Source organism: Pseudophryne corroboree, chromosome 6, assembly GCF_028390025.1.
Source record: "Pseudophryne corroboree isolate aPseCor3 chromosome 6, aPseCor3.hap2, whole genome shotgun sequence".
Classification (NCBI taxonomy): Eukaryota; Metazoa; Chordata; class Amphibia; order Anura; family Myobatrachidae; genus Pseudophryne; species Pseudophryne corroboree.
In genome coordinates, this window is record NC_086449.1 from 27,462,461 (window position 1) to 27,606,639 (window position 144,179).

Below are 144,179 nucleotides of genomic sequence, written 5' to 3' on the forward strand. Positions count from 1 at the left end.
ATCTGTCCATGCTGCTACAGCACTACACATCCAGGCCGACGCAATTGCCGGCCTCGTTAGGGTACCTGAATGTGTATAAACGGACTTCAGGATACCCTCCTGCTTCCTATCCGCAGGATCTTTTAGGGAGGCCGTATCCTGTGACGGCAGGGCCACCTTCTTAGATAAGCGTGTCAAAGCTTTGTCTACCCTAGGGGAGGATTCACAGCGTAACCTGTCCGTTGGCGGGAAAGGATACGCCATAAGTAACCGTTTGGAAATCTGCACTTTCCTATCAGGAGAATGCCAAGCTTTTTCACATAACTCATTTAACTCATGTGAAGGGGGAAAAGTCACTTCTTGCCTTTTTTCCCCAAACATATAAACCCTCTTATCAGGGACCGGGTTTACCTCTGAAATGTGCAATGCATCCTTCATTGCTATAATCATGTAGCGGATGGCTTTAGCCATTTTAGGCTGCAACTTTGCATCATCGCCATCGACACTGGAGTCAGAATCCGTGTCGATATCTGTGTCAACAATCTGGGATAGTGGGCGCTTCTGAGACCCTGACGGCCTCTGCGCTGTAGGATCAGGCATGGGTTGAGACCCTGACTGTCCCAAGGCTTCAGCTTTATCCAACCTTTTATGCAAGGAGTTTACATTATCATTTAACACCTTCCACATATCCATCCAATCAGGTGTCGGCGCCGTCGGCGGCGACCCCACATTCATCTGCACCTGCTCTGCTTCCACATAGCCTTCCTCGTCAAACATGTCGACACAATCGTACCGACACACCACACACACAGGGGATGCTCTATTTGAGGACAGAACCCCCACAAGGCCTTTTGGAGAGACAGAGAGAGAGTATGCCAGCACACACCCCAGCGCTATATAACCCAGGAATTACACAGTAACTTAGTGTTTACCCAGTAGCTGCTGTATTAGTGATTTTGCTAAATTTATGTGCCCCCCCTCTCTTTTTACCCTCTTTCTACCGTGATTCTGCAGGGGAGAGCCTGGGGAGCTTCCTCTTAGCGGAGCTGTGGAGAGAAAATGGCGCTGGTGAGTGCTGAGGAAGAAGCCCCTCCCCCTCAGCGGCGGGCTTCTGTCCCGCGATTTTGTGTAAAATAATGGCGGGGGCTCATGCATATATACAGTGCCCAGCTGTATATATGCTCTATTATGCCAGGAGGTACTCAATTGCTGCCCAGGGCGCCCCCCCCCCTGCGCCCTGCACCCTACAGTGACCGGAGTGTGCGGGTTTAATGTGGGAGCAATGGCGCACATGCAGTGCTGTGCGCTACCTCATATGAAGACAGGAGTCTTCTGCCGCCGATTTTGAAGTCTTCTTGCTTCTCTCGCCGGCTTCTGTCTTCTGGCTCTGCGAGGGGGACGGCGACGCGGCTCCGGGATCGGACGACCAAGGGTGAGTTCCTGTGTTCGATCCCTCTGGAGCTAATGGTGTCCAGTAGCCTAAGAAGCACGACCTATCCGCAGTTAGTAGGTTTGCTTCTCTCCCCTCAGTCCCACGTAGCAGAGAGCCTGTTGCCAGCAGATCTCTCTGAAAATAAAAAATCCTAATAAAATACTTTCTTATTAGCAAGCTCAGGAGAGCTCACTAAAGTGCACCCAGCTCTGTCCGGGCACAGATTCTAACTGAGGTCTGGAGGAGGGAGGAGCCAGTGCACACCAGTAGTCCTAATTCTTTCTTAGAGTGCCCTGTCTCCTGCGGAGCCCGTCTATTCCCCATGGTCCTTACGGAGTCCCCAGCATCCACTAGGACGTTAGAGAAAAATAGATAACCAAAGATCAGAGTCTTAGGCTGAGTACACACTTGCCGATGAGCAACCGATATATCGTCCGAACCGGCGGATTGGACGATATATCATATACATCTGCAAGTGTGTACACTCTAAATCGTTAACGATGCACGGTCCCGCTTTGTTCAAACCCCCCATTTAAAAAAATATATATATACGCGACTCTGACCCGGGCCACCGCCCTTCCCCTCCAACAAGGCCGGGCAATCAGCACCTGACCCCAACTCTCGGCACTCCTAACCTTGGCACTGATTTAAATTGCAATAATACAGTCTTTCAGTTGTCTATATGCAATCGCTGCAAAGGTTCTGACCCATTCCTACATATATTTCAAAGGGGGATATTCAATTTGGCTCGAAGAGACATCTGGAGTAAAAACCCCCGATGTTTCTTTGGGTGCTGCCGTCGGGCTATTTAATTTGCTCGGCCGGTAACAAGTCTTCTTACACCCGAAAACACACAGGTTCAGTGAAACCTGTGTGTTTTCGGGTGAAATAGCCCCGTTTTCGGTTGAAAACGGGGCTGTTATCGGGCGCCGGCTTATCGGGGCCAATTAAATAGCCCCCGCCGGCCGATACTTATCACCCGTCACCCCGTGCCAAATTGAATATCCCTGAAAGACTGAAAATTACAAAATAAAAAAATCAGATCCAGAAAATACATTTGCCAGAATACACATTGATTATACTTCTGTTTGATAAAATAACAGAAGTCTTCTGTTTTATTATTAGCATTTTATAATGTATATGGATTTTAATCAGATATTTTCTTTATATTTTTGTATGACTGAAGTTTAGGATTCGTGCCAAAGATCAAAATTCGCTTTTTCTCCTGCGTATGTCGCATAAGTACATGCAACATGGAGAAGAGGAAAATAAAGAGCACTTACACTCCCTAATCTACCCCCACCCAACAGAATATGTCTGTACAATCAGTCTTCTAACAGTTTTCTGCAGTGACTGAGATACAGTATTAATACACATTTTTATTTGTTAACGATTATTCACGATTTAGTAGATAAATCGAACTGTAGGTTAATAGAAGAATATCAAGAATGTAATCCCTGGTATAACCAGAATAAATGTTTTTTTTTCTTCTTTTTTTCCCTTTTATATTGTTTTATTCATTCCCAGACAGCCATCTAGCTTTTGCACTGAGAGTTAAATTTTAATGTAAGTCTGATGTCATACTGAGCATGGCTGCTGAACATCCTACCCTCCTCCCTCACCTCACAAAAGAAATATATATTTATTGTCTTTCTTCTTAGTTAAAAAAAAATAAAAAAATAAACAAATGAGAGATGGTGCAGGAAGCCATCTTTTATTTCTCTTCATTTCTAAAGGTTATCGAAGGAACAAAGCCAAAACGATATTATAGATCAGGTTCACGAAGAATGTTCTGCTCACAATTTAAAGCAAAACGAAAAATGTGAAGTAGGAAATTAAATTTATGCTGGAGATTGGAATTAGCTAAATGCTAGCAATTTTCAGTCAGTCTGTGAAAGAAATTTTGATGGCTTTTTCTCCTCATCTTAACCTCAGATGACAGAGGCAAGCAAAGCTTCACTTGACAATATCAATTCACCTACACGTCTTAACCAGGTCTTAAGTGGTAATATGTCCTGCTCTTGACATCGTGTGTGAAATAATCTATAAACTGGTTTGTCATCTATAAATCTCACCCCAACTCAGGAGGCAATTATCTTCACTACATGAGCTGACTAGGACTTGGGTAAAATGAGATTAGGGATGGCCTTCGGTGGGTTAACATCGATGGTCACTTTTGGTGATTTATCTAAATGGGCATCCCTACTCTATATACTCTATGGGCATCCCTACTCACTGGGCCAATCAGAGGTCAGGGCAGGGCTTTGCAGGTCATAACGGGAGCAGAGCTAGGCTCTAAGGAGAAAAAAAATAAGAATTTACTTACCGATAATTCTATTTCTCATAGTCCGTAGTGGATGCTGGGGACTCCGTCAGGACCATGGGGAATAGCGGCTCCGCAGGAGACTGGGCACAAAGTAAAAGCTTTAGGACTAGCTGGTGTGCACTGGCTCCTCCCCCTATGACCCTCCTCCAAGCCTCAGTTAGGATACTGTGCCCGGACGAGCGTACACAATAAGGAAGGATTTTGAATCCCGGGTAAGACTCATTACCAGACACACCAATCACACCGTACAACTTGTGATCTGAACCCAGTTAACAGCATGATAACAGAAGGAGCCTCTGAAAAGATGGCTCACAACAACAATAACCCGATTTTTGTAACAATAACTATGTACAAGTAATGCAGACAATCCGCACTTGGGATGGGCGCCCAGCATCCACTACGGACTATGAGAAATAGAATTATCGGTAAGTAAATTCTTATTTTCTCTAACGTCCTAGTGGATGCTGGGGACTCCGTCAGGACCATGGGGATTATACCAAAGCTCCCAAACGGGCGGGAGAGTGCGGATGACTCTGCAGCACCGAATGAGAGAACTCCAGGTCCTCCTCAGCCAGGGTATCAAATTTGTAGAATTTAGCAAACGTGTTTGCCCCTGACCAAGTAGCTGCTCGGCAAAGTTGTAAAGCCGAGACCCCTCGGGCAGCCGCCCAAGATGAGCCCACTTTCCGTGTGGAATGGGCTTTTACAGATTTTGGCTGTGGCAGGCCTGCCACAGAATGTGCAAGCTGAATTGTACTACAAATCCAACGAGCAATCGTCTGCTTAGAAGCAGGAGCACCCAGCTTGTTGGGTGCATACAGGATAAACAGCGAGTCAGATTTTCTGACTCCAGCCGTCCTGGAAACATATATTTTCAGGGCCCTGACTACGTCCAGCAACTTGGAATCCTCCAAGTCCCTAGTAGCCGTAGGCACCACAATAGGTTGGTTTAAGTGAAATGCTGAAAACACCTTAGGGAGAAATTGAGGACGAGTCCTCAATTCCGCCCTGTCCGAATGGAAAATCAGATAAGGGCTTTTACAGGATAAAGCCGCCAATTCTGACACACGCCTGGCCCAGGCCAGGGCCAACAGCATGACCACTTTCCATGTGAGATATTTTAACTCCACAGATTTAAGTGGTTCAAACCAATGTGACTTTTGGAATCCAAAAAAACTACATTGAGATCCCAAGTGCCACTGGAGGCACAAAAGGAGGCTGTATATGCAGTACCCCTTTTACAAACGTCTGAACTTCAGGGACTGAAGCTAGTTCTTTTTGGAAGAAAATTGACAGGGCCGAAATTTGAACCTTAATGGACCCCAATTTCAGGCCCATAGACACTCCTGTTTGCAGGAAATGTAGGAATCGACCCAGTCGAATTTCCACCGTCGGGCCTTACTGGCCTCGCACCACGCAACATATTTTCGCCAATTGCGGTGATAATGTTTTTGCGGTTACATCCTTCCTGGCTTTGATCAGGATAGGGATGACTTCATCCGGAATGCCCTTTTTCCTTCAGGATCCGGCGTTCAACCGCCATGCCGTCAAACGCAGCCGCGGTAAGTCTTGGAACAGACAGGGTCCTTGCTGGAGCAGGTCCCTTCTTAGAGGTAGAGGCCACGGATCCTCCGTGAGCATCTCTTGAAGTTCCGGTTACCAAGTCCTTCTTGGCCAATCCGGAGCCACGAATATAGTGCTTACTCCTCACCATCTTATCAATCTCAGTACCTTGGGTATGAGAGGCAGAGGAGGGAACACATACCCTGACTGGTACACCCACGGTGTTACCAGAGCGTCTACAGCTATTGCCTGAGGGTCCCTGGACCTGGCGCAATACCTGTCGAGTTTTTCCCAACGGTTTATAATCATGTGGAAGACTTCTGGGTGAAGTCCCCACTCTCCCCGGGTGGAGGTCGTGCTGAGGAAGTCTGCTTCCCAGTTGTCCACTCCCGGAATGAATACTGCTGACAGTGCTATCCCATGATTTTCCGCCCAGCGAAGAATCCTTGCAGCTTCTGTCATTGCCCTTCTGCTTCTTGTGCCACCCTGTCTGTTTACGTGGGTGACTGCCGTGATGTTGTCCGACTGGATCAACACCGGCTGTCCTTGAAGCAGAGGTCTTGCTAAGCTTAGAGCATTGTAAATGTCCCTTAGCTTCAGGATATTTATGTGAAGTGATGTCTCCAGGCTTGACCATAAGTCCTGGATATTCCTTCCCTGTGTGACTGCTCCCCAGCCTCGCAGGCTGGCATCCGTGGTTACCAGGACCCAGTCCTGAATGCCGAATCTGCGGCCCTCTAGAAGATGAGCACTCTGCAACCACCACAGGAGGGACACCCTTGTCCTTGGTGACAGGGTTATCCGCTGATGCATCTGAAGATGCGACCCGGACCATTTGTCCAGCAGGTCCCACTGGAAAGTTCTTGCGTGGAATCTGCCGAATGGGATTGCTTCGTAGGAAGCCCCCATTTTACCCAGAACCCTTGTGCATTGATGCACTGAGACTTGGCTCGGTTTGAGGAGGTTCCTGACTAGCTCGGATAACTCCCTGGCTTTCTCCTCCGGGAGAAACACCTTTTTCTGGACTGTGTCCAGGATCATCCCTAGGAACAGAAGACACGTCGACGGAACCAGCTGCGATTTTGGAATATTGAGAATCCAATCGTGCTGCCGCAACACTACCTGAGATAGTGCTACACCGACCTCCAACTGTTCCCTGGATCTTACCCTTATCAGGGAATCGTCCAAGTAAGGGATAACTAAAATTCCCTTCCTTCGAAGGAATATCATCATTTCGGCCATTACCTTGGTAAAGACCCGGGGTGCCGTGGACCATCCCTACGGCAGCGTCTGAACTGATAGTGACAGTTCTGTACCATAAACCTGAGGTACCCTTGGTGAGAAGGGTAAATTTTGACATGAAGGTAAGCATCCTTGATGTCCCGAGACATCATGTAGTCCCCTTCTTCCAGGTTCGCAATCACTGCTCTGAGTGACTCAATCTTGAATTTGAACCTCTGTATGTAAGTGTTCAAAGATTTTAGAATCGGTCTCACCGAGCCGTCTGGCTTCGGTACCACAATAGTGTGGAATAATACCCCGTTCCCTGTTGCAGGAGGGGTACCTTGATTATTACCTGCTGGGAATACAGCTTGTGAATGGCTTCCAAAACTGCCTCCCTGTCAGAGGGAGACGTCGGTAAAGTCGACTTTTGGAAACGGCGAGGGGGAGACGTCTCGAATTCCAATATGTACCCCTGAGATATTACCTGAAGGATCCAGGGGTCTACTTGCGAGTGAGCCCGCTGCGCACTGAAATTCATTGAGAACGGGCCCCCACCGTGCCTGAGCTTGTAAAGCCCTAGCGTCATACTGAGGGCTTGGCAGAGGCTGGAAAGGGTTTCTGTTCCTGGGAACTGGCTGATCTCTGCAGCCTTTTTCCTCTCCCTCTGTCACGAGCAGAAAAGAGGAACCTTTTGTCCGCTTGCCAACAAAGGACTGCGCCTGATTATACGGCGTCTTATTTTGAGAGGCGACCTGGGGTACAAACGTGGATTTCCCAGCTGTTGCCGTGGCCACCAGGTCTAAAAGACCGACCCCAAATGTCCCCTTTCAAAGGCAATACTTCCAAATGCCGTTTGGAATCCGCATCACCTGACCATTTTACTGGTAGAATTGGACAACGCACTTATACTTGATGCCAGTCGGCAATTATTCCGCTGTGCATCATGCATATATAGAAATGCATCTTTTAAATGCTCTATAGGCAATAATATACTATCCTTATCTAGGATATCGATATTTCCAGTCAGGGAATCCGACCATGCCAACCCAGCACTGCACCTCCAGGCTGAGGCGATAGCTGGTCGCAGTATAACACCAGTATGTGTGTAAATACCTTTTTTTGGATACCCTCCTGCTTTCTATCAGCAGGATCCTTAAGGGCGGCCATCTCATGAGAGGGTAGAGCCCTTGTTCTTACAAGCGTGTGAGCGCCTTATCCCCCCTAGGGGGTGTTTCCCAATGCATCCTAACCTCTGGCGGGAAAGGGTATGCAGCCAATACTTTTTAAGAAATTATTAATTGTTATCGGGGGGAAACCCACGCATCATCACACATTTTATTTCTCAGATTCAGGAAAACTACAGGTAGTTTTTCCCTCACCGAACATAATACCCCTTTTTTGGTGGTACTCGTATTATCAGAAATGTATAAAACATTTTCCATTGTCTCAATCATGTAACGTGTGGCCCTACTGGAAATCACGGTTGTCTCTTCACCGTCGACACAGGAGTCAGTATCCGTGTCGGCGTCTGTATCTGCCATCTGCCTGACGGCCTATGAGACGTCTGGACAGGCACAAGCTGAGTAGCCGGCTGTCTCATGTCAACCACTGTTTTTTTATATAGAGCTGACACTGTCACGTAATTTTCAACAGTACATCCACTCAGGTGTCGACCCCCTAGGGGGTGACATCACTGTTACAGACACTCTGCTCCGCCTCCACATCATTTTCCTCCTCATACATGTCGACACACACGTACCGACACCCAGCACACACACAGGGAATGCTCTGATAGAGGACAGGACCCACTTAGCCCCTTGGGGAGACAGAGGGAGAGTTTGCCAGCACACACCAGAGCGCTATATATGTATAGGGACAACCTTACAATAAGTGTCTATCCCTTATAGCTGCTTATATCTTATTTTGCCAAATAAGTGCCCCCCTCTCTTTTTTACCCTGTTTCTGTAGTTGCAGGATGCAGGGGAGATTCTGGGAGCCTTCCTACCAGCGGAGCTGTGTGGGAAAAATGGCGCTGTGTGCTGAGGAGATAGGCCCCGCCCCCTTCACGGCGGGCTCTTCTCCCGCTTTTTTCTGGAAAACTGGCAGGGGTTAAATACATCCATATAGCCCAGGAGCTATATGTGATGTATTTTTTGCCAACTAAGGTAAATTCATTGCTTCCCAGGACGCCCCCCCCCAGCGTCCTGCACCCTCAGTGACCGGAGTGTGAAGTGTGCTGAGAGCAATGGCGCACAGCTGCAGTGCTGTGCGCTACCTTATGAACAAGAAAAAAAGCAATTGTTTCCCCAGCACACTGAATGGATAACAGTAACCAGATATAAATCCCACATGATAATAGAATTCAGAGATCTTCGTTACACATATTTGCGCAAATGTGTGGTTAAGCCCCAAAGCCGCATCAAGGCCTCTCTGTATATTTGGGGTCCCTAGCGCTATATCTAGGTGCAGGGTGTGGCACCCCAAAACACCAGAATGAGCCAGAAAGCACAGCGTGACATACCAGTGTAAAAAACTATAGTGTTAATAAATTAGTATTTAGGAAGCCGAAGCTATAGAGGGGGTGATACAAACATGAAATGTAATTAAAATAGAGAAATAGTGTTAGAAAATTAATAAGTGAAAAGTGTTAATAGAATGTAAAGGTATGCCACACTAAAGCCATCCAGCTCAGCCAGTCCAGAGGCACCACACCTCACACCTCCATTACCCCAATCTGGGTCTAATATTAACCAGCAAGGAGTCACATGATAATGGCTCCTTACTAAAATATGTCTAAGCTAAGAGCTACTTACCTTGGAGCAACCCCATAATGCTCCATGTGGCATGTCAGGGCCTGCACCTCCTCCTAATGCAGAAACCTCTCTGCCTCTCACAACAGACATATAGATTGGTAAATGCTCAATTAGCTTAGTGATATCATTCAGGTGCTCGAAAGGAAGGGGTATTTCTGAGCAAGAAAAAAAGCAATTGTTTCCCCAGCACACTGAATGGATAACAGTAACCAGATATAAATCCCACATGATAATAGAATTCAGAGATCTTCGTTACACATATTTGCGCAAATGTGTGGTTAAGCCCCAAAGCCGCATCAAGGCCTCTCTGTATATTTGGGGTCCCTAGCGCTATATCTAGGTGCAGGGTGTGGCACCCCAAAACACCAGAATGAGCCAGAAAGCACAGCGTGACATACCAGTGTAAAAAACTATAGTGTTAATAAATTAGTATTTAGGAAGCCGAAGCTATAGAGGGGGTGATACAAACATGAAATGTAATTAAAATAGAGAAATAGTGTTAGAAAATTAATAAGTGAAAAGTGTTAATAGAATGTAAAGGTATGCCACACTAAAGCCATCCAGCTCAGCCAGTCCAGAGGCACCACACCTCACACCTCCATTACCCCAATCTGGGTCTAATATTAACCAGCAAGGAGTCACATGATAATGGCTCCTTACTAAAATATGTCTAAGCTAAGAGCTACTTACCTTGGAGCAACCCCATAATGCTCCATGTGGCATGTCAGGGCCTGCACCTCCTCCTAATGCAGAAACCTCTCTGCCTCTCACAACAGACATATAGATTGGTAAATGCTCAATTAGCTTAGTGATATCATTCAGGTGCTCGAAAGGAAGGGGTATTTCTGAGCAAGAAAAAAAGCAATTGTTTCCCCAGCACACTGAATGGATAACAGTAACCAGATATAAATCCCACATGATAATAGAATTCAGAGATCTTCGTTACACATATTTGCGCAAATGTGTGGTTAAGCCCCAAAGCCGCATCAAGGCCTCTCTGTATATTTGGGGTCCCTAGCGCTATATCTAGGTGCAGGGTGTGGCACCCCAAAACACCAGAATGAGCCAGAAAGCACAGCGTGACATACCAGTGTAAAAAACTATAGTGTTAATAAATTAGTATTTAGGAAGCCGAAGCTCAGAAATACCCCTTCCTTTCGAGCACCTGAATGATATCACTAAGCTAATTGAGCATTTACCAATCTATATGTCTGTTGTGAGAGGCAGAGAGGTTTCTGCATTAGGAGGAGGTGCAGGCCCTGACATGCCACATGGAGCATTATGGGGTTGCTCCAAGGTAAGTAGCTCTTAGCTTAGACATATTTTAGTAAGGAGCCATTATCATGTGACTCCTTGCTGGTTAATATTAGACCCAGATTGGGGTAATGGAGGTGTGAGGTGTGGTGCCTCTGCACTGGCTGAGCTGGATGGCTTTAGTGTGGCATACCTTTACATTCTATTAACACTTTTCACTTATTAATTTTCTAACACTATTTCTCTATTTTAATTACATTTCATGTTTGTATCACCCCCTCTATAGCTTCGGCTTCCTAAATACTAATTTATTAACACTATAGTTTTTTACACTGGTATGTCACGCTGTGCTTTCTGGCTCATTCTGGTGTTTTGGGGTGCCACACCCTGCACCTAGATATAGCGCTAGGGACCCCAAATATACAGAGAGGCCTTGATGCGGCTTTGGGGCTTAACCACACATTTGCGCAAATATGTGTAACGAAGATCTCTGAATTCTATTATCATGTGGGATTTATATCTGGTTACTGTTATCCATTCAGTGTGCTGGGGAAACAATTGCTTTTTTTCTTGCTCAGAAATACCCCTTCCTTTCGAGCACCTGAATGATATCACTAAGCTAATTGAGCATTTACCAATCTATATGTCTGTTGTGAGAGGCAGAGAGGTTTCTGCATTAGGAGGAGGTGCAGGCCCTGACATGCCACATGGAGCATTATGGGGTTGCTCCAAGGTAAGTAGCTCTTAGCTTAGACATATTTTAGTAAGGAGCCATTATCATGTGACTCCTTGCTGGTTAATATTAGACCCAGATTGGGGTAATGGAGGTGTGAGGTGTGGTGCCTCTGGACTGGCTGAGCTGGATGGCTTTAGTGTGGCATACCTTTACATTCTATTAACACTTTTCACTTATTAATTTTCTAACACTATTTCTCTATTTTAATTACATTTCATGTTTGTATCACCCCCTCTATAGCTTTGGCTTCCTAAATACTAATTTATTAACACTATAGTTTTTTACACTGGTATGTCACGCTGTGCTTTCTGGCTCATTCTGGTGTTTTGGGGTGCCACACCCTGCACCTAGATATAGCGCTAGGGACCCCAAATATACAGAGAGGCCTTGATGCGGCTTTGGGGCTTAACCACACATTTGCGCAAATATGTGTAACGAAGATCTCTGAATTCTATTATCATGTGGGATTTATATCTGGTTACTGTTATCCATTCAGTGTGCTGGGGAAACAATTGCTTTTTTTCTTGCTCAGAAATACCCCTTCCTTTCGAGCACCTGAATGATATCACTAAGCTAATTGAGCATTTACCAATCTATATGTCTGTTGTGAGAGGCAGAGAGGTTTCTGCATTAGGAGGAGGTGCAGGCCCTGACATGCCACATGGAGCATTATGGGGTTGCTCCAAGGTAAGTAGCTCTTAGCTTAGACATATTTTAGTAAGGAGCCATTATCATGTGACTCCTTGCTGGTTAATATTAGACCCAGATTGGGGTAATGGAGGTGTGGTGCCTCTGGACTGGCTGAGCTGGATGGCTTTAGTGTGGCATACCTTTACATTCTATTAACACTTTTCACTTATTAATTTTCTAACACTATTTCTCTATTTTAATTACATTTCATGTTTGTATCACCCCCTCTATAGCTTCGGCTTCCTAAATACTAATTTATTAACACTATAGTTTTTTACACTGGTATGTCACGCTGTGCTTTCTGGCTCATTCTGGTGTTTTGGGGTGCCACACCCTGCACCTAGATATAGCGCTAGGGACCCCAAATATACAGAGAGGCCTTGATGCGGCTTTGGGGCTTAACCACACATTTGCGCAAATATGTGTAACGAAGATCTCTGAATTCTATTATCATGTGGGATTTATATCTGGTTACTGTTATCCATTCAGTGTGCTGGGGAAACAATTGCTTTTTTTCTTGCTCAGAAATACCCCTTCCTTTCGAGCACCTGAATGATATCACTAAGCTAATTGAGCATTTACCAATCTATATCGCTACCTTATGAAGACAGGAAAGTCTTCTGCCGCCGATTTATGGACCTCTTCTTGCTTCAGCATCTGTAAGGGGGCCGGCGGCGCGGCTCCGGGACCCATCCATGGCTGGGCCTGTGATCGTCCCTCTGGAGCTAATGTCCAGTAGCCTAAGAAACCCAATCCACTCTGCACGCAGGTGAGTTCGTTTCTCTCCCCTTAGTCCCTCGATGCAGTGAGCCTGTTGCCAGCAGGTCTCACTGAAAATAAAAAAATAAGAATTTACTTACCGATAATTCTATTTCTCGTAGTCCGTAGTGGATGATGGGGACTCCGTCAGGACCATGGGTTTAGCGGCTCCGCAGGAGACAGGGCACAATAATAAAAGCTTTAGGATCAGGTGGTGTGCACTGGCTCCTCCCCCTATGACCCTCCTCCAAGCCTCAGTTAGGATACTGTGCCCGGACGAGCGTGCATAATAAGGAAGGATATTGAATCCCGGGTAAGACTCATACCAGCCACACCAATCACACCGTACAACCTGTGATCTGAACCCAGTTAACAGTATGATAACAACGAAGGAGCCTCTGAAAAGATGGCTCACAACAAGAATAACCCGATTTTTGTAACAATAACTATGTACAAGTATTGCAGACAATCCGCACTTGGGATGGGCGCCCAGCATCCACTACGGACTACGAGAAATAGAATTATCGGTAAGTAAATTCTTATTTTCTCTAACGTCCTAAGTGGATGCTGGGGACTCCGTCAGGACCATGGGGATTATACCAAAGCTCCCAAACGGGCGGGAGAGTGCGGATGACTCTGCAGCACCGAATGAGAGAACTCCAGGTCCTCCTCAGTCAGGGTGTGCCCCTGACCAAGTAGCAGCTCGGCAAAGTTGTAAAGCCGAGACCCCTCGGGCAGCCGCCCAAGATGAGCCCACTTCCTTGAGGAATGGGCTTTTACTGATTTTGGCTGTGGCAAGCCTGCCACAGAATGTGCAAGCTGAATTGTACTACAAATCCAGCGAGCAATCGTCTGCTTAGAAGCAGGAACACCCATCTTGTTGGGTGCATACAGGCTAAACAGCGAGTCAGATTTTCTGACTCCAGTCGTCCTGGAAACATATATTTTCAGGGCCCTGACAACGTCAAGTAACTTGGAGTCCTCCAAGTCCCTAGTAGCCGCAGGTACCACAATAGGTTGGTTCATGTGAAAAACAGAAAACACCTTAAGGAGAAATTGAGGACGAGTCCTCAATTCTGCCCTGTCAGAATGAAAAATTAAGTAAGGGCTTTTATATGATAAAGCCGCCCATTCTGACACACGCCTGGCTGAAGCCAGGGCTAATAGAATCTTCACCTTCCATGTGAAATATTTTAATTCCACAGTGGTGAGTGGATCAAACCAATGTGACTTTAGGAAACTCAAAACAACATTGAGATCCCAAGGTGCCACTGGGGGCACAAAAGGAGGCTGTATATGCAGTACCCCTTTTACAAACGTCTGAACTTCAGGCACTGAAGCCAGTTCTTTCTGGAAGAAATTCGACAGGGTCGAAATTTGAACCTTAATGGACCCTAATTTTAGGCCCATAGACAGTCCTGTTTTCAGGAAATGTAGGAAACGACCCAGTTGGAATTCCTCTGTAGGGACCTTCTTGGCCTCACACCACGCAACATATTTTCGCCAAATGCGGTGAACATGTTTTGCGGTTACATCCTTCCTGGCTTCGACCAGGGTAGGGATGACTTCATCTGGAATGCCCTTCCAGGATCCGGCGTTCAACTGCCATGCCGTCAAACGCAGCAGCGGTAAGTCTTGGAACAGACAAGGCCCCTGCTGGAGCAGGTCCTCTCTTAAAGGTAGAGGCCACGGTTCTTCCGTGAGCATCTCTTGAAGTTCCGGGTACCAAGTCCTTCTTGACCCATCCGGAACCACGAGTATCGTTCTTACTCATCTCCTTCTTATGATTTTCAGTACTTTTGGTATGAGATGCATAGGAGGGAACACATACCCTGACTGGTACACCCACAGTGTTACCAGAGCGTCCACCGCTATTGCCTGAGGGTCCCTTGACCTGGCGCAATATCTGTCTATTTTTTTGTTCAGGCGGGACGCCATCATGTCAACCTTTGGTTTTTCCCAACGGTTTACAATCATGTGGAAGACTTCCCGCTGAAGTCCCCACTCTCCCGGGTGGAGGTTATGCCTGCTGAGGAAGTCTGCTTCCCAGTTTTCCACTCCCGGAATTAACACCGCTGAGAGTGTTATCACATGATTTTTCGCCCAGCGAAGAATCCTTGCAGTTTCTGCCATTTCCCTCCTGCTTCATGTGCCGCCCTGTCTGTTTACGTGGGCGACTGCCGTGATGTTGTCCCACTGGATCAATACCGGCTGACCTTGAAGCAGAGGTCTTGCTAAGCTTAGAGCCCTGTAAATTGCCCTTAGCTCCAGTATATTTATGTGGAGAGAAGTCTCCAGACTTGATCACACTCCCTGGAATTTTTTTTTTTCCTTGTGTGACTGCTCCCCAGCCACTCAGGCTGGCATCCGTGGTCACCAGGACCCAGTCCTGAATGTCGAATCTGCGGCCCTTTCATAGATGAGCATTCTGCAGCCACCGCAGAAGAAAACACCCTTGTCCTTGGAGACAGGGTTATCCGCTGATGCATCTGAAGATGCGATCCGGACCATTTTCCCAGCAGATTCCACTGAAAGGTTCTTGCGTGAAATCTACCGAATGGGATCGCTTTGTAAGAAACCACCATTTTTCACAGGACCCTTGTGCAATGATGCACTGATACTTTTCCTGGTTTTAGGAGGTTCCTGACTAGCTCGGATAACTCCCTGGCCTTCTTCTCCGGGAGAAAACATCCTTTTCTGGACTGTGTCCAGAATCATTCCTAGGAACATTAGACGTGTCGTCGGAAAAAGCTGCGATTTTGGAATATTTAGAATCCACTCGTGCTGTCGTAGAACTACTTGAGATAGTGTTACTCCGACCGCCAACTGTTCTCTGGACCTTGCCCTTATCAGGAAAGCGTCCATATTTCTTTTAGGAAGAATCATCATTTCGGCCATTACCATGGTAAAGACCCGGGGTGCCGTGGACAATCCAAACGGCAGCGTCTGAACTGATAGTGACAGTTCTGTACCACGAACCTGAGATACCCTTGGTGAGAAGGGCAAAATTTGGACATGTAGGTAAGCGTCCCTGATATCCAGTGACACCATATCGTCCTGGTTCGCTATCACTGCTCTGAGTGACTCCATCTTGATTTGAACCCTTGTATGTAATTGTTCAAATCTTTTAGATCTCACCGAGCCGTTTGGCTTCAGTACCACAATATAGTGTGGAATAATACCCCTTCCCTTGTTGTAGGAGGGGTACTTTGATTATCACCTGCTGGGAATACAGCCTGTGAATTTTTTCCCAATACTGCCTCCCTGTCGGAGGGAGACGTTGGTAAAGCAGACTTCAGGAACTTGTGAGGGGAAGACGTCTCGAATTTCCAATGTACACCTGGGATACTACGTGTAGGATCCAGGAGTCCACTTGCGAGTGAGCCCACTGCGTGCTGAAACTCTTGAGATGACCCCCCACCGCACCTGAGTCCGCTTGTATGGCCCCAGCGTCATGCTGCTGACTTGGCAGAAGCTGTGGAGGACTTCTGTTCCTGGGAATGGGCTGCCTGCTGCAGTCTTCTTCCCTTTCCTCTAACCCTGGGCAGATATGACTGGCCTTTTGCCCGCCTGCCTTTATGGGTACGAAAGGACTGAGACTGAAAAGACTGTGTCCTTTTCTGCTGAGATGTGACTTGGGGTAACAAAAGTGGATTTTCCAGCTGTTGCCATGGCCACCAGGACCGATGGACCGCCCCTTTATACGGCAATACTTCCATGTGCCGTCTGGAATCTGCATCACCTGACCACTGTCGTGTCTATAAACATCGTCTGGCAGATATGGACATCACATCTACTCTTGATGCCAGAATGCAAATATCCCTCTGCGCATCTCGCATATATAGAAATGCATCCTTAAAATGCTCTATAGTCAATAAAATATTGTTCCTGTCAAGGGTATCAATATTTTCAGTCAGGAAATCCGACCAAGCCCCCCCAGCGCTGCACATCCAGGCTGAGGCGATTGCTGGTCGTAGTATAACACCAGTATGTGTGTATATACTTTTTAGGATATTTTTCAGCTTCCTATCAGCTGGCTCCTTGAGGGCGGCCGTATCTGGAGACGGTAACGCCACTTGTTTTTATAAGCGTGTGAGCGCCTTATCCACCCTAAGGTGTGTTTCCCAACTCGCCCTCACTTCTGGCGGGAAAGGGTATACCTCCAATAATTTTCTATCGGAGGAAACCCACGTATCATCACACACTTTAATTTATCTGATTCAGGAAAAACTACAAGTAGATTATTCCCACCCTACATAATACCCTTATTTGTGGTACTTGTAGTATCAGAAATATATAACACCTCCTTCATTGCCCTTAACATGTAACGTGTGGCCCTAAAGGAAAATACGTTTGTTTCTTCACCGTCGACACTGAAGTCAGTGTCCGTGTCTGTGTCGACCAACTGAGGTAAATGGGCGTTTTTACAAGCCCCTGACGGTGTCTGAGACGCCTGGACAGGTACTAATTTATTTGCCGGCCGTCTCATGTCGTCAACCGACCTTGCATCGTGTTGACATTATCACGTAAATTCCTAAATAAGCCATCCATTCGGGTGTCGACTCCCTAGAGAGTGACATCACCAATACAGGCAATTTGCTCCGCCTCCTCACCAACATCGTCCTCCTACATGTCGACACACACGTACCGACACACAGCACACACACAGGGAATGCTCTGATAGAGGACAGGACCCCACTAGCCCTTTGGGGAGACAGAGGGAGAGTTTGCCAGCACACACCAAAAACGCTATAATTATACAGGGACAACCCCTTATACAAGTGTTTTCCCTTATAGCATTTTCACATATGTAATCATATCGCCAAATAAGTGCCCCCCCCTCTCTGTTTTAACCCTGTTTCTGTAGTGCAGTGCAGGGGAGAGCCTGGGAGCCTTCCTCACAGCAGAGCTGAGCAGGAAAATGGCGCCGTGTGCTGAGGAGAATAGGCCCCGCCCCCTAAAACGGCGGGCTCTTCTCCCGGAGTTTGTGAGATCTGGCAGGGGTTAAATACATCCATATAGCCTCAAGGGCTATATGTGATGTATTTTAGCCATAAAAAAGGTATAATACATTGCTGCCCAGGGCGCCCCCCCCCAGCGCCCTGCACCCTCAGTGACCGCTGGTATGAAGTGTGCTGACAACAATGGCGCACAGCTGCAGTGCTGTGCGCTACCTTATGAAGACTGAAAGTCTTCTGCCGCCTGTTTCTGGACCTCTTCAACTTCGGCATCTGCAAGGGGGGTCGGCGGCACGGCTCCGGGACGAACCCCAGGGTGAGACCTGTGTTCCGACTCCCTCTGGAGCTAATGGTGTCCAGTAGCCTAAGAAGCAAATCCATCCTGCACGCAGGTGAGTTTTCTTCTCTCCCCTAAGTCCCTCGTAGCAGTGAGCCTGTTGCCAGCAGGACTCACTGAAAATAAAAAACCTAACTTAAACTTTTATTCTAAGCAGCTCAGGAGAGCCACCTAGATTGCACCCTTCTCGGCCGGGCACAAAAATCTAACTGAGGCTTGGAGGAGGGTCATAGGGGGAGGAGCCAGTGCACACCACCTGATCCTAAAGCTTTTATTATTGTGCCCTGTCTCTTGCGGAGCCGCTAAACCCATGGTCCTGACGGAGTCCCCAGCATCCACTTAGGACGTTAGAGAAACCTATTTAAACTTTTACTCTAAGCAGCTCAGGAGAGCCACCTAGATTGCACCCTTCTCGTTCGGGCACAAAATCTTAACTGGGGCTTGGAGGAGGGTCATAGGGGGAGGAGCCAGTGCACACCAGCTAGTCCTAAAGCTTTTACTTTGTGCCCAGTCTCCTGCGGAGCCGCTATTCCCCATGGTCCTGACGGAGTCCCCAGCATCCACTAGGACGTTAGAGAAAAACAGGGGGGAGTTGTGTCATTGATGGCGGAGAACCATTTGATCTCCACCAACAACAGCAAATCAATCTACCATCAACGGTCAGTGGCCATCCCTAAATTAGATACAATATGCATCTCATCTAAAAATATGGGGCCGGATCTTTTGGAATGCGAGACGGCCGGAGCTCCGAGATTCCGGCCAAACTCGTACCTGATTTTGCCTTGTAAACATTTTCTGCTTTAAAAAAAAAAAAAAAAAGCGCACGAGTTTGGCCAGAGTTTCGGAGCTCCAGCCGTCTCGCATTCCAATACATCCAGCCCCTGGTGTGGAACAAAATGTTGGCATTCAGAATGTCAACATGGTCTGACCAGCCACGATGTCAACATTGTGAATGTCAACAGTCGGAAAAGCGTTTTTTGGAGTATGTAAGACCTACCCAAATGGCAGCCTAACCCTAACGTGAGCTGTATACATTGTGCCTGTTGACATTATGACAATGTCAGCTTTTGCCTACATACTCTTAAAAGTATGGGGCAGATTTACGAAGGAGCGAGTTGTGAATGCCGCAGATCATTAGCTGCTTTGACTGATGGATTTAAAATGGCAATAAGAATAAACGCATCATCAGGCTTGACTAGCATTTATTGATATTGCCTATGACCCGCAGATTTGATTTCATCAACTCACCGGCTTCCTTCATGTCAACTGACATGTTCTAGTGTAGTCATCTCCCTCCACACGTGGCCATCATCTTTTTGGAAAATCCAGTACCCCCTCAATGTAAATAAATTTGTCTACCAAAATTACTAGCCCAGAATACAGGAAATTTTTATAAAACATTTGAATTTGTGGTTACATAAGAAATGAATGGTAATGTACACTTTTGCGCATTTTTTGAGCACCTGTGTACAAGGACAGGTCTTTAACAAGCCGATTGCGTGGACCTCGTAATGTTGGCAGCAGCAAATAGTGGAAGCATCCTTTTTTTTTTTTTTTTTAATTAGTGAGCTCGAAGTGTAATGCGACCTGTCAAACATTCCCAGAACAGTTTTCAAGTTGGGATTCCTCTCTTGCAGAATAACCAACACCCAAAAATAATGTACCAATAAAAAGCCAATTATTATGTTGTCTTAAGTGCTGAGTAATACTTGTCGTTTTAGGCAGCAGAAAACTTTGATATTTAATAATCCTTAACTAGTCGTGTTTTCTCTTACGTCCTAGAGGATTCTGGGGACTCCGTAAGGACCATGGGGTATAGACGGGCTCCGCAGGAGACATGGGCACTCAAAGACTTTAGATGGGTGTGAACTGGCTCCTCCCTCTATGCCCCTCCTCCAGACCTCAGTTAGATCCTGTGCCCAGAGGAGACTGGATGCACTACAGGGGAGCTCTACTGAGTTTCTCTGAAAAGACTTTTGCTAGGTTTTTTATTTTCAGGGAGCACTGCTGGCTACAGGCTCCCTGCTTCGTGGGACTGAGGGGAGAGAAGCAGACCCACTTTCCTGGACTGATGGGCTCTGCTTCTTAGGCTGCTGGACACCATTAGCTCCAGAGGGTCGGAACACAGGTGTCATCCTTGCTGTTCGTCCCAGAGCCGCGCCACCGTCCTCCTCACAGAGCTGGAAGATAGAAGCTGGGTAAGTATAGGAAGCAAGAAGACTTCAAAGGCAGCAGAAGACTTCGGATCTCCATAAGGTACCGCGCAGCGGTCGCGCTGCGCGCCATTGCTCCCACAACACACACAGGCACAACAAGGGTGCAGGGCGCAGGGGGGGTGCCCTGGGCAGCAATTTTAACCTCACATAAGCCTGGCACAAGTATATAGATACTGCGGAGGCAGTATATAATAAATCCCCTGCCAGTATAAAGAAAAATAGCGGGAGCGAAGCCCGCCGTCGAGGGGGCGGAGCTTGATCCTCCAGCACTAACCAGCACCATTTTCTCCACAGCAAGCTGCAGAGAAGCTGCTCCCGGACTCTCCCCTGCTGAACAAGTAACAGGGGGCAAAAACGAGGGGGGGGGGGGGCACATTTATTTGGTGCTAATTGTGTATATAAAGCGCTGTACAGGCTGGGACTTCGTTTCAGTATCTAGTGGCGCTGGGTGTGTGCTGGCATACTCTCTCTCTGTCTCTCCAAAGGGCCTTATTGTGGGTCTGTCCCCATATTCATATATCCCAGTGTGTGTGGGGGTGTCAGTACGTGTGTGTGTCGACATGTCTGAAGCGGAAGGCTCGTCTAGGGAGGATGCAGAGCAGATGGTGGTGGTGTCTCCGTCGGCACAGCAGACACCTGATTGGTTGGACATGTGGAATGATTTAAATGCTAATGTGGCTTTATTACATAAGAGATTGGACAAAGAGTCCAAGGACAAAGCAGGGAGTCAATCCATGGCTTTGACTGTGTCACAAGACCCTTCAGGGTCCCATAAACGTCCCTTTACCCAGATAGCAGACACTGATACCGACACGGATTCTGACTCCAGTGTCGACTATGATGATGCAAGGTTGCACCCAAGAGTATTCAATATATGATTATTGCAATAAAAGATGTTTGCATATCACAGAGGACCCCTCTGTCCCTGACACGAGGGTCTGCATGTTTAAGGAAAAGAAACCTGAGGTAACGTTTCCCCCATCTCATGAGCTGAACGCTTTATTTGAAAAGGCTTGGGAAACTCCAGACAAGAGACTGCAGGTTCCCAAGAGAATTATTATGGCGTATCCTTTCCCCTCAAAGGACAGGTTACGGTGGGAATCCTCGCTCACGGTGGGCAAGGTCTTGACGCGCTTGTCCAAAAAGGTGGCACTACCGTCCCCGGACACGGCGGCCCTAAAGGATCCTGCGGATCGCAGGCAGGAAACTACCTTAAAATAAGAATTTACTTACCGATAATTCTATTTCTCGTAGTCCGTAGTGGATGCTGGGAACTCCGTAAGGACCATGGGGAATAGCGGCTCCGCAGGAGACTGGGCACAAAAGTAAAAGCTTTAGGACTACCTGGTGTGCACTGGCTTCTCCCCCTATGACCCTCCTCCAAGCCTCAGTTAGGATACTGTGCCCGGACGAGCGTACACAATAAGGAAGGATATTGAATCCCGGGTAAGACTCATACCAGCCACACCAATCACACCGTACAACCTGTGATCTGAACCCAGTTAACAGCATGATAACAGAGGAGCCTCTGAAAAGATGGCTCACAACAATAATAACCCAATTTTTGTAACAATAACTATGTACAAGTATTGCAGACAATCCGCACTTGGGATGGGCGCCCAGCATCCACTACGGACTACGAAAAATAGAATTATCGGTAAGTAAATTCTTATTTTCTCTGACGTCCTAGTGGATGCTGGGAACTCCGTAAGGACCATGGGGATTATACCAAAGCTCCCAAACGGGCGGGAGAGTGCGGATGACTCTGCAGCACCGAATGAGAGAACTCCAGGTCCTCCTCAGCCAGGGTATCAAATTTGTAGAATTTAGCAAACGTGTTTGCCCCTGACCAAGTAGCTGCTCGGCAAAGTTGTAAAGCCGAGACCCCTCGGGCAGCCGCCCAAGATGACCCCACTTTCCTTGTGGAATGGGCTTTTACAGATTTTGGCTGTGGCAGGCCTGCCACAGAATGTGCAAGCTGAATTGTACTACAAATCCAACGAGCAATAGTCTGCTTAGAAGCAGGAGCACCCAGCTTGTTGGGTGCATACAGGATAAACAGCGAGTCAGATTTTCTGACTCCAGCCGTCCTGGAAACATATATTTTCAGGGCCCTGACTACGTCCAGCAACTTGGAGTCCTCCAAGTCCCTAGTAGCCGCAGGCACCACAATAGGCTGGTTCAAGTGAAATGCTGAAACCACCTTAGGGAGAAATTGAGGACGAGTCCTCAATTCTGCCCTGTCCGTATGAAAAATTAGGTAAGGGCTTTTATAGGATAAAGCCGCCAATTCTGAGACACGCCTGGCTGAAGCCAGGGCTAACAGCATTACCACCTTCCATGTGAGATATTTTAAGTCCACAGTGGAAAGTGGTTCAAACCAATGTGATTTTAGGAACCCCAAAACTACATTGAGATCCCAAGGTGCCACTGGAGGCACAAAAGGAGGTTGTATATGCAGTACCCCCTTGACAAACGTCTGTACTTCAGGAACTGAAGCCAGTTCTTTTTGGAAGAAAATCGACAGGGCCGAAATTTGAACCTTAATGGACCCTAATTTTAGGCCCATAGACAGTCCTGTTTGCAGGAAATGCAGGAAACGACCCAGTTGAAATTCCTCTGTAGGGGCCTTCCTGGCCTCGCACCACGCAACATATTTACGCCAAATACGGTGATAATGTTGTACGGTTACATCCTTCCTGGCTTTGATCAGGGTAGGGATGACTTCATCCGGAATGCCTTTTTCCTTCAGGATCCGGCGTTCAACCGCCATGCCGTCAAACGCAGCCGCGGTAAGTCTTGGAACAGACAGGGTCCCTGCTGGAGCAGGTCCTTTCTTAGAGGTAGAGGCCACGGGTCCTCTGTGAGCATCTCTTGAAGTTCCGGGTACCAAGTCCTTCTTGGCCAATCCGGAGCCACGAGTATAGTCTTTACTCCTCTCCTTCTTATGATCCTCAGTACCTTGGGTATGAGAGGCAGAGGAGGGAACACATACACTGACTGGTACACCCATGGTGTTACCAGAGCGTCCACAGCTATTGCCTGAGGGTCCCTCGACCTGGCGCAATACCTGTCTAGTTTTTTGTTGAGGCGGGATGCCATCATGTCCACCTTTGGTTTTTCCCAACGGTTCACAATCATGTGGAAGACTTCTGGGTGAAGTCCCCACTTCCCCGGGTGGAGGTCGTGTCTGCTGAGGAAGTCTGCTTCCCAGTTGTCCACTCCCGGAATGAACACTGCTGATAGTGCTATCACATGATTTTCTGCCCAGCGAAGAATCCTTACAACTTCTGTCATTGCCCTCCTGCTTCTTGTGCCGCCCTGTCTGTTTACGTGGGCGACTGCCGTGATGTTGTCCGACTGGATCAGCACCGGCTGACCTTGAAGCAGAGGTCTTGCTAGGCTCAGAGCATTGTAGATGGCTCTTAGCTCCAGGATATTTATGTGAAGTGATGTCTCCAGGCTTGACCACAAGCCCTGGAAATTTCTTCCCTGTGTGACTGCTCCCCAGCCTCTCAGGCTGGCATCCGTGGTCACCAGGACCCAGTCCTGAATGCCGAATCTGCGGCCCTCTAGAAGATGAGCACTCTGCAACCACCACAGGAGAGACACTCTTGTCCTTGGAGACAAGATTATCCGCTGATGCATCTGAAGATGCGACCCGGACCATTTGTCTAGCAGATCCCACTGGAAGGTTCTTGCGTGGAATCTGCCGAATGGGATTGCTTCGTAAGAAGCCACCATTTTTCCCAGAACCCTTGTGCATTGATGCACTGATACTTGGCCTGGTTTTAGGAGCTTTCTGACTAGTTCGGATAACTCCCTGGCTTTCTCCTCCAGGAGAAACACCTTTTTCTGGATTGTGTCCAGGATCATCCCTAGGAATAGAAGTCGTGTCGTCGGGATCAGCTGCGATTTTGGAATATTGAGAATCCAACCGTGCTGGCGCAGCACTATCTGAGATAGTGCTACTCCGACTTCCAACTGTTCCCTGGATCTTGCCCTTATCAGGAGATCGTCCAAGTAAGGGATAACTAAAACTCCCTTCCTTCGAAGGAGTATCATCATTTCGGCCATTACCTTGGTAAAGACCCGGGGTGCCGTGGACAATCCAAACGGCAGCGTCTGAAACTGATAGTGACAGTTCTGTACCACAAACCTGAGGTACCCTTGGTGAGAAGGGTAAATTGGGACGTGTAGGTAAGCATCTTTGATGTCCAGAGACACCATATAGTCCCCTTCTTCTAGGTTTGCAATCACTGCTCTGAGTGACTCCATCTTGAATTTGAACCTTTGTATGTAAGTGTTCAAGGATTTCAGGTTTAAAATTGGTCTCACCGAGCCGTCCGGCTTCGGTACCACAAATAGTGTGGAATAGTACCCCTTTCCCTGTTGTAGGAGGGGTACCTTGATTATCACCTGCTGGGAATACAGCTTGTGAATGGCTTCCAATACTGCCTCCCTGTCTGAGGGAGACGTCGGTAAAGCAGACTTTAGAAAACGGCGAGGGGGAGACGTCTCGAATTCCAATTTGTACCCCTGAGATACCACCTGAAGGATCCAGGGGTCCACTTGCGAGTGGGCCCACTGCGCACTGAACTTCTTGAGACGGGCCCCCACCTTGCCTGAGTCCGCTTGTAAAGCCCCAGCGTCATGCTGAGGACTTTGCGGAGGCGGGAGAGGGCTTTTGTTCCTGGGAACTGGCTGTTTGTTGCAGCCTTTTTCCTCTCCCTCTGCCACGGGGCAGAAATTAGGTGCCTTTTGCCCGCTTGCCCTTATGGGGCCGAAAGGACTGCGCCTGATAATATGGCGTCTTCTTAGGTTGAGAAGCTACCTGGGGTAAAAATGTGGATTTTCCAGCAGTTGCCGTGGCTACCAGGTCTGATAAACCTACCCCAAATAACTCCTCCCCCTTATAAGGCAATACTTCCATGTGCCTTTTAGAATCCGCATCACCTGACCACTGCCGCGTCCATAAACCTCTTCTTGCAGAAATGGACAGCGCGCTAACTCTTGATGCCAGTCGGCAAATATCCCTCTGTGCATCACGCATATATAGAAATGCATCCTTCAAATGCTCTATAGTCAATAATATACTGTCCCTATCAAGGGTATCAATATTTTCAGTCAGGGAATCCGACCACGCCAGGCCCGCACTGCACATCCAGGCTGAGGCTATTGCTGGTCGCAGTATAACACCCGTGTGAGAGTATATACATTTTAGGATATTCTCCAGCTTTCTATCGGCAGGTTCCTTTAGGGCGGCCGTATCAGGAGAGGGTAGTGCTACCTGTTTTGACAAGCTTGTGAGCGCTTTATCCACCCTAGGGGGTGTTTCCCAACGTGCCCTATCCTCTGGCGGGAAAGGGTACGATGCCAATAACCTTTTAGGAATTATCAGTTTTTTATCGGGGGAAACCCACGCCTCATCACACACTTCATTTAATTCCTCGGATACAGGAAAAACTACAGGCAGTTTTTTCTCACCAAACATAATACCCTTCTTAGTGGTACTTGTATTATCAGATATATGCAATACATTTTTCATTGCTTCAATCATGTAACGTGTGGCCCTAGTGGAAGTCACGTTTGTCTCCTCATCATCGACACTGGAGTCAGTATCCGTGTCTGCCATTTGAGGTAACGGGCGTTTTAAAGCCCCTGATGGCGTTTGAGACCCCTGGACAGGCACAAGCTGATTAGCCGGCTGTCTCATGTCGTCAACTGTCTGTCGTAAGGAGCTGACACTGTCACGCAATTCCTTCCACAAGCTCATCCACTCAGGTGTCGACTCCCTAGGGGGTGACAACTGTATAATAGGCAATTGCTCCGCTTCCATCTCATTTTCCTCCTCAAACATATCGACACAATCGTACCGACACACCGCACACACACAGGGAATGCTCTGATAGAGGACAGGACCCCACTAGCCCTTTGGGGAGACAGAGGGAGAGTATGCCAGCACACACCAGAGCGCTATATATATACAGGAATACCACTATCAAGTGTGCTTTTCCTTTATAGCTGCTGTTAATATAAAACTGCGCCAAATTAGTGCCCCCCCTCTCTTTTTTACCCTTTTCTGTAGTGCAGGACTGCAGGGGAGAGTCAGGGAGACGTCCTTCCAGCGGAGCTGTGATGGAAAATGGCGCCCGTGTGCTGAGGAGATAGGCTCCGCCCCCTTCTCGGCGGCCTTTTCTCCCGCTTTTTTGGTAATTCTGGCAGGGGTTAAAATACACCCATATAGCCCTGGGGGTTATATGTGGTGTATTTATGCCAGCCAAGGTGTTTTACATTGCTGCTCAGGGCGCCCCCCCCTAGCGCCCTGCACCCTCAGTGACCGGAGTGTGAAGTGTGCCTGAGTAACAATGGCGCACAGCTGCAGTGCTGTGCGCTACCTTGTTGAAGACTGATGTCTTCTGCCGCCGATTTTTCCGGACCTTTTCTTGCTTCTGGCTCTGTAAGGGGGCCGGCGGCGCGGCTCCGGGACCGAGCTCCGAGGCTGGGCCTGTGTTCGGTCCCTCTGGAGCTAATGGTGTCCAGTAGCCTAAGAAGCCCAATCCACTCTGCACGCAGGTGAGTTCGCTTCTTCTCCCCTTAGTCCCTCGATGCAGTGAGCCTGTTGCCAGCAGGTCTCACTGAAAATAAAAAACCTAAAACTAAACTTTTCACTAAGAAGCTCAGGAGAGCCCCTAGTGTGCACCCTTCTCGGCCGGGCACAAAAATCTAACTGAGGCTTGGAGGAGGGTCATAGGGGGAGGAGCCAGTGCACACCAGGTAGTCCTAAAGCTTTTACTTTTGTGCCCAGTCTCCTGCGGAACCGCTATTCCCCATGGTCCTTACGGAGTTCCCAGCATCCACTAGGACGTCAGAGAAAATCGATTTATGCGACTACGGGAGCCCTGCTCAGACCTGCAGTAGCGTCGGCATGGGTGGGTAGCACAATTGCAGCGTGGGCAGATAACTTGTCATCTGACATTGACACCCTAGATAAAGATAGTATTTTGATTACCTTAGGTCACATCAAGGACGCAGCGTTATATATGAGAGAGGCTGCGAGAGATATTGGGCTGTTGGGTTCAAGAGCCAATGCCATGGCAGTTTCTGCTAGAAGGTCCCTGTGGACCCGTCAATGGACAGGTGATGCTGATTCAAAGAGACATATGGAGGCTTTGCCTTACAAAGGTGAAGTTTTATTTGGGGAGGGCCTCGCGGACCTGGTTTCCACAGCTACCGCGGGTAAATCTTTTTTGCCTTACGTTCCCCCACAGCAAAAGAAAACACCTCAATACCAGATGCAGTCCTTTCGGTCGCATAAGTTCAGAAAGGGTCGTGGCTCTTCCTTCCTCGCCAGAGGTAGAGGGAAAAGAACACCAGCTACGGCTATTTCCCAGGAACAAAAATCCTCCCAGGCCTCTACAAAATCCACCGCATGACGCTGGGGCTCCGCTACGGGAGTCCGCACTGGTGGGGGAACGTCTTCGACTCTTCAGACAAGTCTGGGTTAAGTCGGATTTGGATCCTTGGGTGGTCGGAATTGTATCCCAAGGCTACAAACTGGAGTTCGAAGATGTGCCTCCACACCGATTTTTCAAATCGGTCTTGCCAGCTTCTCCCCCAGAGAGGGAAATAGTTTCAGCTGCCATACAAAAGCTGTGTCAACAGCAGGTGATTATCAAGGTTCCCCTAGTGCAACAGGGGAAAGGGTTTTATTCAACCCTATTTGTGGTCCCGAAGCCGGATGGCTCGGTCAGACCAATTCTGAATCTAAAATCCCTAAACCTATATTTGAAAAGGTTCAAATTCAAGATGGAATCTCTCCGGGCAGTGATCTCCAGCCTGGAAGGGGGGGATTTTACGGTGTCACTAGACATAAAGGATGCATACCATCATGTCCCCATATATCCGCCTCATCAGGCGTACCTGAGATTCGCTGTACAGGATTGTCATTACCAGTTTCAGACGTTGCCGTTTTGGCTTTCCACGGCCCCGAGAATTTTCACCAAGGTAATGGCGGAAAAGATGGTGCTCCTGCGCAAGCAGGGGGTCACAATTATCCCATACTTGGACGATCTCCTGATAAAGGCAAGATCAAGAGATCAGTTACTAAAAAGCGTGTCTCTCTCCCTGAGAGTACTACAACAACACGGCTGGATTCTAAATCTACCAAAGTCGCAGTTGGTTCCGACAACTCGGCTGTTATTTTTGGGCATGGTTCTGGACACGGAAAAAGAGAGGGTTTTTCTCCCAATGGAAAAAGCCCAGGAACTCCAGAACATGGTCAAGGACCTGCTGAAACCAAAAAGAGTGTCAGTTCATCAATGCACTCGAGTATTGGGAAAGATGGTGGCGGCCTACGAGGCCATTCCGTTCGGCAGGTTCCCTGCGAGAACTTTTCAGTGGTACCTTCTGGACAAGTGGTCAGGGTACCATCTACAAATGCATCGGAGGATAAGCCTGTACCCCAGGGTCTCTCTCCTGTGGTGGCTCCAGAGTGCTCACCTTCTAGAGGGTCGCAGGTTCGGCATTCAAGATTGGGTTCTTGTGACCAGGGACGCGAGCCTCTGAGGCTGGGGAGCAGTCACACAAGGAAAAATTTTTAAGGGAATATGGTCAAGCCAGGAGCCTTGTCTACACATCAATGTGCTGGAATTAAGGGCCATATACAATGGCCTGCAACAGGCGGAGAATCTTCTTCGCAACCTACCCGTTCTGATCCAGTCAGACAACGCCACAGCCGTGGCGCATGTAAACCGCCAGGGCGGGACAAGGAGCAGAGCAGCAATGGCAGAAGCCACCAGGATTCTTCGCTGGGCGGAAAATCATGTAAGCGCTCTGTCAGCGGTCTTCATTCCGGGAGTAGACAACTGGGAAGCAGACTTCCTCAGCGGGCATGATCTCCATCCAGGAGAGTGGGGACTTCATCAAGAGGTCTTTACAGAGGTAACAAGTCGTTGGGGACTTCCTCAAATAGACATGATGGCATCACGCCTCAACAGAAAGCTTCGGACGTATTGATCCAGGTCGAGGGACCCTCAGGCAGTGGCGGTGGACGCCCTGGTGACACCGTGGGTGTTTCAGTCAGTCTATGTGTTCCCTCCACTTCCACTTATCTCAAAAATATTGAGAATCACAAGACGAACAAGAGTGCAGACAATACTCATTGTTCCAGATTGGCCTCGAAGGGCCTGGTATTCAGATCTTCAGGAAATGATCACAGAAGATTCGTGGCCTCTTCCTCCCAGGGAGGACCTGTTGCAAGACTTACCGCGGTTACGTTTGACGGCATGGCGGTTGAACACCAAATCCTAGCTAGGAAAGGTATTCCGGAGGAAGTTATCCCTACTCTAATCAAAGCTAGGAAGGAGGTAACGGCGAAGCAATATCACCGTATCTGGAGGAAATATGTATCTTGGTGTGAAGCCAAGAATGCTCCTACGGAAGATTTTCAGCTGGGTCGTTTTCTCCATTTTCTACAGACAGGAGTGGATATGGGCCTAAAGTTAGGCTCCATTAAGGTGCTGATTTCGGCCTTATCTATATTCTTTAAGAAGGAATTGGCTTCTCTCCCAGAAGTCCAGACTTTTGTAAAGGGAGTGCTGCACATCCAACCTCCTTTTGTGCCCCCAGTGGCACCTTAACGTGGTGTTACAGTTCCTTAAATCACACTGGTTTGAACTTCTTCAAACAGTTGAATTAAAATTTTCACTTGGAAAGTGGTCATGTTGTTGGCCTTGGCATCTGCGACGTGGGTGTCCGAACTGGCGGCTTTGTCTCACAAGAGCCCCTATCTGATTTTCCATGTGGATCGAGCAGAGTTGAGGACTCGTCCTCAATTTCTGCCTAAAGTGGTTTCGTCATTTCATATGAACCAACCTATTGTGGTGCCTGTGGCTACGGGTGACTTGGAGGATTCCAAGTCCCTTGATGTAGTCAGGGCCTTAAAAATGTATGTATCCAGTACGGCTCGGGTTAGGAAAATAGAGGCACTGTTTGTCCTGTATGCAGCCAACAAGGTTGGCGCTCCTGCTTCTAAGCAGACTATTGCTTGCTGGATCTGTAACACGATTCAGCAGGCTCATTCTACGGCTGGATTGCCATTACCAAATTCGGTAAAGGCCCATTCCACTAGGAAGGTGGGCTCTTCTTGGGCGGCTACCCGAGGCGTCTCGACATTACAGCTTTGCCGAGCAGCTACTTGGTTGGGTTCAAACACTTTAGCAAAATTCTACAAGTTTGATACCCTGGCTGATGAGGACATCATGTTTGCTCAATCGGTGCTGCAGAGTCATCCGCACTCTCCCGCCCGGTCTGGAGCTTTGGTATAATCCCCATGGTTCTTACGGAGTCCCCAGCTTCCTCTAGGACGTAAGAGAAAATAAGATTTTAAACCTACCGGTAAATATTTTTCTCCTAGTCTGTAGAGGATGCTGGGCGCCAGTCCTAGTGTGGACAATTTCTGCAAGGCTTGTATATAGTTGTTGCTTACATAAGGGTTATGTTACAGTTGAGATCAGTCTCTTGCTGATGCTGTTTTGTTCATGCTGTTAACTGGTTTAGTACATACCATGTTGTACGGTGCGGGCTGGTATGTGTCTCGCCCTTAGATTAACAAAAATCCTTTCCTCGTACTGTCCGTCTCCTCTGGGCACAGTTCTATAACTGAGGTCTGGAGGAGGGGCATAGAGGGAGGAGCCAGTTCACACCCATCTAAAGTCTTAGAGTGCCCATGTCTCCTGCGGAGCCCGTCTATACCCCATGGTCCTTACGGAGTCCCCAGCATCCTCTACGGACTAGGAGAAAAATATTCACTGGTAGGTTTAAAATCTTATTTTTACTTAAATATGAAAAGGTTAATTAATCTGCTTCACCAAGTCAATTAATATTCGATTGACTGAAATCCTGACATTTTGGGCATACTCGAAGAAATGCAAGTTCGTAACGTGTGCCACCTGAAAAAAATGGAGGTTTTATGGTATCTGCATATTTTGCAAAAAATTATAACCAATAACAGGACTTACTTTTTCTACTATTTCTTACCACACAAAACATAGTGGGAAAATATACGTTATGGTAAGAACTTACCGTTGATAACGGTATTTCTCCTAAGTCCACAGGATAACAATGGGATATGATGAAGCGACAACGGATTTGCACCAATCGGTCAAAGCTTTTCCGGCCTCCCAGCATGCAACGGACCCGTCCATACATCCCCACCTCCTTGCTCAGGCAAATTAGTTGTATTCCAAAGCTCAAGGCAGGAGCATCATAGATAGCCCTAATCAGGCGATAAGAACACACATGCACACCCTTCCGTACAAGAAGGAAGAGGTTAGCGAGTAAAAGAATCCTCAAATCAGGTGCGTCAGGGTGGGATCCCTGTGGACTTAGGAGAAACACAGTTAATCAATGGTAAGTTCTTACCATAATGTATATTTCTCCGGCAGGGTCCACAGGTCTTCCACAGGATAACAATGGGATTTCCCAAAGCAATATAGTGGTGGGGACTGGGGACGCTCTTGATTGGACAGGAGAATCCGTAGACCAAATTTAGCATCATGAGAGGCAAAGGTATCCAAGGCATAATGTCTAATGAATGTGTTAATGTAAGACCATGTGGCTGCCTTACATATCTGTTCTGCTGAAGCACCACGTTGTGCTGCCCATGATGGACCTACCTTACGAGTAGAGTGAGCAGAGACATTAGCCGGAACAGGGAGATCAGCCTGAGAATATGCTTCTGAAATCGTCATCCGAAGCCATCCTGCCAGTGTCTGCTTAACAGCAGGAAATCCTCTCTTGTGAAATCCGTAGAGAATGAAGAGAGAATCTGTCTTTCTGATGGCACTGGTACGATCCACGTAGATCCTTAATGCACGGACCACGTCCAGTGATACATCTCACGCAGAAAGCCCGGTACCTGGAAAGCCAGGACTACAATTTCTTCATCAAGTTGGAATTTAGACACCACCTTCTGAAGATACCCAGATCTAGTTCTGAGTACTGCTTTATCTGGATAAAAAAAAAAATCAGAAATGGGGAATGACACGATAATGCTCCTAAATCTGATACTCTTCTAGCTGACGCCATAGCCAGTAGAAAGAGAACTTTAGCTGTCAACCATTTAAGATCCACTTTATTAAGTGGTTCAAACGGGGCAACTTGAAGGGCTTTCAGGAGTAGACTTAAGTCCCAAGGCACTGTAAGAGGAATAAAAGGAGGTTGAATGCGCAGCATTCCCTGGGAAAAAGTACAGACATCCTGTAAATCGGCAATTTTCTTTTTGAACCATACAGTCAATGCTGATACTTGCACTCTCAAGAAAGCCACCTTCAAACCTTTATCCATTTCTGCCTGAAGGAATGGTAAGACCCTGGAAACTCTGAAAGATTTAGGGTCCATTTTCCGTTCACTGCACCAATGAATATAGCTTTGCCATATTCTGTGATAAATGCGACCTGCGGAAGGTTTCCTTGCTCTGAGCATAGTTTGATTTACCTGCTGTGAGAATCCTCGACTTCAGGATAGAGGTTTCAAGAGCCACGCCGTCAAAGACAGTCGATCCAGATGTCTGTGATAACAAGGACTCTGCATCAGTAGATCTGGACGTTGAGGGAGCAGACGTGGAACATCCAGCGACATCCTCTGCAGATCTGTGTTCCAATGTCTTCTGGGCCAAGCCGAAGCCATTAGTATCACGGCACCTTTTCCTTGCTTTATCTTTCTCACCATCCTGAGTAATACGGTGATTGGAGGTAACACATAAGCCAGATAAAAATCCCATCTCACCGACAGGGCATCCACAAAGATCGCTCTGGGATCCTTTGTTCTTCACCCGTATGCGAGCACTTTGTTGTTCAGAGAGATCTATCTCTGGCAATCCCCACTTGTCTACTAGAGTCTGGAAGACCTCCGGGTGTAGAGCCCATTTGCTTGCCTGAATGGCGTGTCAACTGAGAAAGTCCCCTTCCCAGTTTAGGACTCCTGGAACAAACACTGCGGACAAGGCTGGATGATGAAGTTCTACCCAGTTTAGTATGAGACTTACCTTCTTCATCGCTTTTCGGCTGCGAGTCCCTCCTTGATGATTGAGGTACGCTACTGCCGTTGCATTGTCTGAGCGGATCTGGACTGGTTTTCCCCGAAGAATGTCCTTTGCCTGAATCAGTGCCATGTATATTGTGTATATGGCCCAAAGTTCCAATATATTTATTGGCAGGCAACTTTCTTCCTTGGTACATTGCCCCTGAAAACACAACCTTCCTGACACTGCTCCCCAGCCCTGGAGACTGGCGTCTGTCGTCAGAATTTCCCTATCTGATATCCAAAAGGGTCTTCCCTTGTCCAAATGGGATGTCTGTAGCCACCAGGCTAATGACCTTATTCCTTCTATCGTAAGAAACATAGTCTGTGTTTTTATCGTCTGATGCAGCACATTCCATTTGGCAAGAATCAGAGGCCTCAAGTGGAATTGTGCATACTCCACCATGTCGAATGTTGATACCATCAAACCCATCACGCGCATTGCTGCATGAATGGATACCTTTTGACTGTGTAACAAGTTCTGAATCCTTGACTGGACCTTGGATATCTTGTTCAGAGGTAAAATTACACTCTGAAGACCTGAATCCAGTACAGCCCCCAAGTGCGTCATCCGTTGTGATGGAACCAAAGACGATTTTGCCCAATTTATGAGCCACCCGTGGTTCTGCAGACACGTTATTGTCTGTTGCAGATGACATAAGAGCAATTCCTGCTTCTGTGCCAGGATTAAAAGATAGTCGAGATATGGAAATATTCTTATCCCCTGCTGGCGGACATAAGCTACCATTACCACTATAATCTTGGTACATACTCTGGGAGCTGTGGCTAACCCAAAAGGTACGGCCTGGGACTGAAAATGCTGTTGGAGGATAGCGCTGATAGAACAGTGCTATAGGAAAGCATCCTGTATATCCAGATACCATATAATCCCATGGTTCCCTGGCCAAAAGTATGGAACGTATCGTCTCCATGTGAAAACGAGGTACTCAAATGTATTTGTTCAGTACTTTGAGATTGAGCTGAAAATGACCCATTTGGCTTCTGAACTAAAAACAGGTTGGAGTAAAAGCCCTGTCCTCGTTGTGCAGGAGGAACTGGAATGACTACTCCTGACTGAAGCAATTTCTGAACTGCTTCTAAAAAAGCCCTGGCCTTCGTCTCTACCTGAGACGGTCTGGTACAAAAAAAGCTTCAAGAAGGTGCTTCTTGAAGGCAAAAGCATAACTTAGAGATACCGCTTCCTGCACCCAGGCATCTGTTGTGGACTGCTGCCAGATCTGTGCAAACTGAAAAAGTCGGTCCCCCAGGTGAAGGCCCGCACCATCAGGCTGATGGATTATCTGTTTTCCCAACCGGTCCTCTGGTAGCCCAATGCATTTTAATCTTACCAGACTTCTTGTATTGAGGCTGCTTGCCATCACTTTTTCCTTTGGCTTTTCCTTGAGATCGCAAGGGCTGAAAAGCTGGAACTTTAGGTTTGAAATTGTATGTGGAAGGAAACTTTACCTTCTTGGAGTCTGCTTCTGACTCCAGAATATCTGTCAATTCTTTACCAAAAAGAATATCTCCAGAAAAGGGCAAAGATTCCAAAACCTTCTTAGATTCTGAATCAGCTTTCCACGTACATAGCCAAACTGCTCTGCGAGCAGCTATTGTTGAAGTTGATGCAATAGTACCCATATCCAATGCTGCTTCTTCCAAGAACATTGCAGCCGGTTTTATGTGAGCTATATGGGATTTTTGCTCTCTAGAAGCTACTGAAAAACCCCCCTCCAATGCATCAGCCCAGGCAGCCACTGCCTTTACCATCCAAGCTGAAGCCATGGCTGGCCTCATGACTGCCCCAGAAAGGGGAAAAAAATGGTTTTTAGAAAACCATCCACTCTCCTATCCGTGACATCATTTAATGATGTTGAAGACAAAGGTAATGTAGATTTTCGCACTAATCGAATTACATGAGTATCTACTTTAGGAGCCACATCCCTTTTTAAACAATCCACAGCTGGAAAAGGATAATTGGAATTCCATTTCTTAGGAATTCTAAACTTCTTATTGGGCGTAGCCCAAGCCTTTTCCATAATTTCCGTCAGCTGATCTGACCCTGGAAACTCAGTCTTAACTGTTTTGGGATGTTTAAACACAGGTGCCTTGGTTTTTAACACAGGCTCTGCTGAATCCTCTAAGGATAGAATGACTTTCATTGCTTTAATTAACTCAGCTATATCCACTGAGCTGAGACCTTCCTCCTCCTCTTCGTATGCCGAAGTATAATTGAGCTTTCATCTTCTGATGAATCCTCATCTGAATGTGTAGCCTGTGAGGATGAAGATTTACTTACCACCGGCTTATCAACTTGTTTCTTTCGAGAAGTTGCTGCTGGAAGTGATACACCATAGGTGGGGAGCTGCATGCAAGGGTTAATATTGTAACCAATCTCTGGTACAGGAATTATCCATTCAGCTATACTGGATAAAGTCTGTGCAAACACAGCGCAAGGTGGATCCATCTGCACCTGAATCTGCCTTGTATTTTTCATTAACCCCTGGTGAAAGCTAACACAATTTGCACACAAACCATCCAGAACCAGATCCTGAGAGGATAACACAGCTTTGCAAGACAAACATGATATGAGTGTTGGTGTTGCTGTGAGTGTACCTTCCTCACCTCTGCCGCTCTTATAGGCCCTACACACTGGCCGATTTTTTGAAAGATATGAACGATCTCGTTCATAAATGAACGAGAAGTCGTTCATATCTTTCAGTGTGGAGGCTCCAGCGATGAACGATGCGCGGTCCCGCGCTCGTTCATCGCTGGTCCCCCGTCGGCTGTGCATGCAGGCCAATATGGATGATCTCGTCCATATTTGCCTGCAGTTCTATGGAGCCGCGTGACGGGGGGAGTGAAGAAACTTCACTCCCCCCGTCACTGCCCCCCCGCCGCCGGGTCGCTCGTCGGCCGTATCCGCCGTCGGGCAGCTCGGCGGCGGGTCGGCCAGTGTGTAGGGCCCCTCAGACATGATAAATAATCAACACTTCCAGTGTACTACGCAATTTGTGACTGTAATCACTTTCTTAAAGTGATATATAATCCGACCCTACCCATGCACCAGCATTGAGGATCGGAATAAAACAAGCTGACAGAAATATAGTAAAGTCAGCAATCACACTAGCAGTCAGTCACATGTTGTACATTAGTATAATAAGCAATATAAGCACATCATCAACTACATTTTAAGTATGTAGGAGAACATATTACTGCATCATGTTTAAACAGATCTAACGTATTCAGATGCAATGCGAAAGAAACAACAGTAAATGTATAAAGACTCATATGCAATAGACACTTATCTAACTATTCGTACTCAAAGGGTAGATAGAGACTTAGGGGTATATGCAATTGCGGTCGAATTCCCGAAATTGGCGAAAAACTGGACTTTTTCGCCAAAAAAAAAATCGTCAATGCAATTCAGTACTTTCCGTCAAAAAAACGGACTTTCAAAATTCGCCTTTTTGAAAACTTTTGACTTTTGTCAAATTCGACTTTTCTGCAATGATACAAGTGCTGCAATTCGACCAAAGTATATTCAATTGAAGTTTGCAAATTCGACAACAGTGCTTTTAGACAGTAAATTCGTCATTTTCAATCCGCCACACTTTGGTGGGTGAAACTAATAAAAAAAAAATTTAAACATGTTTTTTTTGGTGTTTTTTTTTATTGGTAATAGCATTTCTATTTATATTAGAAGGGATTAGGTACTTGGTTTGTCTTTTTTGGAGGCACAAGTGTTTTTTATATATTTTTTAAAATATATATATATTTTTTTTTAGATGGAATGGTAAAATCCCGAAAAAAAATGCGTGGGGTCCCCCCTCCAAAGCATAACCAGCCTCGGGCTCTTCGAGCCGGTCCTGGTTCTAAAAATCCGGGGGAAAAAAATGACAGGGGATCCCCCGTATTTTTAAAACCAGCACCGGGCTCTGCGCCTGGTGCTGGTGCAAAAAATACGGGGGACAAAAAGAGTAGGGGTCCCCCGTATTTTATACACCAGCATCGGGCTCCACTAGCTGGACAGATAATGCCACAGCCGGGGGTCACTTTTATACAGCGCCCTGCGGCCGTGGCATTAAATATCCAACTAGTCACCCCTGGCCGGGGTACCCTGGGGGAGTGGGGACCCCTTCAATCAAGGGGTCCCCCCCCCAGCCACCCATGGGCCAGGGGTGAAGCCCGAGGCTGTTCCCCCCCATCCAAGGGCTGCGGATGGGAGGCTGATAGCCTTGAGAAATGTGAAAGAATATTGTTTTTTCCAGTAGTACTACAAGTCCCAGCAAACCTCCCCCGCAAGCTGGTACTTGGAGAACCACAAGTACCAGCATGCGGGAGAAAAAACGGGACCGCTGGTACCTGTAGTACTACTGGAAAAAAAATACCCAAATAAAAACAGGAGACACACACCTTGATAGTAAAACTTTATTACACAACTGCCGACACACACATACTTACCTATGTTGACCCGCCGACTGCCACAGTCTCCGACGATCCAGGGTACCTGTGTAAAAAATTTGACTCACCTGATCCAGTGTCCGGGAGATAATCCACGTACTTGGTAAAAAAAGAAAACGCATACCCGACCATGCCGGACTGAAAGGGGTCCCATGTTGACACATGGGACCCCTTTCCCCGTAATGCAGAGAGACCCCTTCGTGACTGCTGTCACTGAAAGGTCTCTTAAGCCAATCAGCGAGCGCAAAGTCCTTGCACTCTGCTGATTGGCTGCGCTTCTGAGCTGTCAGACAGCGCATCGCAAAGCCTCTCCATTATATTCAATGGTGGGAACTTTGCGGTTAGTGGTGGGGTCACCCGCGGTCAGCGGCTGACCGCGTGTAACCCCACCGCTGACGGCAAAGTTCCCACCATTGAAAGTAATGGAGGGAGCTGTGCGATGCGCTGTCTGACCTCAGATGCGCACAGCCAATCAGGTGAGCTCCACGGAAGTAGCGCTTCCTGATTGGCTGAAGGGACCTCAGTGACAAGAGTCACGTGGGGTACCGGCACATTCGGGGAAAGGGGTCCCATGTGTCAACATGGGACCCCTTTCAGTCCGGCATGGTCGGGTATGCGTTTTCTTTTTTTACCAAGTACGTGGATTATCTCCCGGACACTGGATCAGGCGAGTCAAATTTTTTACACAGGTACCCCGGATCGTCGGAGACTGTGTCAGTCGGCGGGTCAACATAGGTAAGTATGTGTGTGTCGGCAGTTGTGTAATAAAGTTTTACTATCAAGGTGTGTGTCTCCTGTTTTTATTTGGGTATTTTTTTTCCAGTAGTACTACAGGTACCAGCGGGCCCGTTTTTCTCCCGCATGCTGGTACTTGTGGTTCTCCAAGTACCAGCTTGCGGGGGAGGCTTGCTGGGACTTGTAGTACTACTGGAAAAAAACAATATTCTTTCACATTTCTCAAGGCTATCAGCCTCCCATCCGCAGCCCTTGGATGGGGGGGGGGGGGACAGCCTCGGGCTTCACCCCTGGCCCTTGGGTGGCTGGGGGGGGGACCCCTTGATTGAAGGGGTCCCCACTCCCCCAGGGTACCCCGGCCAGGGGTGACTAGTTGGATATTTAATGCCACGGCCGCAGGGCACTGTATAAAAGTGACCCCCGGCTGTGGCATTATCTGTCCAGCTAGTGGAGCCCGATGCTGGTGTATAAAATACGGGGGACCCCTACTCTTTTTGTCCCCCGTATTTTTTGCACCAGCACCAGGCGCAGAGCCCGGTGCTGGTTTTAAAAATTCGGGGGATCCCCTGTCAATTTTCCCCCCGGATTTTTAGAACCAGGACCAGCTCGAAGAGCCCGAGGCTGGTTATGCTTTGGAGGGGGGACCCCACGCCATTTTTTTTCGGGTTTTTCCCGTTTTTAAAAAACCGGATCAAAATCCGTCAAATCGGCCGTTTTTCGGCCGCGGGACTGTCGAATCCGTTGATTGAATATGGTCAATTTCGGCAGCCACTTGCCGAAATTGGACGGTCGAATTGTGTTGAATTAAAAAACGGCCGATAATTTGCCGCTAATTGCATATACCCCTTAGTGCTGTATAACCTGTACTCAGTAGAGTGGGATACAGGAAGACTCATCTCGCTTCCAGGACCGATCAATACGTTAGCGAACGCTGAGTGAATCCAGACGCTACTAGTGTACACTGCCGTCCATGAACCTATAGTGAACACAGACGCGCCAGTCACACAGCCGCCTATGCTGCGACTGGGTCCCCTTCGTGTACAGCGTCTGAGGCGGAAGCAGGAAACAGTTCATGGCGGGAGACTCGGAGGAAACTGGTCATAAACCGGGGGGGAGGGGCGACCAGGAGAGCGTCTGACTCCCCACTGCTGACATCAACCCTAGGGATCGCGGCCTCATACTATTCCTGGAGCCTCTGATCCCTAAGTGCTGGTGCACCCGAGGTGGCAGCCACGTCAGCGACTGTTTGGTGGTTTTCTCCCAAAACAGTGCGGATGTGTCCGTATTCCCCTTCTAAACGGAATCGATGCCTTACCTTCTCCCCGTGCTCCGGCCACAGCCTGGTAACGTCTGCTGGACCTGCTAGCATATCCGACAAAGACGCCCGCCGAAACAGCACTGTACTCGAGGGTAAGCGTTGTTGCGACCCGGCGAAGAGTTGTTGGAGTAACTCTTTCTAAGTTACGTATAAGACGCTGTTTAGAAAGATCACTCAGAAAAATAGTAAGACTATAAAAATAAAATAGGAAAGCTTAGGGCTGCTAAAAACCAGCAGCCCTCTGACCATGGCCCGGCTCCTGCCGCACCAAACAGAAAACTGATTTGCCTGAGCCGGAGATATATGGACGGGCCCGTTGCATGCTGGGAGTACGAAAAGCTTTGACCGATTGGTACAAATCCGCTGTCGCTTCATCATATCACATTGTTATCCTGTGGATAACCTGTGGACCCCTGACGGAGAAACTGGAGACAAAATGCAGCATAGAGCACCATTATTTTTGATGTCAACACGTTATTCTCCTGGGAAGAAAAGGGGGTGGGGGCATATGTTTTTTTTTTTTAATGATGCATATGTAAAGGAACACAGCATGTTAATGACCCGTAAGCCTGCACATTGATTCATCCAAATTTCTTCTTTGTACAAACTTATTTTAAATGCAATTGTGGGAAAATAAAAAATAAAGAAAACTTGTCTGGGCAAAAACTAAGGACCCTATTCAGGTTCATGCACATCTCCGATGCGATCGCATTCCTACTTTCTAGAGCCCAATGCGCACGTGCAGGGTCCGCACTGCATGTACAAATAGATGCGATCGCATTTGTGATATGAATGCCTCTGCCTGATTGACAGGCAGAGACATTCGCTGGGCATCGAGCCCAGGACGGCCTTGTGACTTCACACATGGCTGCTGTGACGAGGGAAATGGTGGCGGCCCTACTGCCTGTGCAGCATTCTCTTATTCAGCGATGCAAGAGCAATTGAATCGTGATCGCATCGCTGGCCACCAACAGCATACTGAGCAGCCCCCAGCATGCAATCGCAGGTTTAATTAACAAAGCTGCAACTGAAGCTCAATGAGGGCCAAAGTGTACAGTTACTAGGTGGCATTTAAATATGCAGCCTGCATCTAATGGGCCCTACACACTTTGCGATCGGTCGCCGAGCAGCCCGATGGCGGATACGGCCAACCCGGCGGCAGTGACGGGGGTAGTGAAGTTTCTTCACTCCCCCGTCACCATAGCACTGCAGGCAAATATGGACGATCTCATCCATATTGGCCTGCATGCACAAGTGACGGGGCACCAGGGATGTACGAGCGCGGGGCCGCACATCGTTCATCGCTGGTGCCTCCGCACTGAAAGATATGAACAAGATCTTTCAGTATTATCGCCAGTGTGTAGGGCCCATTACTCCCATGGACAATACAAAGCTACAAATATAGCATTCAACATAGCTCCAGGGCCTGTATTCTAACAATAATAATGTTATTCATATAGTACTTTCCTCCTGTCTCCATTCATTTTTCTGAGCACTTTGGGGTGACTCAATTAAGCAATATCTTATGAGGTTCGAACTGGACCGGGTGTGGTATAACTTGACAACATTCATCAGGTCGGCATGAGAATCTGTACAGGGTCAAACAGTCGACATTCATCGTGCGAGAGTCAATTGTTTTACTGGCCAGCAGCCACTTCATGGCACCGGAGCAATTCACTTGTTGCTCTGTTCCGTCATGATTGACTGCAAGCGTTGACATTTCAGCTCGCACCCCCCGGGAGCGGTGAGCCGAATATGTGACAAGTGACATGTTTGGGCACCCAAACTGGACTTTGTTTTCGCAGTCGCGCCCTTTAGTTTAGTTGGTTTAAGCTGGTTTACACAGCTAAAGCCGACACTAATAGGCTTGATCAACACAATAACAGACATCAATTGAATCTTGCTCCTGCGATCTCCCACCACTTTAGACAGGAGATTTGGCGGCGAGAATTGAATCCCCCCCCATCATGTCTACCTGGATGATATGTTGATGTGATTAACTGTCAACAAACTGTCCCTGGTGGTTTAGTGGCTTCTTATGTTCTAGCAGCAGCAATCGCTCTGTCTTCTTTCGGGTCTTGGCGGTGCTGTGACAGTCACTTCTGGCGCAGACCTGTGATTCTGCAGCATCCCAGTATTTCTATCCCTAACCTCCCTTATCTGCAGCCTAACCCTCCCAGTGGCACCTAACAGTCAGCATCCTGAAACTGTCGACATTTAAAATGTCAATATTGTCAGAATGTTGACCTAGCGGCTGTTGACAGTTTGAACCTTGTTGACATTGTGGTGTCAACATGTTTGCTGTGACCATTAGAAAGGATACCACTGCACCATGCACGATGAGACTCCACGATCTACTGCTAGCAAGACAAACTGCTTATGTTTGCTCACCACCCATAGAAGTGCAAGCAAAAATAAACATTTTGTCGTAAAACCCTGAAGCACACACAGTTTCTGATGAATCCTAGTGGCTAATTGAATCTGCCACTGTAAATCTAGAACGAGCTGAAAAAAAAGTGGCTTTCACCCACAGATCGCACTGATGTCACATGGGCTGTCCAAGTGTAATCTGTAGTAATTGCGTCCACGAGGTGTGTGCGTTTGTTAGGGACATCAACTATTGATTAACAACCATTGATGGTTAACCACTGATGGTTTTGCCATCAACGGTGGAGAGCCACACAATGTTTTTTTTCTTTCGCCCTGGTGCCAGGACACTGAGCCTAGCTCCACTAATAGCCCCTCGACCACCTCTGATTGGTTTGCGTCCTATGAGTAATAGAGCAGGGATAACCAATGGTGGGTGAAACCATTGAAGGCTATCCCTAGTGTGCGCTTTTCCACTTCTGACATCTGCACAATAATAAAATGTACACGCCGCATCACAGCCCACCCGACTTAACAGGTGGCACACAGACACACCAAAAAAGCCTAGCAGAGCAGTAAAACTGTGCTCACCTGCACCAATAGGTACAACACAGTAGTATAAACAAAATCATGTTCTCCAAAAGCATAGGCAATCGGAGGTCCCACATTGATCTTTTGGATCAATGCGGGATTGCCATCTCTGCATTTAACACGGAGGAGGAAGCTGCAGTGATCTTTTTCTGGGAAGATACCACTTTGGAACACAGTTCAAATAAATAAAAGTCACACATGCATAGAGTAGGAATAGACACCGGGCACAAAGTAAGAACCCCGCCAGAATTGTGGAGTTAGGATCAGTCCTGCCGATACATCAAGCCTCCATGAACGATATAGATATAAAAAAAAAAAATCTATATATATATTTTATTTCTAAAAGACCATGCTTTTATCGATGCCCATCTCTTAAAAAAGAATAATGAAGCATGTGCCTCGACGAGAACATTTTACCTAAAAAAAATAAAAAATAAACAATTCCAGCAGACAGCAGTTACTTCTGTCTAGTGGTCACAAATGGATACAGCAACACCCACACATCATGTCTCTTCTCATTTCAGATTATATGTACTTTCAAAAAAAATTATATATGTATTTTTTTTTATTATTGTGGCAGCTTCGCCCCCAGCCATTTTGTGCTGCTGTTGCACCAGAGAGGCTGCCGCTGCCTGTGTGTATAATAGAAATGGTCTTAATAAAAGGGGGAGTAGCTGCTGTGTGATTCAGGTGGGGGAGGGATGAGGAAGGTTTATAAATATCTCACACAGCCTCATTTTATTATTTTTTTTTTTAACTTTACATATAATAATTGAAGGGGCGGCCATCTTGGTTCCCTGTCAACTTTCCCATTTGATCTGAATAAAAAAAAAAAATATTGCAATTTTTTTTCTCCTCTACCTCTCCTCTTTCCTTCCCTAATTCAACTCTTTTTGATCCCTACTTTTGTTTTTTGAAGGCACTTTTTTTCCGTCCGAATAAAGCCCGAAGAGAAAAAGAAGAAGGGGGGTGGGGGTCAGAGACAAAGAGAATTCCGATTTTTTTTTTAAACCCCCCCCCCCCAGCCCCCACCCCTGGGGTGTTGATATTTTTTTCTTTCCTGAAGTGATTTTTTTTTCGGATTGTTTTTAAGGTACATTTCGGAGATTTCGGCGGATCTTAGAGACGGCGCCGGACCGAGTCACCCCTTCACCCCGCCTGGGCAACTCCATCGGCCCTTGCGGGCGATTTTCCTGAGGTAAACTTTGGCCGGGGAGGGGGACTCGGAAGCCCGAGGCGACGGGCGAGCCGCCGGGAGGACCCGGGCGGCCGATGTCCTCCTCCCCTCTGAGGGACGAGGAAGAGGAGATGGCCGTGTCCGAAGAAGGGGACGGCGAAAAGGAGGAGGAAGAAGAGGATGAAGAAGAAGTAGCAGCGGAGGGTGACGGAGGGGACGGCGACGAGGGGGAGGAGGATGAGGACAATCCTCAGGCGACACACAGGCGCCATAGCCCCAGCCTCCTTTTCCCGCCAACGACCTCCAGGGAGCCGGGGAGTGTTGAAACCGACGACGCGCCATCCGTCGCCGCTGCCGCAGGTAGGAGCTAGGGGGGCGTGGGGGGGTTTACAGAATGCTGGGGCGGCTTCAAGTCTCCCCTCTCCGCTGGCGCACCATTAACCGTTGGACTGTCTCACTGATTCAGGGGGGAGGGGGTGGTGGCCGGCGGTGGGATTCCAGCCGGGTGTCCCTTTAATGTCTGGCTTGGTGACGGCTGCATCCCCCCAGCCGTGTCCATCTCAACCCCCCCTTCTCATCTCAGTGGCATGGTTTGTCCCTTCACCTTTTAAAGAGGGTTAACAGACAGTACCAGTCCAGGCAGTCAGTGTGACTGGCTGCTGTACTACTCTGAATGTACGGTCTGTGTGGTGGGATTTGTATGCGTGTAGGGCAGCATACATTACATATATATGTTGTGGTACTTTGGGGGAGAAGCTGTCCTGAGATTACTTTGCTATGTCATATTTAGTAGTAACAACTTACTGTGGTCCACTAAAAGGTACAACTACCTGTGTGTTTTTTTAATTCATTTTTTAACATATATACTAAAACCACCTCACCATTTATTAAACTGTATGCCCATGTTACGCTTGACATGCTCCACTCGCCTGTAATTTGGGATGCAACTTTATTTTTGCACAACGGATTAGTGTATTTAGTGCGACCCTGGCTCAACCAGGCGGTGGTGTGCCGTGTCATTTGTGAGGTTTGTTGGTTCTACAGGTCTCCCTGTAGAAGATGTGCTCTCATCAGTGTAGTCATTGGAGCTAAGGCTGTCATGGCGGGTTGGCCTGCGCAACATTTTTGCAAATTGCGGTCCGCGCGCAGAGTAGACCAGCAGTGCCCGGCAACATTCTGCAGGGCACTGTCGTGCTGATACCAGCCAGCATTACCAAGTGGGCCCATCCCACCCTAAAACCCATTGTTCAGTGTGTTCAAGTGACTGGAGCAGTGTTTTTGTGGAGACGGCATAAAGTAAATTTATTTTTATTTTTCGTTGCTTTCTGACGTGCCTCTTATTTACATCTGTAGGCTTATGGAGCGTGTGTGCCTGAGGGAATTGTTATGTGTCTGCGTGTGTCTCTGCCCCACCCTCAGGTGCACAGTTTTGTTTTTTTTAGGAGTTTATGTTTGCAGGATTTCTGGGCGGGTTCTGTCACCGATATGTGTGCTCGTCTGAATGTAGAAACTTAGTGAAAGTGCTTTTATCCATGCATTCCCTGTATGACTGAAGTATATTACCTACTAACCCCAACGGAGCAGTGGTGACTCAAACGCTGGCGCGTTATGACTGTTTCGGAGGGCATGCCACAGGTTGCGACTGCAATCTCATACACAGTTATAAGTGCTCCGGTATCTTACTTCCAGCTGCGAGACCACAGGGCCGAGAAGTGTCCGATAGTTACGTCTTTGTACGCAAGTGGCGATTCAGAGGCGTCGCCGTTTGGCGTGTCATTACAAATCCCGGCGACTGCGACGTTTCCATGTTTTTGCACAGCCATTATGTACACTGTTGCAGTGGCAATAAAAGCTTACATCTTTAAATTGGGCCTTGTCGTTGACCTTTTCTAGTCCCAGGATGGAAATGACTTTTCACAACCGGCCGTGGGCTTGGTGGTTCATATGTGAAGGATTTCTGTTTTCTCTCTTGCAGCGGTTACCCGTCTCCGTCGCTCATCTCCCATTTTGTTATTGCCCCATTTCTGTCTACTAGCTTCCCATGGGGACCTCACCGCCACATGGTAATGACTGCCAGCCTGCTGCGATTCCGGGCCCCCGGCATATTATAGTATTGAGTGTCGGAGAACTGTCTGTGGCGGGAGATTTAAAACTGTAATGGATAATGACATAGTAATTAGTGTAGCCAGGTGTCGCAGGTAGCCTTTTAGATGCCGCTGCGTCACTGGTGCACGCTTAATACCGCTGTGATCTCACTCTTCTGGATGCTTCCAGTTCTCGATCACCGTGCTGCATTCTCCCCATACCTGTAACAAAGCATGTTGGTTTGACAGCGATATAAGGCGACCTGTGGTTCCCAGGGAACTGTGGCTTACCCTTGCGTTAGTTTGTACATGGGGAGAGATGCAGGGGGTCATTCTGACCCGTTCGCTCGCTGTTTTTTATCGCAGCCAAGCGAACGGGTCCCCACTGCACATGCGCCGATGCTTGCCAGATGGTCGAAGGCTGTAGCAGGGCTGCGATCGCCTCTGCCTGATTGACAGGCAGAGGCGGGAGGGGGCGGAACGGCTGTGTTTGGCTGCTGTTTCGTGGGCGCTGTCCGGCCAACGCAGGCATGGCCGGACGGAACGGGGGGCGGGCCGAAGCGACTGCATGACGCCACACGCAGCCGCTGGGGGCCAGGGAGCGATGAGTAGCTACTGGCCAGCACGCTAAAGCTGCGCTGGTCGGGAGCTACTCTTGAAGTGCAAAGGCATCGCCGCTTCTGCGGGGGGGCGGCACTGACATGTGGGGCGGACTAGCCCTGTGCTGGGCGTCCCCCCGCATGTCAGGGAAGATAATCGTAGCTGTGCTAAATTTAGCACAGCTACGATCAACTCGGAATGACCCCTGCAATGAGAAGTGGGGGGGGTCTCAAAAATTAAATCATTTTCTCTATCGTCCTAAGTGGATGCTGGGGTTCCTGAAAGGACCATGGGGAATTGCGGCTCCGCAGGAGACAGGGCACAAAAGTAAAGCTTTTACAGGTCAGGTGGTGTGTACTGGCTCCTCCCCCTATGACCCTCCTCCAGACTCCAGTTAGATTTTTGTGCCCGGCCGAGAAGGGTGCAATTCTAGGTGGCTCTCATAAAGAGCTGCTTAGAGAGTTTAGCTTAGGTTTTTTATTTTACAGTGATTCCTGCTGGCAACAGGATCACTGCAACGAGGGACAGAGGGGAGAAGAAGTGAACTCACCTGCGTGCAGGATGGATTGGCTTCTTGGCTACTGGACATGAAGCTCCAGAGGGACGATCACAGGTACAGCCTGGATGGTCACCGGAGCCACGCCGCCGGCCCCCTCACAGATGCTGAAGCAAGAAGAGGTCCAGAATCGGCGGCTGAAGACTCCTGCAGTCTTCTTAAGGTAGCGCACAGCACTGCAGCTGTGCGCCATTTTCCTCTCAGCACACTTCACACGGCAGTCACTGAGGGTGCAGGGCGCTGGGGGGGGGGGCGCCCTGGGAGGCAAATGAAAACCTTTAAAAAGGCTAAAAATACCTCACATATAGCCCCAGAGGCTATATGGAGATATTTACCCCTGCCTAAATGTACTAAATAGCGGGAGACGAGCCCGCCGAAAAAGGGGCGGGGCCTATCTCCTCAGCACACGGCGCCATTTTCTGTCACAGCTCCGCTGGTCAGGAAGGCTCCCAGGTCTCTCCCCTGCACTGCACTACAGAAACAGGGTATAACAGAGAGGGGGGGCAAAATAAATGGCAATATATTAATATAAAAGCAGCTATAAGGGAGCACTTAATCATAAGGCTATCCCTGTCATATATAGCGCTTTTTGGTGTGTGCTGGCAGACTCTCCCTCTGTCTCCCCAAAGGGCTAGTGGGTCCTGTCTTCGTATAGAGCATTCCCTGTGTGTCTGCTGTGTGTCGGTACGTGTGTGTCGACATGTATGAGGACGTTATTGGTGTGGAGGCGGAGCAATTGCCAAATATGAGGATGTCACCTCCTAGGGGGTCGACACCAGAATGGATGCCTTTATTTGTGGAATTACGGGATAGCGTCAACTCGCTTAAGCAGTCGTTTGCCGACATGAGGCGGCCGGACACTCAATTAGTGCCTGTCCAGGCGCCTCAAACACCGTCAGGGGCTGTAAAACGCCCCTTGCCTCAGTCGGTCGACACAGACCCAGACACAGGCACTGATTCCGGTGGTGAAGGTGACGAATCAACCGTATTTTCCAGTAGGGCCACACGTTATATGATTTTGGCAATAAAGGAGATGTTACATTTAGCTGATACTACAGGTACCACTAAACAGGGTATTATGTGGGGTGTGAAAAAACTACCAGTAGTTTTTACCGAATCAGAAGAATTAAATGACGTGTGTGATGAAGCGTGGGGTGCCCCGATAAAAAACTGCTAATTTCAAAGAAGTTATTGGCTTTATACCCTTTCCCGCCAGAGGTTAGGGAGCGCTGGGAAACACCTCCTAGGGTGGACAAAGCGCTAACACGCTTATCAAAACAAGTGGCGTTACCCTCTCCTGAGACGGCCGCACTTAAAGATCCATCAGATAGGAGGATGGAAAATATCCAAAAAGGTATATACACACATGCAGGTGTTATACTACGACCAGCTATTGCGACTGCCTGGATGTGCAGTGCTGGGGTAGTTTGGTCAGAGTCCCTGATCGAAAATATTGATACCCTGGACAGGGACAATATTTTACTGTCGTTAGAACAAATAAAGGATGCATTTCTTTATATGCGTGATGCACAGAGAGATATCTGCACACTGGCATCACGGGTAAGTGCTATGTCCATTTCGGCCAGAAGAGCTTTATGGACACGACAGTGGACAGGCGATGCGTAGAGGAGTTATTTGGGGTCGGTCTATCGGATTTGGTGGCCACGGCTACGGCCGGGAAATCCACCTTTCTACCTCAAGTCACTCCCCAACAGAAAAAGGCACCGACCTTTCAACCGCAGCCCTTTCGTTCCTTTAAAAATAAGAGAGCAAAGGGCTATTCATATCTGCCACGAGGCAGAGGACGAGGGAAGAGACAGCAACAGGCAGCTCCTTCCCAGGAACAGAAGCCCTCCCCGGCTTCTACAAAAGCCTCAGCATGACGCTGGGGCTTCGCAAGCGGACTCGGGGGCGGTAGGCGGTCGTCTCAAGAATTACAGCGCGCAGTGGGCTCACTCGCAGGTAAATCCCTGGATCCTGCAGATAATATCTCAGGGGTACAGGTTGAAATTAGAGACAGAGCCACCTCGCCGTTTCCTGAAGTCTGCTTTACCAACGTCCCCCTCAGAAAGGGAGACGGTTTTGGAAGCCATTCACAAGCTGTATTCTCAGCAGGTGATAGTCAAGGTACCTCTTCTACAACAAGGGAAGGGGTATTATTCCACTCTTTTTGTGGTACCGAAGCCGGATGGCTCGGTAAGGCCTATTCTAAATCTGAAGTCCTTGAACCTGTACATAAAGAAGTTCAAGTTCAAGATGGAGTCACTCAGAGCAGTGATAGCGAACCTGGAAGAAGGGGACTTTATGGTATCCTTGGACATCAAGGATGCGTATCTCCACGTTCCAATTACCCCTCACACCAGGGGTACCTCAGGTTCGTTGTACAAAACTGTCACTATCAGTTTCAGACGCTGCCGTTTGGTTTGTCCACGGCACCTCGGGTCTTTACAAAGGTAATGGCCGAGATAATATTTCTTCTTCGAAGAAAAGGCGTATTAATTATCCCATACTTGGACGATCTCCTGATAAGGGCAAGGTCCAGAGAACAGCTAGAGATGGGTTTAGCACTATCTTAAGAGGTGCTAAAGCAGCACGGATGGATTCTGAATATTCCAAAATCCCAATTAATGCCGACAACTCGTCTGCTGTTCCTGGGGATGATTCTGGACACAGTTCAGAAAAAGGTTTTTCTTCCCGAAGAAAAAGCCAAGGAGTTATCTGACCTGGTCAGGAACCTCCTAAAACCAGGAAAGGTGTCTGTACATCAATGCACAAGAGTCCTGGGAAAAAATGGTAGCTTCTTACGAAGCAATCCCTTTCGGCAGATTCCATGCAAAGGGATCTGTTGGACAAATGGTCAGGGTCGCATCTTCAGATGCACCTGCGGATAACCCTGTCGCCGAGGACAAGGGTATCCCTTCTGTGGTGGTTGCAGGAGGCTCATCTATTGGAGGGCCGCAGATTCGGCATGCAGGATTGGATCCTGGTGACCACGGATGCCAGCCTGAGAGGCTGGGGAGCAGTCACACAGGGAAGAAATTTCCAGGGAGTGTGGTCGAGCCTGAAAAAGTCTCTTCACATAAGCATTCTGGAACTAAGAGCAATCTACAATGCTCTAAGCCAGGCGGAACCTCTGCTTCAAGGAAGACCGGTGTTGATCCAGTCGGACAACATCACGGCAGTCGCCCATGTAAACAGACAGGGCGGCACAAGAAGCAGGAGGGCAATGGCAGAAGCTGCCAGGATCCTTCGCTGGGCGGAGAATCACGTGATAGCACTGTCAGCAGTATTCATCCCGGGCGTGGACAACTGGGAAGCAGACTTCCTCAGCAGACACGACCTTCACCCGGGAGAGTGGGGACTTCATCCAGAAGTTTTCCACATGCTATTAAACCGTTGGGTAAAACCAATGGTGGACATGATGGCGTCTCGCCTCAACAAAACACTGGACAGGTATTGCGCCAGGTCAAGAGATCCGCAGGCAATAGCTGTGGACGCGCTGGTAACACCTTGGGTGTACCAGTCGGTATATGTGTTTCCTCCTCTGCCTCTCATACCAAAGGTATTGAGGATTATACGGCAAAGAGGAGTAAGACTAGTGGCTCCGGATTGGCCAAGAAGGACTTGGTACCCGGAACTTCAAGAGATGGTCACGGACGATCCGTGGCCTCTACTTCTGAGAAGGGACCTGCTTCAGCAGGGTCCTTGTCTTTTTCAAGACTTACCGCGGCTGCGTTTGACGGCATGGCGTTTGAATGCCAGATCCTAAAAGGAAAAGGCATTCCAGAAGAAGTCATTCCTACCTTGATAAAGGCAAGGAAGGAAGTCACCGCGAAGCATTATCGCCGTATTTGGCGAAAATATGTTGCGTGGTGCGAGCAGCGGAGTGCTCCGATGGAGGAATTTCAACTGGGTCGTTTTCCTACATTTCCTGCAATCAGGATTGTCTATGGGTCTCAAATTGGGATCTATTAAGGTTCAAATTTCGGCCCTATCAATATTCTTCCAAAAAGAATTGGCCTCAGTCCCTGAGGTCCAGATTTTTATCAAAGGAGTACTGCATATACAGCCTCCTGTGGTGCCTAAGGTGGCACCGTGGGATCTAAATGTAGTTTTAGATTTCCTCAAATCCAATTGGTTTGAACCACTAAAGAATGTGGATTTGAAATATCTCACATGGAAAGTGACTATGTTACTGGCCCTGGCTTCGGCCGGGAGAGTATCTGAACTGGCGGCTTTGTTTTATAAAAGCCCTTATTTAATTTTCCATTCGACATAGGGCAGAGCTGCGGACGCGTCCGCATTTTCTCCCTAAGGTGGTATCAGCGTTTCACCTGAACCAGCCTATTGTAGTGCCTGCGGCTACAGACGACTTGAAGGACTCCAAGTTGTTGGACGTTGTCAGAGCCTTAAAAATATACATTTAAAGGACGGCTGGAGTCAGAAAATCTGACTCGCTGTTTATACTGTATGCACCCAACAAGTTGGGTGCACCTGCTTCTAAGCAGTCGATTGCTCGTTGGATTTGTAACAAAATTCAACTTGTACATTCTGTGGCAGGCCTGCCACAGCCTAAATCTGTTAAGGCCCATTCCGCAAGGAAGGTGGGCTCATCTTGGGCGGCTGCCCGAGGGGTCTCGGCATTACAACTCTGCCGAGCAGCTACGTGGTCAGGGGAGAACACGTTTGTAAATTTTTACAAATTTGATACCCTGGCAAAGGAGGACCTGGAGTTCTCTCATTCGGTGCTGCAGAGTCATCCGCACTCTCCCGCCCGTTTGGGAGCTTTGGTATAATCCCCATGGTCCTTTCAGGAACCCCAGCATCCACTTAGGACGATAGAGAAAATAAGAATTTACTTACCGATAATTCTATTTCTCGGAGTCCGTAGTGGATGCTGGGCGCCCATCCCAAGTGCGGATTATCTGCAATACTTGTACATAGTTATTGTTAACTAATTCGGGTTATTGTTTAGGAAGCCATCTTTCAGAGGCTCCTCTGTTATCATACTGTTAACTGGGTTTAGATCACAAGTTGTACGGTGTGATTGGTGTGGCTGGTATGAGTCTTACCCGGGATTCAAAATCCTCCCTTATTGTGTACGCTCGTCCGGGCACAGTACCTAACTGGAGTCTGGAGGAGGGTCATAGGGGGAGGAGCCAGTACACACCACCTGACCTGTAAAAGCTTTACTTTTGTGCCCTGTCTCCTGCGGAGCCGCTATTCCCCATGGTCCTTTCAGGAACCCCAGCATCCACTACGGACTCCGAGAAATAGAATTATCGGTAAGTAAATTCTTATTTTTCCAATTGCTTTGTTTGGTAAAAATGCGAATGTCATTGTTATTAAAGTATAGCTGCTGAGAAACCAAAGACTTTGGGCATAATTCGGATTTGTATTTAAGTCCTGGGTAATTGATCATAGTCCGTCTCGCAGTTCTACAAAACGGGAGCATTGTCGGGCACAGAATTCCTGGACCCAGCTGACTACTTCCGACGGGCACCATAGTAGCATTGGGGCCTGTATTGAAAGTCCTTTCCATCAAACTAATCCCTGCTCTAAACACTACGTTTTGTTAATGCTGGCTGATTTAGTTAATGGTAAAAGCGCATCCTTTCAGTGTAATGTATTTAACCACGTGGAGAGCTGCTGATTGCTAGATGGGGCGTGTTGTGCTACTTTATAAAGTTTTGGCTGGTTGCAAATAAACCCCCTGCCAAGATGGCAGCTGTACGTCCTCCTCACTTTGCTGTCACTGGTACTGGGCTAACGGGGACAGCCGAGCGCTATGCGTGAGTAATGTCTGACACGGTTCCCCGGCATCCAAGTCTCTTATCGCTGCCTTGTGTGGATCGCTGTGGATGTGCTTCCATTATAAGGTGTTCCTGATAGGATGCCATACAACTCTCTCCTGGGACATCAGAGTTGTGGAATCCAGTGCAAATATAAAATAGAAACTTTTGAAATGGAAGAGATGGGGGTGGCGGGAATTTGGGGGGTTGGGACCAACAGAAAAGAAAACTCCCAAATGCATTCCTGGGGCATCTTGCACTTATAGAATTTCCTATATATTCTAGTAGCAGATGTTCTATTGCTTCCGATGTGTGGTGAATGCAGCTATCTAGCGCCTCATTATTTTACCCAGCGTGTGTACGGGCTTATAGTTACCTGGTCTTCAAATATGTTGGTATTGGGATCCCGACAGTCTGGACACCGGCTGTCAAAATAGCAACAGCGGCATCTCGGTCTTGAAAATAGTCTAAACCTATCACTCCCTGGGGGTGCCTAACCCTAACCTCACCTCCCTGCAGCCTAAACTTAACCCCCAACCCCCCGAAGCCTAAACCTTAAACACCCCCCAGAGTTGTCGGGATTCTGCCGTTGGCATTTCAACCACCGGGATCCTGACCAGATACCCTTCAAATAGGTTTCATGCTTTGTGTCTCCCAAACCCCTTTTGTTTTGTGCATCATGTAATAGCCTGCATGATTCCGTCCAGTTTGCAGTACAGGTTGAGTATCCCATATCCAAATATTCCGAAATACTGACTTTTTTTGAGTGAGACTGAGATAGTGAAACCTTTGTTTTTTGATGGCTCAATGTACACAAACTTTGTTTAATACACAACGTTATTAAAAATATTGTATTAAATGACCTTCAGGCTGTGTGTATAAGGTGAATTTGAAACATAAATGAATTGTGTGAATGTACACACTTTGTTTAATGCACAAAGTTATAAAAAATATTCTCTAAAATGACCATCAGGCTGTGTGTATAAGGTGTATATGAAACATAAATGCATTATGTGCTTAGATTTAGGTCCCATCACCATGATATCTCATTTTCTCTGACGTCCTAGTGGATGCTGGGAACTCCGTAAGGACCATGGGGAATAGCGGCTCCGCAGGAGACTGGGCACAAAAGTAAAGCTTTAGGACTACCTGGTGTGCACTGGCTCCTCCCCCTATGACCCTCCTCCAAGCCTCAGTTAGATTTTTGTGCCCGGCCGAGAAGGGTGCACACTAGGGGCTCTCCTGAGCTTCTTAGTGAAAGTTTAGTTTTAGGTTTTTTATTTTCAGTGAGACCTGCTGGCAACAGGCTCACTGCATCGAGGGACTAAGGGGAGAAGAAGCGAACCTGCCTGCTTGCAGCCAGCTTGGGCTTCTTAGGCTACTGGACACCATTAGCTCCAGAGGGACCGAACACAGGCCCAGCCTCGGAGCTCGGTCCCAGAGCCGCGCCGCCGGCCCCCTTACAGAGCCAGAAGCAAGAAGAGGTCCGGAAACATCGGCGGCAGAAGACATCTGTCTTCAACAAGGTAGCGCACAGCACTGCAGCTGTGCGCCATTGTTACTCAGGCACACTTCACACTTCGGTCACTGAGGGTGCAGGGCGCTAGGGGGGGGCGCCCTGAGCAGCAATGTAAACACCTTGGCTGGCATAAATACACCACATATAACCCCCAGGGCTATATGGATGTATTTTAACCCCTGCCAGAACTCACCAAAAAATGGGAGAAAAGGCCGCCGAGAAGGGGGCGGAGCCTATCTCAGCACACGGGCGCCATTTTCCATCACAGCTCCGCTGGAAGGACGTCTCCCTGACTCTCCCCTGCAGTCCTGCACTACAGAAAAGGGTAAAAAAGAGAGGGGGGCACTAATTTGGCGCAGTTTTAATACTAACAGCAGCTATAAAGGGAAAAGCACATTTTATAGTGGTATTCCTGTCTATATATAGCGCTCTGGTGTGTGCTGGCATACTCTCCCTCTGTCTACCCAAGGGGCTAGTGGGGTCCTGTCCTCTATCAGAGCATTCCCTGTGTGTGTGCGGTGTGTCGGTACGATTGTGTCGACATGTTTGAGGAGGAAAATGAGATGGAGGCGGAGCAATTGCCTATTATAGAGTTGTCACCCCCTAGGGAGTCGACACCTGAGTGGATGAGCTTATGGAAGGAATTGCGTGACAGTGTCAGCTCTTTACGACAGACAGTTGACGACATGAGACAGCCGGCTACTCAGCTTGTGCCTGTCCAGGGGTCTCAAACGCCATCAGGGGCTTTAAAACGCCCATTACCTCAAATGGCAGACACAGACACGGATACTGACTCCAGTGTCGATGATGAGGAGACAAACGTGACTTCCACTAGGGCCACACGTTACATGATTGAAGCAATGAAAAATGTATTGCATATCTCTGATAATACAAGTACCACTAAAAAGGGTATTATGTTTGGTGAGAAAAAACTGCCTGTAGTTTTTCCTGTATCCGAGGAATTAAATGAAGTGTGTGATGAGGCGTGGGTTTCCCCCGATAAAAAACTGATAATTCCTAAAAGGTTATTGGCATCGTACCCTTTCCCGCCAGAGGATAGGGCACGTTGGGAAACACCCCCTAGGGTGGATAAAGCGCTCACACGCTTGTCTAAACAGGTAGCACTACCCTCTCCTGATACGGCCGCCCTAAAGGAACCTGCCGATAGAAAGCTGGAGAATATCCTAAAATGTATATACACTCACACGGGTGTTATACTGCGACCAGCAATCGCCTCAGCCTGGATGTGCAGTGCGGGCCTGGCGTGGTCGGATTCCCTGACTGAAAATATTGATACCCTAGATAGGGACAGTATATTACTGACTATAGAGCATTTGAAGGATGCATTTCTATATATGCGTGATGCACAGAGGGATATTTGCCGACTGGCATCAAGAGTTAGCGCGCTGTCCATTTCTGCAAGAAGAGGTTTATGGACGCGGCAGTGGTCAGGTGATGCGGATTCTAAAAGGCACATGGAAGTATTGCCTTATAAGGGGGAGGAGTTATTTGGGGTAGGTCTATCAGACCTGGTAGCCATGGCAACTGCTGGAAAATCCACATTTTTACCCCAGGTAGCTTCTCAACCTAAGAAGACGCCGTATTATCAGGCGCAGTCCTTTCGGCCCCATAAGGGCAAGCGGGCAAAAGGCGCCTCGTTTCTGCCCCGTGGCAGAGGGAGAGGAAAAAGGCTGCAACAAACAGCCAGTTCCCAGGAACAAAAGCCCTCTCCCGCCTCCGCAAAGTCCTCAGCATGACGCTGGGGCTTTACAAGCGGACTCAGGCACGGTGGGGGCCCGTCTCAAGAAGTTCAGTGCGCAGTGGGCCCACTCGCAAGTGGACCCCTGGATCCTTCAGGTGGTATCTCAGGGGTACAAATTGGAATTCGAGACGTCTCCCCCTCGCCGTTTTCTAAAGTCTGCTTTACCGACGTCTCCCTCAGACAGGGAGGCAGTATTGGAAGCCATTCACAAGCTGTATTCCCAGCAGGTGATAATCAAGGTACCCCTCCTACAACAGGGAAAGGGGTACTATTCCACACTATTTGTGGTACCGAAGCCGGACGGCTCGGTGAGACCAATTTTAAACCTAAAATCCTTGAACACTTACATACAAAGGTTCAAATTCAAGATGGAGTCACTCAGAGCAGTGATTGCAAACCTGGAAGAAGGGGACTATATGGTGTCTCTGGACATCAAAGATGCTTACCTACATGTCCCAATTTACCCTTCTCACCAAGGGTACCTCAGGTTTGTGGTACAGAACTGTCACTATCAGTTTCAGACGCTGCCGTTTGGATTGTCCACGGCACCCCGGGTCTTGACCAAGGTAATGGCCGAAATGATGATACTCCTTCGAAGGAAGGGAGTTTTAGTTATCCCTTACTTGGACGATCTCCTGATAAGGGCAAGATCCAGGGAACAGTTGGAAGTCGGGGTAGCACTATCTCAGATAGTGCTGCGCCAGCACGGTTGGATTCTCAATATTCCAAAATCGCAGCTGATCCCGACGACACGACTTCTATTCCTAGGGATGATCCTGGACACAGTCCAGAAAAAGGTGTTTCTCCCGGAGGAGAAAGCCAGGGAGTTATCCGAACTAGTCAGAAATCTCCTAAAACCAGGCCAAGTCTCAGTGCATCAATGCACAAGGGTTCTGGGAAAGATGGTGGCTTCTTACGAAGCAATCCCATTCGGCAGATTCCACGCAACCTTCCAGTGGGATCTGCTAGACAAATGGTCCGGGTCGCATCTTCAGATGCATCAGCGGATAATCTTGTCACCAAGGACAAGGGTGTCTCTCCTGTGGTGGTTGCAGAGTGCTCATCTTCTAGAGGGCCGCAGATTCGGCATTCAGGACTGGGTCCTGGTGACCACGGATGCCAGCCTGAGAGGCTGGGGAGCAGTCACACAGGGAAGAAATTTCCAGGGCTTGTGGTCAAGCCTGGAGACATCACTTCGCATAAATATCCTGGAGCTAAGGGCCATCTACGATGCTCTAAGCCTAGCAAGACCTCTGCTTCAAGGTCAGCCGGTGCTGATCCAGTCAGACAGCATCACGGCAGTCGCCCACGTAAACAGACAGGGCGGCACAAGAAGCAGGAGGGCAATGGCAGAAGTTGCAAGGATTCTTCGCTGGGCGGAAAATCATGTGATAGCACTGTCAGCAGTGTTCATTCCGGGAGTGGACAACTGGGAAGCAGACTTCCTCAGCAGACACGACCTCCACCCGGGAGAGTGGGGACTTCACCCAGAAGTCTTCCACATGATTGTGAACCGTTGGGAAAAACCAAAGGTGGACATGATGGCGTCCCGCCTCAACAAAAAACTAGACAGGTATTGCGCCAGGTCAAGGGACCCTCAGGCAATAGCTGTGGACGCTCTGGTAACACCGTGGGTGTACCAGTCAGTGTATGTGTTCCCTCCTCTGCCTCTCATACCCAAGGTACTGAGAATCATAAGAAGGAGAGGAGTAAGGACTATACTCGTGGCTCCGGATTGGCCAAGAAGGACTTGGTACCCGGAACTTCAAGAGATGCTCACAGAGGACCCGTGGCCTCTACCTCTAAGAAAGGACCTGCTCCAGCAGGGACCCTGTCTGTTCCAAGACTTACCGCGGCTGCGTTTGACGGCATGGCGGTTGAACGCTGGATCCTGAAGGAAAAAGGCATTCCGGATGAAGTCATCCCTACCCTGATCAAAGCCAGGAAGGATGTAACCGTACAGCATTATCACCGTATTTGGCGTAAATATGTTGCGTGGTGCGAGGCCAGGAAGGCCCCTACAGAGGAATTTCAACTGGGTCGTTTCCTGCATTTCCTGCAAACAGGACTGTCTATGGGCCTAAAATTAGGGTCCATTAAGGTTCAAATTTCGGCCCTGTCGATTTTCTTCCAGAAAGAACTGGCTTCAGTTCCTGAAGTTCAGACGTTTGTCAAGGGGGTACTGCATATACAGCCTCCTTTTGTGCCTCCAGTGGCACCTTGGGATCTCAATGTAGTTTTGGGGTTCCTAAAATCACATTGGTTTGAACCACTCACCACTGTGGACTTAAAATATCTCACATGGAAAGTGGTAATGCTGTTGGCCCTGGCTTCAGCCAGGCGTGTCTCAGAATTGGCGGCTTTATCCTATAAAAGCCCTTACCTAATTTTTCATACGGACAGGGCAGAATTGAGGACTCGTCCTCAATTTCTCCCTAAGGTGGTTTCAGCGTTTCACTTGAACCAGCCTATTGTGGTACCTGCGGCTACTAGGGACTTGGAGGACTCCAAGTTGCTGGACGTAGTCAGGGCCCTGAAAATATATGTTTCCAGGACGGCTGGAGTCAGAAAATCTGACTCGCTGTTTATCCTGTATGCACCCAACAAGCTGGGTGCTCCTGCTTCTAAGCAGACTATTGCTCGTTGGATTTGTAGTACAATTCAGCTTGCACATTCTGTGGCAGGCCTGCCACAGCCAAAATCTGTAAAAGCCCATTCCACAAGGAAGGTGGGCTCATCTTGGGCGGCTGCCCGAGGGGTCTCGGCTTTACAACTTTGCCGAGCAGCTACTTGGTCAGGGGCAAACACGTTTGCTAAATTCTACAAATTTGATACCCTGGCTGAGGAGGACCTGGAGTTCTCTCATTCGGTGCTGCAGAGTCATCCGCACTCTCCCGCCCGTTTGGGAGCTTTGGTATAATCCCCATGGTCCTTACGGAGTTCCCAGCATCCACTAGGACGTCAGAGAAAATAAGAATTTACTTACCGATAATTCTATTTCTCGTAGTCCGTAGTGGATGCTGGGCGCCCATCCCAAGTGCGGATTGTCTGCAATACTTGTACATAGTTATTGTTACAAAAATCGGGTTATTATTGTTGTGAGCCATCTTTTCAGAGGCTCCTCTGTTATCATGCTGTTAACTGGGTTCAGATCACAGGTTGTACGGTGTGATTGGTGTGGCTGGTATGAGTCTTACCCGGGATTCAAAATCCTTCCTTATTGTGTACGCTCGTCCGGGCACAGTATCCTAACTGAGGCTTGGAGGAGGGTCATAGGGGGAGGAGCCAGTGCACACCAGGTAGTCCTAAAGCTTTACTTTTGTGCCCAGTCTCCTGCGGAGCCGCTATTCCCCATGGTCCTTACGGAGTTCCCAGCATCCACTACGGACTACGAGAAATAGAATTATCGGTAAGTAAATTCTTATTATAGTATGCAATTATTCCAAAATACGGAAAAATCCGATATCCAAAATACGTCTGGTCCCAAGCACTTTGGATAAGGGATACTCAACCTGTATTTATAAAGTGGCAGTAGTTTAAAAGGCAAAACCAGGTGGGTATTACCTTTTGAATTATTGTCACTTAAAAAAAATAAGGCCCAAAGGGGTATATTTACTTAAGTGCAGGTTTATAGAAGTGGAGATGTTGGCCATAGCAACTGATCAAATTCTAGCTATTATCTTCTAGAAGGTGCTAGATAAATGATAAGGAGACTCTGATTGGTTGCTTTCAGCAACATCTCCACTTCTATAAATCTGCACTTTAGTAAATATACCTATACCCCCCCCCCCCCCCCCCTCCCCCCTGTACAATTGAATCTCTTTATTTTATATTAATTCCTGGAGAATTAGGGGGCGACTCCAAAATTGCATTTCCCCCCGGTATGCAATGGTTTGGGCGCCCATTATTTTATCGCGCTAATTGCGGCCTGAAGTCCCGGATTTAGCAGCATGAAGCAGCTAAACCTGACACACTGTATGTTTTTGTTTTTTTCCGTGTATGTTTATTTTATCTGTTGTTTTATTTAGTCACTTTATTTATTTCTGTTTGTATTGTGTAGTGTACTTTGGTATATGTACTGTCTTTCTTAATAACAGTTAAAGTACCATCCACCTTTCCCTGTTATACTTTATTCCTTTAAAAAAAATCACGCTACACGTTTCTTTTTCTCCGTCATTTTTTCTATTTTTTTCTATTTTACAGAAGATGAAGACGACCTTTCTCCAACCCCTTCTCCCGAAATTGTCGCAAAGAAAAAGCGAGGACCTAAGAAGAAGAATAAAGACAAACCAAGAGAGATAAAGATCATCCGAGAACGCAAACGGAAAAAGCCAGTAAGGGACCTGGTTTCTCGCTTGGGACCCTGTTGTCATTGGCTATCCTTAATTATATATGTTATCGGGAAAGCTTGAGGGCTTCGTTTGCAATGTTACTGTCATACTCTTTAAGCAAATATGCTAATTTGACCACTTAGTCATTTCTCTTATCTAATATTATAGTAACATAATCGATAACTCGCAAAGTTACACCTAGGAACTATACCTGTCCAGATACGGCAGTGACAGTTCTTTTCATATATAGAATGATTGTACTCAAGAGTTTATTCTGGTTTGAAGTAAAGTGTGTACTCTTTAAGGTGGCCACACACTGTAGTTACACACTTTTGCAAATATATGGTAAGACAACCGCCACGTCAAAGCACCCCTGCTATTGTGGGTTAGGACTTCATTAGCAGGGGCGCTTTGACGTGAAGGGTGGCTTACAATATATTTGCAATGTGTGTGACTGATTCTCCTGCATTTTATTACCCTGTAGAGCGCTGGCCTTTTTTTCTGGCTTATTGTGGCGTGCTGGGGGTAATTTTGTGTCTTTTCTTGCCTAGGTTACCCCCTCCCTCATACGCATCTGTTGCGAGCCAAAAAACTCATTAAGCAACTTGCATTTTGTGCAAATGCAATATTCCGACCTGCGGGAGCATGGGTTTGTGAAGTTGTCAGTGAAGTCAGAGCTTCTACCCCTCACTAACCCCTAACCGGAAGAACGGTAGAGTTAATTACGGAAAGCTGGAATGCTCCTTAGCAATGGTGCATCAGCAGAATCTTCATTTTAAACTTTTACGTCACAGCTGTCTGGCAGCATTGACAGACTTAAGAATCCAGGCTGAGGTGCAGACAGCCGCCTCTTACTGCAATCCTCACCTATGAGTGGTAGCGCCAGCCTGGTGCGGCCCGCTTGAGTGAAGGCCATGAGAAAGCTCGCTGTGCTGGTCAGTCGCTCTAGAGTGCAGAGTGAGGAGAATTTTCTCCTCCGTCTCCTATCTCAATTGGTTTTCTACAGATCCAGGTCAGATAGGGACCCTTAGTCATGCTTCCGGCCCTGGGTTCAGTATCTCGCCTAAGCTTAGTGAAGGTTTCACCCCCTTAATTTGCAGGTTTCTGCAGTGGGGTACACTGGGGTTCCACAGGGATAACATCGGGGTGTAGAGTTGGATCTTGATCCGAGGCACCAACAGGCTAAAAGCTTTGACTGTTCCCAAGATGCACAGCGCCGCCTCCTCTATAACCCCGCCTCCATGCACAGGAGCTCAGTTTGTAAGTTGGTGCCTGCAGTGCAGGCTGACAACAGCTTTCAATTGAATAAAGAAGACTTCAGATCCGCAGCATAGGCACTTAAAAGTGCTATGTGTCATTATGACACATCGTGCTGCGGCTCCCTCACCTCCCAGCGGCGCTTTACACTCCAGTGCCCTGGTTGCCGGGTAACTACAGCGGAGGGCTCTGGTTCTTACTTAGGGCATACACACACACACCGCCGCCGCTCTCCGTGATCGCGTGGCCGCTGCAAGGAGGAGGTTAGAGGGTTCCCCGGGCGTGACCCGCTGCAAACCGCGATCTGGCGCGGTCTCTGGGAGGCAGACCATTCGCGCTGGTGTTGACACTGTGGCCGTGCAGGGACCCCACTAGACCACGGGGGCAAGGGCACTGGTCGGATTTTAGTAATAATCCGTTCCTATACAGCCCGCGGTACCTGGTGGTGAAGTCCAGCAAGGGGATCTGGCTCTGACCTGTAGCCCCTCCCCCAGCCCCAGGGCGCCATTTACTGCTAATGTTCCCGCCCTGGAGCTGCTTCTCACTCTCTCTCCCGCACTCCCTGTCAGCGTTTGGGTGCCATTACACACAGCTGCGCTGATCCTGGGCACTGTCTCCTCTGTAAAGCCGCCTGCATCATCAGCGCTGTGCATTTACAGGACACTTAAGTATTCTACATGTCTTTAGACAGTGTTAGTTAAGAACAAGTGCACTTTGTCAGGAATATTATGTACAAATACCCTGTGATATACATTCAGTCTTTACTGTGCATTGATACATCTATATACCTAATTAGGTTTACTTGTGTAGTGCAGGTACTACAGTAGTACTAGTCCAGTGCAGTTTTATTGTTATTTGTGATCATTTCTGCATTGTACATGTGACTGTGTGTGTGTGCCAACAGCTGCTGTGTGATTTCTATTCCGTGTATCTCCCATCTACTGCTATCCCTATATTCTGTACCCTGAGGGCGACTCTGTGCGTCAGGGTTTTCATATAATATAGTGGTTATCACAGGATATACTCTGTTGGTATTTTTCTCTGTGTATTACAGTCACTATATACCTCTTAAATCCTCCGTGTGTGCTCTGCCTGTAGTCACACTATCCGGTGGGATTTTTGTTAGGTACTTTGTCTGCTTATATTGTACTGTTCCACCCTAAGGTAAAGTTTTCTTATAATGTCAGCTCATCAGGGTGAGGATTCTGTGACTGACCCTGCATCCTGCAGTGCTCATGCCATGGATGTCTCTGAGGAAAATATTGCAGCTGAGTACCCTTCAGTCAGTCTACTACAACGGGGGCAACTACTGACCCACCATGGGCTACATTTTCTAATTTACTGACTACGCTGGTGACTAGACGTGCGCCCTCTATGGGACCTTCTGTGCCATTGCAGCCACATATTGTCCCTGCTGTTAATCCACCATGGGCTGATACGCTGTCCTCTCAGTTACAGTAATGAAATCAGTCTTTGGCCAAGCAAAATCCTATCCCTCGCCTGCCTAAGACCAAGGGGTCATCTAAGCGGGCCATTACGTCCTCACAATCCACACATGTTACAGACACTTCTTCTGATGAAGATGGCGCATATACTGATCCCTCAGACATTGATGCAGATGCTTCTGATGGGGAATCCCTGACCCAAGTGGATGTTCCTGACCTCTTAGAGGCTATAAGGCTGATTCTTCAAATTGATGACGACGAAGAACCACCGGCTCCCTCTAAGAAACCAGATAAGTTCAAGCGTCAGAAGGTTACTAAGTTAGTGTTTACCACATTCTGACCATTTAGTTGACATACGTCAGGAATCCTGGGAATATCCAGGAAAGAAATTCTCTTTGTCTAAGAAGATGGTAGATCGCTATCCCCTTGCTGCAGAGTTAAGCAAAAATTGGGATACGCCACCACCGGTGGACTCACATGTCGCGCGTCTGGTGGTATAATCTGCTCTGCCTGTCACTACCGTCACTTCTCTGAAGGAACCAACGGATAAGCGTGTCGAGGGTTGTTTGAAGTCCATTTACACTTTGGCTGGGGCTGTGCATAGGCCTACTATTGCGGCCACTTGGGCTGCTAAAGCTATAGAGGCCTGGGTTCAGGAAGTTGAAGCTACCGTTAAATTTTTCTGATAATGCAAAACAGTGTCTTTCGTACATTGTTATAGCCTCTCATTACATTCAAGAGGCGGCATCGGATGCAGGTATCCTAGCGGCCAAGGCGTCTACCACGTCTATTCTGGCTCGCCGGATCCTCTGGTTGCGGTCCTGGTCGGTAGATCTGGACTCGAAAAAGACCTTGGAGGTAATCCCTTTTAAGGGAAACATTCTTTTTGGGGAAGATCTCAACAAGATTGTCAGTGACTTAGCGTCTGCTAAGACTGCATGTCTGCCTAGTATTACTCCTTCAGCCCCGAAGGCTAAGAGTACTTCCTTTCGTTCCTTTCGACCTCCAGGTAAAGCAAAGGGTCAGGCGTACCCGAAACAGGCTCACACTTTCAAATCCACTAAGCCCAAACCGAAACATGTCTGGGCTGCCCGTCAGCCTGCTGTCAAAACAGACAAGCCTGCTGCATGACGGGGCGGGCCTCTCTCTGGGGGATCCCAGGGTGGGGGGCCGACTTCTACGGTTTGCTCAGGTGTGGTTACAGACCACTTAGGATGCCTGGGTAAGGGAAGTCGTCACTCGCGGATATGCCATCCCTTTCAAGAAACGTCCTCCTTGCCAGTTTTGCTCAACAAACATCCCTTCGGATCCGGTAAAAGCAAAAACTCTCCTTCTGGTGGTACAATCCCTCCTGGATACGGGAGTGGTAGTGCCCGGTGCCTCTGGCTCAGAGAGACAGGGGGTACTATTCAACGCTGTTCCTAGTCCCGAAACCGAATGGATCTTCTCGGCCCATTCTCAACCTCAAGTCTCTGAACAAATTTGTGAAAGTTTCCAAATTCCGTATGGAAACTCTTCACTGTATTGTTCTGGCCCTGGAGCCCAAGGACTACATGATATCCCTGGATATACAGGATGCTTGCCTGCATATACTTATTGCAGTGTCGCATCAACAATACCTGCAGTTTGCTATTGGCAACCTACATTTTCAATTCCAGGCCTTGCCTTTTGGTCTGATGGCCCTACTCCGCCATCAGGGTATCAGGATCCTGCCGTATCTGGACGACTTGTTGATCCTGGCGAACTCCCCAGAGGTTCTTCGTCACCTGGAACTGACGGTCCAATTCCTGCAAGCCCATGGGTTTCTCATCACCTGGAAGAAGTCTTCCCTGGTGTCTGCTCAGAGCATGGTGCATCTGGGAGCAGTATTGGACACCCACAACCAGCGGTTGTTTTTGTCTCCGAAGAAGGTCTTGAAGCTTCAGGACAAGATAAGATGCTTCCTCTCTCGCCCACGTGTGTCAATTTACTCGGCGATGCAAGTGCTAGGCCTCATGGTGTCGTCTTTCGACATGGTGGAGTACGCTCAATTTCATTCCCGCCCTCTGCAGAGGTTAATTCTCTCTGAGTGGGACGGCCTGCCTCACTGGATCATGTCTCACATGATATCCTTGACTCCGGAGGTCCGTCTGTCACTGACTTGGTGGCTGCAGGACCATCAACTGAGCAGGGGTCGTCCATTCTGGATCTCCAACTGGGTCCTTCTGACGACGGATGCCAGTCTGCGGGGTTGGGGCGCGGTGTTGGAGCAACACTCTCTTCAGGGTTGGTGGACCAGGGAGGAATCTCTCCTCCGGATAAACATTCTGGAATTGCGTCAGTGTACAATGCGTTGACATTAGCCATGCCTCTGGTACAGAACAGGCCTGCTCAGGTACAGTCAGACAATGCCACCACAGTGGCATACATAAATCATCAAGGCAGCACCCGAAGCCGCAAAGCACTGATGGAAGTGTCAAAGACTGAGTTGGGCGGAACGCCAACTGCCAGCCATATCGGCAGTGTTCATTCTGGGGGTTCTAAACTGGGAAGCGGACTTCCTCAGTCATCAGGACGTACACACTGGAAAATGGAGCCTTCATCCGGAGGTCTTTCAACTCCTTGTGGAACAGTGGGGTCTACCAGATGTAGACCTGATGGCGTCTCGACACAATCACAAGCCTCAAGCAGCGTTCGTGGACGCACTGGCAATTCCATGGAAATTTCGGCTGCCGTACGTGTTCCCTCCGGTGTCACTTCTGCCCAGGGTGATAAGGAAGTTCAAGCAAGAGGGAGGAATACAACTTTTAATTGCTCCGGCGTGGCCCAGACGGCATTAGTTCTCAGACCTGCAAGGTCTATCGATAGAGCGTCCTCTTCTGCTTCCGCAGCGCCCAGATCTCCTCGTTCAGGGCCCTTGTGTTTATCGGGATTTGGCCCTGCTGGCTTTGACGGTGTGGCTCTTGAAGCTTCCGTACTAAGGGCCAAAGGTTTTCTGAGGCGGTCATTCAAACTATGTTGAAGGCCCGTAAGCGGGCTTCTGCTCGGCTATATCATAGGGTCTGGAATTCTTATTTTGCTTGGTGTGCAACATAATTATGATGCATACAAGTTCAGTGCCTCCAAACTCTTGGCTTTTCTGCAACAGGGCCTGGACTTAGGCCTTCGTCTGGCCTCCCTCAAGGTTCATATTTCTGCCTTGTCGATTTGGTTTCAGAGAAAAATTGCGACTGCCTGATGTTCATACCTTCACTCAGGGTGTTTTACGGATTCAACCTCCCTATGTCCCGCCTGTGGCTCTTTGGGATTTGTCGGTTGTTCTGGATGCCTTTCAAGAGTCTCCATTTGAGCCTCTAGTCTGTAGACCTTAAATGACTTACTCTTAAAGTTTTGTTTCTGCTGGCTATTGCCTCTGCTAGACGGGTTTCAGACTTGGGTGCCTTGTCCTTTCAGTCACCCTTTCTGATTTTTCACCGTGACCGTGCGGTTCTTAGAACTCGCCCTGGTTATCTCCTTAAGGTAGTGTCATCTTTCCACCTTAACCAAGAGATTTTGGTTCTGGCCTTTACATCTCCAGGTTTATCCTCCAAAGAGCGGTCTTTGGATGTGGTACGGGCTCTCCGTATTTATGTGAAGAGGACGGCTTCTCTTCGAAGATCTGATTCTCTCTTTGTCCTTTTTGGTTTTCACAAATGTTGCTGGCCTGCTTACAAGCAGACCTTGGCCAGATGGATTAGAATGGTGATTGCACATGCTTATGTACAGGCTGGCCTTCCAGCTCCTGCTACCATCAAAGCCCATTTTACTCGGTCTGTTGGACCTCCTTGGGCGGCCTGCCGTGGTGCGACTCTTGAACAATTGTGCAAGGCGGCTTCATGGTCCTCAGTGAACACGTTCATAAGGTTCTATGCCTTCGATATTTCCGCCTCCCAGGATGCCTCCTTTGGACGCCGGGATCTTGTGCCCGCTACAGTGCGTTCCCTCCCAGGAGGAACTGCTTTAGGACATCCCCGATGTTATTCCTGTGGAACCCCAGTGTACCCCGCTGCAGAAAAGGAGAGTTATGGTGAGAACTTACCTTTGTTAAATCTCTTTCTGCGAGGTACACTGGGTTCCACAGGGCGCCCACCCTGACGCACTTAGCCTCTTTGGGTTTGTATGGCATTAGCCGCTGATACCTTCTCCTGTCGTGAGAATGTGGTGTATGTGGCTACTAACGGTTGTCGTCTCTTTTACCTGCTATTGCATTGGACTGGATTACAAAACTGAGCTCCTGTGCACGGAGGCGGGGTTATAGAGGAGGTGGCGCTGTGCATCTTGGGAATAGTCAAAGCCTTTAACCTGTTGGTGCCTCAGATCAAGATCCAACTCTACACCCCGATGTTATCCCTGTGGAACCCAGTGTACCTCGCAGAAAGAGATTTAACAAAGGTAAGTTCTTACCATAAATCTCCTTTTTAGAGTCGTCCTCTTGTGCGTGACTGGGAAAGTGCCATAGGTCTGCTTTGGTTCAGTCATGGGAAGTATCTGATTGACCATTCTTCTGTTTTGGCTTTAGCTGCTGGTTGTTGGAGAACCCTCTTAATTCGCCGCCTAGTCTCTTCCATGTGCTAGGGCTGCGGTAGACAAATCTGAGGTTCCCCCAGCTAGGGGGATATAGAGTGAGAGTGGAGCTCGGAATTCACTGCACATTTAGGCACGTACTCATGCTCCGGCAGGCACTTCTGTACCCCATTGTTCCAGCCTGCCCCAACAGGCTTCTCGAGAAGCATTCAGTTTATCTACAAAATAAGTAAATATATAAAGATCTCCATGTCCATACAATTCTTTCAGGACAGTGACGAGGATCTGCTTTGGGATGAGGGGATCGGAGATCAGGTCTCCCAGGACAGCGATGCTGAGGTGGAAGGGAAGAAGAGAAAGAAGAAACACAAAGAAAAGAAAGAGAAGAAAAGCAAGAAGCGGAAGAAAGATGAAGAGGTGGTTGAAGAGCGCAAGGTCTGTCCCCAAGGTCCTACAATCAGTGTTGAGCTGAGGAGAGAGCAAGAGTAGGGCCACTACATGGCTATAGCTCCGACCGTGTTACATATCCAATTAAGCGTCCATATTATTTTATTCTGGCAGGTGGAGCAGAAGTCCTCCGCAGTGCTGCTGTCCAGCTGGGGATTGGAGGATGTGGATCACGTTTTCACAGATGATGATTATCACACGCTAACAAACTACAAGGCGTTCAGCCAGTTCATGAGGTAATTCAGATCAGAGTTATGTGCGGTAGGGTCGGACAGACCTTACTCTTCCCACTGCAGGTGGAGGGACAGGCTCATAGCTACTTCTATCTCAGTCACCGTGTCATCTGCAGGGGGAGGAACAGGCTTCTAGCTCAGTTCTGTCTGTGTCACCCTGCAGGGGGAGGGACAGACTCCTAGCTCCCTTCTGTCTGTGTCACTCTGCAGGGGGAGCAGCAGGCTCATAGCTCCCCTCTGTCTGTGTTACTGTGTCACCCTGCAGGGGGAGGGGCAGGCTCATAGCTCCCTCCTTTCTGTGTCACGCTACAAGCTCATTGTCCCTGTGTACCTTTAGGCCTCTCATTGCCAAGAAGAATCCCAAAATCCCCATGTCTAAGATGATGACCATTCTGGGTGCCAAGTGGCGGGAATTCAGTACCAACAACCCTTTCAAGTCATCTCCCGCAGCGGTGGCGGCAGCGGCGGCAGCTGCTGCAGCAGCAGTGGCCGAGCAAGTGACTGTCATCCTCCCTTCTTCTACCAGCGTGCCCCAGGCAATGCCAATCCGCAGAGCCAAGACCAAGGAAGGCAAGGGTGAGCCCCGAGAAGCAGCATGACGTGCCCCTTGTATAATCTCTGCAGTGTTTGTTCTTAATGAGCCCCAGGCCATCGCTGCAGTGTGCCGTCACCTCTTCCTCACTTACTCTCTCGCCTGTATGCCGCCTCACTGTTACCTCTGTCCCAGGTCCCGGCCACAAGAAGCAGAGCAAAGTCATCCGAAAACCTGAGGCCAAAAAAAAGCCAGCCAAAAAGAAAGTGGCCCTGATGAAGATCAAGCTGGGAGGAGTGAAACGCAAGGCTGGTAGTTCGGTAAGTGCACCAGTGCTGATGAAACGTGTCAGATGCACGCCCCGAACCTGAATAAGGCCCATTGTCAACCTGTGGGATGTAGTGAGCGCCCGGGAGTCAATGAGTCCAAAAACTGGGTAGCAGCATCCTTGGAGAATTTGGAGAGTGTGATTCTCAAGAGCTTGATAGAGATTTCTCCAAGCTTGCCTTGATAGGAACATTTAGCCCTCGAGCCCCATCTGAGTCCACAATAAGATGGGTGGGGTGGGCCCTTTTTGCATGCGTTTTCCCAAAAGAATGGGCGCCGAGTTTGATTTGGGGGAGTAAATGTTGAGTAGACGAAAAGGAGAACAATGGAAAAAGCAGAATAGAGGGACTTACCAATAAGATGATTGGCATATAGGGGGATAGACTGTTCAGAAAGAAGTGGGGTCCATTCCCTCCTGGGCCATCAGCAAGGAGACACCTTGCAAACGTAGAAAAGTCCATAGGCGGCCTAAATCCCTCCTAATTGGATTCCCATTTAAGTGATAACAGCAGAGATCAGGAATTTGTGGATTATAGCGTTTGTTCCCCCTGTTGTTACCGCTGCGATTGTACGGCGTTACGCTGATGAGGTGGTGTTGATGTTGCTTTCCTGCAGAGCGAGGAGATGGAACTTGCGGAAGCTTCTGACCTGGAGAATTCCAGCGTCCACAGCTCTTCCGCCCCCTCGGACAGCTCGGGAAGGGTAAAGAGGAAGAGAGGGAGGCCAGCGGGAAAAAAGAAAAAAGGTAAGGCGCGGGGAGACGAGAGTTAAAGTATAAAAGGGGAAGGAAGTAGATGGTGAAGCAGTAGGCGGAAAGAGAAAAGAGATTGGACGGCTGTAATATTATGGTAAGAAGAGAAGTATAGATAAGTCATCTGATTTTTTTTCTCCGCCTTTCATTGGCTCATGGTTATCTACGATTTCCCATCACGTAACTCTTTTACTGCTCTTCTTGCGTCTTCAATTTCAGTTGCCCTGGAGGAAGGGGTGTCTGCAGGTGAGGGCTACGAAACAGACCACCAGGACTACTGCGAGGTGTGCCAGCAGGGCGGCGAGATCATCCTGTGTGACACATGCCCACGCGCCTATCACCTGGTGTGCCTGGAGCCAGAGTTGGAACATGCCCCCCAGGGCAAGTGGAGCTGCCCACACTGTGTAAGTGGAAACGCCGATGCATAGACCTGGACAGCTGTCCTGACTTAGTACTGGTGACCTATGAGAGATAAGTATATTAAAGGCTGTAGGCTTCCGTTACCCAAAGGACATTTATGACTGGCATCACATATACCCGACGTCCTGCATCAGCCAATAAACTTGTGTTTCCTGTTAATTGCAACAAATCCTTTTTTTGTGGCTGATTTCATTGGGGGGAACAGGCCTCAGGCCGTACCCTGCTATGCTGAGTCCACCAGTGAAGTGACGAGTGAAAATTATTTTGCGTGCCATTAATATGCCCTGTAGTGTTTGTGATATATTTGATTCCCCACGGCAGGAGAAGGAAGGAGTCCAGTGGGAAGCCAAGGAACTGGAGGAGGAGGAGCTGGAGGAGCATCGGCGGGAGAGACGGGAAGAGGAAGACGATCACATGGAGTTCTGCCGCGTGTGTAAGGACGGGGGAGAGCTGCTGTGCTGCGACGCCTGCGTCTCCTCCTACCACATCCACTGCCTGAACCCCCCACTGCCCGACATCCCGCACGGGGAGTGGCTCTGTCCCAGGTGCACGGTGAGCAATGCAGATGGGCCTGGATAGGGGGATTACATAATATTTTGTGAAACTAGCCCCCTCTCTGTGGTTGCTGGGAATTCATACTGTGTATTGCATTTGAACAAGAACGAGAAATAGTGTTAAACTACTCCTTACAAGGGTTTTACCGTCTGCTTGCAGTGTCCACAGCTAAAAGGCCGGGTCCAGAAGATCCTACACTGGCGTTGGGGGGTTCCCCCGGAAGGGATCCCTCCGTCTCTCCCGGCCAATGTGGAGGTGGACCAGGATGCTCCACGCGCCCTGCAGGGGAGGTCTGAGAGAGAATTCTTTGTGAAGTGGGCGGGAATGTCATACTGGCATTGCAGCTGGATCACCGAGCTACAGGTATGTGCCTTCAGCTGGTGTTTTAAGCTTGTTGTCCTGCGTGTTCTTAAATCGCTGAGATCCACATGAGCATCTTTGTGTCTCTTTCACATCTTCGGGGGACACTGGAACATGGGGTCTAGAGACCCCTTTAGCACTTTAAAAATATTCAAATGTTTTGTGACCCTCGCTCTTCTATAGTCCATAGGGTGTCTTTCTCCTGGTGCAGGGTAGTGTTTATTATTCATTGTTTTGAAGCTCATTTCGCTACGTGAAGATGGGAGTCCTCTGAGGACAGGGTTGGCGGAGGACACCTTCATTTAGGCTTAGGTAGTGAACATAACCATCCACTGCCAGCATGCTATACAGTAAGGGCAGCAGCGCCAAACTGTGTATCGGTGGAATGTTCCGAGTTACTGACTCCTCACTCTCCTGGGCAGAACCTGACTGCATGCTACACCCTGGAGTGAAGTATTGACTCCTGCTCCCTGATGGGCTGCACTGCACGGACTGGCGCGCAGTCAAAGTAGACAATCTGGGGCTGATCCATAGTTGAACACAAGTCTGTTTGGTGGACAGATAATGCAGCCTTTCGCACCGCTCAAGTTCCGTAGCTGAGCATTTGCAACTTTGATCAGCTATGGGTGACTCAAGGTCATAGCCTCATCTCCACTTGAGGCTCAGTGGGTATAACTGGGTGGCAACTGGGCATCTGCACGTTAGACGGGCTAGTCAGAGTTGAGTGTTTTCCTATACGAAAGCTAGGCGTGGGGAACGGAGGGGCCACAGTGTTACACAAGAGTATGCCTTCAAGGGGAGTAGTTGCCCGTGGACCATTTTGTTGGGGGTAAGTTATCTCTTGTTGCTTTCATGGGAGGTGGTGCTTTATAGAGGCGGTCGGCCCACTCTTCAGTAAGTTGGGTTACACAGGCAGGAAGGTGGCTCGCTCAATACAAGGTCTGGTTCAGGTCTCATCATCCTTTGCTAAGATGCGGGATCCATCGGCAAGGCCTAAGGCACAGAAAAATAACACTTACCGTATATACTCGAGTATAAGTCGACCCGAATATAAGCCGAGGCACCTAATTTTACCACAAAAACCTGGGAAAACGTATTGACTCGAGTATAAGCCTAGGGTGGGAAATGCAGCTCTACCCGTACACAGACCTCATAGTGCCAGATATGCCCCACAGTGCCAGATGTGCCAGATATGCCTCACAGTGCCAGCTATGCCCCACAGTGCCAGATATGCCCCACAGTGCCAGATGTGCCCCACAGTGCCAGCTATGCCCCACAGTGCCAGATGTGCCAGCTATGCCCCACAGTGCCAGCTATGCCCCACAGTGCCAGATATGCCCCACAGTGCCAGCTATACCCCACAGTGCCAGATGTGCCAGATATGCCCCACAGTGCCAACTATGCCCCACAGTGCCAGATGTGCCAGATATGCCCCACAGTGCCAGCTATGCCCCACATGCCCCACAGTGCCAGCTATGCCCCACAGTGCCAGCTATGCCCCACAGTGCCAGGTGTGCCAGATATGCCCCACAGTGCCAGGTGTGCCAGATATGCCCCACAGTGCCAGGTGTGTCAGATATGCCCCACAGTGCTAGATACTTACCCTCCGTCGCTCCCGCGCTGTCTTCTGAAGGAGGGACACGGAGAGCGCAGCGCGCGGCTCTCCTGTGTCCCTCCTGCGTCTCCGGCGGCAGCGGCGTGTATGTGTTAAAGGAAGTGCCGGTTCGTGCACTTCCTTTAACATACACACGCCGCTGCCGCCGGACACGCAGGAGGGACACAGGAGAGCCGTGCGCTGTGCCCTCCGTGTCCCTCCTAAATCCTGACTCGAGTATAAGCCGAAGTGGCTTTTTCAGCACAAAAAAAAAGTGCTGAAAAAGTCGGCTTATACTCGAGTATATACGGTAACCAGGTGTCCTTAAACCTTGGGAGGGTTCAGAATTGGAAGTCTCTTCTCAGGCAGAAGTGGATCTAGTGGAGAATTCTGACCTTGATGTATCGTTTCAGGTGGATAAGGATTCTGTTAATGTCCAGAATGTGGAGGCTTTAGTTTAGTGCAGGTAAACAAGTTCTTAACTGACCTCACTGAAGTTTCTGAGGCTTTGGATGCATCTCTTTTCAAGTGTAAGAAGAAACAGGTGTTCTGTCACATTTCCAGTCTCCTCAACTTGAGGATCTCCTTTGTGAAGCCTGGATTCGTCCATATTGGAGGTTTTAAATCTCACATAGATTATCATCTTCTGCCCAGTTCACGTAGAACACCTGTAGTGGATTCTGCAGTCTCTCGTTTGTCTTAGCGGGCTGTCGTTCGTGTTTCGGGTGTTGCTTCATTCAAGAGTAGCACAGGCTGAAAATTGGATGCCACATTGGAAAACATTTTTTTTTTCAGTTGGCACGGTTGGTTTCGACCAATCTTAGTGTCAGCCTGGGTGAAAAGTGTTGCCAAAAGGTGGGTGGATCAACTTGGATAAGGCCTTTATCCTGTCACAGTGGAAAAAAGGATGCATTGTACCAATGTTCAGTACACTGCTCATGCGCAGGTGCATTATGGGTCCCGCGCCGTCACTCGCAAAGCGGCTGGAGATGCCAGGTGATTGTCAATCTTCAGACGTTTTTGGTCAGGTAGGGGGTGGCGATGGTCTGTTTCCCAAAAGTGCAGAAACAAGGGACTTCCTCTTCCGACGAAGATTTCATGGCCTCAGTGATGGAGCTGCGGCGGCCCTATCTGCGTAATCTCAAGGTCTGCCAATGGTGTCGCAGGTGATTCAATGCTGCATTGTCAGATGCAGCAGAGGACCACACATGCATGCATGAGGTATCTACTTATACCAGACGCCTCCTGCTGCATTACCATATGAAAGCAAGGAAGCAGCAGCAATGTTTTCTACAACCACACCTGAATCAGGCCCAGGGTGTCCCCGTTCAGAGTTGACTGTGTTGGTGGATTTCATACAGGAGTTGGCTTCTTACCTTGGTGAGACAGCCATTGATGCTGATTTGGCCTCCGATCACATATCTGCTTCTGCAGTGTCTGACAGGAAAGCTCTTTGGCAAGATGGTATCCAGGTTTGAGGCAGTACAGTTTACCATTTACCATTTCTGGGATTTTCAGAATGACCTTCCTAGACAGTAGATCAGGGCTCATCTCAATCTGTCCCATTGTCTGCCTCCCGGGAATCGTCTTCCTGTTGCCAGATGGGTATAGTCTCGCCATCTAAACAAGAATGGTCTGTTTCTGATCTGGGATTGGAATCTGGTGACCATGTCTCAGTCTCAGAGGTTGGGGTAGGTGCTTCTGAAGTCCACGTTTCAGTGGATTTGGACTTCACAAGAGGCTGCACTTCCCATAAATGTACCATTACTCAGGGTGGTTTTCCAGTCTCTATCCAGAGCTCAGTTTCTGTTTCAGTGACTGCCGATGAAAATTGGGTAAGGGTAATTTTTGTAGCTCCAGACTCCCCAAGAAGGTCATGGTAATTGGAGCTTCTGGCTTTGCTATCTGAGTTTGTCTTTGCTATCTTCTATCTCAAACACCATTCCAAAACACTAATTTAAGTTGTCTGCTTTTTCAGGGTGCCATCTTGAAGGCCATGGGGTTTTCAGAGAGCTTATTTCAGCCAAACAGAGAGACCTGTATTTCTTGGTGGGAACGCCACAAGTTTCCTTTTACTTTTCATTTGCTAAGGTTTCTCCTTTTCCTCCAAGAGGGTTTTCTCCACAGATATCTGGCACTTCTTCCTGATGTTCAGTCTTTTCTCCAGGGGGTTAATCAGCTTCCTTTTGTTCCTTCATTGGGGGTCATTCAGACTTGATCGCACGCTATTTTTTTCCGCTGCAGTGCAATCAGATCAGAACTGCGCATGTATATGCACCGCAATGCGGAGGCGCGTCGTACGGGTGCAAAGCGGATCGTTGCTGTGCGATGGATTGTACGAAGAATCCGTTCGCACAGCCGATCGCAAGGAGATTGACAGAAAGAAGGCGTTTTTGGGTGTCAACTGACCGTTTTCAGGGAGTGTCTGGAAAAACACAGGCGTGTCCAAACGTTTGCAGGGCGGGTGTCTGACGTCAATTCCGGGACCGGACAGGCTGAAGTGATCGCAGCGGCTGAGTAAGTTTTGGGCAACTCAGAAACTGCACAAAACTTTTTTGTACCGCTCGGCTGCACATGAGAGCGCACACTTACAAAGCTAAAATACACTCCCCTATCTGATCGCAGCAGTGCAAAAATAGCTAGCAAGCGATCAGGTCTGACTGACCCCCATTGTCCTGTTCAGACCAAACTATACTTGATCATCAGGTTCTGCATGGATGTTGTGGGATCAATGGTCTCCACGCTGAAGGCTGCCCGATACATGCACTTCCATAGATGTCCTTTTATTGGAACAGATCTCTTGGCCACCTTTGCATGCCCCATGAACACTCTTAAGATTCCATTACTTTATTTTCCTTATATTTACTCAACGAAAGGGGGTTCTCCTCAGCCATTACCTCAGGTAGGCAAATCTCTGAACTTGTAGTTGGTTCTATCCCATCAGACTCCTTACTTTCCTGGACCTTTCTGGCGCGGTGTGGCATACGACTACAGCAGAACAAGTCTGTGAATTTGTTCGTGCAGTCACCCCTGCAGGCATTTTCTGAATTTTATATAGTGAAAGTTACCACGGAGGTAACCTTTGGCAGAAACGTCTCCAAGTAGTCTTCCATTCTTAGGCATTCCTCCCCTCCTGTTGAGGTACGATTTTTGTTTTTTCAGTGGCTGTAGGAGGTCACAGGCCAGCCCATCCAGGAACGCTCATTTTCTACTCCACTCTACCTGTCTTATCGTTCTTCTCTCCATGACGTGCTAGGTAAAAATTTTTTTATAGAAGCAGGCTATATACAAAAGGATGAGTCCGTTTCCTACCAGTGCTTTCCCTCCTAGAAGGGTGTATTATAACCCGCAAGCCGTGTCGCCTATAGTCTTGTGAAAAGAACGTAATTGTGAATCTACAAACAATACCCATGTCTGCTCGTCAAAGCTCACTGGCCTGTCTCTGCTTTCCTCCTCACTCTCCTATCTCTGGTGTCCTTCCAGCTGGAGATCTTCCACACTGTCATGTACCGCAACTTCCAGAGGAAGAATGACATGGATGAGCCCCCTCCTTTTGATTATGGATCAGGAGAAGATGAGGGAAAGAGCGAGAAAAGCAAAGACGCTGAGTACTCTGACATGGAAGAGAGGTTCTACCGATACGGCATCAAGCCAGAGTGGATGTCTCTGCAGAGGATTATCAACCACAGGTTGGTGGGAAAGTAAAGTGCTAAAGTAGAGTCTTTGTGAGAATGCCATTTTGCTCTGGAATTACTGTAGGGGATTTCAATTTAGAAGGTATAGTCGCATCTACAGCAGCTTTCTAATTTGAGTATATAGTTATTTTTTACTGGTGCAACCAGTGATGAAGTGAAGCTAATGTGCAGAGCATGGAAACTCCCACTGTGGGTATTGAAAACAAAATGAAGCTGGGAAAGAGCCTTGCTTACCTTGCGTGACCTGGCTTTACGCCATCTGCAATGGCGTATGTTGGGTGCTGGAGCATTCTTCCAACTGACGAGGCATTCTCTATGTAGTGTGGACAAGAGGGGGACGTATAGCTACCTAGTGAAGTGGAGAGACCTGTCTTATGACCAGTCAACGTGGGAAGAGGATGGAATGAAGTTGCCTGACTATGACTATCACAAGCAGATGTACTGGAGACACAGGTAACACGCTTGTATGCCTACCCACGCCAAGTGAACCGGGCTGTCACATAATGTGGAAATAATAGGCCACAGGGAACGGTGATGTATGTATGTGAGATTTGGGGGTACCACAGACACGTAAACTAATTACCTAGGGGATGGGAGACTGCCTTGCTGTATCAGAGACTTGTAGGATCGCAGATCTGTATATTGGGGAATTGTTGATCTGTAGATTCATGTACAGGAGAAGTGGGGCCACAGATATGTCAACTGTAATCTTTTGGGGCCACATACATACATTAACCGAAGTTTGTGAGGTCACTGGGGAATTATGTAGTTGTTCCCTGTAGGGTTTTGTGGAAGTGGGGGGTCAGACTTGGGTACTGTATACTTTAAGGGAGCCACCAATGTGCACTGGAGAAGCGTGTGTGGGGTGATGGTACAGGAATGTGTAAGGGAGACGTGTGGACCATTGGGAGATGTACTCTGGTGCTATTGTTTAGATGGAACGTTGATGTCACCTTACAGTTAAATAGACTACCAATTTACCTTTCTTGTCCGTCCGTCCTTCCTTCCTTCCTTCCTTCCTTCCTTCCTTCCTTCCTTCCTTCCTTCCTTCCTTCCTTCCTTCCTTCCTTCCTTCCTTCCTTCCTCCCTCCCTCCCTCCCTCCCTCCCTCCCTCCCTTCCTTCCTTCCTTCCTTCCTTCCTTCCTCGCTCCCTCTCCTCCTCTCTCTCAGGGAACTGATCATGGGTGACAGTATCTGCTGTCCTCCCAAGTATAAGAGGAATCACAAAGAAACCTACTTGGATGACGTCCCAAGCTCTCCCACCAATGACGTGAGTGCACTCTGTGATAGACAGCTGGCCATGTACCTTTATAATATATATATATATATATATATATATATATATATATAGATATGTCGTGGCTGACTCTTCCTCCCGCTTGTCTGCAGCCTACGGTCAAGTACGAAACTCAACCAGCCTTTGTCACCTCCACCGGTGGTACTCTACATATGTACCAGCTAGAGGGATTAAACTGGCTGCGATTCTCCTGGGCACAGGGCACAGATACCATCCTGGCAGATGAGATGGGGCTGGGGAAGACCATACAGACCATTGTGTTTCTATATTCTCTTTATAAAGAGGTGAGACCAGCAGTGAAACGCTATAAATGGGCTGTTGAAAGACACTGGGGGTAGGAGATGCTTGTGGAGAAGACTTTTTATCCTTTAACTTTCTTCAGGGACATACGAGGGGCCCCTTCCTTGTTAGTGCCCCACTGTCAACCATCATTAACTGGGAGCGAGAGTTCCATATGTGGGCTCCAGACTTCTACGTGGTGACCTATACTGGGGACAAGGACAGCAGAGCTGTGATCCGAGAGAACGAGTTCTCCTATCAGAACAACGTCATGAAGGGAGGGAAGAAAGCCTTTAAGATGAAGGTGAAGATGTGGCTTTGGTCCATTAGCAGTGCAGTTGGTCTCCTCTCCCTTGGGATAACGTTATTTTCACTTTCTGGCACACCATTCAGGCACAAGCCCAGGTCAAGTTTCATGTCCTCCTCACCTCCTACGAGCTGGTGACCATTGACCAGGCTTCTCTAGGATCCATCCGTTGGGCTTGCCTGGTGGTAGACGAGGCTCACCGCCTCAAGAACAACCAATCAAAGGTGCGTATGTGCAAGGCGTGCTAATGGCAGTGCGGACAGTCTCCACCAACATGATGTCGCTTCATTCAGCCATAGTGGCATCATTAGACTTTTTATGTCCTCTCACATATCTGTAGGGGATATGGACATGTCACTTGTATATCCTGTCTTGCAGTTTTTCCGGGTGCTCAATGGATACCAAATCGACTATAAGCTGCTCCTCACAGGAACCCCGCTGCAGAACAACCTGGAGGAACTGTTCCACCTGCTCAACTTCCTCACCCCTGAGAGGTTCAAGTAGGTATCTAGCAACCAATGAGGTGGCTTTGTGCAGTGTAATCGTGCTCGTGACGTTCTTTGTCCTTGGCAGCAACCTGGAGGGATTCTTGGAGGAGTTTGCGGATATCTCTAAGGAAGATCAAATCAAGAAGCTGCACGATCTGCTGGGACCCCACATGCTGCGCCGCCTCAAGGCCGACGTCTTTAAGAACATGCCGGCGAAGACAGAGCTCATTGTCCGAGTGGAGCTTAGCCCCATGCAGAAGTAAGAGGGTTGGTCAGCTGGTCAAGGGAACATGGGGAGGCATAGAGGGCAGTAAGGCATAATTTGGGTCAGATGGGAAAGGACCGACATAATAAGTGATGGCAGAAAATTGCTGTGAATATGCAGAGGTGACTTCACTCGCTCACTCACTCCGCATAATACCAGCACATAGTACATTGTTCACTAGTGTGCTGGTGAGTTCCTGTGGTTGGCCTGCAACTGGTCTCCTGATACGTCAATGTTTTTCTTTGTTGTCTCTCGCAGAAAATATTACAAGTTCATCCTTACGCGTAACTTTGAGGCTCTCAACTCCCGGGGCAGTGGGAATCAGGTGTCGTTACTGAACATCATGATGGACCTGAAGAAGTGCTGTAATCACCCGTACCTCTTCCCTGTGGCTGCAATGGTGAGATCCATGGTTTATTATAGCACGGTTGCAGCTTCTATCGCAACCCGCATAGACATAAACCCCACGCACTAACGGATAAGTCCCCCCCACCTCTCCCCGTAATCAGAAAACAGGGAGCTAGGTGTCTGTCCCTCCTCTTGTTGGGTGACATAGAGGGAAATTGTGATCTATCCCTCCTCCTTCGGTGCTAATCCCTACCCCCCATGTGTTCCAGGAGTCTGCCAAGCTGCCGAGTGGTGCCTATGAGGGAGGAGCTCTGATCAAAGCCTCCGGGAAGCTGCTCCTACTACATAAGATGCTTCGGAAGCTGAATGACCAGGGACATCGAGTGCTCATCTTCTCCCAGGTGTTGTCTCCACTCGCTGTATTCCTGTGCCAGTCTCCTTACCTTTTGTGGCTTTGATGAGACATTCCCTACCTCGCCCTCTTTGTAACTGCGTCCGATCAGTCTCAGTGTATCGGTGGCAGATAGGTGCTTGGGATGCGTCTCATCTAGAAACTGTGAAAAGAAAATATCCTTTGCACAATTTCCCCTCCGATTCTACCTCTTGTGCACTTGACATAAGCCCTCTTTTTTTTTTAATTAGGCCGTCATTGGCAGTAATGCAGGTCTAGTTGAAAACAAGTTGGGTGATACAGCTATAAACGTCCAGCCCACTGACCACCCCAAACTGTAACGTTTTAGTTTGGCTCCTAAAATACTGCTTTATTCTACACTCATTAATGTATTATCTGGTATGTTGGGCCTGCCATTCGCCTGGTCGCTAGCTATTTAGCAGATTTTTTTTTCCCTCTCTTCCCCACCATCCCCTCTCTCTCCCGCCATTTCTCCTGCCGCCCCCTAGCCCCTATTCTTCCTACTATTCCTTCTATGTCCCCCTACTCCTGTCTTCCCCTATTCTTCCCTCCTATTGCTTCCCTCTCTGCATTCCTCCTGCCTCCCCTATGCCTTCTGTCTCCTATTCTTCTCTTTTATTCCTCATGTCTTCCCCTAGTCTTCTCTTTTATTCCTCATGTCTCCCCGTATTCTTCCAACTATTCCTTCAGTCTCCCCCTATTCTTCCCCCTTATTCCTCATGTCTCCCCCTATTCTTCCTACTATTCCTTCAGTCTCCCCCTATTCTTCCCCCTTATTCCTCATGTCTCCCCCTATTCTTCCTACTATTCCTTCAGTCTCCCCCTATTCTTCCCCCTTATTCCTCATGTCTCCCCCTATTCTTCCCCCTTATTCCTCCCCCTAATTCCTAATTTCCACCCTATTCCAGCCTCTATTGTTCCTGTGTTTCTCCTTCTCTCTCTTCCCCCTGTTCCTTGCCACTCCCCTTATTCCTAGCCTCTCCCTCTATTACACCTCCTATTCCTCACGCCTCCCCCTATTACTGCCCCTTTTCTTTGTGTGTCTCTCAGTCTCTCCTCCTCTCTTTCTCTTCCTCTCTCCCCCCTCCTTCCTCTTTTTTTCTCACTCATTCCTCTGTCTCTCTCCCCTCCTTCCTCTGTCTCCCTCTCTCTTCCTCTTTCCTCTCTTCCTCCTCCCTCTCTCTTTCTGCTCTCTCTGTCCTCCTTCTCCTCTCTTTCTCACATGTCAGAGATAGGGCATTTGGCCATTATATAATAGACTGTATAAAATATACAGCTGGCCTTTGCACAAAGCCACAACCCATTATTTGCATAGCCACACGCTTGGATTCGTTTCCACTTAAGGTGAATGTCCGCTCTGTCTCCCGTGACGCTGACTTTATACACAGAAATTACAGGCACGTCACACATCCATCTCTCTAGTACTCAGTTTGCGCTGCACCAATGGTGACATCACTGGCCGGTTTTGCCATGATATTGGTGAAGATCTCCCTGCTGATATTAAAGGGAACGTGCCGCTCCAGTCCTGCCTGGGGTTAGTGTATACTCCATGGATCCAGTAGCAGGATGGATGGAACGAGTTGCTCCCATGCATGTAGCTGCAGAGATACAGGTAGCAGGATGGATGGAACGAGATGCTCCCATGCATGTAGCTGCAGCGATACAGGTAGCAGCGTGTCCCTGTGATGGAAAGGTGGATCTGTCTGAAGACAGCAAGCAGTAACTTTGCTGTCACTGCTCTACTCCCCCCAGCACGTTCCAGGCAGCCAACTGAGCACTTCTAGCTGGACATTTAAGCCCGTTAAGCCCTTCCAGGAATCTGAAGTGGACTTGAACCACTGATCATTATCCCACACAAAAAAATTAGCGTTTTCATAATTTACCTTATACAATTTTTTTTTAATGTCCAAATCAGCTTCTTATAATTAAGAATTAATTAATTAGTGTTGGCTGCAGCTGACATGAGACACTTTGGGGATAGCCGTTTTGTGGTTCTTTTAACCCTGTTACTTGCGCTTTGCTCACTCTCTTCTCCTCCAGATGACGAAGATGCTGGACCTGCTAGAGGACTTCTTGGACTTTGAGGGGTACAAATATGAGCGAATCGACGGAGGGATAACCGGCTCCTTGAGGCAGGAGGCTATCGACAGGTTCAACTGTGAGTGCGCTCGCATGTAGTCACGCAGTCACTCTCTGGCCTTGCATCCCCTGACCTGGCTCTGACTTCACCCCTGGTCTTGTCCTGCAGCCCCAGGAGCCCAGCAGTTCTGCTTCCTGCTCTCCACCCGAGCCGGAGGTCTAGGGATCAACCTGGCGACGGCCGACACAGTCATTATATACGATTCCGATTGGAACCCCCACAACGATATTCAGGTAGCTAATGTTTGTCTTGACTTGTGAGTTAAGCCTTACTGCGTTTGAGCAGAGACAGGACGCTCTCCGATCCTCTCTTTCCAGGCCTTCAGCCGCGCCCACCGGATAGGCCAGGCTAACAAAGTGATGATTTACCGGTTTGTGACGCGAGCGTCAGTGGAGGAGCGGATAACCCAGGTGGCCAAGAGGAAGATGATGCTGACGCATCTTGTGGTGCGGCCAGGGTTGGGCTCTAAGGCCGGCTCCATGTCTAAGCAAGAGCTGGATGACATCCTGAAGTTTGGGACAGAGGAACTATTCAAGGATGAAATTGAAGGTGAGTGACCACCCAGCCAGGCGGGGGTGACAGAGAGGCACATGGGATTGTTTATATTGTAGTCGTGGTTCAGCCAAGTGCCCCTTATTGACCAGGCAGTGAGGTGCCAACTGGGTGCCATATCCACCTGGTGAAACGTACGTAGGCCAAAGTACAGGCCATGGTTTAATACATTGCATATTATTGTTGTAATGTTTATTAAACAATGTAATATAGAAGTGCACATTTTGGTCTCCGGCTGGCCTTTGTTGGAAAGTACTGTAATGTGGAGGAGACCGCTGGGTGCTGGTGACTCTCACTCCCTCGCCTTGTATGGAAGCGCTTCCCTGCCTTAGTCATTAACATTTTAGACTTTAAACAAATATGGAAGACAAAAAAAATTAACTCTTTGTTTCCCAGCTGGCGACAACAAGGAGGATGACAGCAGTGTCATTCATTACGACAACGGGGCAATTGCGCGACTTCTGGACCGTAACCAGGATGAGACTGAGGACACCGAGGTCCAGAACATGAACGAATATCTCAGCTCCTTCAAAGTGGCGCAGTATGTGGTCCGCGAGGAGGAGAAGGTGCGTTCTTGCGCACTGTGTGTAGCGGGGGTGGGGACTTTGCGTAATTCTGCGGTGGACTGTGTATAGGGCTGTGGGGAGACTACGTAGGGCATTGTGGGGACTGTGTGTTGTGCTTGGGGGGCAGCGCGTAGGGCTGTGGGGGGACTGTGCGTAGGGCTGTGTGGGGACTGTGTAGGGCTGTGGGGGGACTGTGCGTAGTGCTGGGGGGGGTGACTGTGCGTAGGGCTACGGGAGGACTGTGTGTAGGGCTGTGGGGGGACTGTGTGTAGGGCTGTGGGGGGACTGTGTGTAGGGCTGTGGGGGGGACTATGCGTAGTGCTGTGGGGGTGACTGTGCATAGAGCTGCGGGAGGACTGTGCTTAGTGCTGCGGGGGACTGTGCATAGGGCTACAGGAAGACTGTGCATAGTGCTGTGGGGGGGACTGTGCGTTGTGCTGGGAGGGTTACTGTGCGTAGGGCTGCAGAAGTACTGTATAATGCTGTGGGAGGACTGTGCTTAGTGCTGTGGGGGACTGTGCTTATTGCTACGGTGGGACTGTGCATAGGGTTGCAGGAAGACTGTCCTTACTGCTGCAGGGATACTGTGCATAGTACTGCGATAGAACTGTGCTTAGTGCTGCGGGGGACTGTGCATAGGGCTGCAAGAAGACTCTCCTTACTGCTGCAGGGATACTGTGCATAGTACTGCAATAGAACTGTGCTTAGTGCTGCGGGGGACTGTGCATAGGGCTGCAAGAAGACTCTCCTTACTGCTGCAGGGATACTGTGCATAGTACTGCGAAAGAACTGTGCTTAGTGCTGCGGGGGACTGCATAGGGCTGCAAGAAGACTCTCCTTACTGCTGCAGGGAGACTGTGCATAGTGCTGCGGGAGGACTGCTTAGGCCTGCGGCAGGTCTGGGCGTAGTGCTTGGGGGACTGAGCGTAGGGCTGCAGGAGGACTTCCATAGCGCTACGGTGGGACTGTGCATAGTGCTGCGAGGAGGACTACATAGGGCTGCTTGGGGGGACTGTGTGCAGTGCTGCGGGGGACTGTGCGGCGTGTATAATGCCGGACATCATGTGCTTGCACAGCTGGAGGAGTTGGAGCGGGAGGTGATTAAGCAGGAGGAGAATGTAGATCCTGATTACTGGGAGAAGCTGCTGAGACATCACTACGAGCAGCAGCAGGAAGACCTGGCACGGAACCTGGGCAAAGGGAAAAGAGTGCGCAAGCAAGTCAACTACAATGACGCTGCACAAGAAGATCAGGGTAAGAGTTCATAAAGCCGGCCTCTCACAGTACTACCTCCATCTTCTCTCAGCATCCACACCTCTTTCTCTTTCTCTCTTCCTCTCTTCTGTCTCTCCCTCTTACTCTCTCTTTCTCCCTCTATCTGTCTCCCTTTCTCTTTCTCTCTTCTCTGTCTCTCCCTCCTCTCCCTCTGCATACTACATACCGGGAGGGTAGATATGAAGACCTATGTTTCTCTAACATCCTAGGGGATACTGGGATGGATTAGTACCATGGGGTATAGATGGGTCCATTGGAGCCTGTCTCACCAAAACAGTTTGGTTTCTGGTCTATGTGGCTTCCCCATAAGAGGAATTTGTGACACTGAGCTCTCTTGCAGATAACCAGTCTGAATACTCCGTGGGCTCAGAAGAAGAGGACGAGGATTTTGACGAGCGGGCAGAAGGTGAGGGCGAGAAAACACGAGGTCTGGACGCTGCAGGCTCGTGACCCCTTATTGCTCAGCTTATTGTTCTCTGTGTATCTGCCCTGTCACAGGTCGCAGGCAGTCCCGCCGACAGCTGCGTAATGAGAAGGATAAGCCGCTGCCACCTCTCCTGGCACGGGTTGGTGGAAACATAGAGGTAAGGTGGCATGTGTCAGAGTGGCCGGTGGTAGAACCCCAGTGTGTGCTGGAAGACGCAGGACCTTTGCCTGAGCTCTTATGTATGTTGCATGGGAAAATTCTTCTTGTTCTACGAGAGGCTGGCCACATTGTCTATTTTTTGCCAATGACCAGCAAATGATGGAATTTGTGGGCATTTCTGGATGTACACTGGCTTAATGGGTGGGCTGAAGGTTCTGTTTTTCCTGTGTCCTGATGGCGTAAAATGAGCAGCTGTAATTTTGTAGCAAGATGCCACCCACGCGTTTCGCCTGATATTGGCACAGGAAGCTCCTGCGTTGTAGCAACTTCTGCGGCAAGCAGGGTGCTGGGCATATTGATAATAAGTGTTACCCCAGCCTGGCATCACCTCTTGCCCAGGATTATATTACTGTATGAAGTTAAATATGCATCTTCTAAGGGTAAGATTGTGCTACTGTACATGGTAAAGTTGGCAAGGGGCCTGTCTTTTGCTAAGTTGATACCAAGGACCGTTTCATCTCCAGGATTTGTCTCTATTGTGGCTGAGTTGGCAAAAGATCAAGCATTAGCCGTTAGCGTCTTCCTCTGGCAATTGATGGTTGGCTGTAGGTGTCACCTGAGCGTAATCTGTTTCTCCTGCAGGTACTAGGGTTCAACACGCGGCAGCGGAAGGCCTTCCTGAACGCAGTTATGCGCTGGGGGATGCCGCCCCAGGACGCGTTTAGCACCCATTGGCTGGTGCGTGACCTGCGGGGCAAGATGGAGAAAGAATTTAAGTAAGTGCAATACAGATCTGGCCTCCTCCTGCACACATGGACCACGTGTACATCAGACACATACCGGTATTTCAGGACACGCATACACCACGGAAGTACCGGTACATCAGAGCACGTGTACGCGGTCCGTTGCAGACTTCCCATGCCGGTTAGAGCTACACATCTGGTGTCTGATACAGCCTGGTATTAGCGGGCAGTGCAATGAGTCCTCTGCCCAGGTGATGACGCCCCTTACTCATCTGACGCCTGCCCGGTCACTGCTGGTCTGTTTCCTGGTGGTTGTGAATGAGAGTCTTCCCTCCTCCCTCACACAGACCTATATTAAACTCTGCACCCAGCTGGGAAGAGAGACGCGAGCGGTGTCTCCATACGCGGTGCCCAGTGCAGGACAAACGTCAGAGGTCATAAAAGTGACATTGTGCAGACTGGGCGGGTCAGGATGCTGTGGCATATCTGATGGGGAAGCAGGGATACCAGGTTTACTGTTTAACATGAATTATATAATATCCAGGTGTGCAGATTAAATGGCAGCAGCAGAGCCGTCTTAACAGCAGTGTAGGCCCCTGGACACAGCAATGCACTGGGGCCCCTACCCACCCATCAGCGGTAGGAGTGGGGGGTGCTATCAGCGGCAGCTTTGATGTTCCGCGGGGGATAGGGGGGTTCTATCTTTGGCTCAGCATGTAGGACCTGGAGAAATAATTTCTGCTAATTACTCCTTTACTGCACAAATGGGGCGGGAACGAGAACACTAAACTGTAGAAGGGGACATTGTGCTGAATGAGGGGGCCCGGGTACATGACTTCCAGGGTAGTAGGGGTGTTTAATACACAGGGGAGGGGTGGATAGTGGAGTGGGCTTAATATTCATCATTTTCCGGGGGTCAGGGCAGCTTGCTTTACTGCAGATATCTCCAGTTCCTGGAAATAGATTTCTTAGCTTTAATGGGATAAAAAAAACTAGAGAGTCTCACCTTTCAGGAGGTTCTGGGAACTTGGGGATCAGACTTCAGGAGCCAGAGCAATCCGCCGACAAAAATATAAAACTGCATATTAGGCGTGTGGAGCTGGAGCAGGGACCAGCTGCTTGAAGGCTGATATCTCTGGTTCTGAGCATAGTAGAGACAAGCTGCCAGTGTCCACTGAAAGGGGAGAGTCACAGCTTTTGGAGTATACCCTCAGAAAAACTCTAAGTCAGACAGAAACCGAGATATCTGTTAACAGGCTTGGATGGGGACCACTGCTTTGAAGTCTGATATCTCTGGTTCCCCAGGGCCAATTTTCAAAAATCGGGTACCCCTGGAAAGAGTGGACCCTCAGCTATCAGCCTAGGGCCCTTTTACTCCTGGGGCCCTTGGGCAAGAGCCCATTGAGCCCATACGAAAAGACGGCCCTGGGCAGCAGGTCTGTGCTGATCAGTTATCGCTCACAGCCCTTGCTGCTGTACATTCTGCTTTCGCACAGCAGGGGGCAGTGTGAAATAGAATTTACAGCTGGATTATCTGGCTGATTCAGACTTGAAAGCAAAGCTTGAAGAGCAAGTAACTGTTGCACCTGGGTAACACCATGCTGCGCTGCAGGGGGGAAGATTTAGACTAGAGAGTGTCGTGTCCAAACTCAAACCTAGATTGCTGTGTAAGAAAAAAGCTGTGCAGCATTTCGGGGGTTACATGCAAGAGCTGCCAGTATTTACCCTGCATGCAAACATAATAAATGTAACCCTCTTGCAGAGCGTGTTTGTGTTTTCTTCGCAGCCGTGTTAGGAGAGTCAGGCTTCCTCTGATGAAGTCTCTAACACTCGCTGGGATAAGGTATAATGGAGAAAATACTTACAACCAGCTTTTCTGTTTCTGTTTGCGTCTTAGAGCGTACGTGTCGCTGTTCATGAGGCACCTGTGTGAGCCGGGCGCCGACGGGTCCGAGACGTTTGCAGACGGAGTTCCCCGAGAAGGGCTATCTCGCCAGCAGGTTCTGACCCGCATTGGAGTCATGTCACTGGTCAAGAAAAAGGTGAAAATTAACTAACTGATGTTCATGTGATGTCACTTCCCATAGTGATGATCTTATCTGCTGTCACACAGTGGGTTCAGTTACTGTCTTGGGTATTATAGGTGCTGCGTCTCTAGTGTTATAGCTGTGGGTGCAACGTCTCTTACTGGTGTTATAGCTGTGGGTGCAGCGTCTCTTACTGGTGTTATAGCTGTGGGTGCAGCGTCTCTGGTGTTATAGCTGTGGGTGCAGCGTCTCTTCCTGGTGTTATAGCTGTGGGTGCAGCGTCTCTTCCTGGTGTTATAGCTGTGGGTGCAGCGTCTCTTCCTGGTGTTATAGCTGTGGGTGCAGCGTCTCTTCCTGGTGTTATAGCTGTGGGTGCAGCGTCTCTGCTGTTATAGCTGTGGGTGCAGCGTCTCTTCCTGGTGTTATAGCTGTGGGTGCAGCGTCTCTGGTGTTATAGCTGTGGGTGCAGCGTCTCTGGTGTTATAGCTGTGGGTGCAGCGTCTCTTCCTGGTGTTATAGCTGTGGGTGCAGCGTCTCTTCCTGGTGTTATAGCTGTGGGTGCAGCGTCTCTGGTGTTATAGCTGTGGGTGCAGCGTCTCTTACTGGTGTTATAGCTGTGGGTGCAGCGTCTCTGGTGTTATAGCTGTGGGTGCAGCGCCTCTCCCCGGTGTTATAGCTGTGGGTGCAGCGTCTCTTCCTGGTGTTATAGCTGTGGGAGCAGCGCCTCTCCCTGGTGTTATAGCTGTGGGTGCAGCGTCTCTCCCTGGTGTTATAGCTGTGGGTGCAGCGCCTCTCCCCGGTGTTATAGCTGTGGGTGCAGCGTCTCTTCCTGGTGTTATAGCTGTGTGTGCAGCGTCTCTTCCTGGTGTTACAACTGTGGGTGCAGCGTCTCTGGTGTTATAGCTGTGGGTGCAGCGTCTCTCCCTGGTGTTAGAGCTGTGGGTGCAGCATCTCTCCCTGGTGTTATAGCTGTGGGTGCAGCGTCTCTGGTGTTATAGCTGTGGGTGCAGCGTCTCTCCCTGGTGTTATAGCTGTGGGTGCAGCATCTCTGGTGTTATAGCTGTGGGTGCAGCGTCTCTGGTGTTATAGCTGTGGGTGCAGCGTCTCTGGTGTTATAGCTGTGGGTGCAGCGTCACTCCCCGGAGTTATAGCTGTGGGTGCAGCATCTCTACCTGGTGTTATAGCTGTGGGTGCAGCGCCTCTCCCCGGTGCTATAGCTGTGGGTGCAGCGTCCCTCCCTGGTGTTATAGCTGTGGGTGCAGCGCCTCTCCCCTGTGTTATAGCTGTGGGTGCAGCATCCCTCCGCTGTGTTATAGCTGTGGGTGCAGCGTCCCTCCCCTGTGTTATAGCTGTGGGTGCAGCGTCCCTCCCCTGTGTTATAGCTGTGGGTGCAGCGTCTGTCCCCGGTGTTATAGCTGTGGGAGCAGCGTCTCTGGTGTTATAGCTGTGGGTGCAGCGCCTCTCCCTGGTGTTATAGCTGTGGGTGCAGCGCCTCTCCCTGGTGTTATAGCTGTGGGTGCAGCGCCTCTCCCTGGTGTTATAGCTGTGGGTGCAGCGCCTCTCCCTGGTGTTATAGCTGTGGGTGCAGCACCTCTCCCCGGTGTTATAGCTGTGGGTGCAGCGTCTCTTCCTCGTGTTATAGCTGTGGGTGCAGCGTCTCTTCCTGGTGTTATAGCTGTGGGTGCAGCGTCTCTTCCTGGTGTTATAACTGTGGGTGCAGCGTCTCTGGTGTTATAGCTGTGGGTGCAGCGTCTCTCCCTGGTGTTAGAGCTGTGGGTGCAGCATCTCTCCCTGGTGTTATAGCTGTGGGTGCAGCGTCTCTGGTGTTATAGCTGTGGGTGCAGCGTCTCTCCCTGGTGTTATAGCTGTGGGTGCAGCGTCTCTGGTGTTATAGCTGTGGGTGCAGCGTCTCTGGTGTTATAGCTATGGGTGCAGCGTCACTCCCCGGAGTTATAGCTGTGGGTGCAGCATCTCTACCTGGTGTTATAGCTGTGGGTGCAGTGCCTCTCCCCGGTGCTATAGCTGTGGGTGCAGCGTCCCTCCCTGGTGTTATAGCTGTGGGTGCAGCGCCTCTCCCCTTTGTTATAGCTGTGGGTGCAGCATCCCTCCCCTGTGTTATAGCTGTGGGTGCAGCGTCCCTCCCCTGTGTTATAGCTGTGGGTGCAGCGTCTGTCCCCGGTGTTATAGCTGTGGGAGCAGCGTCTCTGGTGTTATAGCTGTGGGTGCAGCGCCTCTCCCTGGTGTTATAGCTGTGGGTGCAGCGCCTCTCCCTGGTGTTATAGCTGTGGGTGCAGCGCCTCTCCCTGGTGTTATAGCTGTGGGTGCAGCGCCTCTCCCTGGTGTTATAGCTGTGGGTGCAGCGCCTCTCCCTGGTGTTATAGCTGTGGGTGCAGCGCCTCTCCCCGGTGTTATAGCTGTGGGTGCAGCACCTCTCCCCGGTGTTATAGATGTGGGAGCAGCGCCTCTCCCTTGTGTTATAGCTGTGGGTGCAGCGTCTCTCCCTGGTGTTATAGCTGTGGGTGCAGCGTCTCTCCCTGGTGTTATAGCTGTGGGTGCAGCGCCTGTCCCTGGTGTTATAGCTGTGGGTGCAGCGTCTCTCCCTGGTGTTATAGCTGTGGGTGCAGCGCCTCTCCCTTGTGTTATAGCTGTGGGTGCAGCGTCTCTCCCTGGTGTTATAGCTGTGGGTGCAGCGTCTCTCCCTGGTGTTATTGCTGTGGGTGCAGCGCCTCTCCCTGGTGTTATAGCTGTGGGAGCAGCGCCTCTCCCTTGTGTTATAGCTGTGGGTGCAGCGTCTCTCCCTGGTGTTATAGCTGTGGGTGCAGCGCCTCTCCCTGGTGTTATAGCTGTGGGTGCAGCGCCTCTCCCTGGTGTTATAGCTGTGGGTGCAGCGCCTCTCCCTTGTGTTATAGCTGTGGGTGCAGCGTCTCTCCCTGGTGTTATAGCTGTGGGTGCAGCGCCTCTCCCTGGTGTTATAGCTGTGGGTGCAGCGCCTCTCCCTGGTGTTATAGCTGTGGGTGCAGCGCCTCTCCCTGGTGTTGCAGCTGTGGGTGCAGCGCCTCTCCCTGGTGTTACAGCTGTGGGTGCAGCACATCTACCCGGTGTTATAGCTGTGGGTGCAGCGCCTCTCCCCGATGTTATAGCTGTGGGTGCAGCGCTTCTCCCTGGTGTTACAGCTGTGGGTGCAGCGCCTCTCCCCGGTGTTATAGCTGTGGGTGCATCGCCTCTCCCCGGTGTTATAGCTGTGGGTGCAGCGTCTTTCCCTGGTGTTATAGCTGTGGGTGCAGCGCCTCTTCCTTGTGTTATAGCTGTGGGTGCAGCGTCTCTCCCTGGTGTTACAGCTGTGGGTGCAGCGCCTCTCCCTGGTGTTACAGCTGTGGGTGCAGCGTCTCTCCCCGGTGTTATAGCTGTGGGTGCAGCGCCTCTCCCTGGTGTTATAGCTGTGGGTGCAGCGCCTCTCCCCGGTGTTATAGCTGTAGGTGCAGCGCTTCTCCCTGGTGTTATAGCTGTGGGTGCAGCGCCTCTCCCCGGTGTTGTAGCTGTGGGTGCAGCGCCTCTCCCCGGTGTTATAGCTGTGGGTGCAGCGCCTCTCCCCGGTGTTATAGCTGTGGGTGCAGCGTCTCTCCCTGGTGTTATAGCTGTGGGTGCAGCGTCTCTCCCCGGTGTTGTAGCTGTGGGTGCAGCGCCTCTCCCCGGTGTTGTAGCTGTTGGTGCAGCTCCTCTCCCTGGTGTTATAGCTGTGGGTGCAGCTCCTCTCCCTGGTGTTATAGCTGTGGGTGCAGCGCCTCTCCCTTGTGTTATAGCTGTGGGTGCAGCGCCTCTCCCTTGTGTTACAGCTGTGGGTGCAGCGTCTCTCCCCAGTGTTATAGCTGTGGGTACAGCGCCTCTCCCCGGTGTTATAGCTGTGGGTGCAGCGCCTCTCCCCGGTGTTATAGCTGTGGGTGCAGCGCCTCTCCCCGGTGTTATAGCTGTGGGTGCAGCGCCTCTCCCCGGTGTTATAGCTGTGGGTGCAGCGCCTTTCCCCGGTGTTATAGCTGTGGGTGCAGCGCCTCTCCCTGGTGTTATAGCTGTGGGTGCAGCGCCTCTCCCCGGTGTTGTATCTGTGGGTGCAGCGCCTCTCCCCGGTGTTATAGCTGTGTGTGCAGCGCCTCTCCCTGGTGTTATAGCTGTGGGTGCAGCGTCTCTCCCTGGTGTTATAGCTGTGGGTGCAGCGTCTCTCCCCGGTGTTGAAGCTGTGGGTGCAGCGCCTCTCCCCGCTGTTATAGCTGTGGGTGCAGCGCCTCTCCCCGGTGTTATAGCTGTGGGTGCAGCGCCTCTCCCTTGTGTTATAGCTGTGGGTGCAGTGCCTCTCCCCGGTGTTATAGCTGTGGGTGCAGCGCCTCTCCCCGGTGTTATAGCTGTGGGTGCAGCGTCTCTCCCCGGTGTTATAGCTGTGGGTGCAGCGCCTCTCCCTGGTGTTATAGCTGTGGGTGCAGCGCCTCTCCCCGGTGTTGTATCTGTGGGTGCAGCGCCTCTCCCCGGTGTTATAGCTGTGGGTGCAGCGCCTCTGCCTGGTGTTATAGCTGTGGGTGCAGCGTCTCTCCCTGGTGTTATAGCTGTGGGTGCAGCGTCTCTCCCCGGTGTTGAAGCTGTGGGTGCAGCGCCTCTCCCTGGTGTTATAGCTGTGGGTGCAGCGCCTCTCCCTTGTGTTATAGCTGTGGGAGCAGCGCCTCTCCCCGGTGTTATAGCTGTGGGTGCAGCGCCTCTCCCCGGTGTTATAGCTGTGGGTGCAGCAGCTCTTACTGACCCTGTGAAATAAAACTCACTTTCTCTGCCTTGATCCAGTGGGCACCAAAGCCACCATATTATCAGCATTATGTGTAAAGCAGACCTGGACATGCTGGGACTTGTAGTTTCACTCCACCTAGAGAGACCCAAGTTGTCCTGGCCCAGTATAAAGGGATCTGTTGCCCTTATCATAGTTAGGTTATTCCCGCCTGATGCCGGTCTGTTCCTTCCCCCCAGGTGCAGGAGTTTGAGCACATTAACGGGCGGTGGAGTATGCCAGAGCTAATGCCGGACCCCAGCCTGGACTCCAAGCTTTCATCGCGGGCATCTTCACCCACCGTGAAGACCAGCACCACCACGCCGGAACCCAGCCTCACCAATACCCCTTGCACATCCAAGCCAGGTATGAGGGAGTGCGATTTCCACATTAAGGTGTGAGTGGATGTGTGTCAGAGGGGAAGACCCCCACTTCAGCAGATCTGTGCGCCCGTCGGCCAGTTAGTGTGAGTGCGTTATGTGAATGCAGCCGATAGGCTGGATCTGTGTATCCTAGAAATCCAATTGAGGGACACTGGAGACTTTGGGGTATAGAGAGTAGATCCAGAAGTTTGGGAACAAAATCTTAAACAGGTCTATAGCACCTCCCCCTTCTACATCTTAAACAGGTCTGTAGCTCCTCCCTTCTATATCTTAAACAGGTCTGTAGCTCCTCCCTTTCTATATCTTAAACATGTATGCAACTCCTCCCCATCTATATCTAAAGCAGGTCTGTAGCTCCTCCCTCTCTATATCTTAAGCAGGTCTGTAGCTCCTCCTCCTGTATCTTAACCATGTATGTAACTCCTCCCCCCTATAGCGTAAACAGGTCTGTAGCTCCTCCCCTTCTATATCTTAAACATTTCTGTAACTTCTCTCCATCTATATCTAAAGCAGCTCCTCCCTCTCTATATCTTAAGCAGGTTTGTAGCTCCTCCCCCTCTATATTATAAAAAAAGTTTGTAGCGCCGCCTCCCCTATCTTAAACAAGTCTTTAGCCCCTCCTCTATATCTTCAGCAGGTCTGTAGCTCCTCCTCTATATCTTCAACAAGTCCTGTAGCTCCTCCCCCTCCATACCCATGCCTTTTTATGTTGCAGAGACAGGCCTCACGTACATCAGCTGCTTACAAGCAACTATGGATAGGTCACTGGGTGGTCTGCAGAACCGAAGGTCTGTCTCCATTAGTAGTGGTCTTGGGCCCAGGTCAGGTGGAGCAATAGGGACAAAAGTAACTGAGGGAGTCATCCTTAGTGATCGCTGCCATTGTAGGACTGGACCATGAGGGAGGTGTTTCTTTCCTCCTCATGGACCTTCTCCCTGCCATGCTCCCACACAGTCCCCACCTGTACCACGTCTGCAGTGAAGTACCAGGTTTGGGGTAGGTTTTCCCTCTGTTTGCCTGGGCTCTGTGGGCTGTCCTACCTGCTCACTTTCCTCTGTCTGATTGTGTTCTGCTATAGTCCTGTGGCTGTTTGCTACTCTCTTCTCTGGCAGGTAAGAGGCAAAAGGCTAATCGGAGGGTATCTATCTGCTGGAGCGGCCACTGTAAATTCCAGGGGGGCACAGTCTGGTGCTTTGCTAAGCCTGGGGAATTAGTTCTTGCCCTTTCCAGAGGGTGCTGCATCTGGGGACGTAGAACTACCCCAGTGCACGGTCCATGTCTTAGCTCAGCTTGTTCAAACCCCCAAGATTATGAGGAGTTCAGCAGTTGAGGTGGAGGACCAGCGGCCATGCTGGCATGAAAGGAGAACCTCCTGAGATGGTGCCAAGTCTATGGCACAGGCTATATTGCAGCTCTCACAACTCATCCAACGCTTCTTGGAGCTGAGCAGTGATTCACCGTTCCCTCTAGGGTAGTCATGGGGTCCACTGGCAGGAACATTACTCCCCCAGGCATCTCCAACCCATCCCCTTTGGCCTCTACTTTGATGGCACCTGATAAGCCAACCAGGGCCTGTCAAGATCAGTGCAGTGTCTCTGGCAACTATCCTCTTCCTTGATGCTCAGAAAAGGGGTTAGCCATCCTCCAAGCAGTCAGTTACTAGATGGATTACAAAGGCCATTCATCAGGCTTACTGTGGGGTATTACAGTGTGGGATCTGTGGGCAGGTGGATCGCTGTGGGGGGATGTGTGTTATTGCATGTGTGCATTACAGTGTGGGATCTATGGGCAGGTGGATCGCTGTATGAAGGAAAAGTAAATTTCTCTGACGTCCTAGTGGATGCTGGGGACTCCGAAAGGACCATGGGGAATAGCGGCTCCGCAGGAGACTGGGCACAAAAGTAAAAGCTTTAGGACTACCTGGTGTGCACTGGCTCCTCCCCCCATGACCCTCCTCCAAGCCTCAGTTAGATCTTTGTGCCCGAACGAGAAGGGTGCATACTAAGGGGCTCTCCTGAGCTGCTTAGAGTAAAAGTTTAAAGTAGGTTTTTTATTTTCAGTGAGACCTGCTGGCAACAGGCTCACTGCACCGAGGGACTAAGGGGAGAAGAAGCGAACTCACCTGCGTGCAGAGTGGATTGGGATTCTTAGGCTACTGGACATTAGCTCCAGAGGGACGATCACAGGCCCAGCCATGGATGGGTCCCAGAGCCGCGCCGCCGGCCCCCTTACAGAGCCAGAAGACTGAAGAGGTCCGGAAAATCGGCGGCAGAAGACGTCCTGTCTTCAATAAGGTAGCGCACAGCACCGCAGCTGTGCGCCATTGCTCTCAGCACACTTCACACTCCGGTCACTGAGGGTGCAGGGCGCTGGGGGGGGGCGCCCTGAGACGCAATAAAAACACCTTAGATGGCGAAAAATACATCACATATAGCTCCTGGGCTATATGGATGCATTTAACCCCTGCCAGTTTTTCCATAAAAAAGCGGGAGAAAGGCAGCCGAGAAGGGGGCGGAGCCTATCTCCTCAGCACACTGGCGCCATTTTTTCCTCACAGCTCCGTTGGAGGAAAGCTCCCTGACTCTCCCCTGCAGTCCTGCACTACAGAAACAGGGTAAAACAAGAGAGGGGGGGCACTAATTTGGCAGATAAATATATACAGCAGCTATATCAGGGAGAAACACTTATATAAGGTTATCCCTGTATATATATAGCGCTCTGGTGTGTGCTGGCAAACTCCCTCTGTCTCCCCAAAGGGCTAGTGGGGTCCTGTCCTCTATCAGAGCATTCCCTGTGTGTGTGCTGTGTGTCGGTACGTTGTGTCGACATGTATGAGGAGGAAAATGGTGTGGAGGCGGAGCAATTGCCTGTATTAGTGATGTCACCCCCTAGGGAGTCGACACCTGACTGAATGGTCTTATGGAAGGAATTACGTGATAGTGTCAGCACTTTACAAAAGACTGTTGACGACATGAGACAGCCGGCAAATCAGTTAATACCTGTACAGGCGTCTCAAACACCGTCAGGGGCTCTAAAGCGCCCGTTACCTCAGATGGTCGACACAGACACTGACTCCAGTGTCGACGGTGAGGAAACAAACGTATTTTCCAGTAGGGCCACACGTTACATGATCACGGCAATGAAGGAGGTTTTGAACATTTCTGATACTACAAGTACCACAAGAAAGGGTATTATGTGGGGTGTGAAAAAACTACCCGTAGTTTTTCCTGAATCAGATGAATTAAATGAGGTGTGTGATGAAGCGTGGGTTTCCCCCGATAAAAAACTGCTAATTTCTAAAAAATTATTGGCATTATACCCTTTCCCGCCAGAGGTTAGGGCGCGTTGGGAAACACCCCCTAGGGTAGATAAGGCGCTCACACGCTTATCAAAACAAGTGGCGTTACCGTCTCCTGATACGGCCGCCCTCAAGGAACCAGCTGATAGGAAGCTGGAAAATATCCTAAAAAGTATATACACACATACTGGTATTATACTGCGACCAGCAATCGCCTCAGCCTGGATGTGCAGTGCTGGGGTGGCTTGGTCGGATTCCCTGACTGAAAATATTGATACCCTGGACAGGGACAACATATTATTGACTATAGAGCATTTAAAGGATGCATTTCTATATATGCGAGATGCACAGAGGGATATTTGCACTCTGGCATCAAGAGTAAGTGCGCTGTCCATTTCTGCCAGAAGAGGGTTATGGACGCGACAGTGGTCAGGTGATGCGGATTCCAAACGGCATATGGAAGTATTGCCGTTTAAAGGGGAGGAGTTATTTGGGGTCGGTCTATCGGACCTGGTGGCCACGGCAACGGCTGGGAAATCCACCTTTTTACCCCAGGTCACCTCTCAGCAGAAAAAGACACCGTCTTTTCAGGCTCAGTCCTTTCGTCCCCATAAGGGCAAGCGGGCAAAAGGCCACTCATATCTGCCCCGGGGCAGAGGAAGGGGAAAAAGACTGCAGCAGACAGCCTCTTCCCACGAACAGAAGCCCTCCCCCGCTTCTGCCAAGTCCTCAGCATGACGCTGGGGCCTTACAAGCGGACTCAGGCACGGTGGGGGCCCGTCTCAAGAATTTCAGCGCGCAGTGGGCTCACTCGCAAGTGGACCCCTGGATCCTGCAGGTAGTATCTCAGGGGTACAAATTGGAATTCGAGACGTCTCCCCCTCGCCGGTTCCTGAAGTCTGCTTTACCAACGTCTCCCCCCGACAGGGAGGCAGTATTGGAAGCCATTCACAAGCTGTATTCCCAGCAGGTGATAATCAAGGTACCCCTCCTACAACAGGGAAAGGGGTATTATTCCACGCTGTTTGTGGTACCGAAGCCGGACGGCTCGGTGAGACCTATTTTAAATCTGAAATCCTTGAACACTTACATACAAAGGTTCAAATTCAAGATGGAATCACTCAGAGCAGTGATAGCGAACCTGGAAGAAGGGGACTATATGGTGTCTCTGGACATCAAGGATGCTTACCTCCATGTCCCAATTTGCCCTTCTCACCAAGGGTACCTCAGGTTTGTGGTACAGAACTGTCACTATCAGTTTCAGACGCTGCCGTTTGGATTGTCCACGGCACCCCGGGTCTTTACCAAGGTAATGGCCGAAATGATGATTCTTCTTCGAAGAAAAGGCGTCTTAATTATCCCTTACTTGGACGATCTCCTGATAAGGGCAAGGTCCAGAGAACAGTTAGAGGTCGGAGTAGCACTATCTCAAGTAGTACTACGACAGCACGGATGGATTCTAAATATTCCAAAATCGCAGCTGATTCCGACGACACGTCTGCTGTTCCTAGGGATGATTCTGGACACAGTACAGAAAAAGGTGTTTCTCCCGGAGGAGAAAACCAGGGAGTTATCCGACCTAGTCAGGAACCTCCTAAAACCAGGCCAAGTGTCAGTGCATCAATGCACAAGGGTCCTGGGAAAAATGGTGGCTTCTTACGAAGCGATTCCATTCGGCAGATTCCACGTAAGAACTTTTCAGTGGGATCTGCTGGACAAATGGTCCGGATCGCATCTTCAAATGCATCAGCGGATAACCCTGTCTCCAAGGACAAGGGTGTCTCTCCTGTGGTGGTTACAGAGTGCTCATCTTCTAGAGGGCCGCAGATTCGGCATTCAGGACTGGGTCCTGGTGACCACGGATGCCAGCCTGAGAGGCTGGGGAGCAGTCACACAGGGAAGAAATTTCCAGGGCTTGTGGTCAAGCATGGAAACGTCACTTCACATAAATATCCTGGAACTAAGGGCCATTTACAATGCCCTAAGTCAGGCAAGGCCTCTGCTTCAGGGTCAGCCAGTGTTGATCCAGTCGGACAACATCACGGCAGTCGCCCACGTAAACAGACAGGGCGGCACAAGAAGCAGGAGGGCAATGACGGAAGTTGCAAGGATTCTTCGCTGGGCGGAAAATCATGTGATAGCACTGTCAGCAGTGTTCATTCCGGGAGTGGACAACTGGGAAGCAGACTTCCTCAGCAGGCACGACCGCCACCCGGGGGAGTGGGGACTTCACCCAGAAGTCTTCCACATGATTGTGAACCGTTGGGAAAAACCAAAGGTGGACATGATGGCGTCCCGCCTCAACAAAAAACTGGACAGACATTGCGCCAGGTCAAGGGACCCTCAGGCAATAGCTGTAGACGCTCTGGTAACACCGTGGGTGTTCCAGTCAGTGTATGTGTTCCCTCCTCTGCCTCTCATACCCAAGGTACTGAGAATCATATGAAGGAGAGGAGTAAGGACTATACTAGTAGCTCCGGATTGGCCAAGAAGGACTTGGTACCCGGAACTTCAAGAGATGCTCACGGAAGACCCGTGGCCTCTACCTCTAAGAAAGGACCTGCTCCAGCAGGGACCATGTCTGTTCCAAGACTTACCGCGGCTGCGTTTGACGGCATGGCGGTTGAACGCCGGATCCTGAAGGAAAAAGGCATTCCGGATGAAGTCATCCCTACCCTGATCAAAGCCAGGAAGGATGTAACTGTGCAACATTATCACCGTTTTTGGCGTAAATATGTTGCGTGGTGTGAGGCCAGGAAGGCCCCTACAGAGGAATTTCAACTGGGTCGTTTCCTGCATTTCCAGCAAACAGGACTGTCTATGGGCCTAAAATTAGGGTCCATTAAGGTTCAAATTTCGGCCCTGTCAATATTCTTCCAAAAAGAACTAGCTTCAGTTCCTGAAGTTCAGACGTTTGTCAAGGGAGTACTGCATATACAGCCTCCTTTTGTGCCTCCAGTGGCACCTTGGGATCTCAATGTAGTTTTGGGGTTCCTAAAATCACATTGGTTTGAACCACTCACCACTGTGGACTTAAAATATCTCACATGGAAAGTGGTAATGCTGTTAGCCCTGGCTTCAGCCAGGCGTGTTTCAGAATTGGCGGCTTTATCCTATAAAAGCCCTTACCTAATTTTTTATACGGACAGGGCAGAATTGAGGACTCGTCCTCAATTTCTCCCTAAGGTGGTTTCAGCATTTCACTTAAACCAGCCTATTGTGGTGCCTGCGGCTACTAGGGACTTGGAGGATTCCAAGTTACTGGACGTAGTCAGGGCCCTGAAAATATATGTTTCCAGGACGGCTGGAGTCAGAAAATCTGACTCGCTGTTTATCCTGTATGCACCCAACAAGCTGGGTGCTCCTGCTTCTAAGCAGACTATGGCTCGTTGGATTTGTAGTACAATTCAGCTTGCACATTCTGTGGCAGGCCTGCCACAGCCAAAATCTGTAAATGCCCACTCCACAAGGAAGGTGGGCTTATCTTGGGCGGCTGCCCGAGGGGTCTCGGCTTTACAACTTTGCCGAGCAGCTACTTGGTCAGGGGCAAACACGTTTGCTAAATTCTACAAATTTGATACCCTGGCTGAGGAGGACCTGGAGTTCTCTCATTCGGTGCTGCAGAGTCATCCGCACTCTCCCGCCCGTTTGGGAGCTTTGGTATAATCCCCATGGTCCTTTCGGAGTCCCCAGCATCCACTAGGACGTCAGAGAAAATAAGAATTTACTTACCGATAATTCTATTTCTCATAGTCCGTAGTGGATGCTGGGCGCCCATCCCAAGTGCGGATTGTCTGCAATTCTTGTACATAATTATTGTTACAAAAATCGGGTTATTATTGTTGTGAGACATCTTTTCAGAGGCTCCTCTGTTATCATGCTGTTAACTGGGTTCAGATCACAAGTTGTACGGTGTGATTGGTGTGGCTGGTATGAGTCTTACCCGGGATTCAAAATCCTTCCTTATTGTGTACGCTCGTCCGGGCACAGTATCCTAACTGAGGTTCGGAGGAGGGTCATGGGGGGAGGAGCCAGTGCACACCAGGTAGTCCTAAAGCTTTTACTTTTGTGCCCAGTCTCCTGCGGAGCCGCTATTCCCCATGGTCCTTTCGGAGTCCCCAGCATCCACTACGGACTATGAGAAATAGAATTATCGGTAAGTAAATTCTTATTTAATGCATTTCTCATACTTTGTGTGTTTGCTTTTTAGCCACTCCAGCCCCAAGTGAGCGTGCAGAAAATGGGGGGACCCCTGTTGATAAAGGAGAGGAGACGGAGGGCAGAGAAGAGAGGGAGAAAGGAACAGAGAAGAAAGAGGTGGAGGGGCCAAACGCAGCGAGTGTGAGGGTAAGACCATGCTGTGTAACAGGATGGCACATATGTAACTGCGGAACTAGAAGGAACGAGAGGATGGGGTATAAGATTTGTACAAGTGAGGCTCAGCCTCAGCAGATGTGACTCCAGGCTTATAGTGGCCTGCCGTGTGTTTCTCGGTCTTCGTCTTCATGGAGCCCTTGCAGGGCATGTTTTTAAGGTATCCTCAGGAATAAGTAGTACCAGCTTGCAGGTCTATTGTGTTTGTCAATTAAAACACCCGTGCTCCAGCTAGATGATCTGGAAAACCTGTACTGTTAGGGTTCCACGAGTAGCGGGTTTGAGAAATACTTATATACCGTGTCATGTAATGCTGTATCTCCCTCTAACCAACCTCCGTTCCTAATCTCTCAATCTCCTCACAACTTTCTTCCTTGTCTCTTTATTCTTTCTCCTCTCTATCCCCTGCCTCCCTCTGTCTTCTCTCTCACCTTTTTCTTCTCTTCCCTCTCTCGCTCTTTGTCTCTTTCTCTTTGCCTCTATCTCCAACTACTGCAACTAACTGGATACACCAAGGTTACCACAGGATCACTGGAAGGATGTATGTAATGTGGTTGAGACACCAGGGCTGGTATTTGACCTATCTGCTTCTGTTCCTCCTCTAGACCCCGAGCCCTCAGGATCCAGCCAGCCCATCTTCCAACGCTGTTGCAGAGAAGAGCGATGAGAAACCCCCCGTAGACCCACCAGACTTGCACCCAGGGAGGCCAGAGGTGGGGAAACAGACCCCAGTCCTGGAAGAGAAGAATGGTGCGTACACACAATGCCTGAGATAGTGTCATCTGAGCATAGTGTTCTGCTGCACAGTGCTCCGTGTGCTAAGGTTTGTTTAATCTATGTGGTCCTACAGCTCCTCAGGCGGAGAAACCACAAGATGGGGCCACTGAGAAAGAGCTGACAGCTGCAGCAGAGAGGCCGGACATGGGGCAGGGAGAGGCGCCCAGGGGTAAGTGTTCCCCACAGGTTCTGTGCCCATTAAGTGCTTCCTTTGCATTTGTGTGCCATTCATGGTCACAAGTGGAAATGTTTAGCTCAGGTTACTAGGTGGGGATCCTGATTGTCCCACACGATGTTCTCCTGCCTCTCAGGGCCAGAGGAGGTGAGATGTGAGAGGGAGGCGCTGAAAGACGCGAAGCCCAACAGCCAACAGCGGGAAGAGCTGAGGAACAGCAACGGGAGGAAGGAGGAGATCCGTCTGGAGCGGCCTCGGTTCATGTTTAATATCGCTGATGGGGGTTTCACAGGTAAAGTAGGGGGGTTACTTGCGGTTGGGTATGAAAGGATGGGATCCAGGGGAGGGGATTGCTAAACATGTGCCCTTTTCTTGCCTTCAGAACTTCACACCTTGTGGCAGAATGAGGAGCGGGCAGCCATCTGCTCTGGCAGGCTGAACGAGATCTGGCACCGCCGACACGATTACTGGCTGCTGGCCGGAGTTGTGGTGTATCCTTGCTTGTTATTTGCACAGTGTTACAGTACTTATCCTAGAGAGAATGAGTCTGCCAGACTTACCCGCTGTCCAGACGGCAGCGTCGCTCATTTTGCTCCGGCCGGCAGTGCGGCGTCTGACATAAGACCAGTCTGGCAGGGTTGAGGGAGCCCCTCGATGCCACCGACCCCTCATTGCGTCGTTCGAACTGGTCTTTTCACAGTGTGTTTTTTCTAGCGAGAATGACCAAGTACGCCGTGGATCTTTTAACATCCGATTCTACTAGTGTAGGCCACAAAAAAAATGACTTTTCAGTTTTGGTCTAAAACTAAAACTATTGATCAGACTACACCATGCAGCAATAACAAACATCAGTATTGTCACATAGTAGCAAGTCTAACCAGAGGAAAAGAAGATATGTGAAAAGTAACTATGTAGCACAATCAAAAGCATGTAACAGATTGCGCAATTTAATTAAAAAGAAACCGTTTCTCAGTGTGATTTGTTGGTTGGACGGTGTAGATGGAGCTGACTTTCTTGGTTGGGTTTTGCCGTCTTGCTTTTCTAGTCTTTCCTTAGCCCTCTCATAGACACGGTTACGCGCGGTGGCAAGACCTCCAGAACGACCCTCCCTTTTCTATGATTAACGAGCCGTTTAAATCCGAGACCAACAAGGGGAACTTCCTGGAGATGAAGAACAAGTTCCTAGCTAGACGATTCAAGGTGCGGCACCTCTGCATTTCCCACCTATGTAACATCCATCCTTTCCTCTCTAATAGACTCTTTATACCGTGTACCCTTTCTTGTTCTCACACTAGAATCTCTCACGTGTCCGAGCGTGTCAGGATTCCAAGCAACAATTTTTTGTTTATTTTTTGGCGATATATTAACTGCAGCATTTTCCCCTTTACCTTCCTCCTTTTTCTGGTACCATCTACTCCTCCTTTCTTCTTTCTTTTAAATCTTTTTTTTTTTTGACTCATTTATTTACAAATCACTTTTTACGGTATACTTAATTTTGTTTTTCCTTCTCGGTGATGTCTGTATGTATATGATGAGCAGAGGTAGCATGTTAGCATAGTAAAGCCAGCTTATACCCCTGAGCATTGCATCGCTCAGAGGCCTAGAACAACCCGTCGCCTGCAAGCATTGCATCATTTCTAGCAGAGAGGTCAACAGGCCCAATCAGCATCTACAGTAGTTACATAGTATGGTGGACAGAAAGGTGCAGGTCCGTTCATGAGGCCTAACTGTGCTGATCCTGATGAAGGCAAAACACAACCTAGTGTGACCATTCATTTTTCTCTTACGTCCTAGAGGATGCTGGGGACTCCGTAAGGACCATGGGGATAGACGGGCTCCGCAGGAGACATGGGCACTTCAAGAAAGACTCTAGGTCTGGGTGCGCACTGGCTCCTCCCTCTATGCCCCTCCTCCAGACCTCAGTTTGATACTGTGCCCAGTGGAGACTGGGTGCTTTTCAGAGAGCTCTCCTGAGCTTTCTGACAGAAAGTATATTTGTAGGTTTTTTATTTTCAGGGAGCCTGCTGGCAACAGACTCCCTGCATCGAGGGACTGAGGGGAGAGAAGCAGACCTACTTCTGTGAGTTTCAAGGCTCTGCTTCTTAGGCTACTGGATACCATTAGCTCCAGAGGGAGTCAGAACACAGGTCTCACCCTGGAGTTCATCCCGGAGCCGAGCCGCCGTCCTCCTCACAGAGCCGGAAGATAGAAGCCGGGTGAGTATGAGAAGAAAAGAAGACTTCAGAGGCGGCAGAAGACTTCATGATCTTCACTGAGGTAACGCAGAGCGGTGAAGCTGTGCGCCATTGCTCCCATACACCTCACACACGGCAGTCACTGTAAGGGTGCAGGGCGCAGGGGGGGCACCCTGGGCAGCATATTAACCTCTTTTCTGGCAAAAATAGTATATATACAGCTGGCCACTGTATATATATATATATATATATATATATATAAGAGCCCCCGCCAGTTTTCAGTGTATTTGAGCGGGACAGAAGCCCGCCGCCGAGGGGGCGGAGCTTCTCCCTCAGCACTCACCAGCGCCATTTTCTCCACAGCACAGCTGAGAGGAAGCTCCCTGGACTCTCCCCTGCTTATACCACGGTTAAAGAGGGTTTTAAAGAAGAGGGGAGGCACATAATTAGGCGCATATATACATTTATACACAGCGCTACTGGGTAAACATATGTTTATTGTGTTTTTTCCTGGGTCATATAGCGCTGGGGAGTGTGCTGGCATACTCTCTCTCTGTCTCTCCAAAGGGCCTTGTGGGGGAACTGTCTTCAGATAAGAGGATTCCCTGAGTGTGTGGTGTGTCGGTACGCGTGTGTCGACATGTCTGAGGTAAAAGGCTCTTCTAGGGAGGAGGGGAACAAATGAATGTGGTGTCTCCGTCGACAACACCGACATCTGACTGGATGGATATGTGGAATGTTTTAAGTGCTAATGTAAATTTATGGCACAAAAAAATGAGAAGGAACAGCCAGGGAGTCAACCCATGTCTGTCCCTATGTCACAGGGGCCTTCAGGGTCACAAAAGTGCCCACTATCCCAAATAATAGTCACAGATACCGACACGGATTCTGATTCCAGTGTCGACTACGATAATGCAAAGTTACAGCCAAAATTGGCTAAAAGTATTCAATATATGATTATTGTAATAAAAGATGATTTGCATATCAAACCCCCTGTCCCTGACACGAGGGTACACATGTATAGGGGAAAGAAACCTGAGGTAAACTTTCCCCCATCTCATAAACAAGTTATTGAAAAGGCTTGGAAATCTCCAGACAAGAAACTGCAGATTCCCAAAAATGGATTCTTAGGGCGTATCCTTTCCCGACTAAGAGGGAAAAAAGCTTGGACACGCTTATCCAAAAAAGGTAGCGCTGACATTATGGCTACCCTCAGGGATCCTGCAGATCGCAGACAGCAGGCTACCTGGAAGTCCATTTACACAATCTAGTAACTTACTCAACCCGGCGTTCGTGTCGGCTTGGGTTTGTAGCGCTGTAGCAGCAAGGATAGGTACCTTATCGACGGAAATTAATACCCTGGATAAGCATACCGGTTTATAGACCCTGGGTCATATTAAAGATGCTGTCTTATATATGGGCAATGCTCAAAGAGACATTGGCCTACTGAGTTCTAGAAATCACCGCTATGTCGATTTCTGCTAGACAAGTCCTATGGACCCGGCAATGGACAGAAGGCATATGGAGGTTTTACCTTACAAGGGTGAGGAATTGGTTGGGGAAGGTCTCTCGGACCTGGTCTCCACAACTACGGCAACTGAATAACATTTTTGCCATGTATTTCCTCACAGCCTAAGAAAGCACCACATTAACACATGCGGTCCTTTCGGTTATATAAAAACAAGAGAGTACGAAGATAGTCTTTTCTTGCCAGAGGTAAGGTCAGGGAAAACAAGCTGCCAACCACACCTAGTTCCCAGGAGCAGAAGTCCTCCCCGGCCTCTATAAAATCCACAGCGTGATGCGGGAACTCCGCTGAGGGAGTCCGCCACAGGGGGGGCACGTCTTTGACTGGTCAGCCACATCTGGGTTCACTCACAGGTGGATCCCGGGGCGATAGAAATTATTTCCCAGGGTTACAAGCTGGAGTTCGAACAAGTGTCTCCTCGCCGGTTTCTCAAATCGGCCTTAACAGCTTCTCCCCCAGAAGGGGAGCGACTGTTAAATGCAATTCACAAAGTGTATCATCAACAGGTGGTGGTCAATGTTCCCCTACTTCTACATCAACCCTGTTAGTAGTCCCGAAACCGGACGGTTCGGTCAGACCCATTTTACATTTAAAATCCTTGAACCTATACTTGAAAAGGTTCAACTTCAAGGTGCAATCGCTCAGAGCGGTCATCGCCAGCCTAGAAAAGGGGGAGATTTTATGGTATCCCTGGACATAAAGGATGCATACCTTCATGTTCCCATATATCCACCTCATCAGGCGTACCTAAGATTTGCGGTACAGGTTGTCATTACCAGGGTTTTCCACCGAGGATTTTCACCAAGGTAATGGCGGAAATCATGGTGCTCCTGCGCAAGCAGGATGTCGCAATTAGTATCACTTTCACTGAAGGTGTTACAGCAACACAGCTGTGTTCTCAATATCCCGAAGTCGCAGTTGATTCCTACAACTGGTCTGACTTTCTTGGGCATGATTCTGAATACGGTCCAGAAAAGGGTTTATCTGCAGATAGAAAAGGCTCAGGAACTCATGACTCTGGTCAGGAACCTATTGAAGCCAAAACAGATGTCAGTGCATTACTGCACTCGAGTCCTGGAAAAGAAGGTGGCATCATACAAAGCCTTCCAACGGGACCTACTGGCAAGTGGTCCGAATCACATCTACAGATTCATCAGTTGATCACCCTGTCCCCCAGGGCCAGGGTATCTCTCCTGTGAGGGTGCTCACCTTCTAGGGGGCCGCAGGTTTGGCATTCAGGACTGGATTCTGGTGACCACGGACGCGAGCCTCTGAGGTTGGGGAGCAGTCACACAGGAGAAAAACTTCCAGGGTCTTGGGTCAAGTCAAGAGACTTATCTTCACATCAACGTTCTGGAGCTGAGGGCCATATACAACGCCCTTCGTCAAGCGGAGACCTTGCTTCGCTACTTACCAGTACTGATCCAATCAGACAACATCACTGCAGTGGCTCATGTAAACCGCCAGGGCGGCACAAGGAGCAGAGTGGCAAGAAGCCACCAGGATTCTTCGCTGGGCGAAAAATCATGTAAGCGCACTGTCAGTAGTGTTCATTCCAGGAGTGGACAACTAAGAAGCAGACTTCCTCAGCAGACACGACCTGCATCCAGGAGTGGGGACTTCATCAGGAAGTCTTCACACAGATTGCAAGTCAGTAGGGACTGCCCAAATAGACATGAGGATGTCCCGCCTCAACAAAAAGCTGAAAAGATATTGCGCCAGGTCAATAGACCCTCAGACGGTAGCTGTGGACGCCCTAGTGACACCGTGGGTGTTCCAGTCGGTCTGTGTGGAGTGCAGACAATTCTCATTGTTCCAGATTGGCCACGAAGGGCCTGATATCCGGATCTGCAGGAGAATGCTCACAGAAGATCAGTGGCATCTTCCTCTAAGACAGAACCTGTTGCAACAGGGGCTCGGTCTGTTCCAAGACTTACCGCGGCTGCGTTTGATGGCATGGCGGTTGAACGCCGGATCCTAGCGGAAAAGGGCATTCCGGATGAGGTCATTCCTACGCTGATAAAGGCTAGGAAAGACGTGACAACTAAACATTATCACCGTATATGGCGAAAATATGTTTCTTGGTGTGAGGCCAGGAATACTCCTACGGAAGAATTCCATCTGGGCCGTTTTCCTTCACTTCCTATAAACTGGAGTGAATTTGGGCCTAGAATTAGGCTCCATTAAGGTTCAGATTTCGGCCTTATCCAATTTGTTTTAAAAAGAATTGGCTTCTCTCCCAGAAGTACAGACTTTTGTGAAGGGAGTGCTGCATATTCAGCCTCCTTTTGTACCTCCGGTGGAGCCTTGGGACCTTAACGTGGTGTTGAGTTCCTTAAGGCGCACTGTTTTGAACCACTTAAAATGGTGGAGTGAAAATATCTCACTTGAAAGGTGGTCATGTTGTTAGCCTTGGCTTCGGCTAGGCGAGTGTCGGAATTGGCGGCTTTGTCTCATAAAAGCCCCTATCTGTTTTTTTTCCATATGGATATTGCGGAACCGTCCTCAATTCTTGCCTAAGGTGGTGTCATCTTTTCATATGAACCAACCTATTGTGGTGCCTGTGGCTACGCGTGGAGGATTCCGAGTTCCTTGATGTAGTCAGGGTTCTGAAAATTTACGTAGCCAGAACGGCTAGAGTCAGAAAATATAGAAGCACTGTTTGTCCTGTATGCAGCCAACAAGGTTGGCGCTCCTGCTTCAAAGCAGACTATTGCTTACTGGATCTGTAACACGATTCAGCGAGCGTGAAACGTCTGGATTGCCGTTACCTAAATTGGTCAAGGCCCATTCCACTAGGAAGGTGGGCTCTTCTTGGGCGGCTGCCCGAGGGGTAACGGGTCTACAGCTGGGCCGAGTGGTTTCTTGGTCGGGTTCAAACACCTTGCGAGGTTTTATAAGTTTGATACCCTGGCTGAGGAGGACCTCCTGTTTGCTCAATCGGTGCTGCAGAGTCATCCGCACTCTCCCGCCCGTTTTTGGAGCTTTGGTATAATCACCGTGGTCCTTACGGAGTCCCCAGCATCCTCTAGGACGTAAGAGAAAATAAGATTTTAAACCTACCGGTAAATCTTTTTCTCATAGTCCGTAGAGGATGCTGGGCGCCCGTCCCAGGTGCGGACTACTCCTGCAAGACTTGTATATAGTTTTGCCTACATAAGGCTTTTGTTATAATTTTCATTGGTCTTGGACTGATGCTATGTTGTTTTCATACTGTTAACTGGGTAGTATATCACAAGTTATACGGTGTGATTGGTGTGGCTGGTATGAATCTTGCCCTTGGATTAACAAAAATCCTTTCCTCGTACTGTCCGTCTCCTCTGGGCACAGTTTCTCTAACTGAGGTCTGGAGGAGGGGCATAGAGGGAGGAGCCAGTGCGCACCCAGACCTAGAGTCTTTCTTGAAGTGCCCATATCTCCTGCGGAGCCCGTCTATCCCCATGGTCCTTACGGAGTCCCCAGCATCCTCTACGGACTACGAGAAAAAGATTTACCGGTAGGTTTAAAATCTTATTTTTCCTTCCTGCTAGTGGTGGATACTGGTACTATGCAGTATATAGGCTCCTTTTATTCTCAGAGCCTTAGCTTTCAACATCCTTTGTACCCCACGTCCTGCTGTGACCTTTATAATCCCAGGATTCAGATTGGGGGCTTCTACGATGACCTTTTATACTACATCATGTGTACTGCCTTCAGTGTCTGCAGGAAGATATATTTGGTCCTGCTTGACATCCACGAAAGAGGTTTTCCTGCTTATAGAAGACGATAACTAGATGGATGACGCCAGACTTATATTGGGTCCAGGAAACCTTTCCCTTAAAATTACATGGTACATTCTGCCAGGTCAGCAAGTTTTATTGTTTTTGCAGCCAAGGCTGTCAGCTTTGGTCTGAATGTGCTGTGGGCATGGCCACCCGAAGGGGCAAATTTGAAATTTAACCATGGTACCAGTGTCCCCCATGGGTTGATAAAGGGGGGAAGAAAATTATAATAATTGTGTGTACACTGGTGGCTCAGCAAAAAAACATGACTATATCTTCAGCCATCATAGCACTCAAAGTGCATCAATACTTCATCATGGAAACAATGAAAGGTCAATGAAAATGTTCAAACCAGTCCGTCGACTAAATGACCGTTCAAGACCTGTGCATCATATCAACACCACCTTTCATAATAGATTTTATATATATATATATGGAAAAGACAGCACACAAAGAAAGATATAACAAACAAAACAAATGGTGGTGCAAAGTCAAAAAAGGGTTAATACTGACAATCACTTTTCCCAAGTAATGAAAGTAATGAAAAAAGAAAAACCAGCACTCACTTTTAGAGGTAACCCCCCCCCCCCCCCCACACACACACACACACACAAACAATTATTTATTCTCCAGTCTATATGCAATGGAATCATTATGAATAATAAATCATTGTTTTTATCTCTAAAAGTGAGTGCTGGTTTTTCTTTTTCATTACATGGGAAAAGTGATTGTCAGTATTAACCATTTTTTGACATTGCACCACCATTTGTTTTGTTTGTTATATCTTTCTTTGAGTGCTGTCTTTTCCATATATATATGTGTGTGTGTGTATATATATATATATATATATATATATATATATATATGTATGTATATATATATATATATATATATATATATATATATATATATATATACATATATATATAGAGAGAGAGAGAGATAGATTTAGATATATAGATATAAATAATTTTTTCCCCCAATGTAAACATACCAGGTACTTCTGACCTTTCTTTACATTTTGGCCATTCTATTCCCAATACTGATGAGGTTGCTGACTCATCAGTAGCTTTTTCCTTTCTTGAGTCTAACCAGAATTATCACCTATATTCAGGGTGAGATAACACCTATCCCAAAAGCAGCTTCTTGTTAGGGGCCCTCCCCTATGAGACCCACCATTCACTCCACCCAGCACCCACACATTTTGTATATGTGAAACGCGTGGCTCTGTGTTCCTATATACTGCATTTCTACTGTTCCTGCTGCTTCCTGTTGTGTCTTGTTTCTACACGTTCCAATCTCCTATTTCTCTTCTACACTCTCAGCTGTTGGAACAGGCTCTGGTTATCGAGGAGCAGCTGCGTCGTGCAGCCTATCTGAATATGACACAGGACCCCTCTCATCCTGCTATGGCCCTCAATGCCCGCTTCTCAGAGGTTGAATGTCTGGCTGAAAGCCACCAACACTTGTCCAAGGAGTCCCTGGCGGGAAACAAGCCAGCCAACGCTGTTCTACATAAAGGTAAGCTGGATGGAGGGGTGAAGGACAGAAGAGGAGAAAAGAGAGAAGAGGAGTTGTTAGGTTTCTGTTGTAGATATGGAGACATCACACTTCCCATAGGCCCATACTGCCTGTTACAGAGGTATTACAATGGGTACAAATCTCTCCTTGTCTTATCAGCCCTGTGTCTGCAGATGTCCCATAATAATAACTCCAAAGAAAAACAAATGCGTTGTCAAAAAAGCGTCTTTCCATGAAACGCGTGTGCCATTGATGCATTCACCATCTTGCCCGGATTTAGCTCATGCTCTTCACCCAAATTGCTCCTCATACATGCCCTATCTTGTAGACATCTAGCACCTATACCGAAGCTGTCTATGTGCCTCCTGTCTCTTTTTGCTGTCTCTCTGTAGTGTGGAGGGATTTCGAGCGTACTATACTTTTTTTTTCTTTTACCCAACTTAATTTCCCATGAGGATGAGGTGGTTGTCCGGCACATCACAGATATTCTCACATTATCTGGTCTCATGTTGGCCAGCAGACTGACTTTGCCTATCGCTGCCACAAGCCCTCTTTCTGTGTCCTGCCTTGTTTGAGGTGGCAGTGGCCGCTGGAGTCCCCCCATGTCTTTTGGGGTATGTCGGTCTGTGATGTAGTTATTCATGATAAAATCAGGCTAATCCAAGGCATCTCTCAAAGTTTTCCATACAGCAGTGGCCATAAATTGCTGATTTCCTGAGGAGCTTAAAGCATTGTAGCCAGATACAAGACAGCCCTGCCCAAAGCGGAGAATGTGGCCATAGTACATTTGAATAAGCTTCTATTAAAAAAGAAAACACATTATAGTTCCTGCAGAGGTTCCACTGGACGCAGCCACTGAGGTTCTGGGTTACTGTAATGGTCAATGCTAATCTATGGGGGGGGGGGCATTTAATTCTATGCGATGTGCCGCCAGACAGGGCAGCCAGTTACGATACTGCCGACATCGCACATTTTCCATGACACCTCTATGGGGTGCTGAGGAGCTGAAACCCCCCTCCCCTCCGTGTGCTTTCAGCTCAGCATATTTTAAAACCGCTAAGAGAAGACAATTGTGCAGAAAGGGACCAGATCTCCCATGAATCCAGGAAACGGCACATCCAGGGTAAGAAGAGAGCTTTGTGGGACCAATTTCTGTCTGACCCAGCAAGCAGGGTCTCTGGGGTAAGAGCAGAGATGAGTGCAGTGTGGGATTGCATTTCAGACTTACCCAGCACATCTAGGGTGAGCAGCGATAGAAGAACGCTTTGTGATCCCAGGCAGAAAACGCCATATGAAGACTAAGAGGAGCGTAGGATTCCTGACAGGTTCAACAGGTGGTACAACCAGGGTAAGAGGAGCGTAGGATCTCTGACAGTTCCAACGAATGATACAACCAGGGTAAGAGGAGCCTAGGATTCCTGACAGTTCCAACGAATGATACAACCAGGGTAAGAGGAGCGTAGCATTCCTAACAGGTCCAACAGATGGTACAATCAGGGTAAGTGGAGCGTCGGATCCCTGACAGGTCCAACGAATAGTCCAAACAGGGTAAGAGGAGCGTAGGATCCCTGACAGGTCGAACGGATGGTACAATCAGGGTAAGAGGAGCGTAGGATCCCTGACAGGTCCAACAGATGATACAACCAGGGTAAGAGGAGGGTAGGATCCCTGACAGGTCAAAGGGATGGTCCAACCAGGATAAGAGGAGCGTAGTATCTCTGACAGGTCCAACCAGGGTAAGAGGAGCGTAGGATCCCTGACAGGTCCAACGGATGGTACAACCAGGGTAAGAGGAGCGTAGGATCCCTGACAGGTAAAACAGATTATACAATCAGCGTAAGAGGAGCGTAGCATTCCTAACAGGTCCAACTGATGGTACAACCAGGGTAAGAGGAGGGTAGGATCCCTGACAGGTCCAACAGATGGTACAACCAGGGTAAGAGGAGCGTAGCATTCCTAACAGGTCCAACAGATGGTACAACCAGGGTAAGAGGAGCGTAGGATCCTTGACAGGTCCAACCAGGGTAAGAGGAGCGTAGTTTTCATGACAGGTCCAACGGATGGTACAACCAGGGTAAGAGGAGTGTAAGAACCCTGACAGGTTCAACAGATGGTACAACCAGGGTAAGAGGAGCGTAGGATCCCTGACAAGTCCAAGAAATGGTACAACCAGGGTAAGAGGAGCGTAGGATCCCTGACAGGTCCAACAGATGATACAACCCGGGTAAGAGGAGCATAGCATTCCTGACAGGTCCAACGGATGGTACAACCAGGGTAAGAGGAGCGTAGGATCCCTGACAGGTCCAACCAGGTTAAGAGGAGCGTAGGATCCCTGATAGGTCCAACGAATGGTCCAAACAGGGCAAGAGGAGCGTAGGATCCCTGACGGGTCCAACGGGTGGCACAACCAAGGTAAGAGGAGCGTAGGATCCCTGACAGGTCCAATGAATGGTACAACCAGGGTAAGAGGAGCGTAGGATCCCTGACAGGTCCAACCAGGGAAAGAGGAGCGTAGGATCCTTGACAGGTCCAACGGATGGTGCAACCAGGGTAAGAGGAGAGTAGGAACCCTGACAGGTCCAACGGATGGTGCAATCAGGGTAAGAGGAGCGTAGGATCCCTGACAGGTCCAACGGATGGTGCAACCAGGGTAAGAGGAGCGTAGGATCCCTGACGGGTCCAACGGATTATACAACCAGGATAAGAGGAGCGTAGCATTCCTAACAGGTCCAACGGATGGTACAACCAGGGTAAGAGGAGCGTAGGATCCCTGACAAGTCCATCGAATGGTCCAAACAGGGTAAGAGGAGCGTAGGATCCCTGACAGATCCAACGGATTGTACAACCAGGGTAAGAGGAGCGTAGGATCCCTGACAGGTCCAACGGATGGTGCAACCAGGGTAAGAGGAGCGTAGGATCCCTGACGGGTCCAACGGATTATACAACCAGGATAAGAGGAGCGTAGCATTCCTAACAGGTCCAACGGATGGTACAACCAGGGTAAGAGGAGCGTAGGATCCCTGACAAGTCCAACGAATGGTCCAAACAGGGTAAGAGGAGCGTAGGATCCCTGACAGATCCAACGGATTGTACAACCAGGGTAAGAGGAGCGTAGGATCCCTGACAGGTCCAACAGATGGTACAACCAGGGTAAGAGGAGCGTAGGATCCCTGACAGGTCCAACAGATGATACAACCAGGGTAAGAGGAGCATAGCATTCCTTACAGGTCCAACGGATGGTACAACCAGGGTAAGAGGAGGGTAGGATCCCTGACAGGTCCAACCAGGGTAAGAGGAGCGTAGGATACCTGACAGGTCCAACAGATGGTACAACCAGGGTAAGAGGAGCATAGGATCCCTGACAGTTCCAACCACGGTAAGAGGCGCGTAGGATCCCTGACAGGTCCAACGGATGATACAAACAGGGTAAGAGGAGTGGAAGAACCCTGACAGGTCCAACAGTTGGTACAAGCAGGGTAACAGGAGCATGGGAACCCTGACAGGTCCAACGGATGAACAACCAGGGTAAGAGGAGCGTAGCATTCCTAACAGGTCCAACGGATGGTGCAACCAGGGTAAGAGGAGCGTAGGATCCCTGACAGTTCCAACGAATGGTCCAAACGGGGTAAGAGGAGCGTAGGATCCCTGACAGGTCCAATGGATGGTACAACAAGGGTAAGAGGAGCGTAGGAACCGTAACAGGTCCAACAGATGGTACAGCCAAGATAAGAGAAGTGTAGGTACCCTGACAGGTCCAACAGATGGTACAACTGTGGTAAGAGGAGCGTAGGATCCCTGACAGGTCCAACGGATGGTACAACCAGGGTAAGAGGAGGGTAGGATCCCTGACGCTCCAACGGATGGTACAACCAGGGTAAAAGGAGCGTAGGATCCCTGACAGGTCCAACGAATGGTCCAACCAGGGTAAGTGTAGCGTAGGATCCCTGACAGGTCCAATGGAGGGTCCAACCAGGTGGAGCATACGATCCCTGACAGGTCCAACCAGGGTAAGAGGAGCTTAGAATCCCTGACAGGTCCAACAGATGGTACAACTAGGGGAAGAGGAGCGTAGGATCCCTGACAGGTCCAACAGATGGTACAACCATGGTAAGAGGAGCGTAGCATTCCTGACCGGTCCAGCGGATGGTACAACCAGGGTAAGAGGAGCGTAGGATCCCGGACAGGTCCAACAGATGGTACAGCCAGGGTAAGAGGAGCGCAGGATCCCTGACAGGTTCAACGAATGGTACAAGCAGGGTAAAAGGAGCGTAGAATCCCTGACAGATTGATTATGCCTTTTAAATAATTGCCCCTTTAACACATCAGGCAGACTTGCCGGGAACTCATAGAAGACGCTTACTCTTACATTTGCCCCGAAGTTAGAGAACGTTTGGTCTTTTCCACACAACACCCCTTTTGCCACTCGTCCTCTTAGCTCAGATGAAGATAGATGTGACATCTCCTCCCCATATCCCATCACTCGATTCCTTTTACAGAAACCTCGTACCAATTACAGGCCAGGCGAAGTGCAGCCAGCTAGGAGAGTGTCATGGCCGTACATGTTAGGAACATCTGCTCCGGCAGTGGGCTGATATATAGAGATGCATTCACAACGTTAGCTGGAGATGAGGGCCATTGTTGAAGCAGGTCCTCTTATGTGGCTGCCAGCATAATAGGGTGGAGGTATCAAGGTGTTATTCCGTAGAGTGGGCCTAGTGTGTCAGCGGTACACGTGTCTGAGCTCTCCCTCTATTCAGTGCTAAACCAGCTGGAGGAGCTGCTGAGCGATATGAAGGCAGATGTAACGCGCCTCCCTGCGTCCCTCGCCCGCATCCCACCCATCGCCGCCAGACTGCAGATGTCCGAGCGCAGTATCCTGAGCCGGCTGGCAAGCAAGGGGAGTGAGAGCACAGCTCCTCCGGTGAGAGACCAGGGCGGGCAGCAGGGAGGGGGGGGGAGAGGGGGTGGTGGGTCTGGATGGGCACGGGAAAAAAAAATCTGCATGGTGGTGTGACTGTGAAGAGTTGCATATTGGGGCGGGACATAATAACGGTAATTATGTACAAAGAGGGATGAAACTTTCTAGGCGTTGTTTCATTAATTATAGTACATGAAGGCCACCTGTGGATCGTCTAAGTTGTTTGGATGCGTGTTTGTGGCAATATCAGATTTCATTCTCTCTGCCCTCCCAGGTGTTTCCCCCTGGTCCTTTCACCATCCCTCCTCTCTTCGGGGGGCATTTCCCAAGCAACCCACCCACAGCACCTCATACTGGGGCCAGTTATAATCAGATGCCCCTAGGGTCCTACTTGTCAGGTAAGAGAGTGAGTGCTCTTCGTTCTCTCCTCTCCTCTCTCGTTCTTTTCATTTCCATCCATTGTTTTTTGTTACATTGTTCTGTGTGTTGCGATGTTTTATTTTAATTTTGCAGTAAGTTGCAGGGTATTGTGTAGCTACAGTGTACTTTTACGGATATAACGGACCTCATTTACGAAACGCGCTGGCTGCGCCTTACAAATGGCTTTGGTTTTGCACAGCTGCGCCTAGATGGTCCACGCGGCGCAATTCACGGCGACAACACTTCCTACTCTCCGCACCCAGATAACGCCTCCGCTAACCAGGATGCGAGGTTGGCGGCCAAGGAAGAAAGATTTAAAGCAGTACTTCCCAACCTCGGTTCTCAAGGCACACTACCAGTTCAGGTTTTAAGGATAGCCACAGTTTAGCACAGGCGACTTAATTAATACATCAGTTATTTTGATTTAAGCATCTGTTCTACATACGTCTCATTCCTATCGCGCTTTGTAAATGAGGCCCAATAAATCCATAACCGAGGATACATGTAGAAGGCAATTCATTACAGCAACTTGGAAACAGATAACTCCTTTCAAAGTAGATCTGTAATTAAGATTGGTAGAACTTAACGTGAGCCTCTTTTTCAGGTGCTTTAATAAACAATTTATTGATAATTACGGAGTATAAAAGCAGAATGATTGGCTTTAGAACGTATTGTTATAACATCCCTTCATTTGGAACATTTAGACCCTAGATTTAGTACCCATAGCTATTTGCATAGCCACTCCCCACTCCTACTGCGGTCATGTGACTGTGACCAGGATTCTTCAGTTAGATGATGACGATAAGGTAATGTAGAATTCCCGCTATTAGATCTTATATAGGACCGTGCTCATTGTAATTTAATATATATATATATCTATAGCCCACGTCTTGGTGATATTTGCATGTCCCAAGTGACGCGATGCTCTGCATCCTGACCAATATATCCACTTCAGATAACAAAATGGCTGCCTCCACGGCGATCCGCCTAAATAAAATTATATATCGGCAACTTAAATTTTTTTGCTATGCTTCTCTTCCTCGTTTTTTTTCCAGCTTCTAACGGTCCCCCCATCCTGGTGAAGAAAGAGAGGGAGCTGGACTTGTTGGACAGGAAAGATGGAAGGACCGGAGAGGTGATTTGTATCGATGACTGATGCCTGATTCCCCCCCCCCCCCTCATCCCCACCTTCCCCCGCGCGCACAATGTTTGCTACGGAACGGGAAAGACTTGTGCAGCTCTGAGGGGATGCAGCGACACATGGGACCGGCTAGAGGGCATTGCAATCTATTCACCCCCTGCAGCAGTTGGGACAGTTCTCTAACCGCCTCCCCCGGCCTGGCACCAAATGAAGCCTACCATGAATTGGTCTCTTCCTACACGGCGGCCGTGGACGGGAGACCTCTGTTCCTCCAGTGACGAGCAATCAAGTGCAGATGGGAATCGGTCTGTCTAACCATCCCTCACCCACACGGGGTGACGCAGACAGACGGCCGCAGTGAATGTGTCCCTCCCCATGTAGGGTGATACAGATATAAATGAACACTGGTCCTGCCCTTACCAGGATCACACACTGGCACCACCAGAAAGAGCAGAGGGCACTAGACCTCTTGTCAGTCTCTCTGTCCCCGTGACCTCTCTCCAGCTGCCCCCCCGGTGTACTCCAATCCCGCTGATGTAAACCATGTATATATATATAAACGTACACATGTTGCTTTTCCGTATGCCGCTGCTTGGCCTGCAACGCCTCATGTGGTGCTGTTCTCATGGTCTGCTCTCGCCTCCTGATGTACATATAAATTATACTTTTTATTTCAGTCTGCTGTGTACTGTCTGTTTTCCCGAGCACGCCTGACCGCTCCGACAAATTCCCCAGCAGGTGGCAAGGACGGCCTGTTCTTTCCACACTACCAATCGTCTACTGCTTGTGGGTATGGCTTGGGTTTGTGCCGGCATTAGGGAAAGGGGTCCTGTATGCATAACATCATGCGGTTCTGTAGGTGGACGCAACAATAAACGTGAATAGTACCCTCATCTACCCGTCGGGGGTTTAACACCAGTTATCAATGAGAAATATCACCTAAATAGAGTAATTACACACAACTCAATAACGTTATTAAAAGTAAGAAGCAAAAGTCTATTTTATACAAGCCCTTTGCATCCCCCTGGGAGAAGGGTGGGGAATAGGTGATCACCTCCCAGTTATTGTATACAAACTTATATGAATCTGTACATCAGTGCAATATTTATTATTAGCAGCAGGGGGCAGCATTGCCTAAGCTATGGTTATTAACAAAGGGTTGCAACACCTGGTATTTGCTTATTCATCGGTCTGAGACTAAATGGCCATTGTTCTCGGTATGAGAACGTGTAATGAGCAACATGTGTGCTACAATATTATACGTTCCAAGCTTTCTAGCTAAACATAAAGGCACACAGTCTTGGATGATGCAGCTGGTCAGAATATGAAATAAAGAACTACAGAGGAGGAAAGAGATCTAGGAGTCACTATTTCAGGTGACTTAAAAGCAATGTAACAAAGCAATGAGGAAGGCTAGTCAGATGCTTGGTTGCATCGGGAGAGGAATCAGCAACAGAAAGAAAAAAGTAATAATGCCACTGTATAGGTCATTGGTACGGCTTCATCTAGAATACTGTGTTCAATTCTGGAGGACATATAATATCTTCAGAAGGATATTAATACATTAGAGACTGTACAAAGAGGGGCAAGTAAAATGGTGCATGGCCTACATCACACAACATACACAGAAAGACTACAAAATCTCAATATGTATAGTTTGGAGCAGAGAAGGGAAAGGGGGGACATGATAGAAACTTTCAAATATATGAAGGGTTTTAACAAAGTCCAGGAGGGAAACATTCTCCAAATGAAGAGAAGCAATAGGACACGAGGACCTGCACTGAGACTAGAGGGGGGGGGGTTCAGGGGAAATTTGAGGAAAAATTACTTCACAGAAAGGGTAGTGGACAAGTGGAATAGCCTCCCATCAGAGGTGGTACAGGCTAAGACAGTAGAGCAATTTAAACATGCATGGGATAGACATAAGGATATCCTTACAAACAAATAAGGATCAAATAAGGTTAGAGATAAAAATATGGTAAAAAAAAAAAAGGGGGCAGAATAGATGGGCCAAGTGGTTCTTATCTGCCGTCAAATTCTGTGTTTCTATGGGGGTCATTCCGAGTTGTTCGCTCGGTGCCGATTTTCGCAACGGAGCGATTAAGGCAAAAATGCGCATGGTACGCAGTGCGCATGCGCTAAGTATTTTACCACAAAACTTAGTAGATTTACTCACGCCCGAACAAAGAATTTTCATAGTTGAAGTGATCGGAGTGTGATTGACAGGAAGTGGGTGTTTCTGGGCGGAAACTGGACGTTTTCTGGGAGTGTGCGGAAAATTGCAGGCGTGCCAGGAAAAAACGCGTGAGTGTCTGGAGAAACGGGGGAGTGGCTGGCCGAACGCAGGGCGTATGTGTGACGTCAAACCAGGAACGAAACGGCCTGATCTGATCGCAATCTGTGAGTAAGTCTCGAGCTACTAAGAAACTGCTAAGAATTTTCTATTCGCAATTCTGCAAATCTTTCGTTCGCAATTCTGCTATGCTAAGATACACTCCCAGAGGGCGGCGGCTTAGCGTGTGCACTGCTGCTAAAAGCAGCTAGCGAGCGAACAACTCGGAATCACCCCCTATGTTCCATTATCAGGAACCCAAACTGGTACAATGGATACACACAAACAGGATATGTGTCAAAGGGCACTCTCTAGCACCACCTAATAAGGGGATGCCGCAAGATTCCCGACAGGCAGAAGGCCGACAGTGGGATCCCAGCGGTCAGAATCCTTACGGATCCTGGAGGTAAGTATTGGGGTTGGTGTTAGGCTGCGGAAGGGGGAGATTAGGGGCAGGAGCTTCTCAGAACTGGAGATAATTTATATAGATCTATGACCACGGGGGATGGGACATGTTTTTCTGTTCTGCAAACGTCCAGTGACTACATCTCAAGGACCCTACAAGCGCCATTCTCTGCCTGTGATGTAGTAAAGAAAAGCTTACAATCCACTTTGAACGACGTGTATTTACATTGGGGGTCATGCAATAAAAGTGCCTAATTACAGACCAATGAGCTGACAATGGCCACAGTAGATGGGTGTCTTCGCACTGGCTTACTGCCACTTTTGTAAGTTACTTTTAGCGTCCCAACATCAGACATCTAAAATTGCACAAATGTCTTACACGTTTGTTAACGTTAGAAAATGTGATTTCTGAGGCCATTAACCACCTATCCCAATAGCCTCGGTACCTGCCCATGCTAAGTAACCACAAATATAATAATAATGTTTTTTTTTTTTATATAGGGCGTTACTTCAGGACGACTCAAAGCGCTTTACATTTGCAGGACATAAATCATATTACACAGGAGGCAGCCATCTTGCGTGCCATATATTGGTTAAAGTGAGTGGATAAGATATATGCAATACAAAAACCAGATGCCCAAAGGATCATCAGCACCACGGATTATTCATCCCGCCCACGAAGGCACCAGGTGCGGCGGCCATCTTGGGCACACTACATGGTTTGCAATGGGCAGGATTAGCAATATGTGGATATATCATACACCTAGGGGAATGTGAAAGAGGAAGATGGAGGGAGGGTGGACAGACCATACGTACGTGAGGCAGTGACTAATGCAATTACACAGGCAAATCTGAATGACCCCCAAACAGACTTCAGTTGCTGTGGTCTATCTGAGCACACACTGTAGGTAATTCATGAACAGGTCACTGTGCAAGAGATTATACACTGTCCCCCTGTGTCAGATTAGCCTGTAAAGACAAATAACTATACTGTTGATAGGACGTTTGTGAACCTTATATAGTTTTCTGAATTTCTACATAATGTGACCTTTAATGGATTCATCTATATTATATAAATGTCGACAGCCCAATAAATCCAGTAGCCCTAGTTTCATTTACTTATTGATCAAAATGATGCAACATAAAATTACTTTGTCCGGAAGAAGTGTGTGAGCCTATGGGGCTCAGCAACCAGTGTGACCTCCGGGGCCAGCACCGAGCTCACCTCAACGGCCTATGGGGCTAATGCAGACCTGATCGCTAGGCTGCGTTTTTGTACTGCCGGCGATCAGGTCTAAACTGCGCATGCATATGCACCGCAATGCGCAGGCCCGTCGCACGGGTACAAAGCGGATCGCCGCTCAGCGATGGGTGTTTGCAAGGAGATTGACAGGAAGAGGGCGTTTGCGGGTGGCAACTGACCGTTTTCTGGGAGTGTTTGGAAAAACGCAGGTGTGTCCGAGCGTTTGCAGGGCGGGTGTCTGACGTCAATTCCGGGCCCGGACAGGCTGATGTGATCGCAGCGGCTGAGTAAGTCCTAGACTGCACAAGATCTGTTTGTACAGCTCTGCTACACATGCGTCCGCACACTTGCACAGGTAAAATACACTCCCCTATGGGCGGCGACTACGCGAACGCAGGACTGCAAAAAAAAAACGAGCGAGCGATCAGGTCTAAATTAGGCCCTATATCTCCTGTCTCCGCTACAGTGGCATCATGTTGGACACACAAGATTAAAGGCGTAATGTTATAAATGTCTGTAACTTATTCCGGGATCCCACCTAACTATAAATCCATCATACTGTGGAGGATACCTAAACTACTTCCCTCTTTCGACATTTATAATATGTCCATCCCACCCCTTAACACTCTATTCCCCTTTATAATCTGCTCCCTTCCCCATTTACACGGTGGAGTCACATTATTATGACCATCAACTAATAGTGAGAGTGACTGGCGTGTGCAGCATGGCAGCAGCTAGACGGGCTGTACTGTCATTTTATACCCCAGGTACATTGTGCCGGTGAGCTGCTCCACTGTAGCGTTTCGGATGGCCCTCACGCACCTTCGTAGCCGACGTTCACCTCTCACATCAATGGCACGTGGTGCTCCACAGTTTCCACCTCGATATCGGCAATGGTGCCATTTGTCCAGTCACGATACACCGTCACCGCAGCAGCACGCGGACAGGTCACACCATGCGCTGTGTCTGAAATACCGCCACCTTGGGCCCGAAAGCCGATAATCAACCCTTTGTGCAACTCGGATAAATCGGCCCTTTTACCCATGACAGCAACGAGTGATATGTGTGCAGGCGGCCTATCGCACGCCTTGTATACCCACCAAGCCAGCGCACGTCATGTGACGTACTTCATGGGCTACACGTTGTCACATGTAGGAGGTGGCCATAATAATGTGACTCAACCGTGTATACAGTATTTTTTCAGCGGTTATTGGTGTAGGCCACTAGTGGGCCTATCACTAAAAAAGGGGCTTAGGCCGTCATTCCGAGTTGTTCGCTCGCTAGCTGCTTTTAGCAGCTTTGCACACGCTAAGCCGCCGCCTACTGGGAGTGAATCTTAGCTTATCAAAATTGCGAACGAAAGATTCTCAAAATTGCGAATAGACACTTCTTAGCAGTTTCTGAGTAGCTCCACACTTACTCGGCATCTGCGATCAGTTCAGTGCTTGTCGTTCCTGGTTTGATGTCACAAACACACCCAGCGTTCGCCCAGACACTCCTCCGTTTCTCCAGCCACTCCTGCGTTTTTCCCAGAAACTGTAGCGTTTTTTCACACACACCCATAAAACGGCCAGTTTCCGCCCAGAAACACCCACTTCCTGTCAATCACATTACGATCACCAGAACGAAGAAAAAACCTCGTAATGCCGTGAGTAAAATACCTAACTGCATAGCAAATTTACTTGGCGCAGTCGCAGTGCGAACATTGCGCATGCGCATTAGCGACTAATCGCTCCGTTGCAAGAAAAAAATAACAAGCGAACAACTCGGAATGACCCCCTTAGTGTATACAGTATACAGTATATCTGACCATCCCATCTCATTATAATATACCCTGCCCCCTCCTCCTTATATAATCTACCTCCTCCCTTGAGTGAGGAAATGTAGTATTCCCTAAGCAATGGATTGCCAACAAGCTGTCTCCCAAATCCTTGTATTTACACTAATATACTGTATACATTGGGGGTCATTCTGAAGTGTGCCGGCGCATGCCAGACAGCCGACGGCTTTCGTAGCCCAGCGATCGCTGCGTTCGCTGGGTGGGAGGGGGCGGCACGGCGGTGTTCAGCCGCTGTTTTGTGGGCGCGGTCCGGCCAACGCAGGCATGGCCGGATCGCGCGGGGGGCGGACCGCAGCGGCTGTGTGATGTCACACACAGCCGCTGCTACCATCACAACGACGAGTAACTCCCGGCCATCACGCAGGAGCTGCGCTGGCCGGGAGTTACTCTTCAAGCACAAAAGCATCGCCGCCAAGCAATGCTTTTGTACTTGTGCGGGGGGGAAACCTGACATGCGGAGCGGACTAGCCCTGTGCTGGGCGTCCCCCCCGCATGTCAGTGTAAGTGATCGTAGATGTGCTAAATTTAACACAGCTACGATCAACTCAGACCTGATCGTAGCAGCAAATTTGTTAGCAGATGTGCACTGCAGGGGGGGGGCAGATGTAACATGTGCAGAGAGAGTTAGATTTGGGTGGGTTATATTGTTTCTGTGCAGGGTAAATACTGGCTACTTTATTTCTACACTGCAATTTCAGTTTGAACGCACCCCACCCAAAATCTAACTCTCTCTGCACATGTTACACCCCCCACCCCCCCCCCTGCAGTGCACATGGGGGGTAATTCTGAGTTGATCGCAGCAGCAAATATGTTAGCAAAAGGGCAAAACCATGTTCTCTGCAGGTGGGGCAGATATAACATGTGCAGAGAGAGTTAGATTTGGGTGTCGTGTGTTCAAACTAAAATCTAACTTGCAGTGTAAAAATCAAGCAGCCAGTATTTACCCTGCACAGAAACAAAATAACCCACCCAAATCTAACTCTCTCTGCACATGTTATATCTGCCACACCTGCAAGTGCACATGGTTTTGCCCAATTGCTAACAAACTTGCTGCTGCGATCAACTTGGAATTACCCCCATGGTTTTGCCCAACTGCTAACAAATTTGCTGCTACAATCAGGTCTGAATCAGGCCCACAGACGCCTCCTGCAAGCTTGCGTGATCCGCTCCTGCGTCTAAAGGTGCTGCATCAGATCCCTGTGTGTGACCATCGGTCATCTGTGTAATCAGGATGGCTGGTGTCTCCACGCTGCCTGAAGACACAGACCCTGACCTTGACACGCCTGGAGAACGGGGGCTGCGGCTTAGGGGGCACTGCGCTGGATGATGCAGGACCTGTTCTGCGCAGGCACAGTACAGCTAACATCGGAGATGTAGGTGAACCATCATTTAGCCCAGGCCTGGCCAACCTGTGGCTCTCCAGCTGTTGTAAAACTACAAGTCCCATCATGCTTTGCCACAGTTTTGCTATTAGGGAATGCTAAAACTGTGGCAGGGCATGCAGGGATGTGTAGTTTCACAACATCTGGAGAGCCACAGGTTGGCCAGGCCTGATTTAGCCTATATCTCTGGATCAGCCCCACAGTGTGCAATGTGCTGTGACCCTGGGAAAATGCTCGGCGTCCTCCACCTTCTATGCCAGCTGCACGGCTGCCAAGCTCCCTTCCACTCCCAGTAGTCTGATGTCTGTACTCCCTCACTGCAGGTAATCAAGCAACACAACTGCTCAGAAATGATTGCAGGGGAAAGGGTCAGCTTTATGTAATAATGAAATAAGGGAAAGTGGAAGAGGACGAATGCCCCACACAGCAGCATTACTATCCACCCACCACCCCAATCAGGCCTAGTTGGGGGACCCTCTGCCCGCCAATCACACACACTTGAGGTATATATAGCCTATTGGGATGGTAGTCCCAATACTGCGATGGGCTGGCAACCGGGACTTACTCAGCCGTTGCGATCACTTCGGCCTGTCCGGGACCGGAACTGACGCCAGGAACCCTCCCTTTCAATGCTTTGGAACGCCTGTGTTTTTTCCGGACACTCCCTGAAAACGGTCAGTTGACCCCCACAAACGCCCTCTTCCTGTCAATCTCCTTGCGATCGCCCGTGTGAATGTATTCTTCGCACAAACCCATGGCTGAGCGGCGATCCGCTTTGTAACCGTGCGACGCGCCTGCGCATTGCGGTGCATACGCAGTTCAGACCGGCGACTATGTGAACGCAGGAGTGCAAAAAAACCGTAGCGAGCGAACAGGTCTGAATTAGACCCTTTATTCACACAAAGTCCCTGTTCAGCGTGCAATCTCTGCAACAGTCTCTGCACTCTGCCTGAGTAGTGGACAGATCAATTTTTCCTTGTGCCTCTTGTAGCTCACAGAACACGACACCCGCAGACTCCTCAGTGTCTCACACGTGTAGGCATATCCGTAGTCTGTGTTCCTTGCTCTCAGAGGCCGTCATTGCACAACACTCCTCTGTGTCTAGGACGTATAGATGCTGTCGCTATCACAGTGCTTTTATCTCGCACACTACACTGCTCCCCCTCCCCGGCAGCAAGGTTTCTCCTCTCAGCCACGCGGACTCTGCTGGGCCTTCTGGATGCCTCCGTGCTGCTGCCTAGTCCTACCACTCCTACAAGATGTTGCACGTGCTGCTTCCGATCTCTGGAATTCTCTACTATCTCCAATCGCCTCTCCAACTCTCTACAAAACTTCCAACAGGCTCTCAAGATGTTCTTCTTCACCAGACCCTGCCAACTGTCCTCCTTACTCCCTTGTCCGTGGTCTACCCCTTCTGTGTCACCCCAGTCTGGTAGCCCTTCACCTGGGTGGTATTTATGTGCCGACGGTCACATGACCTCCACCAACATCTCACCACCTCACTATGCCGACCAACAGGGACTATTTCCACTCGTGGGTGTCCACGACACCCATAGAGTGGGAGTAGAACCCGAGGTGAGGTCGCCACCGAGTCCGCAAGGGGCTTGCTGCACTCGGCCCTCCCTGCCAGGATACTGGCGTCGGTATGCTGATTGGCGGTCTCCTGACCGCCGGTCAGCCATACCACACCCCTTCACCTTTTAGATTGTAAGCACTCAAGAGCGGGACCATCTCCCCTCCTGGGATCAGTAGGATTTACCTACGATCACGAAGCAGGTCGTCAGTATACGGACATCAGCGCTTGCCACAGGTTTTCTTCCCACTCTATGGCCCGGATTTATCAAGCCTGGGAGAGTGATAAATTGCAGTACCAGCCAAGCAGCTCCTAAGTGTCCTTTTTCAAACACAGCCTGTAACATGACAGTTAGGAGCTGATTAGATGGTACTTTATCACTTTCCAAGGCTTGATAAATGTGGGCCTATGGGTGTCAGTCAGGTCAAATACAATGGCAGAAACTCACCAGGTCCGGCTGGCTGAGGATCTGGAGTTACGGATTATTCCCAAGACTCACAGATACATTGAGAGGGCAACCCGGCCGCAGTGTGTTGCATGGCTGCAAGAGCAGGCAAAATGTAAGAATGTCTACGGACTAGGAGAAAAGGATTTACCGGTAGGTATTAAAATCCTATTTTCTCTGACGTCCTAAGTGGATGCTGGGGACTCCGTCAGGACCATGGGGAATAGCGGCTCCGCAGGAGACAGGGCACAAAAGTAAAAGCTTTAGGATCAGGTGGTGTGCACTGGCTCCTCCCCCTATGACCCTCCTCCAAGCCTCAGTTAGGTTTTTGTGCCTGGCCGAGAAGGGTGCAATCTAGGTGGCTCTCCTAAAGAGCTGCTTAGAGTAAAAGTTTTGTTAGGTTTTTTATTTTCAGTGAGTCCTGCTGGCAACAGGCTCACTGCAACGAGGGACTTAGGGGAGAAGAAGTGAACTCACCTGCGTGCAGGATGGATTGGCTTCTTAGGCTACTGGACACTAGCTCCAGAGGGACGATCACAGGTACAGCCTGGATGGGTCACCGGAGCCGCGCCGCCGACCCCCTTGCAGATGCTGAAGAGAGAAGAGGTCCAGAAATCGGCGGCTGAAGACTTCCCAGTCTTCTTAAGGTAGCGCACAGCACGGCAGCTGTGCGCCATTGCTCTCAGCACACTTCACACCAACAGTCACTGAGGGTGCAGGGCGCTGGGGGGGGGCGCCCTGGGCAGCAATGAAAGTACCTATGCTGGCTAAAAATACATCACATATAGCCTCTGGGGCTATATGGATGTATTTAACCCCTGCCAGGTTGTCAGAAAAACGGGAGAAGAAGCCCGCCGAAAAGGGGGCGGGGCCTATTCTCCTCAGCACACAGCACCATTTTCCTACACAGCTCCGCTGCTAGGAAGGCTCCCAGGCTCTCCCCTGCACTGCACTACAAAAACAGGTTTAAAACAGAGAGGGGGGGCACTTATTTGGCGATATTATTATATATTAAGATGCTATAAGGGAAAACACTTATATAAGGTTGTCCCTGTATAATTATAGCGTTTTGGTGTGTGCTGGCAAACTCTCCCTCTGTCTCCCCAAAGGGCTAGTGGGGTCCTGTCCTCTATCAGAGCATTCCCTGTGTGTGTGCTGTGTGTCGGTACGTGTGTGTCGACATGTATGAGGACGATGTTGGTGAGGAGGCGGAGCAATTGCCTGTAATGGTGATGTCACTCTCTAGGGAGTCGACACCGGAATGGATGGCTTATTTAGGGAATTACGTGATAATGTCAACACGCTGCAAGGTCGGTTGACGACATGAGACGGCCGGCAAACCAATTAGTACCTGTCCAGGCGTCTCAAACACCGTCAGGGGCTTTAAAACGCCCATTTACCTCAGTCGGTCGACACAGACACGGACACTGACTCCAGTGTCGACGGTGAAGAAACAAACGTATTTTCCATTAGGGCCACACGTTACATGTTAAGGGCAATGAAGGAGGTGTTACATATTTCTGATACTACAAGTACCACAAAAAAGGGTATTATGTGGGGTGTGAAAAAACTACCTGTAGTTTTTCCTGAATCAGATAAATTAAATGAAGTGTGTGATGATGCGTGGGTTTCCCCCGATAGAAAATTATTGGCGTTATACCCTTTCCCGCCAGAAGTTAGGGCGCGTTGGGAAACACCCCTTAGGGTGGATAAGGCGCTCACACGCTTATCAAAACAAGTGGCGTTACCGTCTGCAGATACGGCCGCCCTCAAGGAGCCAGCTGATAGGAGGCTGGAAAATATCCTAAAAAGTATATACACACATACTGGTGTTATACTGCGACCAGCGATCGCCTCAGCCTGGATGTGCAGCGCTGGGGTGGCTTGGTCGGATTCCCTGACTGAAAATATTGATACCCTTGACAGGGACAGTATTGTATTGACTATAGAGCATTTAAAGGATGCATTTCTATATATGCGAGATGCACAGAGGGATATTTGCACTCTGGCATCAAGAGTAAGTGCGATGTCCATATCTGCCAGAAGATGTTTATGGACACGACAGTGGTCAGGTGATGCAGATTCCAAACGGCACATGGAAGTATTGCCGTATAAAGGGGAGGAGTTATTTGGGATCGGACCTGGTGGCCACGGCAACAGCTGGAAAATCCACCTTTTTTACCCCAAGTCACATCTCAGCAGAAAAAGACACCGTCTTTTCAGCCTCAGTCCTTTCGTCCCCATAAGGGCAAGCGGGCAAAAGGCCAGTCATATCTGCCCAGGGGTAGAGGAAAGGGAAGAAGACTGCAGCAGGCAGCCCCTTCCCAGGAACAGAAGCCCTCCACCGCTTCTGCCAAGTCCTCAGCATGACGCTGGGGCCGTACAAGCGGACTCAGGTGCGGTGGGGGGTCGTCTCAAGAGTTTCAGCGCGCAGTGGGCTCACTCGCAAGTGGACCCCTGGATCCTACAAGTAGTATCCCAGGGGTACAGATTGGAAATTCGAGACGTCTCCCCCTCGCAGGTTCCTGAAGTCTGCTTTACCAACGTCTCCCTCCGACAGGGAGGCAGTATTGGAAACAATTCACAAGCTGTATTCCCAGCAGGTGATAATCAAAGTACCCCTCCTACAACAAGGAAAGGGGTATTATTCCACACTATATTGTGGTACTGAAGCCAGACGGCTCGGTGAGACCTATTCTAAATCTGAAATCTTTGAACACTTACATACAAAGGTTCAAATCAAGATGGAGTCACTCAGAGCAGTGATAGCGAACCAGGAAGAAGGGGACTATATGGTGTCCCTGGACATCAAGGATGCTTACCTCCATGTCCCAATTTGCCCTTCTCACCAAGGGTACCTCAGGTTCGTGGTACAGAACTGTCACTATCAGTTTCAGACGCTGCCGTTTGGATTGTCCACGGCACCCCGGGTCTTTACCAAGGTAATGGCCGAAATGATGATTCTTCTTCAAAGAAAAGGCGTCTTAATTATCCCTTACTTGGACGATCTCCTGATAAGGGCAAGGTCCAGAGAACAGTTGGAGGTCGGAGTAGCACTATCTCAAGTAGTTCTACGACAGCACGGGTGGATTCTAAATATTCCAAAATCGCAGCTGTTTCCGACGACACGTCTGCTGTTCCTAGGGATGATTCTGGACACAGTCCAGAAAAAGGTGTTTCTCCCGGAGGAGAAAGCCAGGGAGTTATCCGAGCTAGTCAGAAACCTCCTAAAACCAGGCCAAGTGTCAGTGCATCAATGCACAAGAGTCCTGGGAAAAATGGTGGCTTCTTACGAAGCGATTCCATTCGGCAGATTTCACGCAAGAATTTTTCAGTGGGATCTGCTGGATGAATGGTCCGGATCGCATCTTCAGATGCATCAGCGGATAATCCTGTCTCCAAGGACAAGGGTGTCTCTTCTGTGGTGGCTGCAGAGTGCTCATCTACTAGAGGGCAGCACATTCGGCATTCAGGACTTTGTTCTGGTGACCACGGATGCCAGCCTGAGAGGCTGGGGAGCAGTCACACAGGGAAGAAATTTCCAAGGAGTGTGGTCAAGTCTGGAGACTTCTCTCCACATAAATATACTGAAGCTAAGGGCAATTTACAATGCTCTGAGCCTAGGAAGACCTCTGCTTCAAAGTCAACCGGTGCTGATCCAGTCGGACAACATCACGGCAGTCGCCCACGTAAACAGACAGGGCGGCACAAGAAGCAGGAGGGCAATGGCAGCAAGGATTCTTCGCTGGGCGAAAAATCATGTGATAACACTGTCAGCGGTGTTCATTCCGGGAGTGGACAACTGGGAAGCAGACTTCCTCAGCAGGAACGACCTCCACCCGGGAGAGTGGGGACTTCATCTGGAAGTCTTCCACATGATTGTGAACCGTTGGGAAAGACCAAAGGTGGACATGATGGCGTCCCGTCTGAACAAAAAACTGGACAGGTATTGCGCCAGGTCAAGAGACCCTCAGGCAATAGATGGGACGCTCTGGTAACACCGTGGGCGTACCAGTCGGTGTATGTGTTCCCTCCTCTGCCTCTCATACCCAAGGTACTGAGAATTATAAGACGGAGAGGAGTAAGAACTATACTCGTGGCTCCGGATTGGCCAAGATGGTACCCGGAACTTCAAGAGATACTAAGAAGGGACTTGCTTCAGCAAGGATCATGTCTGTTCCAAGACTTACCGCGGCTGCGTTTGACGGCATGGCGGTTGAACGCCGGATCCTAAGGGAAAAAGGCATTCCGGAAGAGGTCATCCCTACCCTGGTCAGAGCCAGGAAGGAGGTGACCGCACAACATTATCACCGCATTTGGCGAAAATATGTTGCATGGTGTGAGGCCAGGAAGGCCCCCACGGAGGAATTTCAACTTGGTCGATTCCTGCATTTCCTACAAACAGGAGTGTCTATGGGCCTCAAATTGGGGTCCATTAAGGTTCAAATTTCGGCCCTGTCGATTTTCTTCCAGAAAGAATTGGCTTCAGTTCCTGAAGTTCAGAAGTTTGTCAAGGGAGTACTGCATATACAACCCCCTTTTGTGCCTCCAGTGGCACTGTGGGATCTCAACGTAGTTCTGGGATTCCTCAAATCACATTGGTTTAAACCGCTCAAATCTGTGGATTTGAAATATCTCACATGGAAAGTGACCATGCTGTTGGCCCTGGCCTCGGCCAGGCGAGTGTCAGAATTGGCGGCTTTGTCTCACAAAAGCCCATATCTGATTGTCCATTCGGACAGGGCAGAGCTGCGGACTCGTCCCCAGTTTCTCCCTAAGGTGGTGTCAGCGTTTCACCTGAACCAGCTTATTGTGGTACCTGCGGCTACTAGGGACTTGGAGGACTCCAAGTTGCTAGATGTTGTCAGGGCCCTGAAAATATAGGTTTCCAGGACGGCTGGAGTCAGGAAAACTGACTTGCTGTTATCCTGTATGCACCCAACAAACTGGGTGCTCTTGCTTCTAAGCAGACGATTGCTGGTTGGATGTGTAGTACAATTCAGCTTGCACATTCTGTGGCAGGCCTGCCACAGCCAAAATATGTAAATGCCCATTCCACAAGGAAGGTGGGCTCATCTTGGGCGGCTGCCCGAGGGGTCTCGGCTTTACAACTTTGCCGAGCTGCTACTTGGTCAGGGGCAAACACGTTTGAAAAATTCTACAAATTTGATACCCTGGCTGAGGAGGACCTGGAGTTCTCTCATTCGGTGCTGCAGAGTCATCCGCACTCTCCCGCCCGTTTGGGAGCTTTGGTATAATCCCCATGGTCCTGACGGAGTCCCCAGCATCCACTTAGGACGTCAGAGAAAAATAAGATTTTACTTACCGATAAATCTATTTCTCGTAGTCCGTAGTGGATGCTGGGGACTCCGTCAGGACCATGGGGAATAGCGGCTCCGCAGGAGACAGGGCACAAAAAGTAAGCTTTTAGGATCACATGGTGTGTACTGGCTCCTCCCCCTATGACCCTCCTCCAAGCCTCAGTTAGGTACTGTGCCCGGACGAGCGTACACAATAAGGAAGGATCTTGAATCCCGGGTAAGACTCATACCAGCCACACCAATCACACCGTACAACCTGTGATTTGAACCCAGTTAACAGTATGATAACAACGAAGGAGCCTCTGAAAAGATGGCCCACAACAATAACAACCCGATTTTTGTAACAATAATTATGTACAAGTAATGCAGACAATCCGCACTTGGGATGGGCGCCCAGCATCCACTACGGACTACGAGAAATAGATTTATCGGTAAGTAAAATCTTATTTTCTCTAACGTCCTAGTGGATGCTGGGGACTCCGTCAGGACCATGGGGATTATACCAAAGCTCCCAAACGGGCGGGAGAGTGCGGATGACTCTGCAGCACCGAATGAGAGAAACTCCAGGTCCTCCTCAGCCAGGGTATCAAATTTGTAGAATTTTACAAACGTGTTCCCCCCTGACCACGTAGCTGCTCGGCAAAGTTGTAAAGCCGAGACCCCTCGGGCAGCCGCCCAAGATGAGCCCACCTTCCTTGTGGAATGGGCATTTACAGATTTTGGCTGTGGCAGGCCTGCCACAGAATGTGCAAGCTGAATTGTACTACAAATCCAACGAGCAATAGTCTGCTTAGAAGCAGGAGCACCCAGCTTTTTGGGTGCATACAATATAAACAGCAAGTCAGACTTTCTGACTCCAGCCGTCCTGGAATTATATATATATATATATATATATATATATTTTCAGGGCCCTGACAACGTCTAGCAACTTGGAGTCCTCCAAGTCCCTAGTAGCCGCAGGCACCACAATAGGTTGTTTCAGGTGAAACGCTGACACCACCTTAGGAAGAGACTGGGGACAAGTCCGCAGTTCTGCCCTGTCCGAATGGAAAATTAAATATGGGCTTTTGTAAGACAAAGCCGCCAATTCTGACAATCGCCTGGCCGAGGCCAGGGCCAACAGCATGGTCACTTTCCATGTGAGATATTTCAAATCCACAGATTTGAGCGGTTCAAACCAATATGATTTGAGGAATCCCAACACTACGTTGAGATCCCACGGTGCCACTGGAGGCACAAAAGGGGCTGTATATGCAATACTCCCTTGACAAACGTCTGGACTTCAGGAACCGAAGCCAATTCTTTCTGGAAGAAAATCTACAGGGCCGAAACTTGAACCTTAATGGACCCCAATTTGAGGCTCATAGACACTCCTGTTTGCAGGAAGTGCAGAAATCGACCTAGTTGAAATTTCTTCGTGGGGCCTTCCTGGCCTCACCCACGCAACATATTTTCACCACATGTGGTGATAACGTTGTGCGGTCACCTCCTTCCTGGCTTTGACCAGGGTAGGTATGACCTCTTCCGAAATGCCTTTTCCCTTAGGATCCGGCGTTCAACCGCCATGCCGTCAAACGCAGCCGCGGTAAGTCTTGGAACAGACATGGTACTTGCTGAAGCAAGTCCCTTCTTAGCTCCCGAGGCCATTAGTCCTCTGTGAGCATCTCTTGAAGTTCCGGGTACCAAGTCCCTCTTGGCCAATCCGGAGCCACGAGTATAGTTCTTACTCCTCTACGTCTTATCATTCTCAATACCTTGGTTATGAGAAGCAGAGGAGGGAACACATACACCGACTGTTACACCCACGGTGTTACCAGGACGTCCACAGCTATCGCCTGAAGGTCTCGTGACCTGGCGCAATACCTGTCCCGTTTTTTGTTCGGGCGGGACGCCATCATGTCCACCTTTGGTCTTTCCCAACGGTTCACAATCATGCGGAAAACTTCCCGATGAAGTTCCCACTCTCCCGGGTGGAGGTCGTGCCTGCTGAGGAAGTCTGCTTCCCAGTCGTCCACTCCCGGAATGAACACTGCTGACAGTGCTATCACATGATTTTCCGCCTAGCGAAAAATCCTTGCAGTTTTGCCACTGCCCTCCTGCTTCTTGTGCCGCCCTTTCTGTTTACGTGGGCGACTGCCGTGATGTTATCCCACTGGATCAATACCGGCTGACCTTGAAGCAGAGGTCTTGCTAAGCTTAGAGCATTATAAATTTGCTCTTAGCTCCAGTATATTTATGTGGAGAGAATTCTCCAGACTTGATCACACTCCCTGGAAATTTTTTCCCTGTGTGACTGCTCCCCAGCCTCTCAGGCTGGCCTCCGTGGTCACCAGCATCCAATCCTGAATGCCGAATCTGCGGCCCTCTAGAAGATGAGCACTCTGTAATCACCACAGGAGAGACACCCTTGTCCTTGGATATAGGGTTATCCGCTGATGCATCTGAAGATGCGATCCGGACCATTTGTCCAGCAGATCCCACTGAAGAGTTCTTGCGTGAAATCTGCCGAATGGAATCGCTTCGTAATAAGCCACCATTTTTACCAGGACTCTTGTGCAATGATGCACTGACACTTTTCCTGGTTTTAGGAGGATCCCGATTAGCTCGGATAACTCCCTGGCTTTCTCCTCTGAGAGAAACACCTTTTTTCTGGACTGTGTCCAGAATCATCCCTAGGACCAGCAGACGTGTCGTCGGAACAACTGCGGTTTTGGAATATTTAGAATCCACCCGTGCTGTCGTAGAACTACTTGAGATAGTGCTACTCCGACCTCCAACTGTTCTCTGGACCTTGTTCTTATCAGGAGGTCGTCCATTTTCTTTGAAGACGAATCCTCATTTCGGTCATTACCTTGGTAAGGACCCGGGGTGCCTTGGACAATCCAACGGCATCGTCTGAAACTGATAGTGACAGTTCTGTACCACGAACCTGAGGTACCCTTGGTGAGAAAGGCAAATTTTTGGGACATGGAGGTAAGCATCCCTGATGTCCCGGGACACCCTATAGTCCCCTTCTTCCCGGTTCGCTATCACTGCTCTGAGTGACTGCATCTGGATTTGAACCTTTGTAAGTGTTCAAATATTTCAGATTTAGAATAGGTCTCACCTAGCCTTCTGGCTTCAGTACCACCATATAGTGTGGAATAATACCCCTTTCCTTGTTGTAGGAGGGGTAATTTTATTATCACCTGCTGGGAATACAGCTTGTGAATTGTTTTCAATACTGCCTCCCTGTCGGAGGGAGACATTGGTACAGCAGACTACAGGAACCTGCGAGGGGGAAACGTCTCGACATTCCAATCTGTACCCCTTGGATACTACTTGTAGGATCCAGGGGTCCTGTACGGTCCCAGCGTCATGCTGAGAACTTGGTAGAAGCGGTGGAGGGCTTCTGTTCCTGGGAATGGGCTGCCTGCTGCAGTCTTCTTCCCTTTCCTCTATCCCTGGGCAGATATGACTCTTATAGCGACGAAAGGACTGAGGCTGAAAAGACGGTGTCTTTTTCTGCAGAGATGTGACTTAGGGTAAAAAACGGTGGATTTTCCAGCAGTTGCCGTGGCCACCAGGTCCCATGGACCGACCCCAAATAATTCCTCCCCTTTATACGGCAATACATCTTTGTGCCGTTTGGAATCTGCATCACCTGACCACTGTCGTGTCCATAAACATCTTCTTGCAGATATGGGCATCGCATTTACTCTTGATGCCAGAGTGCAAATATCCCTCTGCGCATCTCGCATATATAGAAATGCATCCTTTAAATGCTCTATAGTCAATAAAATACTGTCCCTGTCAAGGGTATCAATATTTTTAGTCAGGGAATCCGACCAAGCCACCTCAGCTCTGCACATCCAGGCTGAGGCGATCGCTGGTCGCAGTATAACACCAGCATGTGTGTGTATACTTTTTAGGATATTTTCCAGCCTCCTATCAGCTGGCTCCTTAAGTACGGCCCTATCTGTAGATGGTACCGCCACTTGTTCTGATAAGCATGTGAGCGCCTTATCCACCCTAAGGGGTGTTTCCCAACACGCCCTAACTTCTGGCGGGAAAGGGTATACCGCCAATAATTTTCTATCGGGGGAAACCCACGCATCATCACACACTTCATTTAATTTATCTGATTCAGGAAAAACTACAGGTAGTTTTTTCACATCCCACATAATACCCTTTTTTGTGGTACTTGTAGTATCAGAAATATGTAACACCTCCTTCATTGCCCTTAACGTGTGGCCCTAAAGGAAAATACGTTTGTTTCTTCACCGTCGACACTGAAATCAGTGTCCGTGTCTGTGTTGACCGACTGGGGTAAATGGGCGTTTTACAGCCCCTGACGGTGTTTGAGACGCCTGGACAGGTACTAATTTGTTCGCCGGCCGTCTCATGTCGTCAACCGGCTTGCAGCGTGTTGACATTATCACGTAATTCCATAAATAAGCCATCCATTCCGGTGTCGACTCCCTAGAGAGTGACATCACCATTACAGGCAATTTGCTCCGCCTCCTCACCAACATTTACCTCATACATGTCGACACACACGTACCGACATACAGCACACACATAGGGAATGCTCTGATAGAGGACAGGACCCACTAGCCCTTTGGGGAGACAGAGGGAGAGTTTGCCAGCACACACCAAAACGCTATAATTATACAGGGACAACCTTTATATAGGTGTTCCTCCCTTATAGCATTTTAATATATATTCATATCGCCAAATCAGTGCCCCCCCTCTCTGTTTTAACCCTGTTTCTGTAGTGCAGTGCAGGGGAGAGCATGGGAGCCTTCCCACCAGCATTTCTGTGAGGGAAAATGGCGCTGTGTGCTGAGGAGAATAGGCCCCGCACCCTTTTCGGCGGGCTTCTTCTCCGGAGTCTGTGATATCTGGCAGGGGTTAAATACATCCATATAGCCTCAAGGGCTATATGTGATGTATTTTTCGCCATACAGGTATTATACATTGCTGCCCAGGGCGCCCCCCCCCGCGCCCTGCACCCTCCGTGACCGCTGTGTGAAGTGTGCTGACAACAATGGCACACAGCTGCAGTGCTGTGCGCTACCTGATGAAGACTGAAAGTCTTCTGCCGCCTGGTTCCGGACCTCTTCAATCTTCAGCATCTGCAAGGGGGGTCGGCGGCGCGGCTCCGGGACGAACCCCAGGGCGAGACCTGTGTTCCGACTCCCTCTGGAGCTAATGGTGTCCAGTAGCCTAAGAAGCCAATCCATCCTGCACGCAGGTGAGTTCACTTCTCTCCCCTAAGTCCCTCGATGCAGTGAGCCTGTTGCCAGCAGGACTCACTGAAAATAAAGAACCTAAAAACTTTTTCTAAGCAACTCTTTAAGAGAGCCACCTAGATTGCACCCTGCTCGGACGGGCACAAAAACCTAACTGAGGCTTGGAGGAGGGTCATAGGGGGAGGAGCCAGTACACACCATGTGATCCTAAAAGCTTACTTTTTGTGCCCTGTCTCCTGCGGAGCCGCTATTCCCCATGGTCCTGACGGAGTCCCCAGCATCCACTAGGACGTTAGAGAAATAAGAATTTACTTACCGATAATTCTATTTCTCGTAGTCCGTAGTGGATGCTGGGCGCCCATCCCAAGTGCGGATTGTCTGCAATACTTGTACATAGTTATTGTTACAAAAATCGGGTTATTATTGTTGTGAGCCATCTTTTCAGAGGCTCCGCTGTTATCATGCTGTTAACTGGGTTCAGATCACAGGTTGTACAGTGTGATTGGTGTGGCTGGTATGAGTCTTACCCGGGATTCAAAATCCTTCCTTATTGTGTACGCTCGTCCGGGCACAGTATCCTAACTGAGGCTTGGAGGAGGGTCATAGGGGGAGGAGCCAGTGCACACCACCTGATCCTAAAGCTTTTACTTTTGTGCCCTGTCTCCTGCGGAGCCGCTATTCCCCATGGTCCTGACGGAGTCCCTAGCATCCACTACGGACTACGAGAAATAGAATTATCGGTAAGTAAATTCTTATTTTCTCTTACGTCCTAGAGGATGCTGGGGACTCCAAAAGGACCATGGGGTCTATACCAAAGCTCCAGAGCGGGCGGGAGAGTGCGGACGACTCTGCAGCACCGACTGAGCAAAGATAAGGTCCTCATCAGCCAGGGCATCAAACTTGTAGAACTTAGCAAAAGTGTTTGAACCCCACCATGTAGCTGCTCGGCAAAGTTGAAGTGCCGAGACCCTTCGGGCAGCTGCCCAAGATGAGCCCACCTTTCTGGTAGAATGGGCCTTTACTGACTTTGGCAACGGTAATCCCAGCCGCAGAATGAGCTTGCTGAATCGTATTACAAATCCAGCGTGCAATAGTTTGCTTAGAAGCAGGGTTTCCAATCTTGTTGGAAGCATACAGGACAAACAGAGCCTCTGTCTTCCTAGTAAGAGCCGTTCTGGCGATATAAATTTTCAAAGCTCTTACAACGTCAAGATATTTTGGGACCGCCACAGCATCTGTAGCCATAGGTACCACAATAGGTTGGTTTATGTGAAACGAAGAAACCACCTTCAGCAGAAATTGACGAGTCCTCAATTCCTCTCTAGCCGAATGGAAGATCAAATATGGGCTCTTGTGAGACAAAGCCGCCAACTCGGACACTCGTCTGGCAGACGCCAGAGCCAAAAGCATGACCACTTTCCAAGTGAGAAACTTTAACTCAACCTTACGCAAAGGTTCAAACCAGTGAGACATAAGAAACTGCAACACCACGTCAAGATCCCACGGCGCCACGGGTGGCACAAATGGAGGATGGACCTCAGGAAGGACGGCCAATTAATTTTGAAAGAAAATAGATAAAGCCGAAATCTGCACTTTGATAGAACCCAATTTCAGGCCTGCATCCATGCCTGCCTGCAAAAAATGGAGGAAACGACCCAAGTGAAACTCCTCCGCAGGAGCGGCTTTGGTTTCACACCACGACACATACTTTCTCCAAATACGGTGATAATGTTTCGCCGTAACCTCCTTCCTAGCCTTAAGGAGAGTGGGGATGACCTCCCCGGGAATACCTTTCCGAGCTAGGATTTGGCGTTCAACTTCCACGCTGTCAAACGCAGCCGTGGTAAGTCCGGAAACACGCAGGGCCCTTGCAGTAACAGGTCCTCTCTTAGAGGAAGCGGCCAAGGATCTTCTACAAGCAATTCCTGAAGATCCGGATACCAAGCCCTCCGTGGCCAATCTGGAACGATGAGTATCGCCTGAATCCTTGTTCGTCTTACGATCCTCAGCACCTTTGGAATGAGAGGAAGCGGAGGGAACACATACACCGACTGAAACACCCACGGAGTTACCAGGGCGTCCACTGCACTGGCCTGGGGGTCCCTTGACCTGGAACAATACCTCGGAAGCTTCTTGCTGAGGCGAGATGCCATCATGTCTATCAGTGGAATTCCCCAACGCCTTGTCACTTCTGCAAATACCTCTTGATGAAGAGCCCACTCTCCCGGATGGAGATCGTTTCTGCTGAGGAAGTCTGCTTCCTAGTTGTCCACGCCCGGAAGGAAGACTGCTGACAGAGCGCTCACGTGTTATTCCGCCCAGCGAAGGATTCTTGTGGCCTCCGCCATTGCCTCCCTGCTCCTTGTTCCGCCTTGGCGGTTCACGTACGCCACCGCTGTTATGTTGTCTGACTGGATCAGGACAGGGAAACCCTGAAGAAGGTTCTTCGCTTGCAGCAGGCCGTTGTAAATGGCTCTTAACTCGAGAACATTTATGTGGAGACAAGATTCCTGGCTTGACCATTTTCCCTGGAAATTTCTTCCTTGCGTGACTGCTCCCCAGCCTCGGAGACTTGCATCCGTTGTCAGCAGGACCCAGTCCTGGATTCCGAATCGGCGTCCCTCTAGAAGGTGAGAGCCTTGCAGCCACCACAGGAGAGAAATCCGTTGCATGTGTAGGTGAGACCCGGACCATTTGTTCAGCAGATCCCACTGAAACACCCGGGCATGAAACCTGCCAAACGGAATGGCTTCGTAAGCCACAACCATCTTCCCTAGCATCCGAGTGCATTAATGAATCGACACACCTGTCTGCCTCAGAAGCTCCCTGACCATGGTCTGGATTTCCAGAGCCTTGTCCTCTGGAAGAAACACTTTCTGTAGCTCCGTGTCTAGGATCATGCCCAGGAAGGGCAGCCGAGTGGATGGGATCAACTGAGACTTTGGCAAATTCAGAATCCAACCGTGTTGTCGCAGAACCGACAGGGAGAGATCCACATTTCTTAACAACTGGTCCTTGGACCTCGCCTTTATCAGGAGATCGTCCAAGTATGGGATAATTGTGACCCCTTGCTTGCGAAGGAGAACCATCATGTCTGCCATTACCTTGGTGAACACCCTCAGGGCCGTGCAAAGCCCAAACGACAACGCCTGAAATTGGTAATGACAATCCTGTACCGCAAACATCAAGAAGGCCTGATGAGGAGGGTAAATCGGACGTGCAAGTAAGCATCCTTTAAGTCAACTGACACCATAAAATCCCCCCCTTCGAGGCTGGAGATCACAGTTCATAGCGACTCCATCTTGAACTTGAAAATCTTTAAGTATGGATTGAGGGATTTCAGGTTCAAAATCGGTCTGACTGAGCCGTCCGGCTTCGGCACGACAAAGAGGCTTGAATAGAACCCTCACCACGACCCTCTGTTGACACAACTTTTGTATCGCTGCCTTTACCACTTCTCTTTCGGGAAGAGAAACTGGCAAGGCCGACACGAAAAAGCGGCGGGGGGGGGGGGGGGGGGGGGGGCATCTCCTGAAACTCCAGTTTGTACCCTTGGGACACTATGTCTAAGACCCAAGGATCCAGGGCCAATTGAAACCAGACCTGACTGAAGAATCGGAGACCGACCCCCACTGGTACGGACTCCGGCAGGGGAGCCCCAGCGTCATGCGGTGGACTTGGTAGAGGCGGGTGAGGACTTTTGGTCCTGGGTGCCCGACCCTGCAGGCAACTTCCTTCCCCTTCCTCTACCCTTTGAAGCAAGGAAGGACGAGCCCTTTCCTCTCCTGTATTCATTAGGCCGGAAGGACTGCATCTGCTGATGGGGTGCCTTTTTCTGATGTGTGGGAACATAAGGAAGAAAAGATGACTTACCCGCAGTAGCGGAAGACACCAGGTCAGCAAGGCCGTCACCAAACAAGACACTAACTTTAAAAGGGAGAGCTTCCATAGCCTTCTTGGAGTCGGCATCAGCATTCCATTGATGAATCCACAGCGCCCTCCTGGCCGAGACCGCCATGGCATTGGCTCTTGATCCCAAGAGGCCAACATCCCTTGCTGCATCCTTTAGGTAATCTGCAGCATTCTTGATATAACCAAGAGTCAAAAGAATGTTATCCTTATCAAAGGTATCCATATCAGAAGCCAAATTATCAGCCCACTTAGCAATAGCACTACTCACCCATATCGACGCCACAGCAGTTCTGAGCAATGCACCAGTATAAACGAAAATGGACTTCAATGTCGTCTCCAGCTTGCAATTCGCTGGGTCCTTGAGAGCCGCCGTGTCAGGAGACGGAAGCGCCACCTTCTTGGACAATCGGGATAGAGCCTTGTCCACATTGGGAGACGTCTCCCATTTTTCCCTTTCGTCAGAGGAGAGAGGATATGCCATCAAAATTCTCTTGGGAATCTGCCACCTTTTGTCCGACGACTCCCAAGCCTTTTCACAAAGCGCATTAATTTCACGAAAGGGGGGAAATTTTACCTCAGGCCTTTTCCCTTTAAATAAGCAAACCCTTGTTTCTGGAACAGCAGGTTCGTCAGAGATATGTAAAACATCTTTTATAGCCACAATCATATACTGAATACTCTTAACTACCCTTGGGTGTAAAGTAGCCTCATTGAAATCGACATCGGAATCAGAGTCCGTGTCGGTATCTGTATCTACCATCTGGTTAAATGAGCGCTTTTGTGACCCCTAGGGGGTCTGCACCTGAGCCAAAGCATCCTCCATGGATCTTCTTCATGTTTGAGTCTGAGAATCATACTTATCAAGCCTCTTAGACAATAAAGCCACATTAGCATTAAGTGTACTTAACATAGTAACCCAATCAGCAGTCGGGTATGCCGTCAGAGCCATTTCCAGACCCTTTTCAGCGCCCCCAGTAACTTCCTCCGGGGAGTAACACTCAGCCTCAGACATGCCGACACGTAGTACCGACACCCCCACACTCACACTGGCCAAATAAAGGGGACAGCCTACAGGGAAGCCCGGAGAGAGAAACACAGAGGGAGTATGCCAGCTCACACCCCAGCGCCCATATACTAAAACAATAATATATGCCAGCAGCGCTGTAAATAATAAGAAAGCACCAAAATTGTCTGTGCCCCCCCCCCCCCCCCCGTTTTGCTCCCTTTTACTTGTGAGGAGCTTGGAGGTCCGGGCCAGCGTCTCTGCAGCGGCTTTGGAGAGAAGAAAATGGCGCCGGTGAGCTGTGCGGCTAAGCCCCGCCCCTTCCCGACGCGCTTCAGTCCCGCTCAAATTTTTAAGATTTATACTGACGGGGGTATTATATACGGTGCCCGGGCACCGAATATGCCTTTAGCTAGTCCTAATGACCCCAGTAACTGCGGCCCGGGGCGCTCCCCCCACAGCGCCCTGCACCCTGTTGGTGATGTGTCTGGGAGCATGGAGCGCAGCGCTACCGCTACGCTGTACCTCCATAACTGAAGTCTTCTGCCGTCTGATGTCTTCGGTTCTTCTAATACTCACCCAGCTTCTGGCTTCTGTGAGGGGCGGCTCCGGGAACAAGCAGCTAGGCGGACCAAGTGATCGAACTCTCTGGAGCTAATGGTGTCCAGTAGCCTAAGAAGCAGAGCCCTTAACTAAGAAGAAGTAGGTCTAACTTCTCTCCCCTCAGTCCCTCGATGCAGGGAGCCTGTAGCCAGCAGGTCTCCCTGAAAATAAAAAAACCTAACATAAAGTCTTTTCTAGAGAAACTCAGGAGAGCTCCCCTAGTGAGTGTCCAGTCACTCCTGGGCACAAAGTCTAACTGAGGTCTGGGGGAGGGGCATAGAGGGAGGAGCCAGTTCACACCCAGTCAAAGTCTTTTTAGTGTGCCCAAGCTCCTGCGGATCCCGTCTATACCCCATGGTCCTTTTGGAGTCCCCAGCATCCTTTAGGACGTAAGAGAAAAAAAATAAGATTTTACTCACCGGTAAATCTATTTCTCGTAGTCCGTAGTGGATACTGGGAACTCCGTAAGGACCATGGGGAATAGCGGCTCCACAGGAGACTGGGCACAACTAAAGAAGGCTTTAGGACTACCTGGTGTGCACTGGCTCCTCCCTCTATGACCCTCCTCCAGACCTCAGTTAGGATACTGTGCCCGGAAGAGCTGACACAATAAGGAAAGGATTTAGAATCCCGGGTAAGACTCATACCAGCCACACCAATCACAACGTATAACTCGTGATATTATACCCAGTTAACAGTATGAAATATAACTGAGCCTCACTACAGATGGCTCAACAATAACCCTTTAGTTAGTCAATAACTATATACAAGTATTGCAGACAATCCGCACTTGGGATGGGCGCCCAGCATCCACTACGGACTACGAGAAATAGATTTATCGGTGAGTAAAATCTTATTTTCTCTGACGTCCTAGTGGATGCTGGGAACTCCGTAAGGACCATGGGGATTATACCAAAGCTCCCAAACGGGCGGGAGAGTGCGGATGACTCTGCAGCACCGAATGAGCAAACTCAAGGTCCTCCTCAGCCAGGGTATCAAACTTGTAGACTCTTGCAAAAGTGTTTGAACCTGACCAAGTAGCAGCTCGGCAAAGTTGTAAAGCCGAGACCCCTCGGGCAGCCGCCCAAGAAGAGCCCACTTTCCTCGTGGAATGGGCTTTTACAGATTTAGGGTGCGGCAGTCCAGCCGCAGAATGTGCAAGTTGAATCGTGCTACAGATCCAGCGAGCAATAGTCTGCTTAGAAGCAGGAGCACCCAGCTTGTTGGGTGCAAACAGGATAAATAGCGAGTCAGTTTTCCTGACTTCAGCCGTCCTGGAAACACATATTTTCAGGGCCCTGACTACGTCCAGTAACTTGGAGTCCTCCAAGTCCCAAGTAGCCGCAGGCACCACAATAGGTTGGTTCACATGAAAAGCTGATACCACCTTAGGAAGGAATTGGGAATGAGTCCTCAATTCCGCCCTATCCATATGAAAAATCAGATAAGGGCTTTTGCATGACAAAGCCGCCAATTCTGATACAC

The 144,179-nt window shown here is 49.1% G+C and overlaps 1 protein-coding gene across 5 annotated transcripts; it reads left to right on the forward strand.

Annotated features, from left to right (window-relative positions):
- The first annotated feature begins 43,597 nt into the window (after positions 1–43,597).
- On the forward strand, positions 43,598–118,077 carry CHD3 (chromodomain helicase DNA binding protein 3). Of its 5 annotated transcripts, none has more exons than XM_063930822.1 (41): positions 43,598–44,382; positions 60,539–60,669; positions 68,181–68,345; positions 68,472–68,593; positions 68,928–69,166; positions 69,318–69,442; positions 70,065–70,194; positions 70,420–70,604; positions 70,942–71,172; positions 71,335–71,538; positions 76,613–76,818; positions 77,146–77,277; positions 77,995–78,094; positions 78,214–78,405; positions 78,504–78,704; positions 78,794–78,931; positions 79,086–79,207; positions 79,281–79,454; positions 79,719–79,860; positions 80,078–80,209; positions 82,261–82,378; positions 82,469–82,593; positions 82,678–82,909; positions 83,309–83,478; positions 84,555–84,732; positions 85,094–85,159; positions 85,252–85,337; positions 85,982–86,115; positions 87,980–88,124; positions 93,111–93,276; positions 100,802–100,938; positions 101,571–101,715; positions 101,816–101,911; positions 102,054–102,209; positions 102,300–102,408; positions 102,985–103,117; positions 110,727–110,922; positions 111,959–112,045; positions 115,680–115,843; positions 116,115–116,238; positions 117,316–118,077. In XM_063930822.1, the coding sequence occupies exons 1-41, from the start codon at positions 44,118–44,120 to the stop codon at positions 117,414–117,416; spliced, it is 6,204 nt and encodes a 2,067-aa protein (XP_063786892.1). In that variant the 5' UTR covers positions 43,598–44,117; the 3' UTR covers positions 117,417–118,077. The 5 variants fall into 5 exon arrangements, with proteins under 5 accessions (XP_063786892.1, XP_063786893.1, XP_063786895.1 ...); XM_063930824.1 differs by lacking the exon at positions 43,598–44,382 and adding an exon at positions 44,662–44,842; XM_063930823.1 differs by lacking the exon at positions 111,959–112,045.
- Positions 118,078–144,179: the final 26,102 nt, after the last annotated feature.

Coding starts and splice junctions, on each gene's coding strand:
- CHD3 (XM_063930822.1), top strand. CDS start 44,118: ATGTCCTCCTCCCCTCTGAGGGACGAGGAAGAGGAGATGGCCGTGTCC. Junction 79,861..80,077: donor TCTTCCCTGTGGCTGCAATG/GTGAGATCCATG, acceptor CATGTGTTCCAG/GAGTCTGCCAAGCTGCCGAG. Junction 115,844..116,114: donor GTGAGAGCACAGCTCCTCCG/GTGAGAGACCAG, acceptor CTGCCCTCCCAG/GTGTTTCCCCCTGGTCCTTT.